We start from the raw sequence: 144,179 nt of genomic DNA on the forward strand, positions 1-144,179 counted from the left end.
GGACTATTGCCCTCTGGAGTTCAAAGCTGGGATGAGCGTTTTCTTTATATAAAATATCTGCCCTGCTCAGGCAAACTTGGTGCATTTTATCTCTTTTCAATCCACTCAGTGATCCTTCACACAAGTAGGAACATTTGTTTCTGCCTTGACATCAGCCTGGCATCTCTGCTTTGCTGGTATAGAGAAGACTGAAATATTTTTTACTTGAAAATGAACTTTATGCTTTAGGGCCATGCCAGTGGTTGAGTTGGCAATCTTGACCCATTGCTAGTGCTTATCTTGACTTCAGAACCTTTTCAAATAAGTTTGGAAGTCTTTAGCATGTTTGAGGATCTGCATTTTCTTGTTCCCTCACATTACCATTAATTATGGGAATTAACAGGTCTAACAGCCAGCCTCAGGTATCCAATGAAAAAAATATCAGACAAAATCTCACTAAACTAGTGAGAGGAGGACCTGGGGGTCTTGACAGATGAAAAGCTTAACATGGACCAGCAGTGCACTCTTGCAGCTTGGAAAGCAAATGTATCCTGGGCTCCATCACAAGAGGGGTGGCCAGCAGGGACAGGGAGGTGATTGTCCCCCTCTACTCTGCTCTTGGGAAGCCTCATCTGCAGTACTGTGTCCAGGTCTGGAGCCCCAGTACAAGAAAGACAGGGAGCTGTTGGAGACGGTCCAGGGGAGAGCCACAAAGATGATCGAGGGACGGGAGGCCCTGGGCAGCCTGGTCTAGGATTAAATCGGGAGGTTGGTGGCCCTGCCTGTGGGAGCTGGTTGGATGTTCATGATCCTTGAGATCTTCCAAGCCTGGCCATTCTGTGATTCTGTCATTTTGTGATTTGGGAGAATAACACAGGTAGCAGCTTACAAGGAGCTTCAATGAGCCAGATGGACCACTCACACCCAGAGAGGTCCAAGGGACTTAGATATGCCAATGACATTGGAAAATCTGTCCCTTCAAGACATTGATAAGGAATATTTCACTTGACAAGAGCAACATAATATAGACCTTACCATATCCATAGTTTCTGAATAAAACTGCAGGAAGGCAGCGTTGTTAGCATGGTTCCTAATGAAGATATACAGAGCTCTATTTTTGGAGAGTCTATAACAGGCCTAGTGACAGCCCATGGAGATTTATGCTGCAGGGTGTCCTCAGATATCTAGTGATTTCCCTCCCACAAAGATGTCCCACCGTCCTGCACATTTTGTTCTGATGCATCTCAGGAGAGAAGGCTGCTTATTAGCTGGACTAGTGTAAAGTATTAACTGATGGCCTTGCATTACATTTTGTCCTGCATTAAGCTTTATACAGTCACTTAAAAAATCAAATCCATGCCCATTTATTCTGAATTCTTAACAGTTATTTTAGCAACAGTAATAGGGGTATTTCTTGGCTTACCATAAAAAAAAATAATTAGATTTTAAAGAAGCTGAAATACTAATCAATGATTCTTTAGGCTGGCTTGTTCTTCCACTATATTAAAAAAAAGTTCTGCAAATACTTGAATCCCAAAAGTCTGTGGAAAAAAATGAAATCTTCTTCTCCCAGACCACACTGTGGTGAAATAAATTAGTATAATGATTTATGTTTACCGTTTTAGTCAATTCTGATAGAGATTATAGAGACAAAATGACAAACTGCCTTAGTGGTAAACTTAAATCATGTCAGCCAATCTTTAGTTTTTCCTTACTCTAATTGCTCCTCTTGTTCATTTATCTTCCCAGGCAATCTTTAGAAGAAATACTAGTTCAATCAGTGCATGTGCAAACCACCAGAGATAAAAAGTTTAGCCTAATTTGTCTCACTAAATTGTAATGCCTCTAGTAAACAAATCTTAGTTTGAAAGGAAACCAAGAAAATCTAAATAAACATCCTCTACAAAACGTTTCTCTCCTTGCTACACCTCGTATTGCTGATGCTTTATGAACCTTGCATTTAGATGCAAACAAAACAAAAGCATAAAAATGCATAATACTGTTTTTCAGTCAGCCAGAATTGTTGCTTTCAGCTATTCATGATAGCTTTTAAGCTTAAGTAATTTGGTATTATCACAATAATGCAATTAAATGGCAGGATAAAATACTGCTTTACAGCAGTTATGCAGCAGTTATTCAAAACAAAGGAATTTTAATTTCTCTTTTTATAATATGGAAGCCAGTACAGTCCTGTAGCTTGCACAATGCAGAAATTCTTAATTTAGTGTAGCTTTACTGCAGTTAATATTAGCTTCGTTTCACTATGTGAACAATTTTCCCATTCACTATGAGAGAATTAGGTTCTAATTGTTAAGCTCTCCTTCCACAAATGCATCTCTTTTATTTCAGCAGGAGTACAAGTCATGGAGAAGGACACAAGTGTGCCAGTCTTTTCAGAGCATAGGCAAAAGACAGTGAACCATCACTGGGTTGTAGCATGCCTGCTACAAATTAATTCAGAACATTCACTTGATTTCTGGGAAAATTAAGGCTCTTGAATACGGACTCTAATTTCTGAAAAAGTCCACAGCTCTAATTCTCCAACAGCATGCAGTGGCTCATTTTTTAAAGAAAGATTTGAATGGCTCTGATTTTCTTGCTTCTCTGGAGCAAGAGTCCTATCAATGGGAGGAATCTCATTAAAGGGAATTTTGCCCATATAAGGCTTTCACAATACAGACTTTCTGGGTATCTGAGATTAAAATCTGATCTGCATAGCCAGGTTTTTGAAATGCATGTGTGTGTCATCACTCATATAAGTAATCCCCACAATTGAATCAAACCATATATGTGAATAAATGAGCATGTATTTTCAAAACCCTGTGGGACGGGGCCCTCATTCTTTAATCTTTTTCTTTCTTTCTTTTTTTTTTTTTTTCTTTTCCAAATCATCAGGATCCCATCAGATTTTATGTTTAGCAATTTTTGTTACATATCACTGCATAAAGCTTGCTCCTGTGGCTCATGCACTATAGGGAGGAGAGACATTTTCAAACACTAAATTACAACAGTATCTATAATAAGGTCATTGGCTGAGATGTCTTGTTATTAGACAACAAGCTTGCCAAATACATATGCACTGGGTGGAAAATATGCTTTCTTTCTAATTAAGAAGTTTGAGAGTAAAGATAAAAGCAGAGCATCTCCATTTTTGGCCGTCAGAGGCATAACTCATGTCAGATGCTGGTATTCTTATCACTTTCTCATTATGGACATTTATCATGGGTCATTCATCTACTTATCAGGTCTGAATGATGGTACAAACATCAAAAAAGCACAAACAGTCATAAGGCCTCTAAAGGAGCATGGCTTTGGTCCTGACCTTTGAAAATATATCAGAAATATCTCATGCTCTGTTTCATAGATGGCAAAAGATTAAAACTTTAAAGATTAAAGACAAACAAAAACTATATATATACACACCTCTATTATCAACTCATTTTAATGGTCTATGTCTCATTTTGGCTGTCTTACATTTCTCTTTGCTCTGTCTTTGGAGCCAGACTCTCAACTGTTCCCTACTAAAGCTCATCACAACAGTGCCAATTTACACAGCCTGAGGGTCCAGGCCCATGCTTGTTTCTGAGAAAGCACTGGCCACATTCACACAACTTTTTCCTTTTTCTTAGATACTGCCCCTGTGCCTCTGGGAGCAGCAGAATTACACTAGTGAGAATTCTGAAGCTGGTTCTCTTCATGTCTCTTCAACATTAGTAGAAGCATAGTAGACCCTTATTCTCTGTCTCACAAGACGTTTATGCAGGGGCTCAAAGCCTGACTATCTGGATGATCTGATAACAATAAGGTTTTTCTCTGGTAACTTTGTCGATCAAACAGCATATTCAATCATCCAGAACAATGTTCTCCAAGAAAACCCAACTCTGTTCCCAAAGCACTTTGACAGGGTGAGTTTTATAGCTCTTTGTAAGGGCAACGGACAGAAGAGCAACACATAGAGTACAATTAGCTGATTCTGGACACTCTCCAGATGGGAAATGTTATTCTGAGACCTGTGGTTTGTGCTACTGCAACCTCGTGGAAAGCAAAACAGGTGGCTGAGAGCTGGCAAACCGATGTCCTTATACCCATTTGTATCATCTGACCAGTCCTTGGATGAAACAAAACTGGGGTGAGAGCAGTCTCCTTCCTTATCCTTCATGGTGCAGAGAAGACAACATCATGCCATAGAAGTGATTTTAGCAAACAACTGCCAACCCTCCCTGATGGTGTTGCTTGCAGCAACTCATCTGCAGTGCTGTGTCCAGGCCTGGGGGCCCCAATACAGGAAGGACGTGGAGCTCTGGGAACAGGTCCAGAGGAGGGCACTAAGATGATCAGAGGGCTGGAGCACCTCTGCTATGAGGAAAGGTTGAGGGAACTGGGATTGTTTAGCTTCAAGAAGAGACGCTCTGGGGAGAACTCATTGTGGCTTTCCAGTACTTGAAGGCAGCATAAAACAGAAGGGGGTATGGCTGTTTACATGGGCTGATAGTGATTGGATAAGGGAGAACGGCTTTAAACTGAGACAGTGGAGCTTTAAGTTGGATATGAGGAGGAAGTTTTTCACTCAGGGGGTGGTGAAGCACTGGAACAGGTTGCCCAAGGAGGCTGTGGATGCCCCATCCCTGGAGGCATTCAAGGCCAGGCTGGATGTGGCTCTGGGCAGCCTGGTCTGGTGGTTGGTGACTCTGCACATAGCAGGGAGTTGAAACTAGTTGAGCATTGTGGTCCTTTTCAACCCAGGCCATTCTATCATTCTATAATTCTATGACTCATGGCATGAGCCTGACGCAGGAAGGGTGCTAGGTGTGGGACTTCAGCACGAGCACTCAAGATCTTTCTCCTGCATTGCTTTTGAGTGCATCTGAACAAGTGTGTCTGATTGAGAAATGAAAAACAGAACACTGTACAAGAGTTTCTCTTCTGCTGAATTTAAACAAGTATGAACAAGGGACTTGGCATGAAACTCAGTCTTTCTTTTCAGTACAGGCAAGGGGACACAGTGGTTATGAGACCTCAGACATGCCACTTTAGCTTTCCAGGTGTGAATTACAGAGGGCTAAACAGGGTGTTGAAAACAGTCTGGCAAACATGGCCTTTTTGTGAGCTGTTTGGTAAGAGATCACAAATTTAGAAAAAAATGGGCAGACCAAATCATATGATGAACAGTTGGCTTAAAAAACGTGCCTGCCTACCAGAATCATAGAATGTCCTGGGTTGAAAAGGACCCATGAGCACTTGCAGCTTCTATTGCAGTTGACAGGTATATGCCATACCACTCTACATGCCATGTCACACCTTCACTGAATGGCTTCAGCATATTTATTATGAGCACCTAAAAAAAAATGTGGAGCTCAGAGATACTCAGACAATGGGTGGCAAGACTGGAGCATTCCTCAAGCACTGCATAAGTGCCAGGTGCTGCAGAAATACATATCCTCTGGCTGCTTTAATGGTCAACAGTGTCCCACAGGTACCCACCTGCCTGTATGAGACAGAAAAGACACTTACAAAGTTACATGGTACCTGAATCCTAAGGAGATGATACAGGAATTGAATGATTCAAGGAACATAAGAAGAACGTCTCTTATTTTTCCACCTCACCAAGCAAAAACATGGGTTTTTTTTTTTACTTTCTAAGTAAGTTGTAACAGTACAGTACAGGAAATTCTTTTCCTCAGTAGCTGCATAGGAGCATGGTATGCCACAAAGATGGCAGAGTGGTCCTGCTGTTTGTGGGGTGTCCTAAAAATAATATGTCGAGATGGGAGCAGTGTCCATGGGAGATCCAGCTTTGATCTATGCCACTCCAGTGGGTTCTTCAGACCCAATATCACACCATGCTTATAGCCATTCTCAGTGGCTCCCTCCTAGCCCCTTAGAGTGTCACTAAATGATAAGGACATCTGGCCCATAACAGAAAGCCAGACGGGGAACAATCCACAAACATGCAGAAATGAAGATGACTGAGCAGTGGTCTTGTTAATCACCAACGAAGTGCAAAGATGTCCACTGAGATTCTCAGGATGGGATCTGTTAGCCTCTCCAATCCAGAAGTGCTGCCTTCATGACAGAGGCCATATTCAACCTCTAACACTAGTAAATTTTTTTTCCTAAGAGTGACAATGAGTATGACAGTGGCCATGTTTTTGCTATTGGCATGTTGGGTTGTTAGAGACAGGATGTAACTTCAATGCAAAGGTAAACAATCACCAAAGCCCTACCTTCTGGTAAGATCATGAGTTGCAAGAGAACATGCCCCAGAAAGCTCCGTATGAAAGAAAAGCTGTGTTTATACTCCTGAGCCCACATAGCCTATTGTTTCCAGCTTCAGTGAATCTTTGCTAGGGGTCTGAAAGGATTTACAACTTTAGCACAAGATAATCAATTCAAATAACAAAGCACAGCTCTGAAACTATCCAAACAGAAAAAAAGCTGACAGTTACAAAGAGAAAATGTGTATTCCAAAGCTGTAAGTTGAACTAGGAATAGTACTACCAGATACAGAACTAAAATGTACAGGCAGAAGAGAGTCTACTAATGCACACAGAAGAACAAGATAAAAGCTGGAAGATGGCAGGCTGTTCAGTCACAGCTTCAGTGACTGAAGGCTGGGCAGATGTAACAGACTGATATTTTTATGTTACTTCACATTTGTGTATGATAAACCTGAAGACCAAACTAGAAAAAAGAAAACACCACCAAAAATCAACACCCTTACATAGCTGGAATTATAATACAGTAGTAGATATTCCTCTTTCTTTACATTAATTGGATTTTGGTAACACTGTTAGAGCATTTCATACTCAATTTATGCCAATTTACATAAAACATTCTGAAGAGGATAACCTAAAGATCCACAACATTTTCTGAGAAGGTTTAATAAAGAAAGTATGCTTTAAAGTTTAATTCAGATAAGCTTTTTAAAGCAGGATTCCAAATGCCTTCAAAAGGGTCTTTCAGGATCCCAAATGGAAAGTATCCACTAGATGCTGGAGTAATTGGACTTCAGTGACAGAATAAAAACATTCAGGTATTAAGTACAAAATGTTTTGTGTATCTCAAATAAAATATTTTAGATTCATTTACAACTGTCTTTACACTGCTGCAAAGCATAGGCTGCATTTTTATGGTTTTCTGCTCCTGGAGGGCTTTCATTTCTTGTAGGGTATTCTAAACTGTAGTTAAGAAGTTAATCTTACCATTGATAAATTTAAAAGGAAGAGAGTGAAAACTGTCTTTTAACATAAAAAATGCAAAATACATCATTGGAAATAAATGAATAACCCCCGCTGCTCTGTACAGCAATTAAATCAAGCGCAGAAGAAAATGCAGATACTGAGAGAAGATTCACAATTGTGTTAGGAAGACCGTTGGCAATGTTTAATCAATCAGAACAAGATTTGTTTGAGTATGAAATTTTAAACACACAAAATTAACACCTAGAGATGGCTACGGGCTTATATAAAACACAGAATTTAAAAATAAATGCTATCTTGGTCAATGACTTAGTTGTTACGGGCTGCAAAATGGCATAAGCAGTATAGACAAAGCATGATGGGGCAATAGATCACAGTAATAACATTTGCAATAAACAATAACAGAACAAAGCAGACATCCATAAAAATCCCATGAGGAATTTGCCTTATCCATAATTTTCCTTTACATTTGAGAAACCATGTCAGGAAAGGCCATTACAGCCAATGGCACCAATTAATTTCTGCAACTTTTAATGACATCTTTCCGGGTAGAAACCTCAGATAATACCCCAAGCACATGATTGAAAGAAGCCTGTGTTTGATTTGTACCAGACTGTTGATTTTTTTAGTATTTTTAAAGAGTCCCAGTGCAGCCAATCAAGCTATCAACATGAAATACTCAGATATTCCTTGTAAAGTAGAGGAAAACAAAAAGACAATGGGACTTTCTTAGTGGAGTTGACAGACTGCTGGTGATTTTATTTCAGTAGCTCTCTGAGTGATGGATTATATGAATTTTTATTCCAAAAGAAAATGCTATCTTGAAAGAAATCTTTGATTTTCATTTCATCCTGGATGTTATTTTATCTATAAAAGGACTGTTGAAATGCAGAGGAAATAAAAATAATTGATTCTGAGGGGTGAAACATGTAACCATATACTGACTTGTGTTTGCTTTTCTGGTTGCCAGTTAACCAACAGAATTCAAGCATATGATAAAAATTCTGTCTGGAATTTCCTCATAGATAAATCTTAGGAAAATTTAGAAGACACACACATGATTCCACATTTCTTTGCAAGAGTTCTCTTATTATCTTGGATCAATTGAAGAATTAAACAACACCTCAAAGAAGATACACTAGATCTTCTTTGATTAGGGAGTTTCCTGCACCCAGAAGAATAAATTTAGGCATTACCATCTCTGTAGTAATTATGACATATGGAACCACAGTGACAGTAAAATCACGTGCGTCCCTCCCTGAAGCTGGGCCAAATCTTGTGTCAGGGGTTAATCCCACAGTGTGACCATCCACATGGGAGCTGTGTGCATGCATGTTTCTGCCTCTGTGTCTGTAGGGGTTGTGATAGTTGATAGATGATAAGGTAGTAGGTTAGGCTGGACTTGATGATCTTGAAGGTCTTTTCCAAACTTAGCAATTCGATGATTCTGCATACCCTTCTAATAGCTGCTGAAATAATGTGTGCCCTCATGGAAAATACAGCACAGCTTAGCATTTTGTATGACCTAACAAGAACGTTTGTTATTATGAACTTGGATTCCAATTTCTGGGATCTGTGGCTTCCACACTTGATAACTGTTAGCAGTATGCTAGTAGGAAATAGGATGATGAATCTCATAGACAAATTACCTTGATAGTTTCCAGTAACACAAATACATCTGATTTCTTTGGAGTATTTTCTGAATACCGAAGTGCCTTGTAGTATAAGAACAAGTATACCATCACAATTTGATCTTTTAATGAGCAACAAATAACAGTTCATGGTAATGATCCTCTATGCACTTTATGCACATCCAAATTAGTACTGCTGCCTGTGAGGTAATAGCAGATTTTAGCCCCCTCTGGGTGCCAATGAAGAACCTGGCCTGCTGTTGCAAATGGCAATAAGCTGTTTAGCTAGATGTTCTGACCTGGACTGCCAGCAAGGACTGTACCAGCTGATGGGAATAGGCCAATCCCAGCCAGTAGAGTGAATAGTTCAGAACTGTAAAATCCATGAGGCCAATATATTTCATTCCCTCTATGTTTTGTATGTGCAGTATTAGTATTATTCCTTTTTCAGAGACCTTTCTGCTGCATGACATTGGATTTAATCGCTACTGCAAAGCTCTTGTGAATGAGAACACCTCTCCTCAAAACCTGATTTGCATTTACATCCTGTGCATTAAAACAAACAAACAAGACCCAAAACAAAACTTCTTCATAAGTCTCCCCTTGTCCTAAAAGAAGAGTCATTCCTCTGCAAACAAACAAATATTTCCATATTTCCATTTGAAAAAGAATTTTCCATGAGAGGTTTGTAGTTTATTCTTCCTTACAGAAAATCATTGTCATATCCGCCACTCCAGGGGTCACATCTGCTAACATTGTCTCCTATATAATGACCATATACCTGTGACTACTCCAGGGGTTAAAATTTTACTCTCATTCTATCTATCCTGGAAGGATATTTTCACCTCAAGCATTGCCCCTTTCATTCCTATACTACCATCTCTTCAAAGATGAATTATCTATCATAGAAAAAGAAGTATCTGCAGTGTGTATCAGATAAGACAAACGCAAGGACTAAGAGTATTAAAAATAATTATGTTTACTTTCATTGGCAGAGCTGCTCAAAGGAATATGTCAGTAGCTGCAGCACAGATATTAATTATTGTGTAATGATCAGGAAACAGACTGTAAAAATGCTGGCAGGTTTTTGTTACAAGCACCCTTTTTCTCTCTCCTGCTACCTTTGTTAACTACTGCAAATACTCAAACTAAAAGGTGAATTGTGTCATGGATGACCAAGAAGGCATGTGCTTGTTTTGCAAAAAAACGGGTGTTTCATCCCAGAGCCTAATTCACTAGATTTATCTGCTACAATTACAGCACTTTGATCACTCCAGAATAGGTGGTGTAATGCGTGGTGTAGCTGTCCTTTTGCAATTCACTCTCCTTATCAGGATACATGTCTGTTGATTTGTGGGAAGCTGGCTGTTTTTCGTTCCTGACAAACTCCAGTGATTAAAATGTAGTGGCTTGCTCTTGTTCCCCTGATAAAGGTGACAGCTGCAGAGTTTCCAGTGTTAGTGGATATGGTCCATGCAGATTGCTTTTTAATGAAAGCAATATATTATCTTACCTAGAGACCCCGCAGCCTTACCTTGTTAATGTATTCTGGCTTGGCACCACATTCATCTATAAATTAGTTGTATTAAACATGCTTCTTACTATTTATCCAGCCTCTAAAGAAGTGGCTTTTTTTAAAGTTTATTTGTTTTTTAACTTTGCTTCACACCTCCTCCAGCAGCAACATGATGTGCAAAGTGAACAGTGGTGTGGATTTCTCATAAAAATATCTAGCATAATATAACATAGTCACAGATACCTCCACACTCAATTACTTGATAATCCTTTACATTTAGCCATTAAAATACACGCTGAGAGATGTGGAATCAACAGCACTTGATTATACAAGTCATATCTGCAAAGGTTTTCCCTTCCACCACACTTCTGCTATCGAAATGATGTAAGTTAATACAATAAAACCAAACCAGGATTGAGTTAAATCATCCAAGATGTACTTCATTTTTTCAAAGCCATGTCGTTTAAATTGTCTGTAACAAAGCAGATTGGAAATTCCAGTTGCACTTTTATCCTTTAACAAAAGTGCGCAGGTCTCTGTAACGCTCAAATGTCAAATTCATTATCACTATGAATGGTCTGTTCTTCAGATATAAGCAGCACACTCACTGTCAATAATTTATATTATTTCTACCAGCCTTCAGGAAAGGACTGGAATATCATTTAGAAGCCAACTTGTGCTCTTCCACCAGAGGTATTTTTCAAGCATAAGCTAACATTTTAACTCAGTATCTCTCATAAAAGAGAGATGAAAAAAATATGAAAGTTTAATTACATTCCCATTACTTGCTTCTAAGCAACAATGCCCAGTACATTAGTATAATTCAAAGGTGATCATTAAGTGATCTTTACACACCTCCCATGTGTAGCGTAGTGAAAAAAAGAGAAACGTTTCAATAATGCAGAAAGGTGCTACTCATCACTGTGAGGATGCTTTATGAAACTCAGAAATCAAATATGTGGTGGTGGTGCGAGGACTTTTTCAGTGTGGGGTTATTCTGCATTTTGGACTTGCAATATTGGAATTTAACTCCCTTAGAGCGCCTGCACGTCTCTGCGCCAGTTCTATCTTTGTTAACAACACATGTACAGTAGGAGAGATAAGTAAGGGATTAGCAGTGGGTTAAAGGAAAGCCTTTGGTTTATATACACTGCACACATCGCCCCTGTGGTTAATTTTTTGCATTTTTACATTTTGTCAGAAAGATAACAAAATACCACGTTTGCTTATTTCCTCCATCTGAACTAATACCCTGCACATCTTTTAATTGCCTTGGAAAAGGCTGTGTCTAGACATATAACTAGAGAAAAGTTGAGAATACTTCTAAATTTCTGCGAGCAGCATCTTCAAAGCCAAGGAATTATGTTACTTCATTTCCCATCTTGCTTTTATTTGCTTTGTGCCTTTTAAGCCAACTGGACCTGTGAAGTTTTCTTGTCTCAAGGAAATAGATTGTCTTCTTTTGGTCAAACACCAACTATCCTGTGGGTCTGTAAGTGCAGAGATAAAGGCAGAGAAAAAACCGTAAAGCTGCAGTCCTGTTCAGGGACTGCACATGGATCTCTTCACCCGGAAATACCAATTCACAGCTTAGGTGGGAACTGCACTTTCTCATACTCCCTTTTCTCTGGCAAAGTTTGTTTCTAAAAATAGGTTTGCTTTTTTTCCCTGACAAAAATGTGAGACAAGTTAAAGGAATGAACGATATTGTACTGAATAGGCTGCCATTCAAAGCTGTTTGAAACGAGCCGGTTGGATTTGATGATCTTTAAGGTCTTTTCCAACCTGAGCAATTCTATGATTCCATGATTCTATAAACAGGCTCCAGCTTCCTGAGTTATTTTAGTGGCATATGTTTGCCTCCTCAAGGAGACCTCATTGTATTTTTGCTTTGGCTTTCTTTTCTTTACAGTCACGTGAAGTCCTAATTCCATCATGCTGATATCTGCATCATATTCATGGTAAATACTGGAGGTCTAAACTAGAGATTTAAGGCTACAGATGCCAGTTTGATTTTTGCTGTTGCCAGAAACAGGCCTGTGAATTTGGGAGGTACAGAATTGAGCTGCACAATGTGTGTATGATTCCGTAGTGGTGTAAGAAGGCTGCTGCATGTACTGTGCACTGTACCACACAAAAGCTGGGGACTGTGCTTGCTTGCCTGGATGGGCACTTATCTCAGTAGAATTGGTTCCAACAAAATGGAAATCATTCAATTTGAAGTTGTCTTTAAACACTTGGTATCCTTTTGAGATTGTTCTCTTTACTTTGTGCAATACTGCTGGCACTCTTGTCATGGCATTTTGTGGGGAGCTCTGGGTAAACGATGCGTTTTTTGTTTCATTTCAGTAAGAGCCAACTTTTGATGGTTTTCCAAAAAAAAAAAAAAAAAAAAAAAAAGAAAATCACTGAAAGAAAAAACATAGGTAGAAGAGCTTGTAAAGTAGAGTATCACAGCATTATAAATCAGATAGACCTCTAAGAAGAGATCAAATGGAACACTGGCTTTCTCGTCTCACTAGGAGGTATTAAGGACCTCGATAAACTTGTTTTTTCTACATCCTGCTTTTGTATGCCGATGCCCTGAACACTCGACATATGTGCCATCCTCTTCTTGTCCACCTTAGAGGCCCAAAGCTGCCAAGTCCCAGGCAAAGCTTCTCATTACTCCAGCATGTAGCTGTAGTCTGCAGACGGGGAAAGGCAACAATCAAACCAGATTCATCCTTGTGCTTTGTCCCAATAAGGCCAGGAAGGTGAGCAAAGCAGCAAAGACAGAGGATAGGACTCCACCATCAGGACAGAGAAAGGAAAGGTACAAAAGCTCAGAAGGAAAAAGAATTTTCATTTTGTGTTCATTAATCATTTAGACAACTGTACAGATCCACAAAATTTATGCAAACAAATCCACAGAGTGCTGATTGCAGCATTTGTTCTTTACACATTGCCAACCTTTGCTATCCAAATTGGTTCCTCTGATACATTTCTCCATCAATAATCTGTTTAAAGCACACATTAGATACACTCTATGAGTTGTTCTCCACTTTTTAAAATTTTTGTATATCACTGTTGCACAAATTGTGATTGACAAAAATAGCATGCTGATATAAAACAAACAGAAATTCCACCTCATAAATCACAACAGAAAGAAAAGAGATTATCAAACAACTAAATAATGCAATCTACAGCAAAACATACCGGTAAATCATACAAACCAGGGTAAATTAGATAACACTGTCCATATACAATTACACTGGTTGGCTCCCATGACAGTCTTTAAATGTGACGTGTTATTTGACATGTATGCAATTAGGGCTTAAAATCAATTTTTTTCTATTCCATTTAAAATAAAAAATGTACTGTTTCCAAACCAAACACTACCTTTTTAGTCAAGATGGACAGGAAGTCGTATCAGGTTAGCAGCTTCTCAGCACTACAGTACAAGCCTGTAAGGGATGGTTTTCTGAGTTAATGTGAAAGATCGGATCTCAGCAAACAGACATTACTGCACACTGTTCATGCTCAATTATTGCTCCTATATTATTATTTTCATATGTGTATATATATATACACATATGTGTGTATATACACATACAATATATACACATATTTCATATGTGTATATACTGTAAAACCAGACCCCAGTGAGAAGCAAGAAATCTGATGCACAAAGCTACAGATGACACAGTAAACACCAGGGCAGACATCTCTTTCCAGCACAGCACCTCTTGCCTGTGGTGTCCTGGGTGTGTGGGGAGACAGAGCCTCACACTGTGCTGGGAGGAGAGATGCTCCTGTACCACGCTTTGGGTGAGGAGTCACCACTCTGCTGCTGTTCTCGCAGCAAGAAACCAGCATGACAGTGCTCCCTCATCTTGCTCAGAGAAGAGTTAGGAGATAGAACTCTATCAGCAGAGGGGTGGCCAGCAGGGACAGGGAGGTGATTGTCCCCCTCTACTCTGCTCTTGGGAGGTCCCATCTGCAGTACTGTGTCCAGGTCTGGAGCCCCAGTACAAGAAAGACAGGGAGCTGTTGAAGACGGTCCAGGGGAGAGCCACAAAGATGATCGAGGGACGGGAGGCCCTGGGCAGCCTGGTCTAGGATTAAATGGGGAGGTTGGTGGCCCTGCCTGTGGGAGGGGATTGGATGTTCATGATCCTTGAGATCTTCCAAGCCTGGCCATTCTGTGATTCTGTCATTTTGTGATTTGGGAGAATAACACGGGTAGCAGCTTACAAGGAGCTTCAATGAGCCAGATGGACCACTCACACCCAGACTGACATACAGCCTGTGTTCCTTATTGTGGGGACCTGAATAGCCTGTAGCCATGCTGTGTGAGGCAGCAGACTGGTGCTCCAGCTGGGACAAAGCAAGGCCTGAAGTTGCCCTGTGATGATTTCTCAGAGACAGACCTACTGCACTATTGTGGTAAGGATGGGCTGCTTTACCTCAAATTCTCAATTTGTCCCACAGTTCTACTCACTTTTCTTCTTGACTATTTAAAAAGGCTGAAAAAAAGAATGATCTTCTCCTTTAAGCATAAAAACTCTGAACAAGTATTAAGATTGGAATATGTAATCTGGTGCTTTTATCCCCTTTTTCCTCTTGCTGTCTATCCTGTTTTCCAGACACTTTTAAAAAAGCATTACCATTTCTTCAAAAATTAATCCCCAGACCACCATGAAAATTTTTCTCCATTTGAGGAACCAAAGATCATTTCAATTTCTTCCATAAGATCTTCATGGACAAGCTGTTGAAGTGTGGACTGGGGGAGCAGCGATAGTGGCTGAATGGCTGGTCCCAGGATGTGGTGATCAGCAGCACAGAGTCTGCCTGGAACCAATAAATAATGAGGTCAGTACTGGTTACAGTCCTGTTTAACATCTTCATTAATGACTTGGAAGATGGGTCAGGATGTATCCTCATCAACTTTGCTGATAACATGGAACTGGGAGGAGTGGCTGATACACCAGAGGGCAGTGCTGCCATCCAAAAGGACCTCATAAGGCTGAAGAAATGGGCTGAGGGGAACCTGGTGAAGATCAACAAGGAGGAGTGCAAAGCCCTGTGCCTGGAAAGTAACTCCAAGAACCAGGAAATACTGGAAGATAGATGTGAATTATACATGACAACACTTCACTCCTTTTCTTGTAGAGAATATGAAACTTCAGGAAATAGTAATTAATAAAGCAAATGTCTCCGTAGTGATAGCTTCTATCCTAGTTATACTTTTTGAAGACAGGGTCTCACAAGCAGATTCCATGATGTGTGGTATTTCATTGTCATCAGTGCTGTGTTGCAGTCACTGGTGTGAAGATAAGATGAATTCTGATGAGTGTTACATCAGTTCTTGACAACCTGTACTGTAATCTACATGTGATTAAAAAAATGCAGCCTTCTAAATGAAAACTTTTTTTGTACATTTTATCAGTTTCATGCAAGTCACTTGATAAGGAAAATACATTGGAAGATTCTCAAGTGCAGGACCAACCTGTATTTCCTTGAAGGAAATGTAAAAATGGGGCACAATAGGATAAGCGTTTTCTTAGTATCATAGAATCATAGACTGGCTTGGTTTGGAAGGGACCTCAAGGATCATATAGAATCCTAGAATGGCCTGGGTTGAAAAGGACTACAATGATCATCTAGTTCCAAACTCTGCTATGTGCAGGGTTACCAACCATCAGACCAGGCTGCCCAGAGCCACATCCAGCCTGGCCTTGAATGCCTCCAGGGATGGGGCATCCACAGCCTCCTTGGGCAACCTGTTCCAGTGCGTCACCATCAGGCTGCTTCCAATCTTAATGTCTTTCACGATGATTGCACTGGTGAGCTCCAGTTCCAGCAACACTTTAACTTTGGTCGACCTGTCCAATATACGAAAGTTATCATCATGGATTCAAGCAGCCTCCTGGATCCCTCGCGGTTCGCCGTCTTGTTTTCCCAGCAGGCATCCTGATGATTGAAATCCCCCATGAGGATGAGAGCCTGTGAATGTGACACTTTTTGCAGCTTCCTGAAGCCTCCGCGTCAAGCCGTGGCCGTGAGCAGCCCCGCAAAGCCCCTTCTGGTCGCGCTGCGCGGGGCACGAGCGCCCTCTGCTGCTTCCTTCGGGAACTGAGAGGCCGCGGGACAGCGCGGCTGCTCACGGGGCCGGGGCTGCTGCGGCTTTGGGGAGATTAGCGAAGCCCAGCCCCGCCCCGGCGGGAAGGACGCCGAAGGAAAGCTCGGTCTGCCCTCCTTTCGGAGAGACTTATGTGAGCAGGGACACCGGTCACCTCTGTGGTTACTGTGGTGGGTCCCTGAAAAGAGCTGACAGCAGAAAAGCGAATGTATCTATCCCCAGCAGGGGCCAGTGGATATTCCAAAATAAATCCAGCTCTCAGAATGTGTGCTGAATGCTGCTTCAGAAGCTGCTGTGGGCTCATGTCTGGAAGCAGCATTGCCCACACAAGGTGTGGGTGTCTGCAAGTGGTGCCATCCAACAGCAAGCACACTTTCACAGTCTGCAGGTTTTTTCTCTGCAGGTTTGCTTGTTTTCCTGCAGTTTTGCTTTGCACTTTCTCTTCTAACACTGAGTTTTGTATTTATCAGTGCATAAATAGAACTGAGATCGTAAAAATATTCTGCTTGGCGGCCAGGCTTGGCAGTTCCATTCAATTTAGGACCATTAGTCATGATGGGATGGAGAAGACAGCCCAGGCCTGAGGCATATAAATGTTCTCAGGGACCAAAAATTCCCTTGGCAGCCTCAGGCAATTCAGTCTGCTTAAATTACTCTGTTTTCCAGTGTTCCTGTGCTGATATGGTGTGGTTTGCCTCATAAGGGTGAGTGAGACCTCAAGAACACTTTCTGTGACACTGACAAGGCATCTAGGTATCTCAGGACACAAGGATCAGAAAGGCAGGAGTTTTTCACAGTGTTCTGCTGACATCTTCTACCTCTTGAGTAAGTTACAAACACAATAGCCTTTTCACTGTTTACCTGCATGCCTTCTACAGCTTCAGCCACCAGGAAGGAGAGTTGCCAGCAGTTGTCTGTCCACCCACCACTGGGCAGCATGCATTGTAGCCCTGTGCTGTGTTAGTCCAGCTCACTTGTCAGGTAGTGTGCAGGGAAAGACCTGTGCTGAAAATAGCTGTGCTGCCTGGCAGCTGTCAGTGCCTTCTTTTCGCTTGGAAGCAGATGCAATGCGTGGAACACAGGTTATGTTTCTCCCAGGTAAGCCACCTGACTAGAGAGCAGCTCTACCACCCAACCTTCCGAAACAGCTCTGGGCACAGCAGAATGCACTGGTGATTGAGGCAAGGGCTGAACAACTCAAAGTTGTCAGGCAGCTCAGTGCAGGGTGTAGCACTGAGTATCACTAGGGCCAGTGAAAAAATGGAAGTATCCATTGTCTCAGCTCTGCGTGCATCACAGCTGACACCGACTGCACTGGGCATGCAGGTCTGCCATGCTACGTGTGCATCCTGGGAGCTCGTCCTTGCTCACAGATCTCAAAAACCCATGTTGAGAGAGCTATCTCCTGGGAATGGCACGGCAGACTAGTGGTAGCCTGGCTGCTTCACTGAACGGATGACTCAATACCCATCTTGGAGTTGGGTAGGGTTGGGTCTTGGTCTTGGGCTGGGCAGGTTGGCACAGTCACGACCTGATCCTTGCTTTATTTCTCAGTCTGGTCACGGCAGGAAGGTATTTTCCTTTTCCCTGTACAATCCTAGAATTTCCATGTTGTAAGAAGACTAAGACCAAAATTTTAGTCATGGGATCCAGACAAATGACTCTGGCCACCTATTGAATTAATCTGAATGGGATCCACCCATTGCTAACTGCAGGCTCCTGTATAACTGTCTTCTGAAGAGATTTGCAACAGATTTATTTGCTGGAGCCAGATATTTTTCCTAGTTCTGCTTCATGCCAAAAACATGCTTTAAATAAATATTTCTCTGTCTGGCACCGTGAGATCTGTTTGACTTACTCTTTCTTCTTTTCTCATGGCAAGGATTCTATTTTGTGCTCCCGTACTATGAACATTCGCGTTCTATTTTAGCTCCTGCTTAAGCTTTGCTAAACCCTGGATTGCTTACTTGCCCAACAAATATATGGGTCTCATTTACCTTTTCCAGTAACCAAAACTGAAATTATTGATTACCTGTTTCCTCCAGGACAAATTGTTAAACTGCTTCAGTTCCAAACCAGAGAAACTGCAGAGCAGAAAATTCCACTGAAAATGTAAAAAGGTCAATGGTGCATTTGATGACATGAGTGCTTATGAAGCCACATAATTCACCATTTGTTACTACAGAACTTGTTCCTAGGGGGATTAGCATTGCCAATAAATATACCATATGCTGGATTCTGCATGGAGATTTTTTAAGCTACCTTACTAAGTCATTAGGATCTCCCATGACAACTATGACTAGAATGGGCCAAACCCACCAGGGTTCCCTAGACCAGTGAAGCATGCAGGTTAAAGGATGAAGTCATGTCTCACTCATGTACCAATTCTTCAGTGAGACATATACAACGGAATAGTTTGCCTGTGACTTGTCTTTTGGGAAGAGCTATTGCTCCTCTGTGAGGACATGAGCTTAACCCTTCCTTCCCTCAGAAAGGGAGAAGAGGGGAAAGCACAGAGGAAGGCACGGCAGAGTTTGAGCAGCAATTTGTGACCGCAGCAGCTCAGGCTCCAGTAGGAGCCATGGAGGGAGATTATTAACTGTTTCTCATTGCTAACAAAATGGAACTTAGTTTTTAGATCAAAAGGCTAAATAAATCGAAGAGAACTGATTCTTGGAAGCTGGCCTCTCACAGGAAGAACTCTTGTGAGCATTTTCGTGCTGCCAGTGTCTTTTCCTCAGCAAAGTTGCTTGAAACTCCAGAGAGAGAAAAGCCTTACCAGAGCAGGAAGCTGTGTGACAGACACGCACGCTCACAGGGCAGACTACACCGACCTGCTGCGAGAATGGTATTGCAGATGATGAGAAAGCATTAAGCTGCTTTAGATCTCAGTTATTTTCCAGACTTCCAACCCCAAGCAGCCATGTGCCTCCGTCAGCTCCAGCCAGCTGCCAGCAAATGAAACTCTGCCAAGCATAGCGCCTGTGTGTGTGAGCATGGACCCCAGCTCCTGCAAAAGCAGCGTTTGCCTTGACATAAAAACGTGGTATATACACACATTTGACGCTGCAGGGGCTGAGCAAAAGCCTGGAGCACACAACTGGAAACAAACTCTTGGAGGGACTGGGAACACCGAGGGAAGGTCTGCACTGTGTGTGAAGTGTAAGATGTTACTTAATTGTAGAACGCGGGGGAAAATTCCCAATATAGATGAAAACAAAAGACAAAATTCCTGTAGACGTCATTGGAAAGAATATTTGGCTCATAGGACGTGGGACAGATGGCTAAATTTTATCAGGATGGATGCAGTGTAAATTACTGAATAAAGGAGTAAAACAGCAAAGGAGACAATAAAGTGAAAACAATTGTAATGTATGTTTCCTAAAGCAATCCTAGAATGGTTGCTCAAAAGAGATATACATTGGGCTTTTGTCCTCAGAAGCAACCTAATTTGCTGTTTGCACTAACACAGATATTTCCTAAAGCAAATTAAGCTAAGGCTTGCACACAAACACCCAGCTCACATTACACCAGGGTGAAAACAGGTACTTGCTGCAAACACTTTACCCACTATGTAAAAACTAGCAGAAACCTAGCAAATCTGAGGGGGAATGGAGGAACAGAAGGCCAGTATGTGCCTTCTTGTCTGTATGAGCTTATTCTTAAATGTGAAATACTTCTGAGAAAGCCAAATCCAAGCAATTAACAACAAGGTAATCCTGTTGGCCAGAACGATCCACAAATGGCAGTCACTTCAATGCTGAAAAATAAATGGTTCATAAAACTGCCATATGGAGTGCTTTTTCCAAACTGAAATTAAAACAGTTGCAATAGCCAAAATGAATCAAGACCAGAGCCATACACGTAAGCTCTTTTCTGAACAGAACAGAATTCCTCATTTAGTGTTTGACTTTAGTTACCTTAGAGAACAATTCCATGTTTTGAAAGCTTTCATGTCTTCCCTCTCCATATTTTAAAAATCTTTTTATATTGTGGTGTTTGAATAGCTGAAAATGGTACTGTATCTGCTGAAGTGAGTGCTAAGCAATCTATTCCTCCCATAATGTGGCTTGTACTTACAAGAAATGACAGATTTCGTGCGTGTGTTTTGTATTACAGGTTTCTTTGTTGCCCACATTCTGCTGGCCATTAAAGGCTGGTTCTGCTCTGAGATGAATCAGGGTACTTGCACGAAGGGAGAGTGCAGTGAAAAACAGTGTCTGACAGCCCAGCTATCTGCAAATCAATACGTTGCCAATTTCTTCTTTCCATTCAATAAGGTAAGATGGAAACCAGAACAGAGATGTTTAACCATGTAGGCAGCTAGCAAATCCTGATTCTTGAAAGCAGAGGGTATTAATTAGCCTTGGTCAGCCAGATAATCACGATGCTTTTGAGATCTGCAGGCCAATTGCCAGGGCCAATACCGTGATTCTTATTTGGCAGATTTTTTTTTTTTTTTCCCCCAGCAGTCATTGCCACTCTAGATTGCTAAATCATTGTTTTGGTTAATGAAGCAGGGAAGTTGAAGGGCATTGAAGTTCCTCATCCACAACCTGACCTCACCTCCTATCAGGTGTTGGGCCCTGGAACCTGAGCAGAGGTGATCTTCCTGTTTGACAAGAACATTATCTTCCCAATGACAAGAATCATGGTTACTAAAAAGGATGTGTTTTCCCCTGGTTCTCTGTCCATCAAAATCGACATACTTATTAGTTTAAAAACATGGAAACAATTAAATATTAATGTAGATGCACAGTTGTACTAACTGCAGCTTCCTGTCATTTAAGGAAAAGTCTCTGGCATCCTCTGAGTTAGATATGAGTAAGGCTGCACTCCAAGTGTGTACTTGCAAACTAAGAGATTTAGTCAAAGTGTGTTGTTTATGAAAGTCTTGTATTAACACATTATTGAAAAATAAAAAAAAGATGACTCCTGATTCCTACTTGGGAGCACTTCCCCTCAGCTGACTTGCAACCACTTTCACTTCTCCCTCCATTGCCCAGAAGCAAACAGAGATCAGCAGCCATCTCCCATCATCTCCCAGCACTCATCTCTCAGCACCCATCTCCCAGCCCCAGTCTCCCATCTCCCAGTCCTGGCGATGCTTTAGTACCCATGGCCAGCACCTTTGGCTGTGACATTCTGGATGCCATCTCCAAGCAAGTGGAAGAAAAAGAAGTTATCAGGAGTAGTCAGCATGGATTCACCAAGGGAAAATCACGCTCAAGCAACCCGATAGCCTTCTATGATGTCATGACTGGCTGGGTAGATGGAGGGAGAGCAGTGGGTGTTGCGTACCATGACTTCAGCAAGGCTTCTAACACTTGCTCCCATGGCTTACTTATGGGAGTAAGCGTAGAATGGAGGAATGAACAGTGAGGTGGATTGAGAACTGGCTGATTGGCAGAGCTCAGAGGGTTGTGATCAGTAGCACATAGTCTAGCTGGAGGCCTGTAGTTAATGGGGTCCCTTCCAACCTCTACATTTCTTCTCAGGAGCAGATGTAAAGAGGGTCTACCTTCTTGCCCGTGACTTTTTGGCATCTCCATCCCTGCAGCAGTGGTTTGTCAATCATTTACTGAAATAGGCTCCTATCATTCCTTCCTGCCAGAAGCTGGACCACACTGCAGAGCTATATTTCAAAAGCTGGAGTTGGCTGCTGACCTGAGGCTAATACTGTAAGGATAGCTGCAAATGTGTCATACCATTGACACGACTTCGCAGTCACAGGGTTCCAAATAAAGCTTAAATCCACACAGTTTAAATCTAACTTTTAAAAAGAGTTTTGCTTTCCAAATTCGTATTGATTCAAATTTTAATTATATCATTAGGAAAATTTTGGCTCCTAAGAAAACTGTTTCCTGAGTTATCACTTGTGCAGCTCACTAGTGTCTTGCCCTGCATACTTTCACACTCTGAAGCTACAATTTTTCTGAACGTGAAGTGTATGATTGTCTACACAATTTGCTACAGAAATACATTTGTATGTATTTCTGAGCACAAAATATCAGACAACACCTGCTAGTCTAGTAGGTTGTATCTTTTACCTGTGCAGCATCTTAAATTCTATTTATATAGAAGAGTGCCTGCCTACATGGTAGAGGTGTAAAAATCAGCCTGTTAGAAGTGGAGTTCCCTTGTTTCTGGATACCTGTGCTCTCTCCACTCTCAAAATAAATTTATTCAGTTCCCATGTCTGACTTCCTTCATCACCCAGGAGATGGTGACCTTTGACAGCCTTAAAACATGCTGTTACATGAGGAACAAGTCCCTTGAATATCATGCACTGGAAAACTCCAAACGATTTACCTATTTTTGTTTTAATCAACACCAAACTCTGTTCTCCTCAGCTGCCACTGGATATGGCCTAGTCCTATTTAAACACTGTTCTGAGCACATAACACATCTGTTAGACATACACAACTTCTGCCCTAGAAGTCTTACGTAGAAAAATCACACCCCTATTGAAAAAGGCAGGAAAGGGGGTGAACAACACGTTGTTAAAGATGACAACATTTTTTTCTCTAAGATGGAGCAAATTTTTGTACCCCCAAAATTAAAAAAAAAAAAAAAAAGGAAATCAATACCATTACTAATTTTCTAGTAATGAACTTTTATAAATAAATCTCCAAATTACATTGGCACACATAAGCATTAATCCCCATATGGATGTTTTGTCTATTAAACACTACCAGAAACATGTGCAGTTTTTACAATTGTTTTAAAAGTATAATAAAATGCAAACAAGGACAGTGTTTGTATTTTATTGCTACAGCATGAAAACAATTTTCTTCCTGTTTCTTTTACTCTGGCCTCTGATGCTTATCTTTGTTCATGGAAATACAGTGTTATTTTCCAGAAAAAAGTCCAGTGTTGATACCTAGGCTGGAATTTGTGAACTTTCTTTGTATGTGGTGTCTTTTAACACTTTAATGTATGTTTTAAGTATCTGCATTCACTACTGTTACGTTTGTAAGATTATAATAGAGTTCCACAGAAAAATGCTGACAACAATTTCCAGTGCTGCCACTGGACACTGGATGTCACTGGAAGGCAATTTTCTGTCTCAGAATTGGAATTAGAGTTGCCCTTAAATACACTGGTCTGTCTCCTATCCATCTCATAGCAGAGAAGGAAAATGGCTTCAGAGAAGAAGCGGCAGAGAGGACGCCAAGGAACAAGCATTCAAGAGAGCAAGACTTCCAAGTGTTTTTAGTTGAGAACAGTCCTCACTGAAAATTATAGGCAAAGTATTGAGAGGAGATTTTTTCCTACTATTAAGATTTTATGTATTTCAAGTACAATTATGAGCAGTAGTGTCATATAAAACAGTGGTCTAAAGGCATTCTCATTATCAAGCACCTGAAGATGTATTGCATTGAGCCACAGCTGCTGTAGGCTCTGTGCTGGGGTGCAGCTCTTTCTGAGATGTAGGTTATTGCTTCTCATAGGGAATGGCCAGCTTCACCCTCCAGAAGACAAAGTAATGTGTCTCGTCTGCTTGGTGCTGCCCAGGTACATACAGGTCCTAGAGGCAGACAACAACCTTTTGCACAATGCCACATGTGGCCTTCCTGAGCAATATCAGCAAGCCAGGCCCCAACTCCAATAGCAAATAGAGAAGTGCAGCACACACCACCAAACTTAGCAGACTTACCTAATTGCTTTCTACAAACTCTTCCCTCAAAAAATCAGGAGCACAAACAGCTTCTTTGACACACACGCTTCCACAGTGCAGCTCTTGCTTTGTGAACAGGCTGTGTTTCCACCCCCAGCAAAGCAGGCAGCTGGCAAGAAACCAGCCTAACAAGGGCAGCACTACGATGCTGTTTGTTGCTGCCTTGTGGGTGTCCAGGCAGTGTTGCTTAGGCAGAGGTAAGAATGCCTTGGGAAGCAGCTGTTGTTGAGGATGCAGCTCAGTGGTCCTCTTCTCCCAGAAGCTGGCAGCAAGTCTAGCTTGCAAGAGTCCTTTGCCAATGCACCCTCTCCATGCCAAGAACTCAACCTTTCCCCATGCTTCTGAGTGTAGTACTATTTACTTATGTGATATCTCTGTCTTGATTTTTTGTGGAAACCTCCAGCAAAGGGAAGATAGAATCCTCATTTCAGCAATAAGGATGAGAAATGGGGGAAATGGGCTAGATACAGGACCAGGATCACCACCAGGTCTGGCACTCTGCCATCCCACATTTGCTCCTGTTGCCAGTGGCAGCTCTTCTTCATCAAAATGGGCAACTTCAGTTGCTGCTGGAGGCCCATCCTTATCGCTCAGTCTGTACCAGTTTTAGTGAGTGATCTCTTCATTTCTCCTGCTCTACTACTATGTGTACAGTGAAAACAGAGGATCCTGGACAAAAACCTTTTCTTATGTCTCAAAAGGGTGGCATGTGGTGAAAACTGGCCTCACCCTTGGGAGAAGAAACCTACCCGGTTTTTTTTTTTGTTTTTTTTTTTTTTTTTTTATGGTCCAGAAACAAGTTTCATAATTCAGGCAGACATTTTCAAGGAAGGCTAAATTTATGACACCTATTAGATTCCTTAGCAAATCCATATGTGGGTATTATTTGATCAGTGTTCTCAGATAATAAATGCCATATCACAAACCTCTGGCAGAATGCTGGTTCTCCTGACAGTGCTATAAAAGTCATGAATTGCAAAGACCTCAATGGTTTTCTCCTCTCTTAAGCTGATTCTGCCACTGTTGAATCACAGACCCATTAGAAGAGAGCAGCTTGAGAGAGATCTCAGGAGGTCAGCTGAGTTCACCTGCCTGCCCCATGACATTTCTCATGGCTGTCTCTGGCATGTCACTTATGACAGTTGTTTCTCCCACCTGTTCTTCAAGTCCTCCAATTACGACTCTCCCACATCTTCCCCCTCAGGCTATTGATTCTGGTGCTATCATTACTCGCAGAAAGTTTTGCTAACACATAACCTCCGTCCCCTTTGTTCTATATTCACTGCTGCTTGTTTTACACATGGTAGACAATGCATAGAGCAACATAGAGAGGCAGTTTGCTCCCAGCCTACTATTTAGTTGTGCACTGAAAGGAAGTTATCTATGTTAGTTTATTTCCTCCAGTATATAACTCATTATCATTATTTCCTTATGTTTTAACATGTGCAGTTTTGTGTTAAATATATCGCTCGAAGTTTGCTGTCTGTACCCACAGCTTAGAAGTAAAATACGACTATAATTTTATTCTACTCATAGTACTTTGAAACAGCTGTCTAATCTCTTTGTATGCATGCACAGACACATAAGCACGGTACAGTCAGTTTTCTGCATTGCCAGACACATGATGTGGCTCCTACTCTGCAGGTTTTTGAGTTTTAACAGCAATTTGTATGCATCTACATGTAAGGTTGTATTCATACCTGTATGTTCAGGCCTCTTTTCTTCCCTTTCAGACCCATGTGATTTTATTTTATCTTTTCTTGGAGCAGTATTACTGACTGACCAGAGTTATTTAAAAGCTAGCTCAGTGTTCTAATGGCCTCTGGATTTCTTATCTGCTTCCCAAATATACCCAGAATAAATCTTTTCCTTCCTGCTGCATGCTGCTTGGTGGTAAGCATATTACCAAAACACCTAGTAGTTAGAGTGGGAAAGGAAGTTGCTGCACAGATGTCAAAGACAAAGAGCAACATTCTGCTCAGGAAACAGATGTCTTGAGCTGGTATTTATAGCAGTCCATATATGTTACACAAGCTACAAAAGCTGTGGTATCTGGGAAGCTGGAAATGCATTATCAAATGTATGCAAGGGAGATAGATGGTGGATGCTGCATATGTATCATACATTATTTTTAATTGGAAGAGGTTATGTGGCACATTAAGAACCTGTGATATTTGTCCTGACTGCAATCTCTGATACCTGGGTCAAAGATGCACTTACTGATCAATATAATGAAGAAATAATGGGTAAAGGAAGGCAAATATGTTCGGTGTATGCAAGAAAGTGATATGACAGTGATACTGTACAGAGGCAGAGGATGAACTGTAGGTCAGCCAATGCTGGGTCTTTTTTTACTTTTGCAATTTATACTCAATAAATTTTTATGTTTGACAGACATTTTGGTCAGAGGGCATGTGCTATTTGTGTTATTTCTCATGCACAGCTACCTACTCACTTAAGACTTAGTCTTTGTACCCCAAAACACACATGAAATGAAAAGCAGGATTATACAAAAGCTATGTATGTAAGAGGGTATACTTGGGCTGACATACAGTTAGAAAGATATTTCTGATGTTTCAATAGGAAATGTCCCATAATTTGAGAAAATATCATTGAGGAACCACTTCATGACAAACAATTAAGCCTGACACTTTGATGCTACAAATGCAGAGACTACATTTTTCATAGTCCTTTCTGCCCAATTTTCACCAAGTAGACTTTTAAAAGGTAAAAAAGAATTTCTGAGGTACCATGAACTGAATCCTACTCTACCAGCAAACAAAAGTTGTCCCACCACAATCTGTAATTCCTGCCTGGCACAGGATATATTCTGGCATTGCTGTACTAGCAGGTGATAAAACATACAATGAATTACCTCTCTAACAGTAGAATTTGAGACAGTTACCATTTTGTTATAAGTAAGATGATTTGGGAGGTGGTTTTTTTGTTTGTTTGTTCCCTCTATCATTTACATTTTGTTATGCCATTAATCTTGTGTCAGCCTGATGTTACTTGATTTCTGAATGATTGTTTAATTCATTCACTAAATCTAATCTTTCCTACCTTGTCTCTACCTTGTCCATATACCAGCTATGTTATGTGTAGTTATTTTATTTATCTGCAATCTAGTACACTGGTGCATTTGCCCCTGGAGACTAAAGGGCAAATGAGATATTATTAAAATGCTACTTCAGTAATGCAGAACAAAACACAGTCCAGTGCTCCACTGATGAAATAAAGTGCCATGCTTGCAGTTGTCATACCACGTATATCCAGATGCTGTCCATCCCAAACACATGCAACAAACAAACCAATATTGGCCTATCACTAAAACAAGGCTCTTAGCAGATTACTCTCATTCATTTTGGATAATGACTTCATTCTCCAGAATCATTGAGCTGTGCAGTGTGAAACTGAAATTCACTACTGCTCTCATATACTGCTCTCACTTGCTCAGGGATGTGATTTAGCGGAGGGTTGTTAGGGTAGCATGGTTAGGTTGTGGTTGGACTCAATGATCTTCAAGGTCTTTTCCAACCCGAGTGATTCTATGATTCTATGATTCTATAATATGCCCTATTCATCATCTTTGATACAAACCTACAGGACTTACACACGGAGGTCTTATCCTGCAATCGCTGTGGGTGAGTGAATATGAAAACCAGCCCCTGCTGCCCACAGATACAGCATTACTGCGATGCACAGTGGTCACTTGCAAATGACTTCACTGTCTCCTTTTGACCAGAAATTTCCCAGGGGGCAGGGGAGAGCCCTTTTGACAAGGAATGTAATCAAATAGGCTTTGTGCTGCTGTTGAAAGCTATGGTGAACCGATATTTTCCGAAGCTGTTTGCTGAAAAACCCCTGATCAACTCTAGAAATGCTTATGCTCTGTTGCCAGAAGCTTGACTTCGACTCATGCTAAGGGGATCTGCCTGGAGGTCTATAGACCAAACAGGAGCTATGGCACCGGGATTCTATAGCTGCTAAGGATACAAATACAAAAGGCACACACTTCAGCCTGCTGAAGATCACAGAATCAGCATTTCTCTGATAGGGGACATCACAGTGTACCATGTGTAGGCTTTGAGGCCTTAGGTAGGAAACAATCTACAAATTAGGAACAGTAAAAAGAGCAGTTTATACATGAGTTCGTCTTCTCCTGGGATAATACATTAAAGGCACTGTTTTTCATGCCTGCATCAAGTCAGCAAAAGCTTTGCAGCCCAGTGTGCTCAGAGCAGTGGGGAGGAAGGAAAGCAGTGAGTGTAGCTCTCACTCCAAACTCCCAGGCCCTTCCAGCTGTACTGAGCTATCTGGGACTCAGCAGTGGTTATTAACAGATATTGCTAACCAGGAACCCTCAGTGTCTTTTGGCACCTTGATCCTATCTCATTTAGTAATCTCCTGTTGTCCTACAATGCTGGTGTAACTTAATTCACTGCCTGCTGTGTATGAGTACCCTCCATAGAAAGAAGCCCAGCAGTGTAGGTGAATCTTAAATTCCCACTGGTCACATCCAGCCAATTCTTTCTTCCAGGATTTGACACCGCTGATGGTATTTACACTTTATTTGAAATCCTTTCACAGTTCAGATTTATCCCCTGCTATAACTAGACATTAAATAGCTACAGTGGCCTTTACTGATCTCCAGTGGCTCAAGATCACTAAACATGCTTTTACATTTTATTCAGCACAGTTCTTTAGGACTGAAAACTGTCCTTGAAGCCTTTGCCCACTGCTGTCACACAAGACAAAAAGATTCAGGTGATTCATTTTAAAGGTAATTGATAAAGCTTATAAAACCTTTCACACATGTGGTATGTTTGCTTTTTCAAGTTGCATATTTCTCCTTCAGAAATTGTCATTTAACCCACACTTCCTCTATTGCATCACCACAGTCAATGCTCATCACATTCTCAAAAGCACAGATTACCAACCTCTCCTGAGCTCATCCACCAGATATAGAATTTCTTTCCCTCTCTTTCAGCACAAAGGCAGTTGCAGCACATGTCTCTTCTCACTGCATATAGATTTCTTATACACACAGAGATGATGGGAGGCCTGGTTATAGGCACTGCTGTTCCCGGCTGACAGATATTTTTGGAGGTTTGGTTATTTTTTTAAACAACGCAGTTCAGGTCAGCTAGAGTGCTAGGTTTATTACTTTAGCTCAAAAACCAAAGCGCTGCCAAGTCACAGATAAGAACTGTGGAAAGAAACTCAGAATTTCATTTTTGTAAGGGGATGCTCTTGTTATTTCAAGCTGTATTTTTTTTCCTGATCTCTCAGTTGGCTCCATTCTGTCCAGTAGTAGTCTGTGCTTGTCCAAAAGCTGTAAGTAATGTGTTTGGGGCAATTGGTCATCTTAGTGTATGGTAACTGTATTGCCAAACATGACATCACTCCGAAGAGTGACCAAAGAGAGACCTGCCTATCATTTAACTACAGGTATCCAACCACTAAGTAACTCTTCCAATAGCTCTGCTAACTCCAATTCCCCTGCAGTAAGAAGGACAGGACAGGCAAACCTATAAATGAGGTATCTAAAATAGGTGGGATGAATCACACTCGGGAAGCCCCTATGTATTCTCATCAACTAGAAAGGAAACCTAAAGTTAAAAGCACAGTGAAAAACAGGCATAAGAAACTGCAAAGAAGTAACTCCGTTGTACTTCATCAAAATCCTCCTGGCTGTCTATATTATTTACCTAATAGCTATGTAATTGCAGGAATTTAATTGGCATTATTTCAGCTCTGTGGTACATCTGGTACACTTTTTTTTTGTGAGAAAACTTTATTTGGCAGACTTCCTTTGACTTCCCAGCCACGAAAATAAATTCTCATGTATGTAGATCTTCCTCATCAAACCACACCAGTCTTCAAATGGCTCAATATAATCATAATAAAGCAAATGGTATATATTAATGCTTCAGCTGAAGGCTGCTTCCTAGCCTGTTTTTGATGTTGTGCTGCATTTGACACACCCACAGGATGGACTGATAATTTACAAGAAACAAAATGAATTCAATAAGATGTTGAATATTTACTTTCTCCAAAAGGTTCCAAGTGAATTCAATAAAAGGATCATGACAGCTTTGGAGGAGCGTGGTCATGGTCATTTGGTGAGCCAAGCATACTGCCAGTGTTTGGCAAGTAACAGTAAACGGTAATTTAAAATTGCATTTATGCATTTTTAAAAGCAATTAAAATTGCTTTTTCTACATATTTTAAGTCTGAAAGGGGACTTCTAAATAAACATTCAGATGAATGTCTGTACTAAAATTCTGATGCTGGATATTGCCTCACTATCAAATCTATCTGGAAAAAACAACACCTGAAGCTTAAAAGAGTGAAGTATGAGAAATACTTAAACTCAGCGTTTCTATTTAACAGTGTCTTTATTTCCTTTTTACAAAAAGTAGAAATAAAAACAAACAAAACTTACTTGAATCAATGCTTTTGCCTCTGTCTCATTGAAGAGCTGAGCAGGCAGAGTCCTGACTGAAACTTTGACAGCATATTTCATTGACAAAGGGAACAAAAGATATATGACAGCATATCCATGCAAGAGACAAAGTACAAAATGTGTTTTGTGGCCCAACATTTTGGAGGTTGCCTGTGTCACAGCAATTCTCAAATTGTTGCTTTTGCTCACCCATGCCTTTACATAGTACAGTTTACAAACAAGTTACATATACACATATATCATAAAAAAAGTTTTGAATATGGTCTAACTGCTACGAATTAAGGCATCCTAACAGTTGCTGTTTTGCTGGTGAGGGATATGTCTCATATCAGTGTTTCAAAGGGATTCATTTCAGGCATTTCAGACAAAGTGAGACATCACAAGATATGGTTTAGAGGAAGAGTTCCTGCAGCTCCGTCTCTTCTGAACTCTTTTGACTGTAAGACTTCTGGCTTTTCCTACTGATGTTATCATGCCTGGAGAGAAAAAAGAAGAAAATTACTCATAGTGACACTAACAATATAGAAGGATTTGTCTTGTGCTTGTTTTCCCTATTTTATTTCATTTGCAAATATTGAACTCTCAGCTACTTTTTTTTTTTTTTTTACCTTATTTATCTAGACAGGTACTACACACATTAGTTCTTAATACTGCAGATTATTACTGACTTTCATGTAGCTTCTATTCTGCAGTCAAAGATGGAAAGCAATAGAAAGATGAGGAGCTTTTTAAGTCAGAACACTAATTAGTATGCTGCCAAATGTTCTGGAAATAATGGACAGAAAGCCTGAAACCTCTCATCTTTTTCAGGAAATAGCAACACAGAGACAAAAGGATCCACTACAACAAACAGAACCTGTGTTGTGTTTGTTCCTTACACTACATGGAAGGAACTCATCTACAGAACGTAGCTTGCTGGACTTTCTTTATGTGTCTGCTTCAAGAAGTAGGGAAAACATGCCTCTTTTTAATGCTGGGACTACATCACATTTAACAATATAATTACATATTAGTTGAAACAATTATGAATTTTATTACATACACAGAAAACAATTATTTATCTACAGTATATTTTTATTTCCACCATACGTAAACTTTAATTAAAACAATTAATTTTATAATCTATCAACTGTGTACATGACAACTGTGTATATTATTCTAGTTAAGGTAGGAGAACTAAACATGTTTCTTCAGTTCCTTTCACATGCCTTCTGCAGAGACCCCAGCCTACTCTCCTTCTCTTCAATTAACCTTTCAGATGAAGGATTTTGGACCGACTGTCCAGCCCACGGCAACTTTCAATGAAGTTATGTCTTCTTTTCAGAAACTACTGCAGTAAGGCTCCTACAATGCAACCATGACAAGCTGGATAGTGGTTGCAAAGGATAAATCCTGATGGTAAAAAACCTGGACCAAATGGCAAGGTTGTGTACAAAATATTTGTCTTAAACTTAGAAACTTGCGACTCAGAAAAGAACATCCGTAAATTCTCTGGGTCAAGACTTAAATCATTTTTACATTGATTTTATACTGCACTAGTTTGAATCATAAATAGTTTATTAAATGTAGAGATAAGCATCTTTTTCCTAGAACTCACATTTGGGATGAAGATGGAATTTTCCCAGCACTAGATGTGGCAGTGAGAAATTTTGAAGGTTAGATCCACTTGCTACTTTAGAGGCATGCCCAGCATACTGTCTGATAGAAACCTAACAGTAGATTCAGCTAATTGATCCTGATGTATGAAGCAATTTTAGCTACTGATAGCTGCGGCTAATAAGAGGCTTTGTATTGATATGGTGAGTTACTGATATGATGCAGATCTTCCATTAGTTAAAGAGTGGGAAAAGAAGCCAGTTTATTGGCATACATGAGAGACGGAAAAAACTACAAGCATTTGCTTGGCATCGTAATATATAAGCAACCAACCATTCCTTCTGAAAGGAGAAAATATGTCATAAGATGTTTCACACATCTCAAATTTACTCTAGAACCTTAAGAAAAATAGGGTGTCTCAATTTTCAAAAGGACTCTAGAAACTTTGATATTATTCTCTACTATTTATTGTAACCAACTTGAATAAAATAAACTACGTGGCCTGGATGTACCTGAGTACATCCTGAAACAATAAAACAAACACAATAACAGAAGCTGAAGAAAAAGAACCTGATAATAGATGGACAAGAACATCATTTGATTCTAGGTAGATTTTGCAGAACAATTTCAGATTTCAGAATATGCTAATAAAATCCCAAGTACAAGAGATCTAGAGTTAAAACAATTTCAGGACTGTGTCCAGTAATAAAGCCTCTGAATATAACTATCTGCACAGGTTTTAAACACCAAAAACTGCACTATTTTCCAGAATGGCTGTTTTTTAAAAACTTTTCTAAATGGTAATTATACAGACTTCCCAACACACGCAGGACTGGCACTGCACCTAAGGGTGATGATTTTCCAGTACTTAAGTTTCACTGGGTAGAGGGCAGCATGCAGCAGCCTAATGAAGAATACCACAAAGGCTGGCTTGGAAATTCTGAGAGGCTGCATGCCTGCATTCTGATTTATGAGAAGAGCAAAACGTTTTTACATGAACTTTAGAAATCTTATGCCACTTAATCTGGCACACAATCTGCCCACTTCTGTCCTAATCTCTGGGTACAATAACTGCACCTTGAAGCTGAGTTCTAATTGCACACTCCTTGTTTTCTACTCTGATTTTCCATACGCTCCATTGCCATGGGAGCATGGAGAAGTAGAGCAGCTCCATGGCACGGTGGATCACAGTGCCTCATGGATGGCAACATGTAGGGGCCCAGCTGCAGCCAATTTGCACTCTCTCTTATTGCCTTGGGTGAACTGCCACCCTGCTCACATAAGAGTTTACATAAAGCAACAGCAAATTACAGCAACTGACGAAATCTATGGGATGGCTCCAACAAAAGAACAAGATTATGGCTATGTATGGGCCTGGACACACTGTGGGTATTGGAGGCTGTTCACTGATGCTCCCTCAAACTGCTGCTCTGCAGGCAGCTTTCTATGCTGGAATTTCCCTTGTTTTCACAGCACAATTAAAGTTCTAGGAAACTTTACAGTTCTGCTTCTGGATTCACATAAATCTTGCTGCTGACTTCAGAACTTCCCTTCCTTTGCTTTATGGAAATTAAGTTTTTAAACATGGGAAGCTCCTGACAGTAGGAAAAAAAAAGTGAACAAAAAAATTCATTAGATTTTTAGAAAAAAAGTAACTTGTGAGGAATTTAAGCTTCTGAACTGCAGCATAATTAGCTTATAATTTTCTCAGAAGTTTCTTCAAATGGATAATTTTGAAGAGAAATACAGTCATTTCCAGATCTAATGAAAGGATTTACGTCTCAGCTTAACAAAAAACCATGATCATCCCACTAATTTAGAACAGTTGATAAATGATGAGAGCTAATTTTTAAAAGTAATTTGCTTGTAAAACAAACGTATATTTTGTCAAATGTTTTCTCCAACATGTCTTTATGTACTTTGAGGGACTGGTCTCCATCTGCCTGATTAGCCCTCATGGAATACATTTAAGAGTTTAAATGCAGTCAAAGTCATCAAACTTTTCAAAAGCAGATTTAACTTCAAAGTCTGAGGGAGAGTAAGAAAAATCTATAAAAGCAGGAGAGCACTGGACTTAACGTACAGCATCCTGCCTCATGTTCTCTATATTCTCAATTTAGAGAAGAACTGTGGTGTTTCTGTTCACCTTATGAGAGGAAATTTAGTTTCCAATGTCATCTGGTACTTCACTTCATTCAACAGAGGCTGAATACTCAGCCAAAGTAAGCTATACTCTCTAGTGGATTTATGAGCGTGACTATTTTTTATGCCTGCTTGGAATTGAAATCTCCAGCTCAATGGTGACATCAGCAAAAAATCCTTCATAAATTTCTGCTTTTCTAGGAATTGAGATGTTCTACTCATCTATTTATTTCCCTTCTTGCGCATCAATCAATTCTGTTATTTCAGTTATGAGGTTAGAAAACACATGCAATTTGAGAAGACAAAGCAACAGAGATGATAAATATCTCCATGCACATACCAAGCATAGTTACACAGATGTTCTTCATTCAGTGTGCTAGAGGAAAGACTGGTGTGGCTGAAGCAAGGCCCCTAAGGAAGTACAATATCAGATCAGTCAGAAACATGCATTGAGCTTCCCACATGCATAACTAGGAAATCTATCAAAACATGCAGTCAAATGGCCATGGCAGCATTTTAACAGATTTCTTTTTAAGTTAGTAAATCAGGCTGAATCTTTTTCTTCTTAGAGGTATATGCTGTGGTCTTTTAGGTAGGTATGAAAATATATTCCTCTTACAATTCTGATGTTCATAACAACAACAAAAACAAGCAGAGTTTTCACAAGTGATATGCATTTCGCAGTGCAAGTGACAATGTTGTTAGAATTATCTTACTCAACTCTTTAAACTTGTTTGGGATCTATGAAAAACACTCATGAGACTGCACTCCATCAGAATGCCTTTGAAGGGAGATTCTTTATCACCACAAAATTGGAACCATCCTTTTGAAAAATAAATTGCCACTAGGTTAAGAAAAGACTTCTATGGCAATTCAGTTGAGTGATATGCAAATTAGCAGTTCATACCACGACTCCAACTGAACTTTAATAAATACACTTCCACTTCAATTTAGCCTATTAGACCTCCTCTGAAATTTTCTATTCATTTCACATTCTGATACCATGTGCTTTTAGTAGCACCCATTAATATGGATTTGTTACTATTTCCCAGTTCTCTGTTTCAGATGTATCTTTTCCACATTCATGTTGTCTGCTCTGTGCCTAAGATTTTCCTGTGTTTTTCTCCCATTACCTCATCATACTTTTTGCAGTATATAATTCACTATTCCTCTTCCTACATCTAGTCTGCCTTACATTCTTCATTTTTGTTTCATCTTGAACTTATTCTTTTGCCTCATGTCTTTCCATCCACCCCCCTTCCACACAGCCTTTCAGAGAGGATTAAATTATCTACCATTGCCTTTCACTCATTTCCTTATTAGATTTCCAGATACCTGAACTTCTCTCTGCTCCACAAACACACTGTGCTCACAGTCTTTCCCACCTCCAACTCTCGGAAGATACATTTATTCAAGTTATTTTCTCCCTGATTTTGAGCAGAAGAGCTAGACTTATAACTGGAGACATCCCTCATTCTGCTGTGATCCCCAAAAGCACACTGCCCACTGCAGAGAGGGGAATCAGTCCATTTTGCTATAGACCATCCATATGCTCTGCTAAGGGAAGATCGTGTGCTCTGGGGAGGAGGCTGCAAAGGAGGTTGGGTATTGACAGCTTAGATACTTAGGGGATGGCTGTAGCTTGCATAGAAGCAGGGAGAACCTCTTCCGCTGTTTTTACATTCTGCCACTAATTTTCATCCTGTTGGCTTCATTATGTGCATAGAGCATGGTTGGTCTAGTCCTTCAGGTATTTACTCTGCAGAAAATCCCATGCATTCGAACATGACATTCTGTTTTTATGACCTCTCACTCAGAGCAACATCTAATATCATTTCCAGATGAATCATGTCTGCGTGGAGAGCTTTCAGTACAGAATATGTGCACCATGTGCACTGAAAGTATGGACTATGTACTTTGGTAGTGTACCAAAGCCTGCTACTCCTCAAAAAAGCCTTCTAAAATTAAAACAGTGGATTGGTTTTCTACTTCTCAAATACAGTAAATTACTTGTGTATATCCTTTTGCTGTAGGAAGGTAGGAAGAAGAAGCTGTCAAACATTCATTACTTAAAAAGAAGGAAAAAAAGGCTCCTTTCAGTGCACTCACTGGCTTGTTTCTTCCTTTTGTCAGAGCTGCTGGGTTTCCCTTGCTGTCTGCTGTCTTTCTTCCTAACGACGAAAAAGGCAGCGTCGATGAGGTTTTGATCAGGTTTGCCGTTTGACAGTTGTTGTTATTATTTTGGTTACCACTCAGTGTCTCCATTATGGATCTAAAGGTTCCAAAAGGCCTTTTTAGCTGGTCCCCCGATGGTTCCCCAGTGGTGGGTGGAGCCCGTGAAAGTGCTTTGCCCCGTTCTTTATCCTTTTCCTCATTTAGCTCTGCCTCAGCTAGCTCCACCTGCACCACAGGCTCCTCGAAAGTCACTCTGAGTTTCAAATTTTGGGAGGTTCTGCGTTTTGAAGATGGAGACTTAAGTGCACTCTTAGGGCTTGTGGCAACCTTTTGAGCAGCAGCACCATCTGTGCTGGAAGGAGAGCTGTCTCCACAAAACTGGCCCTGAGGTACAGTACCAGATTGATACTGAGCCTCGTTATCTGGATCGCTGCTCTCTGAAGTAGGGGAAGGGCTGTGGCCATCCACTGACTTAGAAGCTCTGGTACTAAAAGGGAAGCGGCGCCCTGCTGCTGAAGTATGCTTCTTAATCATCAGGTGCAAACTCTCTGTACTCTCAACACTTTCCACTATGGGCTGAGGCCTTAGTTTGTCAGTTCTTTTCACAGGAGTGTTCTTATGATCCTCAGAATTAGCTGAGTCTGTGTCAGACTCACTGAGAGACCTCTGCATAAGCTGCCTCAGTCTGGCTAACTTCAGCTCCCTTTTCTCTGGCAAAATCTTCTTCACGTTCTTGGAGGATGCATGAGCATCCTGAAATTCCAAGGTCAGTTTTTCCTGCATACAGACATTTTCAGAGATTTCCTTTCCTAACAACTGGCGCAAGATTTTATCTGAGTCCTCATCTTTCATCTTGGCTTGAGTGCGACTAGAAGTTCCCAAGCTGCCAAGAATCTGAATCCCATCTTGGGCGTTCAATTTACTTTTCGGTGGAGACAATTCATCTGCTTCAGATGGTTTCCACTGGGGTTTGCCAGAGGCAGGGGATGATGGTGAGCTTAAAGAAAAAAAGAGAAGGAAATACCACGGCCAAATTAATGCACATATAAAATGCAAAACTGTCATTTCCCGTTTACAAGTCTGTCTCAGCTTATTGTTACTTGTCCTCTTTCTCACTACTCACGTGGAATTCATTACTATGATGCTAGAATGAAGATTACAGAGAAAAGGATGTAACCCTGCTTCCATTTCTAATTAGAACTTAAGTCTCTCCACTTTCTTTTACAAAGGAAAAACCTTAAAAGAAAAAGAATAATGTCAATGCCAAAGACTTGTTTATCAGAGAAACATTTGCAAAACTACTGTCGCCTTTCTGTGGGAACTGACATAGATTAGAAGGTGAAAAAAAAGCCAAAAGGGCAAATGCCTACTATTCAAGTCACCCCACATTACAGAAGATAAAGATTAAAAGATAAGATAAAGATTTTAAATACCGCTAAGTATCAGCTCTATGTAGAGCAATGATTTCATAAATATAAGCTTCATCTGACAGCAGCCAAATAAGACTTCATAAAAATTTATGTATGTTTACGCTCAAACCTTTTCAGACATGAAATACTGAAAAGCAGGTGAATAGTGACATTAATTTATTTCAGTATTATTAGATCAATAAATTAATTTTAGCACTGCAAATGATATATAGTAAGGAAGTAGAAATGGAAATAGAAATAGAAATTACACAGGCCATTTCTTTTCCCATGATATATACCAGATTTTGATGCTCCACATTCTTATTTTAAGCCAATTTTTCTTTAAACAAGGGTAAAGTGGAAAAATTAAGGTTGATGTGAAGCAGTGAATCAATAAATCTCTTTTTCCTTTTTTTTTTTGTCTCTTCTATGTTTTTCTTCCCTGCCAAGTCCATAAACTGTGTACAAAATTCACATGAATATAGTATCCACCTTCAGTCCATTTTGAGTTATCCTTGTGGGAAAATGGGCAAACCAAAATAGAATTTACATGTATATAAAATAGATAATGCCAACAGGTTTGTTAGATTCTCATAGATTAACATCTGCCTATGATGTCTATAAGATGACAATATCCCAAAGTCAGTTCTAATTAGAAGAAGAAGTAGCAACCAGCCATGAAAACATATTCAAAATAATAGGTTGCCATTTTCAAACTCAGTTACTTAACTAGAGCCATGTTGAAACCTACTCTCTTACAGAAAAAATGAATGATGAGAGATCTGCTCTCACCTATTCTAATCTGATACTGAAACTGTCCTGGTGCTCACAAGTACTCAGATGAAAGACCACATGGAAAGTCCAGCCAGCAAAAATCACAGAAACCAAATGAGCTGGAAGACAGCATTTGGTCCGTTTGTCCCTGCTGAGCTGACAGACATGAAGTACAAAGACCATGAGAACTAAAAAAAAGGACAAAAAGACTCTTTCCAGTGTGGTTTTCTGCTTCAGCAGGAATTTGGATTTTTAATCCCTTCTGTAGCCAAAGTTCCTTTAAAGAAGTGCACCGCCTATCCCAATGTCTTTATTACCTATTTTGTAACTACTTGCACTTGTCTGAAATACTGATGGATGAACTTCGGGGATATGATGTACTTGTTCAAAGCAATGCATAAAGTTCTGCAAGATCGAACAGAAAACAGTCACCACTACTGCAGGTTCATACATGACATCCCAGAGTTCAGGCCACCAATGTCAGTGGAAGAAGTTTTAATTAAGCTGGATTTCTATTTTTAACATATATTTAACTCCCTTGAGACTCCATGAAACAAGGGAAAACACTGTGTGCACCTTCTGCAGTGGAAACTGAATTAGAAGGTAATGGTAAACTGAGCCCTATTTGCACCTGAATTATTTTATTCCTTTCAGTGTCATCTTGAGAGGGAGGTTGTGTGCTTACTTGATTTCCATGCACCACATTGGAAATCTGTGGCAGAAGTTAAGACACAGATCAGGAGGCCCTAAGCTGTGTGTCTGCTGGAACGGTCTTTTTCTTCCTCTTTAAGGCTGTGTAGACTTCTGAGACTTGCGTGGACAGAGAATAAATAATATGTAAAATTTCTAGAGTTTTGGCCTTTTATAAGAGCTACTGCAGGCAAAAGATTTAATGAGCTTAAGGATCTTCTTACTCTGACAGCATGTTCTGATGGTAACTGTCTTTACAAGTAACAGCTGGCAGGTATGGTGAACCAGCACAAGGTCACACTTTCGTATTACATTTGTAGGGGTTTCTAGGATTCTCTGCTATTAATCTAACACAAGATACAATCTATTCCACTGTAAATCTGATTTTAACTCTGGGGAAAAACTGAAACTATTAATTCCATAATCAATATGTCCAATATTTATATAACATTACACACTTTCAAATTCTCAGCTTCAAGCCCACAGGGTAAAAGAAGCATATTTACTTTGACAGAACTCATCTATTATTTAGACAGATCACAACTTCTCATGATAACTGTGCAAATCCATGCTACAGTGAAATTCCAGTCATGTTACCTTGTGGATGTGGGCAGAGACTTGCCCTCTGATCGCTGGGCCTCTAAAAGTTGTTGGAGTTGGTTCTGCAACGTCACACGTTCTACTGTCTGCCTGCAAGACAGTGTGAGACTCTTTATCTTGAGTTTTATAACTGTCAGTATTAGTAATCTACGGGATAAATTGTTCAACACTGCATTTCAAAGATAAGCCTTCTTTACCTACAGGTAAGATTAATGGATAAAGACATGAGTTTATAAATAACAGCATGAGCAGAGATTCTGTACTTCCAAAATCCTAAGGGCATTTTGTGATCACTGTACAATACCAACACAAAGATGCACTTGTTTGTGAGAGATTACTTATTAAACTTTGTACAAGGACAAATGTGGGATCATAAATAGCTCATGGGAACTAAGTGACTTACTTAAGTCACTTAAGTTTTATTAAAATAAAATTCCAGAAATGAACATATTTCAGAGCAACAGCAGGGCCACGTGGCTCTTGATTGTGAAAAGGAAGAACAATGGGACAGATTAAGAAATTACTTCCTGTATTCGGTGGATAGCTTTTACTCAGCTAAACAGTGGTTCAAACAACCACTCTGTCATTTTCTCCCTGCAAATGTACTGAGAGTCTTAGCCTACTGGAAAGGGCTGGTAAAACCTTCCTCAGATACACAACAGAGCTCACTATTCCAGAAGAGTAGGAAAAGACACATCTGCTTACTGCCCAACCTTACTGAAGGTCCTGCCTGTGCTCTGCATCCACATTATAAGCAGTATTACACATCCTGCAGTCCATTGCTTTCAGTGTGGCACTGATTTGCAAGTAATCTTAGAGGCCAATGTTATAGAAACTACAGTGGTAAATATAGTTTGGTAATAATATGAAAGTGACATCCATATCAGAAATTCAGTTTACCACAGAACTGTGAGAACATTACTTATTAAGAACAATAACTACATCAAATTCTTATGTAAGAATAATACTTATTTCTATAGGTCTCAATCTAGTAAGTTAATCTGCAAATCTTCAAGTAGTGCTATGAAAATGAAGGAATAGATCCATTTATCACAAAAGTTCTCATCATCCCCACCCCTTCCCAATTTTGATCCTTTATTTTAATATCAAAACATCCCTTTAGCTTGTTGACCACAAGACAACATTCAGTCTTGTTTGGTAATGTAAGTTTCAGTGCCCCCAAATACCACAGAGATAGATAGAATTATTGGGAAACTACCAGAAAACAGTAATTTTCACTTGAGCTTTTCATTTGTGCATATAAACTGTCTTTCACTTGGGATGCAATTTGTACGTTTGGTTTAATTACCTGATCAGCAAAAATAAGAACCCAGCAGGCAAATATGACCTTGTCTGTTTCACTCATGTTCTATGTTTGTTGCTGCAGAACTAATATGTTTTTAGTACTTTTGTTCACATTAGACTTACATATCCAGTATTGTTCTCCAAGACTGATTTGGATTCTTTCTCAGTTCACATACCATCAGCAGAAGATCTATGTTCCAAATGCAGTCTTAATACCTTAATATAACTGGCAATGTCAAAGCCAGAAAGAATCCAAATGGCTGTACTTACAAGGCTGACCAAACTGTTTTACTTCTAATGTATCAGTTACAAGTGTGGATCTGAGAAGTACTAGAGAAATAAAGGTGGGATCTTGACATGCTGCCTTGCCATCACTTTTTACAACATGATCATGTTTTATGTACATATTTACTTTCTTTAGTTTTCTATCTTCCTTTCTCTTGCCTACACACTTCCTTACACTGTTTTAAAATCACTCCTACCATCTGTCAACATTGGCTTACACTGCAACTCCCCAGACACTCTCATTTGAGAGCCAAGGAAATTTTCCTTGAGATTAGACTGTGATACGGTTTATCTGTTTGACTTTCTTTTTATGTGTTCTTCAACTTCTATTTCTAAATATCTAAATCTCAAACATTTAGCTTTAATGGAAATGTATGACACCTCTTCTACAGTGTTAACATCCTCTTTGCAGTTAAACATTTTATTGTGCTAACAGAATCAACATCTCCTTCATTTTCACAGTTCAACTTGTTAATGGACACTCCACAGTACACAGAAACACACACATCCTGCCAGACATTTCTCCAGAGAAATGTAACATACATACCTATGATAACACTGAAAATGAGAGATCTGAACTCCCTGGAACAACAATATTATTAAGTGTTAAAATGAGTCTGATTCAGGAGACAAGACCACTACAGAATTACAAGTAAGAAAGTCTTTAAGGTATTCAATACCAAATTCGTAGGGTTGTATTTTAGACAATGATCCCACTAGGTGCTATGTGAGGAACCTGATACCTCTCCTTAGATAATTCTGAACCTCTAAATGAAATCAGTGTTTAGTTACTGAATAGTGAATGTAGTGAAGCATTATCTAATGAAGTATCATCATTTATAGTATGTTGCCTTAATAATAGCTAGAAAATAGAATCATGGAATCAGAATATTCTGAGTTGGAAGGATCTACAAAGATCATTGAGTCTAGCTCCTGGCTCTACACAGGACCACCCAAAATCCAAATCCTATGCCTGACACTATTATCCAGACACTATTTGAGCCGTGGCAGCTTGTGGCTGTGACAACACCTCTGAGGAGCCTGTTCCATGCCTCTGCCCCTCTGCTTCCCTATTTAGGACGATGTAGGCTGTGATGAAGCCACCTCTCAATCTCCTATGGGTCAAACAAACCAAGGAACCTTATATGTTTTGTCTTCTAGACCCTTCATCATTTCTGTAGCTCTCTTTTGGATGTTTTCTAATATTTTCACGTCCTTCCATGCCCATGTCTGTACTCAATGCAGTACTCAAGTACACGCCAGGTGGAGCAGAGTGGGACCATCCCTTCCCTTGCCTGCTTGCAGTGCTGTACCTGATGCACCCCAGGGCATGCTGCTGGATCACATTCAACTTGTCATCAGTCAGAGCTTCAGACCTTCTACATGGCAAATTGTAAAATGTGAGACAGTGACTTGGTAAGGCCTACAGAGTTGTGTGAAAGCAGAACGACAACCAGTACTTTGTATAGGATCTGTGAAAAATTTTTGTGACTATACTGGGTTCTCTCAGAAAATTGTTCAGAAAATTGTATTGGTTTGACCAAAGTTCTGTAATTAGCAAGAGATGAAAACCAAAGATTTATTTTGAAGTTAGTAGCAGATGTATTTATTTGTTTATTTATTTATTTATTTCTGTGGGCCACTTTCCCTTTTTAACTACAGAAAGATTTTTTTTGTTTCTTCATTTTCTTGAAACAGTCTCAGTTAATCATCCTATGAAGATTTAATCAAAATTTTCTAGTTAGAAATAGTTTCCTTCTTTCATAAAATCTTTGCTGAAAGGGGACCTAGATTGAACTCAAAAGTTGTTGTTGTTGCAGTTTTTCATCTTTAAAATGAACTGCTTTGGATCAAAGATCCGTAAGACGTGAAGACTTTGGCAGACTGTGATTTTATTGTTTTGCTTTTGTGACTTCTCTTCAGGAATGACTCCAGAGAGTGTGATGGATTAGGGTGATTTCTGAATAGAACTGTTTTGTGTTGTCTGGAAGAGCTCATAAGAAGAGAATGAAATATATTAATCTCTTCTTTGGTTTCAGACCATTGAAGAAAGATCTTGTAAGGTGTTGATTTAAGACAGTTTCTGTACTCTGTTCTTCTTGCACAGTATCAGTCATTTCTGTCTTCTAGTGGTTGGGGGCATACAGTATTCAGAGAATTTCTTATGCCTTGTTGATAAGGAGCCCAGAAAATTAAGCAGTGTGTACAATCAACGCATGTTTACAGTAGCTGAGAAAAAGTAGGGAAGCAGATAAGGGTTAGTGTGTTGATAGTACTATCCTGAACAGTCAAGTAATCCATCATGATTTGAATATAACTAGAATAATGTCCATGAACACCAGTAGAAATAGGTGGAGTAAATACAGCAAAACTAGCTCAGCTGCCCAAGCAGGATCTTTTCCTACATAACAACAGTTTAAAATGACTTCGGCTGTAAACTGGACTTTGTTCAGATGCTGTTGGGATTTTTAGAGGTGCTGCAGCCAATAAACTCTCCTACATTATTAGAGATGAGGCTCCTTGAGAAGTTGCTCCAGGCATGCACTTCATGCTATACTTGGATTTTTATGCAGACCTGTAAGGACAGAGAACTAATACTACCCATTCTCTCCTAAAAAAATTACAAAACAGGTACCTGATTATAATAAAATGGCACTATTTGTTTATTTTTAAGTTTCATTTTATTATGGTAATAAAAACTGAATTGCTGTGGTGAGTTGGCTCTGGGTGGCAGGCAAGCACCCACGCAGCCACCTCCATGAGATAGGGGCAAAAATTAGGAAGAATTGAAGTGTGTTGAGATAACCACAGGCACGTCACTTATCAGCTACCATCAGAAGCAAAACAGATTTGATAAATTTAATTTATAGACAATTAGCATGAATTTTTATGGATTATGTATTGGGAAACAAAAATAGGAAAACATATAAAACACCTAACTTCCCCTTGTTCGGGCTTTTACCACTTTCATCTGTGCTCCAAGCACCTTTCCTGCCTCACTGTCAGGCTTCACTCTAGGCAACTCTCCTATCCCCATGTTATCACTGCAGATTACACTCACTCTTTTCAGGAATGCAGTGAATGACATAGGTCTGAAACAGTGTGTAGCAGCTTCTCTCCTTCCTTCTCACTCTTCCTGTACTCTAGTGCTTTGCACAGTTCAGTTTATTCAGGATCCAACTGAAACGGCATGGACTTATGCGAGGGCTCCACTGCCCTCAAGGGGTGTGCCTGCTCCTGCATGGGCAGCAGTTCCTTTGTAGGTGTTTTTTCCTTACCACAGAGCACCTGCAACTCCTTTGATGCTTTTGTTACCTCAATCTCTCTTTGTTCCCTCCTCCTTGACATATTCTGCCATTTTTCAAGTACGTTCCCTTAGAGACATCAGCAGCTTGGATGATAAACTCAGCTGTGTCCTTCAGCTGATCTTTTGTTGGAAATGGCTGAAACCCCCTGACCTCTTGTCAAAGAGGCCACCTGTTTTCAACCACATGCAAATAAAACCATGGAGTTTACACTCAATACAATCGTTCACACTGTTTGCATAACATAATATGGTTTCATTATATATATTGTTTTCAAAAGGCATTTTCACTGCCTGTGGTAGATGAAAAGCTCTGCTATTTCTGTTTCCTCCTAATATTGAAAACCCATATTACAACTGTGAAGAGCCACCAACTGTATATAAAAGGAAACATGCCATATGAACAAAAATTGTGATCAGCAATGATGTCATCTCAAGGCACTCAATGGGGAAAAGGACTGCATTGCTTATGTATACATTTATATCGTATATATTCCCCTTTTCACTCCCATTCCCTTCATTTCAGTTCACAAAAAGATGCAAGAAACAAAACAGCTGACAAACTAAAGGTGAAGGAGTGAGAAAGCATGGCAAATAAGGGAGGAATATGACTCATATGAGAAGCAGAAAGTGGACACTGCTAACAAACTAAAAACAAAAAACGGTATTAAGAATGAACCCCTAAGAACCCTAAGAACTAAACACTTACTCCTTTAGTTGCTTTGTTAGCTTGACAACCTGAGAGGCCAATGACATACAGGTCTCCACCACCACTAGGTAGCGGGAACACATCGTGTGCCCATGTCGCTCAGCACTTTGTGAGGGTTTCTCTCCCATGTGGTTTTGCATGGTGACATTTGCTCCATATTCAACTAATGTCTGTAAAGTCAAGAAAGGAAACAATGACATCAATAAGCATGAATCTTTACACATGACTAAAATCCACAGGAGCAAGGGTAACACAGCAGAGTGTTCTGTGGTTAAAAGGCACTGTAAAAAGTTTGCATTTTTCCTTCTGCTTTTGAAATTCTATTAGTTTTCTGCTCATTTGTTTCTGTGAGATAACATAGCTTCTAGCATTCATACTGTGAATGAAAAATGTGAAAACCAGCAAATGAAAACAGAATACTTACATTTAAGCAACTAATAATTCACTTCTGAGACATGGCAATAAACTTTTTCAGATGTCTGTGCTTTGCTGACCATTGTGCTAATTTTGAACATGGTAGACTTAGAAAAGGAGACAAGGGCAGCTGCAACTGAGAGGCATCCATGCTAGAACATTTGTGTCTGAGGTTATAGAGGGCAGCGATGAGCTGTAATAGGTGGGTTTGAAACACTCAGTGGAACAGTCTCAAATATCTTTAGAGAAGCTATTAGAGAATTAATGCTTGGATAGAAAAGGTGGAGTAGAGCCTTCCCAAAAACCTCTTTGGTTCTGATGGGCTCAACATTATTAAGTTTCAGAACTATTTAGAATTATGAAGAAAGAAATCTGTTCAAAGAGTTTTCCAAACTGTTTTCACGTTGGAAAACATCTCATTGCTTTCCAACTGGGTTACCCTCTACTATCTCCTTAGAGAATACTGAAGTAATTGTCAGCTTCTAGTCTTTAGGCCACAGCTCATATTCTGATGCTTATCCCTGTGTTAAACACAGAAGTAAAACTCCAGCTTGTTGCTAGGAAACTGTCCAGATAGTGAACACAATCTCTGAATTCTGGAATTTGAATCCAAAACATTGTAAACACAAAGTTCGGTCAAGCTGACTTCAAGACTTGCAATAACTAAAAACAAACCCTCACGCTTTCTTCTAGTTTATGATAATCAGTGTTCCAATTTTTGCATGTATAGAATGAGAGCTAGGTGTATGCAGCAGTTTTTAGTCAGGCTTTTCTTACAGCACTCTAGAAAAAAATGCTGAACCAAACCGTAATATATCCCAAAACAGCATCATTAGCTGTAGGGGGTGTGGGTGGTTGAGCTCCACCTAGGCTGACTGAATTATTCAGGAGCAGATGAGACCAGCTAGGGTTTAGAGTGACCTTGTTGACTCAGAGCAGCAGGCACAGAGACCTTTTCATCTGCTGACCAAGGAGAGGAATAGAAACTTATGAGCACTCTTGAACTGTACTGAACGTAAAAAAACCTTGAGATTAACTTGCCAATAAAGATAAACAAGCAGGAGGAGTTACAAATCTGCAAATAGCACTATGTAGATTGTGACATGATGATCTGCTCTTCAAGCCACTCTTCAGTAGCTGATTTGTTTCTCAAATATCATTTTTTTAGTTGCCTGAATTAATTTTATTACTATTTCTTCTCCAAACAGCTTTCATTCAAAGTGATCCCACCAAGAAATACTAGAATGTACTCCTGTGACTAATGGTTCTGTCGACTCTGATGGACAAAGGGTACATCTGTGTCCTTGATTCAAGACAAAGTGAAGTTGGTTTTTTTTTTCCAAGCGCCATTCAGTTCAACCATACAGCGTTTTTAGCTTGTCTACATTGAACACTGGTACTGTAGAGAGATATCCAAACTGATTTATTCAGATCTGGCTCTCAGAAGCACTGTAGCCATACAAATCTTCTCTCAACAGGTCAAATTCCCTTTAAAGCAGCTCTGTATAACAAAGCTGTATTGCTCTTTGTGGAAATACAATTTGTTTAAGAAATCACTATCACACTATTATGTTTCGTATCGTTACACTAAAAGATTACAACTCTGGAAAGAATGGTTTGCTCAAGGTGGAAATCCTACCACACAGAACAAATTGCAACTTTTAGACTTTGCTAAGAAGAGCTGCAACTTTTCATTGGAAAAAGAAACAGAAGGAAAACATCAAAATCAGTAAGAAGATCACATCCATATTGGCTGCCCTTTTTTTACAGAGCAACACATGTATTAACTGCTCTTGCCTAAACTAAATAATCATGCTATCTTCTGGCAGCATGTTTACTTTAGGTTCAAAATAGCATAATAGAATTTTAAAAAAGAACTTTATGGTGTTTTAGTCTGAGTTCTATTTGTTTATTCCAGTATATCTTAAGGTATCAATAACTAGTTCTACGTGTAAAGTTTCCTGTAAACATTTTAATAGTTCAGTAGCTCATAATTCAAAATTCATTTGACTTAAACTACATTTCTGATATAGATAATACTCTACCTGTATACATCCTAGATAGCCATGTTGAGCAGCTATGTGAACAGCAGTATTTCCATCCTGATCAACTTCATCCAGTGAAATCCCTTGTTCTTGCATAAACTGAAGAAGCCATAGAAGGATTTTCTCCTAAGAGAAGGGGTGAAAGAGATGCCACAAAAGATAAGGAATAATAAGAATGGACAGGTACTAGAGGAATGCCGGTATTGTCATCTGGTATAGCACTGACCAATAACTGCTTTTGCAAGACCTTGATTTCAGTCTCTCTCACTTTTGCAGGACTTGGTCTATCAGAAGCCTGCCTCTAGGTGCTTTTTATTTATTTATTTATTTATTTATTTATTTATTTATTTTTTCCAAAGCAATACACCACAATACTGTATTTGTTTTATAAGAAGAATCTGCATTAAGTAACACATTTTCACAGATTGTACACGGAAAAGCATGCACGCCTACCCCCTGGAAAGGACAACTGACATAGCACATCTTGCTTTCCAACCTGAAAAACTTCTTTTGACACTTGGTGGAACTTCATAAGCATCTTTGGAAAACTAAAACAGGAGTATGCACAGATCACTGAGCTGAACAGACTTGTCATAGTGCCCCAGCTCTTGACTACTGTGCAAGAAGAGAAGCAATAGAACTAAAATCAGGAAGTATGCCATCCTGAACTCTCTGTCAGTGCACTGAGTTGTTAGAGGAAAGACGGAACCTCTGACTTTTTAAGTGTCCTTGAAGCAACTCCATCTGTTCAAGCACCTGAATCTCTCTGCTTTCTGCTTCAGAGGGCTATAGTGTCTAGAACTTAACTTCTCTGTATTTCATTTTAACAGCAATTTCTTCTTATTACAGGGTAAAAGAATAGGTATTTATATTTCTGAATGCCAGCTGATATAGCTGGCATATATAATTGGTAGTCAACACAGAGAGACAACTTGAGATCACATATCCCTTTAAAAATACTTCTGAGCAATTTCTGGAGCTGCCTCTGGTGTTGGCAAGCAGCAGAGAAGAATTATGCTACTCATGTGAATTGTGCTTATATATTAATAATGAAAAGAATAATATTTTAGAAAAATTCCTCTGCCTAGAAATTATGTATTTTTTCAGAACACATTTATTCCATAACCAAAATATTGAGCATAGTCTGTAATTTTACAATCCCAATCAGCACGGAGCAAATTATGCTTTTTAGTAATTTATTTTATCAACATAGAAACCAAGTACTAGGATGGGTAACTAAGTGACATCATCTCTACTTAGAGAACTTAGAACTGATCACAAGAACAACATTAGAGGCCTGCTAAAATAGTTTGTGTTTCCCCCACATGACAGTATTGTAACAGATCTTTGACATCACGCACAAACACAGGGAAAACAACTTTTTTCTTCACTTACTGAAGAATGAAAAATCATATATTATTTATCACTTTAGTAATGCTTATATATTTGGAAGACGAGGGCACTTAGAAATAGAGAGAAATAGGCTTAACATCATTGATACGATTTATTCAGACAAAATGAAGAATAATAACATTTACCTGTAAGATTTTGATAAGGTAAAGTAATCACATACTTGTTGTGTAACAGGACCTGATAAACAGTGTCAAATTATTCAGCATATCTGATCATTTTAAGACTCAACAGTCTTATTTTGTAGCAATGATTAATATCACGCTGGCATATTTCAGACCTAACAATAATTCAAACTTCCCTATAAAAGTAAAATCTAGAAAAATATCATAAAACATATTTTCTGTTTTGGGACAAGCTGCAGACTTTGGCTCCATCAGCTGGCTTTTGAAATAGGAAGAACAGTAAAGAAAAACTGTCCAAATTGTTAAATGGACTACAAATGGAAGGCTTAGCATGGTGAAGTGTACTAACTCTACAGCTAATCTTTGCCCATTACTTGATTTTGATTAATTAATAAATTCCCAGTAAATACTAGGTTTTTGAATTGAAAACTGTGAGATGTGTGAAAAGACATATGACCATATGGTGGTCACCAAGCTGAAGGGAAACATCCTGAAGTGCATAAATGTGCATTTGTGTGTCTGTGCTACACATTCTCCCCAGCACATTGTGATTTCCAGCAGTACGCCGCTGCCAAGACGCACACAAAAACCTTTCAGTCACACTGTAGCTCTGGTTTCCTGAAGCCCTTCCTGATTCTCTTGCACCTGAATGTGACAAACACTTGGCATTCCCCCACACTATGTCTCTTCCCTATGTAGTCCATGTTGGAAAGAAACTATAGCTCTTCAAAGCCAGGACTAAATACACATGCCTGTGGCAGAATCAAATGTTATGTAATGTGTCATGCACCAACAACCTGTTATGGCAAGCTGTGTCAACCATGGTTGCTTCTTGCAAGACCTCATACTTAAAGAAACCCTTGGCAGGAGGTTTGCAGACCAGGCTCCAGGTTGGTTACAAGCTCTTCTTCCATTAGTTGAACATATGTAGTTCCTCTCACACTGGACAAAATACAGCACTGCTGAAATGCTTTTGGATTCTGGCCATGGCTGTGGTTTGATGATTTTTAACATAGGAGCTTTGCTATGAACTCAGTTTTGCTGCCCATTCTAAATGATAGTTGTTCAAGAAAAATATGGTGTGCATTCCTAATGCCTGGGGAAACAATGGATGGGCTGACTCATAGAGAAAGATTCTATAACAGGTCTTCCTTGTAAAAATATTACTCCTGCAATTCTGCCAAGACCAGTGTTTACATGGATTATCTCTCACGTAACTAATGGTAAAATAAATTAAAACTTCGAGGATAGTGCCAACTACACATTTGAATATCTAAACTTCTTTCTTCTTAACACAGTTGGGCAAGATAATCTGGCTTCTCTTCAGCCTCAACATTCCTTCATGTTTGCAAGACATTTATAGATTATTAAAAGAAAAAATTAAAAAAAAAGAGCTGACGTTACATGTGAACTTTCTTTGGCATTCAACTAACTAAAAAAATTTGGCAGCACTTTTTATATCACCTTTCTACATTTCGTGCATGGTTAACTATAGCTGGCATTTCTTAACTGGTGGAGCTTCCATTCTGCTCTAAAAGAATATCTGGATTAAGCCTGCCAAATCTATTCCTAACAGTAGACAGCATAGCTCACTGAAAAAAACACAACAACAGAGTTCACTGGATTTAGTTTGTATAAACACATTTAGAGATGAGGAAAAATTACATCAGTGAAATGAAGACACAAGCCTAAATTCATATGAAGCTTTCTCTTCCAAACTTTCTTTCTAGTAACAAACAACCTTTACTCAGATCCAGTTCTGATGGGGCTCCCAGCTTCCTTATCTTCAGTGAAAGTTTTATAAGCTAAACTTGTTACAGAAAGCAGGACAATTAATCAGTACGTCCAGCAGATTGCTAATTTGCACTAGTGACATCTGCGTAACAGGTGAGCAGAGACATACAGAGGAATTAGCACAGCATGAGAACAAAGGTGTCTGTGGTGGCTCAGGATGCAGCAAGATGAAGAGTGGACTTCCAGATTCACAGCCTTCCAGATATGCTCCTCTTTTTCTACCCCTGTCTACAAATCTATGCTTGAAAAAATCAGTTAACAGCAGGAACATGCCACAGTATTTTTATGGCATAGCAGGAAACAACCATGCTTGTACTGGAAAGAGAATGCTAAGTTTCTTTGGATCAACAAAAGCATTAGCACAACAATAGCGTATTTTCTGCATTTCCCATTAATGTCTTTTGAAGAAAATGGATGATATGAGTGGCTCATCTTCCAAAAACATCAGAGAAGAATAACCAATTACTATTCCTTGTATAGCATATTCTAGAGAAGATCTTTTGAACAGCGGTTATTGTAAGGCCTGTTTAGGAAAAACGGACTGTAAGAGGAGAATGTGGTGCAGTCGAGCTGTATATGTTTCCCCAGACATTAGCCAAGTACCAAAATGCTGTACTTGTGTGGTTTCTCATGATCAGATTTATATGTAAGCTAGGTGTGGAACAGGATTGGTTTGCAACATATTTTTATACATAATTCTCAATAAAACCAAAGTTGTACAGATGATGTTCAAGTTTTGCCATGCTTCGCTTTACTGCCAGTATAATGAATTCCTAGATTGTCTCAATATGCCAATTTTCTTTCTTCCTTTTTTTTTTTTTTTTTTTTTTTTTTTTGAGATTAATCTCTCCTGTAAAAGGAATCAGAACTATCCAAAAAGTTTGACAATTTTCTGACATGTCCTAGGAAAGCAAGGGATCATGATGCTATATTTGCCTGATTGTCATGGGACTGATAGACTGGCATAATAATCCATGTAACCTCCCCAAACCATTACTTAAAAAAAAAAAAAAGGACTTAATAAGGAGAATAATGAAAAAAAAAAAATTCAAAGTGGGAAATGTTCTTTCAACATTAGAACTAATTACAAACATCTGTTTTTAAGAACCACAAAATAATAAAGATTCTTTAAACTGAAATTCCTATGTGAATAATTCAGTAATCTTTTTGAAAAAGTGAAAATCATACCTGACCATAGCAGCCAGCATAATGAATAAGGCTTGGGTGATCTTTTGAGCAACTTAGTTCTGCAATAGCTTCTGTTTCGCTCACCATCCACCGAACGCACTCCAGCTGACCATTCTAAACAAAGAAAAAAAATTAAAAATCTTATCTGTTTCAATCCAAACATGTCTACTTAACATGAAGAAGCTTATTAGAATTATTAGCATGTTATGAAATTCCAGTTTCTTTGACAGTTCATCTTTTATCTGTTCTCAAGTATTACGTTTGTTTATCTTATCTAAGTATTACATTATTTACAATATGCCATCAGCTTATACTTGCCCTGGGATTTCCATCTTCTCATTCCTAAAAGTATAGCTGAGTCAAACTACAGTACAGAATATTTGCTGAATGACACCACAGCATACATCAGTTCAAGAGGCAGTGAAATATTACGCACATGATCTGATGCCTGTTACATACTCTTAGATTATAAAGAACAAAATCATAGCTATGCTTCTACAACCCACACAACAAAACTTAATGTCTGGAGTGAAGGTTCATTTGCCAAAGTACGTTGAACAGTGTATTTCCCTATAAGGTCTAGTTTTCATTTATCAATAACAAAGTGCATGCAAGATTAAGCTATTATTATTTTTAAGTAATTTTGAAAGTAATGTCTCCTATTTATTTCAATGGAAGCTACAACGGTTACAAAAAGCACAGTAACACTGTTTAATAGAGCAAATTCTCAGCTACAAAACACTATTTTTTAACACAGTCACCACCATTAGCTCTTCATTTTCATCAGTGTTGAACAAGAGCCTGCATGCAAAGCTCACAAAAATCTGTGCCAGTGGAGGTAACCACTGTTGCTGTCACCACTGTTTGAAATGCACTGCCCATCATGTCACTGTGCTCACATTCACGGTTTGGTCTCCATAAATGTTCAGTAAGCACTGATGAATGTCAATCAGGGCCATCCTTTTTCCGATAGAGGAATTCAGTTACAGAGCTTGTCTTCTTATGCACTTCCATGTCAGACACCATTTTGCTAGATTGCCCCTCTGTTGCCATCTGTCTCATGGCAAGAAAATGTAATAGAATATTGGTTGGAAGGTTCAACCTCTACTGCCATATCACCAACATCTGCCTAGGACATCATCAGTCAACATAATAAAAAAAAGGAGGCATTACTTTTGGAATAGTAATACTTTTTGGAGCATATACTTTTTGGAGCATATGTTTTTCTGAACACTTAATCCTTTTGTGTTAGGACCTGTAATCATAGAATCACAGAATCATACAATGATAGAATCACCCAGGTTGGAAGGGACCTCACGGATCAACAAGTTCCATTTCCTCATGCCACAGGTAAGGCTAACAGATGCTAGAACAAGGCTGTATCAGGCTGCCCAGGGCCCCACCCAACCTGACCTTAAAGACCTGTAGGGATGGAGCATCCACAACCTCTCTCGGCCACCTGTTCCAGCACCTCACCACCCTCACAGACAAAAACTTCTCACTGACATCTAATCTAAATCTCCTTTCCTCTAGTTTGAAAGTACTCCCTCTTGTTCTGTCACTATATACTTGTGTAAAGAGTTGCAAGGACATAATGAGGTCTCCAACCTTCTTATCATCTTCATGGTTCTCATCTATGTCAGAGATATTAAAGAGTACTGGTTCGAAGATGGACTGCTGAGGACATCACTTGGTGTCCTCAGCTGGACATAGAGCCATTGACCACAACCCTTTGGCTGTGACCTTCCAACCAATTCCTTATTCTCTAAATAGTCCACCCTTCAAATACACGTATCTCTAATTTAGAGATAAGGATGTGGTAGGGGACCATGTCAAAGGCCTTGTGGAAGTGCAGGTAGATGACATCTGTTGCCTTCCCTTTGTCCACCAATGCCATCATTCCATCACAGAAGGCCACCAGATCGTTCTAGCACGATATTCCCTTGGTGAAGTTGTGTTAGCTGTCTCAGATCTCCTGCTCATCCCTGTAGTTCCACAGATCCTCCTTCCTACCTTTCTTATAAATGAGAATGATGTTTCCATTTTTCCAGTCCCTGGGGACAGTCATGACTTTTCAAATATGATGGAGATTGGCTCAGTAACCATCTCAGCCAGCTCCCTTGGAAGCCTGGGATGCATGTTGTCTGGCTCCATAGACTTGCACACATTCAGTCTCATGAGCCAACCTCAGATGTGCTCTGCCCTTACAGTGGGGGGCATTTTTCTCCCCCAGTTTCCCACCAAGAGGTTAAGTAACACTTAAGATGTGAGAATCCGTCTGCCAGCGAAGACTGAGGTAGAGAACTAATTAAGTACCTCAGCCTTCTCTATATCTTTTATAACCTTTCTCATTCATCAGAGGAGGGATGCTCTCTTTGGCCTGTCTCTTCAGACTAATGTACCTATGGAATACCTTCCTATCGTTATTAACATCCCTCACGAAATTCAGCTCCATCTGTGTCCTGGCTTTTCTGATCCACCTCTGCAAGGCCAGACAGCATCCTTGTATTCTTCCCAGGTGACATGACCTTGCTTCCACTGCCTGTACTTGCCTTTCTTTTCCCTTAGTTTGATCAACAGGTCCTTGTGGAGCCATGGTGGTTTCCTGTCTCCCCTACTGGTTTTCCTATACTGGGAACAGAGAGCTCTTGCACTCTCAGAAGGGCATCCTTAAGGAGCAGTCAGCTTTGTTCCAGTCCTTAGTCTCTGAGGACAGCTTCCCAAGAAATCATAGAATCTTAGAATGGTTTTAGTTGGAAGGAACCTTTAAGATCCAACCCCCTGCTATAGGCAGGGACACCTCTCATTACATCAGGCTACTCACAGCCCCATGCAACATGGAGTTGAATGTTTCCAGGGAAGAGGCATCTACAACCTCTCTGGGCAACCTGTGCCAGAGTCTCCCCACTTTCACAGAAAAGAATTTCTTCCTAATATCTAGTCTGAATATACCCTCTTCCAGTTTAAAGCCATTTCCCCTCTTCCTGTCACTACCTGTCCTTACAAACTGTCCCAGCTTTCCTGTAGACCCCCTTCAGGTACTATCAGGCCACTATACGGTTCCCCTGGAGCCTTCTCTTCTCCAGGCTGGAGAACTCCAGCTCCCTCGGCATGTCCCCATAGGGGAGGTGCTTCAGCCCTCTGATTATCTTCATGGCCCTCCTCTGTATTCACTCCAACAGCTCCATGTTGTTCTTGTGCTGGTGGCCCAAGAACTGGATTCAGTACTCCAGGTGGGGTATCACAAGAGCAGAAAAGAGGGGCAGAATCAATTCCATTGACCTGCTGGTCACACTACTCTTGATGACACTATGACACTGTTGGCTGCCTGGGTTGCAAGCAGACACTGCCGGCTCGTGCTGAATCTTTCCTCAGTCAACACCCCCAAATCCTTCTCCTCAGGGCTGCTCTCAAACCATTCTCCGCCCAACCCGTATCTGTGCTTGATATTGCCCCAATCCAGGAGCAGGACTGTGCACCTGGCCTTGTTGAACTTCATGAGGTTGGCATAGGCCCACCTCACAAGCCTGTCCAGGTCCTTCTGTATAGCAACCCTTCCCTTTAGTGTGTCAACTGCACCACTCAGCTTGGTGTCATCTCCAAACTTGCTGAGGGTGTGCTTGATCCCGCTGTCCATGCCACCTACAAAGATGCTAAAAAGCACCAGTCCCAACACTGATCCACAAGGAATGCCGCTTCTCACTAGTCTTCAAAAATTCCTTAAACAGTCTGAAGATCGGTCTCCTGAAGTTTAAGTTTCTGACTTCACTCTTTGTCAAGCCTATTTCTCTTGAGCTCATGAAGGCATAGTCTCTGCAGCTCAGGCTGCCTCCAATCTTAATGTCTTTAAAGATCTCTTCAACATTGGTGGGCATCAGGTTCACCTCTGGTGCATCTGTCCAATATTTTAATCTGCAAGTTGTCATCAGTGGACTCCGGGAGTCTCCCGAACACTTGCACCTCACCAAATTGTTTTCCCAACAGAAATATGGGTGGTTGAAATTTCCCATCAGGATAAGGTGAGTGTGACATTTATTTCAGCTGAAGCAGGAAGGCATCACCATTAGGCTCCCCTCGTCACGTGGCTAGTTGTAGACCCCAACCACCAGCTGCTCTTTAGTGGTCCCATCTCTAATCTTAACCCACAGGCTCTCAACGTGTTCATGACTGTTACACAGCGGGAGCTCCTCACAGCCTACCCACTTTTTAATATAGAGGGCAACTCAGACTCTTTTACTCCTTCTGCCTGTATCCCAGTCTCCAACTGAGGACTCAGGAGAACACTACCCATGCTCCCAGTCCCCTCAACACCTCTCCAAGGGATGCAAAGCCTTTTTTGGTATTTTTCAATTTCCTGATTACAGCCTTGTGTGAGCTAGCTTGAAACACCAGGAAGGGATAGTAGTCATCTGGCATTATCATACTTGGTATCCTCTTCTAGAGGCAGCAAACCCCTCTAGAGAAGTTATGTGGGGGGCAGATGGATGCCTCAATGCCTCTCAGCAAAGTTTCCAATTACTAAGACCCTCTGCTTTTTTTAGTGGCACCAGTTGTGATCAAACACAAACAAGGAGGTTGTTCTTGTTTTGAACACCTTTTACATCCCAATCTCAAGAGTCCTTAAGTGCTATCTACACTCTTACAGCAAGTTTCTACAAAGTACGATGTAGGTGCTGCAAAAATAGATGGATACATTTTCTTCAGAGTTTACTTGTGGGCTGGTGTAAAGGCAGGAGGTTTTAGCAGCTTCTTTTGCTGCAGTTTCCCCTTTCAACAATTATATCTCAGCAGATGCAGTTTATCACAACGCACACTCTGATATTTTCATGAAGGTTATTATATGTTATAGCTAATAGAATATATAGGTTATTATATAGCTAAAAATTTATATTTCAAGCACTCAGTCAAAATCAAGCCAGCAGACACAGAACACAAAGCTTTCTGAATGCATAAAAAGGAAAAAGTTATTGTGCAAAGAAAAGAAATATCAATTTCAAGTTCCAGATTTGTTTTTACAAAAACAAGGATAAGGACGTAAAAAATATTAACTCATTTCAAATAACTTGGAAGAAGGAAAAAAACAGAATCAATTTTATATTTATTTTATTTCTTCCATATATAAGCATGTGTATACACATTTAAGTGCACATTGTTTTACTTCACTTACTTTCTTCTATTTCTCTGAATATCAGTAAGCTCTTATCAATGAAATTACTTGTATTCTTTTCATTGTGTTAGAAAAATCTTCATCAGCAAATTTGTATTCAAATATTAGTAAGCATGCCTAAATGATAAATGTGTTTTATGTATCATAATCACGTAATTTAAATTTAAAATTAATATAATGAATTAATGAAGTACCTGGTATGTAACATATTTTTCTTCTAATTCATGGAGAGTTTCTACACAGTCATGAAAAATAAACATGGCCACGATATACCATTACATTTTCACTGTAGCTTTTAGCTCTATGTCAGAAAGAAGTCCTGAATCAAAATCACTTGCTATAGTAATTCATTATTTACTGGCAAATGCTATTTGTCACCACTAAATTATCTGCTGAAACTACCTTTCATGGAAGTGTATGTTCCTGCATACAAGCTTTATTTCATTCTGATAATCGTTATTCTTGTGGAACAGAGATGTGTGTCCCACATGGTATATCATTATCTGAGTTACAGTACAAGCAAGAAGAATAAAGTCCACTCTATTTGGTATCAGAGTATTTTGGGAGTAAGGATTAAGAGCTGTATAGTTTAGTTATGCCACATCACTTTAAGGCTCTTGCACATGACCAGCCCAGCCATCATGCAGGTCTTCATTAGAAACTCTCGGGCCTGAGCACTCTCCTTTACACGAATAATTCCATTATGTTTACACATTTTTCTAGAAATGCCAAAGCATGGCTCAGGTGTGACAGAACTTTTACAAAAACTGATTATTAAACAGCAATCGTTCTGGAGAAAAAAGGTCAAACATAACTATATCATAAATGTCTTATCTACCTATCTTGAAATAACAAGAAAGAAAACTACTTCCAAGTAAAACTGTAAGACTTCAAATTGGCAGAATATAATTATTCAAGTTGGACATGGGCCAGGGTACTGAAGCTAAATATATGACTTTTATAAGAGCAATTCATTAGTGTAGCTAACTATCTGTTTAACTTTATTCTCATTAAATGGAATAAAATCCCTGAGACCAGTATGAGGTCACCAGGTCATTGGAATGACCTCTCCAAGATACAAACCTGCAGGCTAGAATCTACCAGTTGTCTGTCAGTTACTCAAGTTTCCCAAGAAGCAAACAGTAAAAAAAAATGAAAAATCAGGAACAGTCGTCACCACTTCCATTTTTTGTTCTTAAAGTATTCAGTGACTAAGAGGAATGGTCTTTGACCATCCAACCTTAATTATGAAAGACTCAGGGTAAGTTTGGCCCTACACCAGCCTTCAGTACACAGCATGGTTTACTTTAGCCAAGAATCACCATTCAGTTCCATACTTTGCTATGTAGTAGGTTTTCCAGTATGCTTTCACACTAATTTTTGCAGTTTCTTATGGATTGCTCTGTAAAAATGTAGATATTAACTTTGATGCAACTGTTCCAGACAGCCAGAAAGTTTCAAGTCCAGATGTGGATCAGTTTTTTCATGCTTTGTAAGCACGGTTTCGCATCTCTCTTTCAAGATCCCACATATATTTGTAAGAATTTTTATGTTCCCTACAGATACAACTGAGCACAAATTATATGAATGTTCCTATGAACACTGCAATTTTTTAGTCAGTTAATTGATTAAAATATGATATTCAGTGACAGCAACATACAAAACATCAATGTTATTTGTATAGCTGACATAGTATCCCACATCATAACAGACTTATTGGCTTAAATGGTACTGTTCTTTTTCCATTTAACAAGAGGCTTGAAAAATAACATCCTGCTGGATCTATTACCTACTCAAATCACAGAAAGAAGCTAAATTGCCCTTATGTCACACTACAGTAGAGACAGAGATTGAGTTACCTTTATTGCTAAACCAGCTGGAGTTAGCTGCTCCATGTTTCTTTCATTCAAGCAGTCTTCACCCATCAAAGAAGTGAGATGCTGCAGGCATTCTGCATGTCCTTTTGATGCTGCTACATGCAACAGATTGTTGTCACATTCATCATGAATCTTATCCAGATTATCTGCTGCTAAATGTGGCTGTTAAAGAAGGTGTTATGTTAGTTACAACTAAGGATGAAAAATACTGTGAAGTTTAAGCCTTAGAACCCAAGATATAAGACAAAGACATTTTCCCATAGCTATGTTCTTTCATATCTCAAAATCAGAAGCTTTTCATTTGTACAGCACCTGGCTACCATTAGCAAAAGGACAGAAGCAGGTTGCTCATTGACTAGATTCACTGCTTAGTTTCTTTCCTGGTGCAAATGGCATATAACAGTGCAAGACCTTCAGTAGCTTTAGCTTATAGTCCAACAAAGAACTGGTAAAAACATCTGCATTTTCCTAAATTCTGCCTATTTACAGTTGTTTTCTCTATCTCTTATTTTTGGCATTATAATAATGAGTCATTGAACAGGAAACATCCATGACTGACTCCTAAAATGTAGCTGTTTAGTTTTGCTCATCACAAAAGTGTCAGCTTGTATTTAGCGTCATCTAAAACACAGCTAAAACACAAGAAGTCTTTTATTTGGTAGCTTGTTTCCATTACAGAAATAATTTGTTGGAATATTTACCCAAAGTCACAACCATGACTTAATACACGACTCCTGCCCAAGTCTAATTTTCAGACAAAACAATTGGATTGATAAACTCCAGTAACAGTGGTAAATTCCTAGAGCTGTGCAGACTTGCCAGACCACTTGCTGATGAATACACTTGACTCAGAGGTTTTGACTTGTTTGGAAAAAAAGTATGTGTTTTCTCCCACCTACCTACTATGCCCTTATTTTTCGGTTGTCTGCTTTGTTTTTACCAGTTACCAACATTTCACAATTTGGGGCAAATTTACTCTTATTTCTTGCAGAGCATTCTAATGTACTCTCCTGTCCCTGCCTAGTCTTTGAATGTCTGCCTTTGTTTTTGCTGCTATGCTAGTAGCATGCCTTTGTGCTTGAGTTAGACCGATAAACAGAGAAGCTAAACAAAAATCTAACAAAAACAGTTTTATGGATGCTGGACCTCCTCCAGCCATTCTGAGTGGGGATCACGTGTTCTGCATCACTGTGCTCACTTGAATCTCGTTACTCCAGGAAACATCATCGACAGTGTCTGATCACATAGCTGGAATTACTGAAAACTTCATACAGGTCAGAGGCCAATGGAGTGTTAGAGAAAACTCCTGTCTGAGAATGCTGCTGTAACAAGTCAGCATAAACGCTCCTGAATAATAATCAGAATACAACAGAAGGTCCTCTGTTCCCACTGTCAGCCCCTAAATAACAACTGAGATAAACCACCAATAATTGAACAAAGCAACCCACAAATGTTTTGAAAAACAAAACCCAGCAAAAATTAAATTCGATATACAAATGAACTCCACAGTTAAGATGCCTATCCTGTACAAGATTTCAGAATACTACATAAGCTAGCAATCTTGTATCTCATCTTTGCTACACATTTGAGTTAGAAATGAAAACCTTCCCTTTGGAAGATCACTCACCCAAATTTCTAAGGAGCATACAAGATAAAACAAGTGGTGATTCAAAATGCACACTTTATAAGCTTTGCCAGCGAAACAAACCACAGCACAGAACTCCCCTATTCTATGTGGTTTATGAAAAAAGATGATACTTACCAGTAATGATATTTGCCCCTCCTTTACAATGTTTAAGATGCTCTTAAATTTTTTCACCTCTTCACTCCTCTCTTCTGGCCCCCCTGCCCTGCTCCAGCTCATATTCAGTTCCTCAAGCTGCTTGCTCTCTGCCACTGCTGTCTGCAGGTGAAAAGTCCTCAGGTGGCAGTTTGGCATAGTCTTCCCAGTTTTGTGAGTCTGAGGACCAACAAATGTCCTACAGAGGAACCCTTTGCCCTGGGCTTCAGATTCATGGACTGAGCTACACTTCGCTAAAGGCTGGGAAAGCTCTAATTCTTCTGTTAAATGCTTGTGCTGATCAACAACAATGGGCTGCGTTTTTCTTAGCTGAGAGCCTTTCACAGGAGAGAGAACACAGAACTGTGTCACCCCAGCAGGCTCTGTGCTCTCTGTAGAGCAGGTCTTGCCACTAACACCATTCACTGTTGAGCATACACCAGAAATTTTTTTCTCAGGGGCTACCTTTGTGAAAGGAACAAGTTGCTGATTTGATTTAATGTAAGGCACATCCAAAATTTCATCCATATCCAGGTCATAGTGCTCCAGCTCCCCAAGCAGAACAGTAGGCTCAATGTGTTTGCTTTTAAGGTTTTCTCCTTCTCCCGGGCTCTGGTCATCATTTGGAGGTGCAGGCTGAGAGTCACTGCCTTTCTGGTATTCACCCTTCTGGTTCTTTTGGTCATCACTTTCATTGTTCTCAGAGCTCTCCGGCTGATGCTTTAATGGGGAAACCCTCTTCACTGGTCTGAATTTATTGCACGCATCTGCAATTCCTGTTGGTTTCTGTGCATTTCCGATAAGAGCAGAGCCACCACAGTTCCAGCTGCTGCTGGAAACTAGAAAAATAGACGAATATGACTTAGAACTGCTTATCGTTACCAGATGAGTGACATGATATAATATGCTTCAAAGGTAGACCTGGCTAAGCACCAGAAACCTGAATAACACAACACTGTATTTCATTCATACCTTAGCAGATTTAATCGCAACTCTGTGCTAAGAGCTGAAGAATTTGACACTCTAGAAGTCTTCAAACAGGGCATACACTGTAAGCTTTTGTAATCTAAAGCAGGTTGAGATGAGAGCCACAAAGATGATCTAAGGGCTGAGCACCTTTCCTATAGAGAAAGCCTAAGGGAGCTGGGCTTGTTCAGCCTGGAGAAGGGAAGGATCCAGGGAGACTTCACTGTGGCTTTAAAATAAAGGAGTGGAGATTCAGGCTATATGTTAGATGGAAAATTGTCACTCAGAGGGTGGTGAAGCACAGGCACTATTGCCCAGAGACACTGTGGGTGCCCCATCCCTGGAGGCATTCAGGGCCACGTTGGGTGTGTCCTGGGCAGCCCAATTTGGTAGGTGGCATCCCTGCCCATGGCATGGGGGCTGGAGCTCAATGACCTTTAGGGTCCTTCAAACCTAGGCCATAGTGTGATTTCATGATTCTATGATCATTTATAAATAAAGCAGTTTGAGTCAAGTAATAGACAATATTAAAAAAACCAGTGGCATTCACAGTGGCTTTGCCCAGCTATTCTTGCTTGCACTGCTTTTTGCAAATATCAAATTGCACAAAGATGCTCCAGAGCAATAAGATGCCTTTCCTTAGAGGCCAATGAAAGGCTTCAAAAAAATTCTGTTTCAGCAACAGCAACAACAATATGTATTTTAAGGGCTAATATTTCTGGAAGACTCATATCGTTTTCATATGAGAATGAGAAATCCTGTTTTCATCAAAACAGAAAGTCAAGAGAGGTGAACCTTTCTCTCCGCTCAGCCTCAGCAAGACCACACGTTAGGTGCTGGGTGCATTTCTGGGCTACCCAGTACAAGAATGATACGGACTTCTTAGAATAAATCAGGCCCAATGACACTAACATGGTTCTGGGACTGGAATCTCTTTCATCTCAAGAGAGGCTGAAGGAACTGGGACTATTCAATCCAGAGAAGGCTCAGGAGAATCTTTTCCATGTCTATAAATAAATGATGGGAAGTGCTGAAGAACAAAGAGCCAAGGCTCTTCACAGCTCTGCACGCTGACCAGACAAGAGATACGTGTTTAGCTTTGCTGCCATCTGAACATGCAAGAAGGAAAGCAACAGCTGTGTGCCCTCACTTAGAAGAAAACACTTTTTTTTTGCTGCAATGTTGGTCCTGCAACCAGTGGCCCAGAGTCTCAGTCTGTGGAGCTACTTAAAATTTCACTAGACATGGCACTGGGCAACTTACACTAGCTGACCTTGAGTAAGCAGGGAGGTTGGGCTTTGTGACTTCAGGAGGTCTGTGCCAACATAAACTATTCTATGATTGCGTGATTTGAAAATTAAGACCTACGTATTCCGGTTTAATGTCTCTTTTTCCATTTCTCCTCTGTACGTTGGGCTTCTTGGTCCAATTTTCCATCCCTTAATGCGCATGCATGCATGCACAAACACACACACTCCTATAGCTCTGGACCTTCCAGAGCTTTATTTCAGCACATTGGAGTTTCATCAGTGAATCTGACTTGCAGAGAAGGAAGAGAGCTCAAGGCACCTGAACTCTTAACCCTATCAGACCTGCACTTCTTTACAGTTCCAGTTGGTGATATTTATGTTCTCTTTAATTAGTTGAACTCTGATAAAGAGTTTTCTTTATTTTGTTATTTTCAGTAGAGCACCAAATTCACTAAAAACTGTAGGCATTTTCTCCTTTCTATGCTCCACTTACTGTACACTAAGAGTTAATGCACTCTCAAAGTCAAGAATGCAGCTTAAACATAGCAGATTTATTACACGTGCTAACTGCATATCAGTGGGATCTAATCTGTGGTCAAATTTGCCATGAACACCTTCCTAAGGAAACAGATATATACACTTTCAGTGCAGCATTAATGTTTGAAGTGAAAGATTAGCACAGCTTAGTAGTTACGGATGTCTGAAAATTACCTTAATACTTTTGGAAGTGCTTAAGAATACATTTCCGAAAAAGAAATAAAAATAATGATAATCAGAAGGCGTGTAACTTTGTGGGCCAATACAAAGAATGCACTGTACTGACTTATTTATGTATTGTATAAGATTCTAGGTTCAAAGGCCTACACTTTTATGTTGGTTTTATTTACATGTGAAATTTTTTCCAAGTGATACAGGCAAATGGATACCACATGTTTCCCAGCTGTTTTGTTCTGACAGGAACTATTAAGCACTCAGTATGGAAATGAATTCTGTCTGAGTTTTAAGAAAACACTGTTTTTAACACAGGGGTCTAGACAGAGGGAAAGGCATCAACATTTTGTTTGTCGTCACTTTCTATAAGCTTACATTTATTTTGCTGCTTCACTTTTTCCACTTTCTAACCTTAATAACAAGCATTTACAGAAACCACCGTTGATAAAACTGTAAAATCAGACACCACAAAGAACCTATGACCTTTGTAACAAATCTGTCCTGGACCATTGCACAGTCACATATATTTTTTTTATTCCATCACAAATGGAGAGGAATAAAGCCATTGCATTTCTTCACTGTTTTTCTTCCCAGCGTACTGGAGGAGCAGCTCTTTACAAATGCTATCTCCAGAAAAACAAACTGGGACACCGACAACAATTATCAGTATTTCCACTGGCTTATGAATGTGTTCTGTGCTTAATTGGGATGATGAAATACACTGCACTTAATAAAGGATTAGAAAATGGCACCCAACCGCATAAGCAGTAGTGAGGAAAGCACTTGGATGCTGTATGTTCAAAATTACTGTTTAGGTGCTTACAGCATGGTTTCCCACTACAAAATACTGAGAACATTGGCCAGAGCAGAGCAGGGCATTGCTAGACATTCCTCCATCCTGTTTTCAGTTGCTTGCTCTTGGAGAAAGCAAAAGCAATGTCTGTGTCTTCCAAAACACGGGTATGGCAAGAGTTACATGCATCGTCTTCAACAGCTGCTCCTGAGGAAAAGCCTCTCATTCATTTCTCCACACTTACTTATGAACTCGGACAAGGGCCATTGAATGTCTGGGTCAAATAAATACTGTTTGATTCTTTTATAAACAGCAATAAAAGATGTCTTGAGCTAAAAGCAGTGGACCAGAAAGTGGAACAGCTAATGTGATTCCAGAATGTGACAAATAGTTCTGATATATTCTTGGATAAGCCCTATCTCTTCCATGCACCAATATTTCAAATGTAAAATGGTGACAACAAAATGTATTTTTTTCAACAGTGTTGTCAAATTTTTTTCCTTAACTTTTAATCACTAACATGAGAGACTTGGATGATCTTACTGTTATGCTAGTGTAGTAGACAAGGAGAGGAACAAAAAAACTGGAAGACTTTTCACTGTCATTAGTATAGAAGTATAGGTCTGATAGACCTGAAGTACTGAATATTTTCCTCAGCATGAAAGGGGATAGTATCTGAGGAAAATCTGGAAGGGTAACATTTGTGAAAGTAGTTCTTCACCACGTATTATGCTCTGTGCTTACCTTGAGGAAGAGAAAACACAAGATTTGAATAAAGAGGCTTGAAGGCCTATTTACAATTTCATTCACTTAGAGGCATCCTAGAACTGTGGAGGGCAAATAATTAGAAAAGGGGTGATGTAAAAGGAACTTCTCTGGCAATTCAATCACTTTGTCATATTTGATTTTAGGAATTAGCTCAGAGAGATAATGATAGTTTCCAGTTGGAAGCATCTGCTGACTTGAAAGTATTTTTCAATGTTATTTAAGTATTGAAGGTGTGAAGAGCTATGATGGAGAGTTTTACCTGATATATGAGCATCTGAGGGAAAACAAGAGTTTTCCTCAAAGAGTTTTATTTATGCCAGTGCACAGATAAATTTTTATGGGCAATTAAGAGGGCAGAGCAATTAAGAGGGACACATGCAACCTGAAGCCTGACATTCGAATACCTTTACATTGTCTTGACTCTAGTGAAAATAACAAAGAACAAATCTTTTACTTCAGGTCTCTATGGAAACTACAGAAGAAATTCACTTCTGAAATTCACAGAATTTCAGCCTGTCTCCCTGGCATAAGGGTTCAGTAACATTCTTTAACTGCTGATGGGTTCCTGAGGTTTACAGCACTTGTAACACAAGGTGGTGACAAAAGGTTGTACGCCAAACAGTATATGTCCAAATGAAACTGACCGTAATGGAGTGTTGTTTGTAGATGATCCACACAAGATCTTCATGAATCCACCTAACAGAGAACCCAGAACAGTTCACCTTTGCAGGACATTGACTGACTGTGGATCTGATGAAATGGTCAAACCTCTAAAAGTGTTTTTCTGCCACCATCACTATGGCCTCATTTAGATTAATGCTTTGACTAACTGTCTGCAGTCACAACTGCTACTAGTGAACAGCTGGGATATAGAATGGGCAATGATACAGGCAGGCAGGAAATGGCTGTAAAGATAAGGGTCAATTTTTACATCAGTTGGCACTGAATCCACATTGTTCTACTAGATCGTTAGACAGATAGATATTTGTTTAATACAACTGAAAAGGTGTATTAAATCCTCTTCTTCTATGGGTGATCCTCATTATGATTTTATATCACCATGGAGCCCTTTTAGCTGGCTATCTTTTCTCAACACAGATAGCAGGATCTTATGGTCAGCTGTGTTGAACCACTGTCCAGCAGAAGAACTGCATGACTTCCCTTTATCCAAATAGTTATCAGTAATCAATGACACTAATGCTATGTTTGCCTGGTGACCTGAGCCAGACTGTAATAACGCTAAATTTTCGGTACTTCAGCCTTTGCTTTCTGTAAAATCCGTATCTACACAGTCAGAAAACAGAAGGAAAATTGTGCGTAATGGAGAACAGTATTTTGCTTGAGCTCTGAATTTGATAGCCCTACAATATGGTAAGGCTATCTCCTGATTTAATCATACCTAGTTGGCCTTTCAAAAGTCTATGAAATTCTGAAGTTGAATATGTTTATTACTGTGACTGCTTCCCTAATAACACTTTCTCAAAGTATCATGGTTGCAAAGTTCTTTATAGTAAGAGCCATCTGGAAAATAGGTCCTTGAGAAAGCTCTTGTGACTGGACCTACTCTGAGCAGGAAGTTGGACAAAATATCCTTCAGATTTGCCTTCTGACTTAGTTATTCTGTAAAGGAAGATGTAACGACTCTGAAAAAAGAATTCCTTTTTGCAGGTAGTAGCAAGACTGGAAATAATGTCTAAAACTGACAGAAGACAAAAGAAGAGACAGCTTTTGCCATAAGCACTTTTCAGTAAGTATTTGAAAACACAGGAGATACTCCCTGCCCTTGCTGAGAACACAGTGAAGAGCTTCTTTAACGTTTAGGCTATGACTGTTTATAAGAGCAAACTTTGCTAGGTTGGCTCTGTTGCCACCAAAGGATGAATGCATTCAAATCACCTTATTTGAAATACTTCCTACTTTACAAGGACAACTGGGAGTTTACTCTACTTTAGTCATCACCATTAAGGAAGTCTCAGATTACCACTGAGGACTGCCCATATCTATTTTTTAATAACACTGCATCACTCTATAATTATTTTGGGTCACTATATATAAAAAAGGTTTACATTGGGAATTTTACTGTCCTCTGAAATAAATACCTGACCATCTTCCTTACAATATGACTTCAATAGAGCATTTTGAGTCAATTAAGTCTTGTACTTATTCCAGATCCATTTAGAGCACCAAGATACTGATCTCATACACAGACAGCAAGGTGTTGCCTACATGAGGGTAATTTTTAGAAATTTTCTCACACTTTTTAGCATTCATTCATCTCCAACACTAGCAGCAATATAGAAGTTCCAAGAGGTGAAGAAAGGGATGCCCCTTGCATATCAATAAATAATAAAAGCTACTTCTGAATAACTACCTATTATGATTTCATTAATATAACTGAAATAATATTTAACAATTTTAACAGAAGGTGGCACTGTTCTCCAGTTTTAATATATTAATAATCTTCAGGAGTGCATTTTAGACTTCTTTAATGTAAACCCTAAGGCAGGAGAGTCTGAATTAAAGAACAATCATGTGTTGATAAAATGAATGTGGAATTGTTCCCATTTAAGTGGGATAAAAGGAAAGAAAGGCTCTAGAAATGACAGAAACAAGGATAAATACTAATCTATCCTTTTAAATAACAGTACATATTTTCCAGGTCATCAAAACATTAATAAGAGTGTCAGTGAATAAACACTTTGCCTCAAAATTAAATTTTCATTTTAATTTTTTGTTATAGTTAACAACCAACAGCTTGAGATAAAAATTGTCTGTCATATTATGTTCCTTAGCATTTTATACTAATTTCATTTTGTTAAATGGAAAACCTATCTTTCGAACTCTTTTGTGAGTCTGTAATGACGGCTTTGGCCTCTGCAGTAAGATAACTGTTGGACACTAAAGACGAATTTGCTTTTAACTACAGGAAAAAAAGATCCTGAGTGAAATATTGTTCTTATTTGAGATATATACTTAAGGACAATCGAAAGTCACTGTAGCTGACAGAATATTCTTCAGCACAATGATATGGTTCGTGGAAGTCTGTTGAAAAACAGATGTTAGACTTGATGATCCTCCCTGAGGATTGCTTCAAACTCACGATATTCTATGATTCCATGAGATGTCTTGAACCATTTGCTCAAGCGGCCATAGAAAATCTGCCCAGAGAGAAAGCAAGCAATTTCATGCTTAATAACAGAAGCATAAAGAACTGATTTCTGTTGCCAGAAATCAATGGGCAGGCCAGCTAACACTTCATTTCAGAAACAAACAAGCAAACAAACAAATAAATAAAAAGCTGAGTTGATATTTATATTATACTCTTCAATTCTCTGTTTCTGAAGATGAACAATGTCCTTCTTAGAGGTTATTATTCTAGCTATGGTGATCATTCTCTTTAAGCATAATAGAAGAAAAGCTGATTATCCTCAATTTCACTTTCTTGTGGATAAAACAGGATTTGGCCTACGAATCCTGCACCTACACCTCTGGCCTGCAGCTTCTTTCCCATCCTGAAAACCTTTTACCTTGCAATCTGGGGGCACTGGCAGACACACTTCAGTTCCAGGAGTCCCCTGGAATTTTCCTGAGTCAGAAATCCCTCACTCTGAGGAAGGACACAAAGAAGTCATGCTGAGATTCTATTGCACAGCTTCCATACGCATCTTGCACAGAGCACCCTCCCGTGTTCACAGCCAGTCAGTACAGAAAAGGAGGGGAGAAGGCAGAGGGAGTGTGGGGAGAAAGGACTACATGGAGGAAAGTAATCTCTCTGACTTTTTAACTTGTCCTCATCCAAAATAACAAGAAATTCGACCAAAGGTGAGAGACAGAAAGAAACAGTTAAAAAAAAAACTGATTAAAAATTTACAGGAGATGGATGAGCAAGGATACTGACTCATAGACACCAGCATGTTTTCCTAGGATTAGAAGAGTTTAGAGCAATTTGGAAAACGTAATCAAACACTTTATGTATTGCTAATGTTATTCAATGTTTAGTTCAAATGTGGAAGAAAAAAAAAGGTACTTATTGGGCTATTTACTAAACTTACCTGAGAACAAGGAATAGTTATACCTCCATAAAATTAGCCATATGATTAAAAAAAATGTAATTCCAGAAAAAGGAACTATCCTTTAAATTTGTTAAATCAATCTTGTGATGAAAATTATTGTCTTCATAGTTATGTATACATTAAAGTTGAAACTTATTTTACTTACACTTCTTGCTTAATTGCTTTAGTGCACCAAATATTTTCTTCTGAGCTAAGGCTGAAATAGTCTGCTGTTTTTTATGGTTTTAGTGTCCTGGCATGTCTAGTCTGACAACTAACACGTCATACTTAAATTCCTTTAACAAATAATCCTTGTAGAGTTCTACTCCCACAACTGTCTCTGTTTTAGAGAAAAAAGTTTAAGCTCTAACAATACAGGTGTCCATATAAGGCAAGAAGATGGACAAGTTCTTTGAAAAATCTGTTTTTCTCCATGTGATTACTTAAATTGCTACTGAATACAAACATGAAATAGCAGGAATATTATGCACACTAATATGATACAGTTTATCCTCATCATAAATTGTGAACAGTAGCAACTATTTGTGGAACTTTCTTAATGGCCCATTAATGCAGGAGGCTGCATCAGAAGTAATATGAAAAATCAACAGATTGAGCCTAACGCAATGCTTACTGATGCAGTTCCACTGATATTTCAATGAAATCTGTGCAGAGATGTAAAGCGGTATCTTCCTGTACAACATTAAGTGTGCGTATTCAGTGATTAAGAAAAAAATAAATAGACTTTAGTACCATTTCCAATCCATAAACTCACAAGTGATAAGTGGAGTGAAAAAAACAGATTTCACTTCTGCTTCCAGATTGCCAATATTGTTATCAGTGCTAAAGACCTATTTTTTGACTCCAGAATTTTATCCAAAGCTCTGAATTAATTTCCACTGGCAGACTCCCCAGCACTGCTACTGTCTTCCAGCAATGCCTGCATTTACTTCTGCCAGCTCCTTTTCAAGGCAATGGATGAGTGGAGATGTAATTAAAATCATCACTGAAAAATGTCTGACTGCAGAGACAATCATTAAACAACAGAACTAGAAAATAACTGTCAGTATCCTGTGGTTTCAAGGAAGAGCTCACTACCAATGCTTCATCCTGCTATCTGTCAGCATTTTACTCTAAAAAGAAGATACTTTTCTTCCTGAAGGCAGATAGAGATGCTGCCATTCTGGCTGAGCAGTTCTCATGAACAGAACAAGGAGCAAAATGTTTCTTAGGGGCTATTCTTGCTTTCTTTATCTTGTTCATCTTGCTCCTGAAGTGGCTGTATGCATGAATGACTTTAACTCTTTGTGAAAAGACGATATAATGCCGTGCCACCAAATGGTCAGCTGTTAATACTGATAATGCTAACACACTGTGGGAGAAAATGAAAGGGGAAATCATGTGCACTGAGAATGGAATAAAGGAAGCAAGAAGGAGAGTGCTGACCACTAGGGAGAAGAGTGGTGGGGATAATTGTGAGGAGAATGGGAGAAAGTGGGGTCTAGACATAATGTAGAAAGAATACTGGGAAAGGTTTGGTGGGATGAATGAGGGATTTATGCAAGGAGGAATGGGACGAAATGTGAGTCACAAGAGGAAAAAATGGGAAAGAGGTTGGGGAAAGTGAGAGAAAAGAGAAAGAAAGAGATGGGAGTGTAGGATGAGAAAAGGAGAGAGAATATGGGAGAGAACTGCAGGGAAACTGGAGAACAGGAAGGGACAACAGCAAAGACAACTTCTGGGGAGAAGGATGCAGGGCAGAGGATGTGTAGAGTGTGAGAACAGGAGGGAGGATAGTGGCAAGGACATGGGAGAGGGACAGCAAAGATGTGGGATGCAAGTGGGGAAGGCAGGGGAAGACAGAGAAAAGATGGGGCATGGATGGGACAGAGAGAAAAGTGCTGGTGAGAAGACTGGGGGTCTCCCTTATTCCTCGCATCTCTGGTTACAAGAGGTAACTTTGGGAGCACAATCACTGCTGTCCTCAGGTGTGGGCAAAGACTCTGCAAGAATGTTTGGGGAAGAAAACTGCCCTTTGCTACCTGGAGCAGTGGCACAAGGCTACGCAGACCAGGCTTTTATGACTGGCAGAGGAACTAGCTCATGTTTCAGCTTAGTAATGCCCCTTGGAAATCTACAGTACTCTGAAAGGAAATCAAGAAATGAAATTTGCCAAAGTATAGCACAGCTCCCGAAGTCTTTCATCGTCCCACAACTTCCAAGTCTGCCCTTTATGTTATAAAAATCTTTTGATTCCACAACATCAATGAATATTCAATTAAAACATCAAATGAAAGCACAATAAACTTCTCATAGCTCAACAAAAATGCTCTCTCACCAACTCATTTCTCCTCCATCAGGAAGAGAAAAACAAAAGGGGATTAATCTGATTAACAGAGTGAAAAATAGCACTGAATGCACTTTTTATCAGGGGGAGGGCAGGAGGATGGAAGATCCCCAGCTGGTTCTCATATACATGCCATGATTCTTCATTTAGTTTACACTACTAAACTCAAAAACTCTGCTTTAATCTTAACTATTACAGTATGCCTTAGAGTAGATTCTATCATGTAGCATCCTTGATACAGTTTCAGACTCTGGCAAAACATCATCCCTCAAACTGGTCATGGCCATATGGGTAGTAAATATATCCAACATTTTTTCATTGGCGCCTACATTATTACATCTTGTCACCAATGGTTTCTCAGGTTTTCAAGTAAATTGTTGCATATACTGTGGTTTGGAGCTGCTGAGATGAAGCCCTACACTTATCTGTATGCAGCCAAATCTTTTTTTGGAACTTTTTTCCTTCTAATGAACTAACATCTGTTGAAATAAAAAAAAAAAAATCATGTTTCCAGAAAGCTGCACAAAAATGAGAGAAAACAAAACAATAGAGTACTGCCAAGAAGAAACTGTTGCCAAGTTGTAAGTGATAAAAAGCAGCCTAGAAAGTGATGGGTGGACAGAAGTGGGGATCATACCTGATCTGTCTTCATTTTGTGAATCACACCTTCTACATAATTCTGGGATAGTCTTGAGAGAAGTTATAGAGTACTGTAAAAAAGGAAAAACAAAACAAAACTAAACATCACATAAATAATTTAAGAAGATGAAAGGGAAGGCTTTCCAACAGGTTGCGATACCATTGGTAATGGCTAGATCTACCAGGTTGAGGGTACATCAGGCAGTCTGATGGTGCCCTGAGATAGCACGAGAAAGCGGATGGTGTCAGCTTTTGTGTCCCACGAACAGATTTCCAAAGACACAGGAAAGTATCTCTCCACCACAGCAATGCTTTTTGCTGTACATCAGTTGTTCACGTCACAAATATATTTCATACATTCTTTCCATGGGATGTATAGGTACATCAAGTATGAGAATAAATTCAGACCTCACAGTGAATCTAGACTTCACTCTGCCCACCAGACTTGTACTGTGGCATTTATATTGCAAGACATTTTGTGATTAACAATTAGAATTCAAATTTTCAAAAGGCACTATGTAAAATTAACGAAGAATATTTACACCTTACAGGTCTGTTTTCAGAGAGAAGTACATATGCATTCCTATATCAGACCATAACGCTCATGTCTGGAATTCAGACTTTATTAAGGTAACCTGCATTGTTACTTCGACACGGTAAGATACACCTGACTATGATCAGTATGTTCTCTCACTGCAGCATTAAAAGGGAGAGAACCAAGGATAATGTATGCATCTTACCAAAAATAAATCTTCCTCTTTGTTTTATAAACTTGAAGAATGCCCTCAGTGGTATAAGTAACCCAGAGTTATACAACTATAGATTCTGACATACAGGAATTAAGTTACTAAAGTGAAATTACGTATCTGAAGTCAACCTTGTGCAGAACCAATTGCGGAAGTTATTTACTTCTCTGGTGAAAGTTCAAGTCAGTCTGTTGCTCAGTTGATTGCAGTTACGTTATAGAGCTTCACAAACCTCCCAAGCCTGTTTTTCCCATGATGTTCTGATCAGCAATGAATTGATAAGCTTCACCTACAACAAGTACTCCCAGGAAGAACACAACTTACTAATTAAAACATTTAGGACAGAGCTGCCATGTGACTCCCATCCACATTACAGTGGGTAACTATAGGGCTGTGACTGCACCCAATCTGACAACTTGAAGCAAAAACAGCAGAGGAACTGACACAGGGAGAAAGAAAGATGCTGTTACAATACAAATTATTATAAGTTAAACACACACAAGCACAAACACCATATGCTTTACTTCACTGTAGTTATTGTTTAATAAAGATCAAGTTGTTAAGCTATACATCTTGCTATTTCAGCACAAAGACTCTGAAGGCAACGCTGAACTGGCCTAGTAAGATTCTTAAGAGAATCCAAGAACATGTCTCCAAGGAATATGGTAGCTTCATAAGACCAGCTGGTGCAGTTTAAACTATTACACAGTTTGTAATTCAATTCGAACAAGGCCTTTTGTATTCCACTGCTATGTGCTTTGTCAGGCATCCTCAAAAACAGGAAGACTTTTCTCTTTCTGTCCTTTTTTCTGTTCTTCCTGGAAGAACAAATTTTCTTTCAACACTAAACCAAAATGTATTCAACCCCTACAACCCTCTCTAATAACAAAAAAAGTTTAGTGTTATGAATTCATTTATACATTTTAACATTTTAGTCATATTGGTTTGATATCCTTAACAGGTTTCCTCCCACTCATCTCTGCCCTCAAAAAGACTTTTGCATACTTACATTTCTGCCATATGTCTTTTCTGGTCAAGAAGTGGAGAACTCACTGAAACTAATCTTTTAAAAGGGACCTTTCCCAACCCTAAGTACAATGCATTGTCAGCTCTTCCCTCTACAACTCTAACCCTCTACAACTACTTTCTTTTTTCTTATACTCATCTCTCATTCATCAGTTAGCTTTGTTAGCTTTTCTTCAAGAGGCTTCAAGGCTACTAGAGGTAATAGCAAAAGAGGCTAACACTGCAGCTTTTCCCTAGAACGTCATTCAGATTTACTGCTATTCAATTTTGAGTTCATTATTTCCTACTTTTCTTTCTACGTTCTTGTTTCACACAGAAAATGTAACCCACGTCTCCCAGTCTCCCAGTAGAGCAATCAACTAAAGCAAGAGCCAAGGGCCATGACCATGGGCATGAGTATCAGTGAATGGTAAAGAGATCAGCGTGTTTTGTTAGTCAGTGTATGTGCTTTTTGCTAATTAACAAATGTGTGTTGTTGTTGACAGAGAAATTCAGTAATTGGCATCTTCCTAGGACAAGGTATGCAATGGCCTTTTTGATTGCTGATTGACGGTGCCTTTTTTTCCCTGCTTTTATGGCATGCCAATGGCCAACCTGTCTTAGTTTATTTCAGCACATCCTTAAGGACTTTGTAAAATGGAAGAACAGTATTAAAAGCAAACAAAAGACAAGAGGCAGGCACAACTACTCCATGTGAATACAAGATATTGCCAATTTTCCAATTCATGGAAAAACAGAATCTCCCTTAACAGCTTATCTCACAAACACTTGTAAGTCAAGTGCAACTGGGCTACAGAATTTGAATGAATGCAAAAGTCAATGTTTTGAATTTCAGCTGGCTTGCAAATTTTAACTGAAGGGATTTTAAACACAATATAAGAGAAATAAAATTTCAGTCTCTGTTGAGACTGTAACTTCTCTGCCTCTTGCAGACTCACATCTGAGAAATATCAGAGAGAAGAAATACTGTATTACGAGGTGTAGCAATGTATGAAAGGCCAAAAAACAAAAAAGTGAAAATGAGCAAGTTTGCATTGTAGAGAATACTTTTAAAGTCTCCTGAAATTGAGTAAAATGGCAAAGTTGGACACATAGTGTGACTCTCAGACCATGTCATCAGAATGTGATATCCTCAAAACACTCCAGACTGTGTCCTGCTCCTGCTGAAACTGACTCCAAACTCATCAAGTTCATGGACACCGGATCAAGACCTCAGTGATTGTGTCCTGATCTGAAATTTGCAACTCACTGTTTTTATTTAGACAGAGAAAGCACACACCTCCCTTCATTATAATAAATTTGTTTAGAATTGTTATGCTGTAAGCCAACCAACAGTCTCATTTGATTTTATTTGCTATATTGGAAGATACACCACTTAATCGCTATTCAAATCCCCTTAAATTAAAACTTCTGCGATAACATTTTATGTAAATTTTGTGTAACATTTACAGAAAGAGTTGTTAAGCACTGGAACAGGCTACCAGAGAGGTGGTTGAGTCACCATCACTGGATGTGTTTATAAACCATTTGGATGTGGTGCTCAGGGACATGATTCAGTAGAGGGTTGTTAGGGTAATATGGTTAGGTTGTGGTTGGACTCGATGATCTTTAAGGTCTTTTCCAACCTGAGTGATTCTATGACTCTACAATTGGCAATATCACCCTTTTTCCCAGACACTTGAGAAAAAGTAAATAACAATGCTTGGCCTAAGAAAGATTTTTCTCAATAATTTCTAGAAGAAAAATGGGGAAAAAAAAGGAAAATGAAGATTAGCCTAGAACTATGTCTGTGGGAAATAACTTTCCTTGGAAAATCTCTTAATGGATATGACCAACATCTTCAGAGCACCAATTACGTTATTTGTGCTACGTATTGTTTACCTGTATGTCCCTCCAAAAGTAATTCCTCCTATTTATTTTCATGGAAACTACAACACATACAAAGAATACCATAACTCCATTTAATAGATCAAATTCTCAGCTACAAAACACTATTTTTCAACACAGTTACCCCCACTAGCCAGGCATTTTCACCAGCGATGAACACGAGCCTGCACGCTGTGTTCGTAAAAATCTCCACTATCTGTGCATGGCAGCCTGGAACTTGACTTGTTTTTCACAGAATCACAGAACGGCCTGGGTTGAAAAGGACCACAATGATCATCTAGTTCCAACCCCCTGCCATGTGCAGGATCACCAACCACCAGCCCAGGCTGCCCAGAGCCACATCCAGCCTGACCTTGAATGCCTGCAGGGATGGGGCATCCACAGCCTCCTTGGGCAACCTGTTCCAGTGCCTCACCACCCTCTGAGTGAAAAACTTCCTCCTAATATCCAACCTAAACCTCCCCTGTCTCAGTTTAAAGCCATTCCCTGTTGGCCTATCACATCTCTGTTGTCTGCAGCTGGAACTGAATTCACACTGAATTCACACTACCAACTGTGAATTCAGTTCCACACCTTTGCTTCATCAGCACTTCTGTGTCAGGCGCCATTTAGTCAGACTGCTCTCTGTCACACAGCGATAGAATGTTAACAGAGTCTTGGTGGGAAGGTTCAACCCCACCTGCCATTCCACGGCTGTTCACTTCTGATGCCATGGGCCAACATCATAAAATAGGAGAATTACTTTTATACAATTTTACACGTGTATTTCATGTTACTCTTCTAATTTTAAAGCAAACAACATTGATACTATTGCTATGCAAAGCCTGAATCTAATAATTTATATATATATGTTTCTGCTTCTATCTTGGGCTCTGCCAAGCAAAGATGGACAGAAAGAAGCTTTTTGATGTGTGTCAACATACCTGGCAAGTTGACAGCTTCTTAGTCACCTCCTCATTTATAGTAAAATAAAGAGAAAAATAGGGAAAAGAGAAAGTTTAAAACATAATTCTACTTACAGAGTTTATCTGTTGTTTTAATGAAATGTAAAGGTGTTAACGTCTGTTATTTCATCATTTTTGTGTGAATTGTTATTCAAGAATAACAAAAAATATTCAGATTGTTTGCTTCGTGTTACTAAGGAAATAATGCTACTTTTTCTTAATATAAGCAAGAGTCCCATGAGTCTATTCTGCTGTTTAAACTGCACTGAGATATGCTGTATCATACATATCTGATACTGTGCCATCCTAGTTTTCAGAATAAATATCATATTTCAGAGATATGTGCAATTCCATTATGTAAAAAAAACAGTGTTCAACAAAAAAGGAATTGAGACAACTTACATATCCACACATTTTTAAAAGAAATCCTAGACTATCTTCAATATCTATTATAATCATTTTTGGAGAAAGGGTCTCTATGAGGAACTGTGATAGCACAGTGCTTTCCAGTTCAGGTACTTTTACAAGCACATCTCTCTAACAGTGTTCTTGCTGCCATTATTTTTGACCAGCACTTTTCTGCTCTGGATTAAAACCAGAGTGCAAAAGGGAACAATTTAAATTGTTACCACCAGTGCTGTGCAGCTGCTCCTTCCACAGCAGGCTGGTGGTAAAGTGTGCAGGCTGATTATCTCAGAATGGTATGTGGTAAGATGTGACAAGAGCACCAGAATAACCAGGAATTCTCTTATAAATCTGGTTTCTGGCAACAAATCCTTCATTCCCTTACTTGTGAAAGTAGAACTAAAAGCACAACCTCCACAATTGGTGCTGGTTTTTAATTCAAGGCTCAGCATCCAATAAGAGAGCAGCACATTACAGCAGGCAGCCTGAGCCAGTCAGTGGAAAAACAAGTAACCTAACCCACCAGTATGCAGCAACAGCCACAACGGGAGAGACACAGAGAGGTTATATCCCTTATGTTTTACAGTCCTGCAAAACTGAGCACAGAAACAGACACCAGGACATGATCTACTATAGAATAGTAATAAAAGGAAAGTTGCCCCAAATAAGGTATTCTTCCAAGACTGGCTTATTGTCCTGTTATATTTTGGGCATGTGCCACATTCCTCTTTAATAAAAAATCAGTGTTACAATAGGTAAAAGCAAAACCCTGTTCAATTGAACCTGTCTGTGAGTACAGCACTTGGAATGCTTTAAAATGGATCAAGAATCCCAGAAGCTAAAGGAAAAGACAGGCCCTTTGTTAAACAAGCAAACAAAGAAACAAACTACAAAGCAAGACGAAGCAAAACAAGAAACCCAAACCAAAATAAAGAAAAACCAATACCTTCAAAATACAAACAAACAAACAAACAAAATAAATTAAAAGCACTGCCACCAACCCCACTACAGTTAGGAAGAATGTTGAAGGAAACAGGACTTGAAAATTGAATTAATAAGTACTTATGGTGTATTCAAGTCCCTCATTTACTAGGTACATAGTACCTAGTACTATATTAGCAACATATATTAGCAACTCTATTCTCACAAAACTCTATTCCACAAAAAGCAGAAACATTAGCAGGAGGAACACTGCTATGAATAACGGGACAGACTGTGTCGGTGTTTCAAACAATACAATTTATGCAGTTTATAAGAACAGCCTTTTTGCTCTCATTTACAGTCAGAGCTATTTTAGGTGTGACATGAAGGAGAAGCACTCTGAGTCCCTGGAGTCTGAGTCTGGCCTCTTGCTGCACTCTACTGCATCACAATTAGCTGTCTCACAACTACACATAACATCTTGCTAGCTTCTGTCAGAAGGGGCAGAGCTTACATGGTGAAAGAGCAGTCCAGACAGGAGAGAGGCAAGAGGGTTTTTTACAGTGGAAGTACATTTGATTAAAAAAATAAAAAAAATGAGAAATGTGAGCTGTCACTTTTGTGTCTAAGGCCAGCCCAAGAGAACGTGTAACTCATTCAAGACAATCGTAACGCATAAGCAACCCAGAAATAAAACCAATATATTAATTTGACTCACAAACCCTTTTTAATGAAGGTAGAGGGCTTAAGCTGATTAGTCTTTCTTTACAAAGTACCAAATTTAATTCTAGATTCAACATTTTAAACATTTCTGTGGGTAAGGTAAAAAGAAGTGTTCAAAAAAAAGAACCTTTTGTTGTTGTTGTTTTGTTTGTTATATCAGCACTAAGATATCTAAAATTGTCTTAATTCATATAAACAAAATAAGACAAATACTTACCGATATATCATCACTAAAGTCTATCTCATCCAAATCAAGGTATTCAGGGGCTTCCATTATTCTTCTATGGACATTTTTGGTGACTCAGCATAGTCGTAAAGACCTAAATAAGAAAAGAAAAATAGGCAATCTAATGAAGTCAAAACCACATAGAAATAGTTTAATATAGTTATTTGATCATTGAAAGCATGTGAAATACACAAGCAGGTCTTCGGGAGATCAATCCTCAAAGCAAAAAAACAGTTTTTCTCCTATACTCTGCATATCATGGAATATCTTCTGTTAAGGATGCTACTCCTTTGCTGCCCAGAACACAGCTCATCACGTCTGTTTTCCTCTGCTCAGGATGGCATACAAGAAATGAGAAGCATGTGATGCACAGAAACCAAAATTCTCTCACACCTCATCTCCACTCCTCTGTACAAGCAACAACACAACACAGATGGTCCTTTACAGGTGGTGATTTGTCTGTCCTCAGTCTCTATCTGCACTTCTTCCCAAGCAATAACCGGGGCAAAAACAGAAGTGTATCTGCTATGTCCACCGATTCTCAGAGATCTTCAATACATCCTCATAGAAAGGGGAAAAAAGAAGCTAAAAGTCTCTTTGCAAAGCAAGAAAATGGCTATGAAATTCAGTATGTACTTCTGAATAAAGTGGAGCTTAAACAATCAGATCAAAGACAGCAAAACACAACTTTCCAAATCCTAACTAGAGTGAATGCATGTGTTATCACTGAAGATACGTACAATAGAAGTGAAAAAGAATGCTATTTAAAAAGCTGGTAAAAAAATGATAATTGTTTTTACAAGAAGTGAGTCGCTATGTGAGTATTAGGTATTATGATGGAAGCAAAACCAAACATTGGTAGTACTTGTACATAACACCTGGAAATGCCTGAAGGAAAGTCCAGTTTACCCATATGACAACTGCCAAGAAATACATTTATGAAGAATGATTTGTCATCTGTACAGTCCAAATAAAACAATTGCACGAGTGATTTACATGTGGTTAAGACTGTTGTAGGATAAAAGGTTTGAAGAAAATTTATTCCTGCAGGTGTGACACTCATTGGCAGACAAATCTGCAATCACGGATCTCCTCAGCAACAGCCCATACAAGCTCATAGTTGATTCTAAGACAGCTGTTGTTGGAAAGTTATTGAAAGAAGAACTGAGAAACACATTTGCTGTTTCAAGCTAGAAAAGTAGGAAAATAAAATTTTTATATCTTACCAAGTTGCTGAAAGTATTTTTCATTACAATTTCTTCTTGAAATGTAAATAAACAAAAATACCCCCACAAAAATCCATAAATACCTTCTTTACTATATATTTCTTCACCTTTCAGTATGAGGGAAGTCCTGGAGAGGAAAAAGCAGGGAGGAAGGCAGCATGGAAGAACAACTTCAGCTATTTATTTTTGACTCCCACTGTTGCTGCTGAGTAAAGTGATAGAAAGGAGATAGCCACAAAAAGGTAAGAACAGAGATGACACATTCAAGTCTATGAATTCTTCTCCTTGTAACTGATTTTGCTTTCTTGGCATAGATTTTCAGTAATTTTTTTAAGGTTTGTGCCTTAGCACAACCTTCTTAGTTTGTTTATGAACAACATTACAGTTTGTTTCTGGCATCATCATGACAACCAAGTTCCTTTTGCAAGCATAAGACTGCAGGAAAAAAACAATTTCTGCACTGTTTACACATATGAACAGATAGCAATCACTGTTGCATAGGCACAACTTACACTTGGCCAAATGATACAAAATCCCCACTGTCAACCATTTCAGAGTGAACAACTTAAGAGCTGAAGCAGTTTCCATGGAGCTCCTCTATTCTGCTCTAGCAGAGCAGAATAAGACAAAGAAATGGCACAAAACAATTAGTATGGATTCCTGTTATAGTGATATGCCCAATGGCATGTATGAAGCACAGAAAAGAGTTTGAAGTTTCCCCTGGAATTAGATTTAAAGAAAATCCAGCATGTTTAACCTAAACAATTAATAATAATTATAATAATTTATATTAATAACAGTAATTTTTTTTTTTTTTTTTTTTTTTTTTTTGCAGCTAGAACTGATTTATTTAGGAAAACTACCACCTTCCTATGCTCAAAAACATAAAAACAAACGTAACTTTGATAAAAGATTTATATTCTTGACTGCCGTACACATCAAATCATCCCAAATGAAAGGATCTCGATTTTTGACCTTTTTAACCATAATTTCAAGAAGGTATAGGAGCAAAATATCCAAACAACTGCTTCCGTCCGTGCTAATGTGAAGATTGCATTTCACCTAGAGACATACAAGATTCACCATTCCTATCTGCACTCCTGAAATGTTATTTCCACAAAATGTTATCTTCCATCTTCCTCAAAACACAAAGGCCATGAAGCACAGAAAGGCTGAAGAGAAAGTCAGTAACCAAAGCAAAGGTACTTTCTCAACAGAAAGCTTCTCTTTCCAGTGATGGTGCTCAGTTATGTGTAAAGAAAGGGTAAGAGACTCACACATTGAGGATTTTCTCCATGTAGTGAAACGGGACATCAGCTTAGAGAACGCACATCAAATAAGATTTCCCATCACTATACTTGGTGTCTTATTCAAAAGGTGCACTTTCTGAAACAGAGTAGAGCTACAGTACGTATAATGCAAACCATATGGTAAGGATAGCACTCAGGTTGCGATTATTTTAAGACCTTTGCAATAGCTGAATTCAGCGTTCAGCAGAGGTATAAACAAACCAAATGCTATTCACAAGGAGATAACAGGCAATCTGCAAGGTAAAAGTAATTGCAACGAAAGTTGCATCTGCCAGCAACGGATGGTAAGAGACAAAGCATCATCCACAAATAGTAAAGAAAGGTGTTTTTCTGGTTTCATGAAACACTGCCATCAGGAGAAGTCACACAGCTAAAAACCACAGAGAAATGTGTCAATAGTAATGCTGGTATAATAACATCTTGCATAAACTGCATTGCAACAGATACTAATTAGTGATTATGCTGCAAAATAAAGCAAAACAGAAAAACCACCATCCTTCTCCTTTTCAAACAACAACAGCAATTGTCACTGATTTTCCAAATTAGATGATTTCCCCTTCTATTGTTCTAAGCTAAGCCTGTTTGTCTGAACCCTCTTCCTGTTTCTGAAAAACATTCCATATGATTAGGTAAATGGAGAGAAAATGACAAAGAAAGCAAACAGTAAAATTTAAACAAACAAAAAAAGCAATTAAATACTAGATCATGAGAACAAATCTGATAATTTCTGCAAGAAATAAAACTCACTCTAGGCTGATGGCATGCGTTGCCTGCAGATGAAAAGTTTACATTGTTTAAAAGTTTATTTTTTGAACTTCATCAAGCTTTGGATTTGCCTCAGAAAAGTCACACCAAAAGCAGTATCAAGGGACATGCCATGTAAAGATGAAGAATATTCAATGTGGGAATGGCTGGAATGCTTTAAAGGCATTTCTGCTACTGACTTTGCATTGCAATGCCAATGGCTGCCATATTATCTATGATCTTGCACAACAACAAGGGGCTGCAGAGATGAGCATTTGACTGTCATTTACTTAGTGAATGCGAAGACTGATAAGGGAAAAGGAAAGTAAATTGCTGGATGGATAGGACAAGTCCAACTGCATGATATCCAAAAGGCTAAATGCCAAGAGCTGCACTTTGGGTCATAACAACTCCATGCAGTGGTGGAGGCATGGGGAATAGTGCCTGGAGAGCTGCCCAAGCAAACATAAGCTAACAAGTGTGCTCAGCTGGCCAAGAAGGTCAATGGCATCCTGGCCTGCATCAGAAATAGTGTGATCTGCAGGACCAGGGAAATTACTGTGCCCTTGTACACAGCTCTGATGAGATCGTACCCTGAAAACTCTTCAGTGTAACAGTTCAGTTTTGGAGCCCCTTGATACAAAGATGATCTCAAGTTGCCAAAGTATGTGCACAGAAGATGTCAAAGCTGGTGAAGGGATGAGATTGGAGGAGTTCTTAGGAGTGGTGAAGGGAAATGTGGCTATCTAGTCTGGAGAGGAGGAGGATGAGGGGAGACTTCATCACTCTCCATAAGTACCTGCAAGAAGGTTGCAGTGAGGAGGCTGTCAGTCCTTTTATTGGGTGACAAGTGATAGGACATGAAGAGACAGTCATAAGTTACACCTTTGAGGTTTAGGCTGGCTATTAGGAAGAATTTCTCCATGAAGAGGGTTATCAAGCCTTGGTGCGGGTTGCTTAGGGAAATGGTGGAGTCTCCATCCCTGGAGGTATTTAAGAGACATGTGGATGTGGCACTGAGGGGCTCTGTTCAGTGATGGGACTTGGTATGTCAGGGTGATGGTTGGACTTGGTAATCTTTTCCAAGGTAGATGATTCTATGACTGTAACTAATTCTGAATTGTCATCCATCATTCTCATCTTCTATGAATTCAGCATCGTTTTAAAGCAGCAGACATGCAAAATGTGTATGTTTGTGTAACTGCCTGTTCAGTCCAGTGTTTGTACTGTCATTCACGTAGGTTTTACTCTGATACTGTAATTCTTCAAAAACAAAAAAAACAAACAAAAAAACAAAAACACCAAACAAACAAAAAACCTCATGTTGACATAAAGGATATTCATACTGTGCATTAATTTGAATCACTGATTAGAAGAGTCTGACACAATGCAGGCAGTGTATTCTTTCATTGCCCAGCATTTACAAGAGTTGCAACTGACTTCTGAGTAGCAAGAGTATACATGGAAGACATATTGCTTAGACAATAAGGCACCTAAGACCACATTTGTTAATAGTAACTACATGCTGAATTGACACTGTGATGCAGAACTCTCTTTCAGACTACACAGCTACGATAAAGATCAACAAATCAGTCTATGAACACCTGAACCCCATAAGGTTCTCAAATTCTGCAATACTCCATAATGAAAACGATGGGGATAGAAACATATTCATCTGTGTAGAAGGATATATGAACCAGAAAATCCTTTTTTTCCCCCTGTTTATTAGATACAGTGTCCCTTTACCTTGTAACAGGTGAACGGAAGAAACTGGAGCAGTTGTGAGGTGAATAATCTCTTTAAAATGTTGCAGCTGGCACTAATTTCTTCTGAACTGCTGCCTTTTCTTGGAGCTGGAACAGATCCTACCTGCAGAATGGCTGCTCATTTCAGTGTATGTGTACATGGGAAAATAAGGTAGCAAGATATATACTTCCTTGTTGGAATACTGAAATATCAGTCTCACAACACTGCCTAGCCAGTTGCATTTATTTCCAGTAAAGTGACTACACTTGTAGCTTGGTTGCATGCCAAGGCTCACAATGTGCTTTATAGACGCAGAAAATTATGTTAATAAAATAGAAATTATAGTGTTACTATCCACAAGCACAGACTTTTCTATGACAGTATTGTTTACTTAAAAGTAAACATTATAACATTAATGCTAAATTGCTTGCTCAGATTTTAAAGCAAACTTAACCAATTAGTGTTTCTGCTTACTTGTCAGTTGCAGATAACAAAATATTTGCTTGTGAAGCCAAGCTGCAGGTCTGCCAAATGCTCTCATTTAGTGTTTTTTTCCCCTCAGTAAACAGATGCATTTCTTAGTTTCTCAATTTATTCTCTGACACCCTCCTAGTTCCAGAAGCAGAAACGTCGCCTGTTATAATTTTTAGTGAAAACAGCAATAAAATTGTGCTATTTGGTCTCAAATACTTTCAATAATTAACATACTTCTGTGATTCTGTGTTTCTGTGATTTTACTAGATATAGCAGCCCCTCTTGGTAGGTCCATTAGCTACAGAAGGGCTCAAGAGTGAAGTGCAGATTATCCAAGTGGAGGTGGAGGAATTGGGGAAACTGAAATGAAGAAGACTAAGAGATCACCATTTCTTTGCATGATGAGCACACAGTTTATTTTTCTTAAATTGCAGTGTCTTTTAGAGGTCCTCCCGAGTGATATGATTGCATAATTTCACTTCTGAAGGCTGGTAACTAGGAGTCAGAATTAGAAACTAGCAAAGAGCAGGTCAGTTTTCCTTTTGGCTTCCCTTATTGCTGCACTGAACAGAAATATAGCTGGTGTGGAGCAAAAACGAAGCTGCCAGTGAGTAAAACACTTACTGCAAATCAATCAATACTGATTCTTGTTAATTTGAAACTTTGACACCATTGTCCCAATTTTTCACCCACTTGAGGCTGATTTTTGAGACATGCAGCTTCTTTGTAAGCTTGAACAAAAGGCACTTGACTGTTACAGAGGCAAACATTTCCTTATCTAGCTGATTTTTCTCACCCTTGTCCATGTATGCTTTTGATTCTTCCAGACAACAAGGCTGTTTTTGGCTCCATCACTTCTTTCCCATGTGTCCTTAATTAACAGTGACACCCACTAAAGGAGTCAGAGTCCTTTAGGCAGAGCATTTAAAATCCCAGGCTTTAAGAGAGTCACATGTAATGAAGCAGGGGAATCTAAATAGCTGCCTGGAGAGTAGAATCCTGGATTGAAAGTAACAGAAGCACAAATGAAAAGGAGTTTTTCTATTTGTTTAAGTAATTTATAGTGTGGAGTCGAACCCAAGAGATAGATTTTAAATTTAGCAGTAGGATGTCTGTGGTCTAGTTTCCAACTGTAGTAGCAAGTCATTGTGGCCAAATGACATCCAAAAAGTTAAAAATACTGTTGCAGTATTTTGCTTGTGGTAAAGGAAAGCACACTGGTTTAAAAACTAGTCACCATCTGTGGCATGGAGGACACTGGTTATAAATTTCTGTACGATCATTAAAGCTCTGACTTTTTTTCCTGCATTTTCTGCAGTTGTTCCCACTAACACAGAGTAAAACACTGGTAAATCAGAACAAAGGCACTCTGTATCCATGCACAAATGTAGTAAATTTTACCAAACAGAAGTGCTCTGCTTCTCTCCCAGTTCACTGGCTGTATTATTTTTTAGACACAAGATGCGGCCCTGGGCAGCCCAATCTAGAATGGCATGGGGGTTCAACGACTCAACGACCTTTAAGCCCCCTCCAACCTAAGCCATTCTGTGATTCTATGAATTCATGATTCTACGACTTAATGTACACAAGTTTTAATCGGTCAGTGCTGCTCCTTTGTCTGGAAGATGATGAGGGATGCCAGTTTATCTATCTTTTTGTACAAACCTAATAAAAGAGCAGTTAGAGAAGAGCTGATGTTTGCTCTCAGACACAACACACTTGGCCCTGGTAGAGTTCTGTTACCATTTTAATTTTAGTAAAAATAGGCACTTGCAGTGGACAATACTGATCACAGACCTCTGCAGGAAGACTAATTGCTGGGTGTGCACTTTGATATATGAAAGGACTGCATTTAGAAATTTTTTAAAGATGTTTTCTGTATATCATTTTTCTCCAGTTGCAATCAGAATGTTTCTGTGTCTCTGTGATCTGATTTGCTTTCTTTAACGGAATAGTCTTGCTTGATGGGAGAGAATGAAGACTAGGAAAAGAAGCTGCAAAGAAAGAACAGCTGAGAGAATCACACTGTACATTTTAGATTATAAAGAGTGATCTGCATTGCTCAAATAGTGATTCAGTTTTCAATCATTTTCATTAACATTAGTGTTCCCAGTCCATAATGTTTCATGTTCCCAGTCCAGAAATGTATGAATTTTTTATGTTTCTAATGGCCCAATTTTATATGCCTTGGATTGAACCGAGTGACAATTAGCTTTGGAGCTGTGGTGACCTGTTTGTGTTCTTTTTGATCTATCAATCAATAGTAATAGAAAAAGTAACAATTTCAAAACCTCTTACAACCGAATAAAAAATAACAACTATATTGACTTCTTTAATAATTGTCCTGGAAGAATGACAGTAATTTAATGACATCAACAGAATGAAACATGTTTACCAATCCGTGCTGGGAATAATGCAGTAGCAGCATAGGGTCTGGATGTGAACTCTCAGCCTCTTTCACAGGCTTATGAAAGTGTAGAATAGCACAGAAAATAAAAATTGCATAATACCTGTAGAAAAACACAATTTCAGAGGAAATGCGAGGATTTCTGCGCAAATCTAGCAAGTTCCTTAAAAGGACATGAAATATAATCTGTTGTACATATGTTCTAGATTTTAGACGAGACTTTGTGAGAAGTATTTTCAGAGCCTGCTGGGGTATAGTCAACATTGTGGCAATTTCCCATAAGAACATGTGTTTACCAGCTCCAGCTTCCTTCTGAAACTTCTGAAACACTGTAAAGAATTGCTTTCATGAATATTTTTTTTTTCTTCTTTTCTTTTTGTTTTTTGAACAGGCAGAACAAACAGAATGTTTTGGTCATGAGCAGCACAATGCAATGAGAAGTACATGTAGCTTATTTATGTAATGGTTATGCTCACAATTATTTATATGGATATTCCTGTTTCTGTACACTCTAAAAAGTATTTAATCACTATTCTCTCTTTTTCTGTTCTTCTGTTGAATACTTCCATCCATAAGAGGGAGAGTAAAATGGCAAGTACTGAAAACATGACAATCTGTAAAAAAAATGTATATGGAGTGCTAAATCAGTGTTTATCTCTGGTTTGGTTTTAGTTGTCAGTGATGGATACCTGACACTAACAGCATTGTGACAGCCAGTAAGCATCTGAAATACAAGGGCTGCTCTGAAAGTAATGCGTCCTATATTATTATGTTGGATATTGGTCCACAGTGTCAGAGGCAGATGTTGCCTTTATGACAGTAGAGGTTGAACCTTCCCACCAGTGTCCCATTACATATGGTGGCTGTGAGCACAGCAAGGCAGTGAATAGTGCACTTCAGCAGTGGTGACAGTGACACTGGTCTCCTCTGCTGCTGCAGATTTGTACAAGCGCAGCATGCAGGCTCTCGTGCACTGCTGGCAAAAAGGCATAGCTACTGGTAGTGACTATGTTGAAAAAGTGTTTTGTAGCAGAGAATTTGCTCTATCAAATAGTTGTCCTGGTTTCTGATCTGTTGTATTTTTCAAGTAAATAAAAACGAGGCATTGCTTTTGGAGCAACCTACTTCCTTTTATTTCATTTCACACAAATTAACAAACAGAAAATAAAGAAATAATGAAGAAATAAATATTAGCAACATCCAGCTGTACTAGTCTGTGCATCTCTTTAGAGATCTACTTTGAAGAATCCCATGGATTATGACCTTGAAGAGAAGTGAAGTCTAAGACTGCTGGTCAATATACAAGGATCACCTCAAAGCTCAAGTAAAGCTCAAGTACTTCAACAAGCAAGAGTCCAGGCAAAAGTGGCAGGAGACTTAAACCATGCATGAAGCTCCAGAGTGAACTCTGTTACAAGGTGGAAGAAGGGACAAGTGACCCAGAAGAGCTGCAGTCTGATACTGCAGGGTTAGGAAAGCCATGATCAACCTGGAGTTAAATCCCATAGGGATGTGAAAGACAACAAGAAAGGCTTTCAAAATACATTAATAGCAAAAAGAAATATAAGGGAAATGTGAGGCAGCTGCTGAATGTAGTGGAGAAGTGGTGACAAATGACATGAAAAATGCCAATGCATAGAGTGATTTATTTGCCTCAGTCTTCTCCACTGCAGGAATCCCAGACTACTGAAGCCAGAGTAAAATTCTGGAGCAAGGGAGACTTGCCCCTTTTGGAGCAGAACTAGGTTAGGAAGCAATTAAACACACTGGAAGCACATAAGCCTATGGTGTCTGCCGTTTTGTGTGTATTAGTGTTTCATCTCAGTGAATGATCTCAGAATGAGGCTACTCCCTATTATCTCTAAAAGTTTATTGCAACTGTGAGAGGTTCCTGAAGACCAGAGGAGAGCAAATGTCACCTCTGTCTTCAAGAAGGGCAAGAAGGAAAATCTCACAAACCACACGGGTCAGGTGCCTCAATCTCTAGAAATTGGTTGAAGACAATCATCCTGTTAAGCACTTGCAAAGAAATGAAGGCCAAGCAAGGGATCTGGAGTAATGAACATGGACTTATGAAGGGGAAACCACGCCTATCCAACCTGATACTGTTGTGAGCTACAATATAGAGACTAGCTTGGTGGATATGGGAGAGCAGTGGATGTTGTTTAGTGAGGGTTGATGCTACCTCACATAACAGAATCATGGAATCATAGTCATAGAATGGCTTGGGTTGGAAGGGACCTCAAAGATCAACAAGTTCCAACCCCGCTGCAACAGGCAGAGCTGCCAGCCAGACCAAGTACTCAATCTGCCCAGGGCCCCATCCAACCTGGCCTTAAATGCTTGGAGGGATGGGGCATCCACAGCCTCTCTAGACAACGTTCTTGAGCACCTCACCACCCTCACAGAGAAAAACTTCCCTCTGACATCTAATCTAAATCTCCCCCCCTTTAGTTTAAAACCATTCTCCCTTGTCCTGTCACAATCTACCTATGTAAAAAGTTGACTTCCCTCATGTTTATAAACACCCTTTATATACTGGAAGGCCACAGCAAGGTCTCCCTGCAGCCTTCTCTTCTCCTCCAGAACCCAGATCTCCAGATCTCCAGAGCCCAGTTCCTCCAGCCTATCTCTATAGGAGAGGTACTCCAGCAATCTGATCCTCCTCCTGGCCCTCCTATGGACCCTCTCCAAAAGCTCCACATCTTTCCTGTGTTGCAGGCCCCAGACTTGGATGCAGTATTCCAGATGGAGCCTCACATCCTCATAGAAAGCTGATTAAAGGTGAGGACATGAAGGTGGATTCAAAGCTGGCTGAACATCTTGGTCCAGAGTGTTATGGTCGATAGTGCAATCAATGTATAGTTGAGGGCAAGTCAGTACTTGTGTATCCCCAGGGCCAGTTAAGCAGATCTGAACAATGGAAGAGAGTGCACTCTAAATTTGCTGATGATAAAATAATGGAAGGAATGGAGGGCACACCAAATGAATGTGCTGTCACTCAAAGGTGCGTGGGCAAACCTGAAGACTGGGCAGGTAAGGAGCGCCCTGAAGTTCACCAAAAGGAAATACAAAGTCCTGAATCTGGGGAGCTATAACCCCATGCACAAGTGTGCACTGGAAGCTTACCAGCAAACAAACTCTTCAGGGAAGGATCTGAGTCCTTCTGGCTGTGAGCTCTCCCTTATAGTAAAGAATGCCAGAATTTTAAATTTACAAGATATTTTAAATCAAATTAATATTTCTCCTATATTAGTACTCTCTACATTGAGCAGAAGTGCTTCAGCATTATAGATCCCCCCTCCGCAATTTAAATGTGGAGGGTAGATCCAATGCAAATCATAATTAATGATAACATGAAGTTAAATATATATTCATAGAACACTTTAAAGGGGGAAGTAGGAGCTCATTGCCATTTAAAGACCCTTTTTGAACAAGTGGAGGAAATAGCTACTATGCCCAAATATGGTCAGTAACTGGCATTCTGCAGCTTAGGTAAATGGAATTAAATTATCAGTGTAAAAAAGTTAAGTAGAAATACATGATAATTGAAGAGTTTAATGCCCTTTGATTTGAAAAAAAAAAAAACAAAAAAAAAAAAAACAAAAAAAAACTCCAAGATGAATGACCAGTACATTATCTTCTCTCAGGAGTAAAAGCTCTTTTTCTTATATAGAAAATTACTAAATAGGGAACATATAGAACTTATTAGTTAAATGCAATTTATGGTTTTTGTGTGTGAAGCTTATAACAACATTTAACAGGGAAAGACAAAAGTATTATCAAAACCACAGCCCTGTGTTTAGCACCTCTGTGAGAGCACTTACTAGCATGAGCTGGTTGGTGGAGAAGTGGCAGAACCAGACCTAGTTCAACTTCTAATGCAAAAGTCTGTGGGAAGCGAAGTAAAAGGCACCACCTACATGTCCTACCATTTGGCTTTGGATTGTATCAAAAGCAGCACCTGCATGTTTAGCTGTAAGGGTGCAATCTTCAGTACAGCTGCTATCCTACTACGTATGTTTTTTCTACATCACTGCAAACAGTGGCATTATGGAAGTAAGTTACAGTAATGGATGTAGTACAGCATAGCATGCAATACTGCTGTGTGTTTTTGTTTGCTGACTAGTCTTCCCTTCCATTTCTACATGGTGTGCAGCTGTCATTTACAGAGGTGAGTTGTTTGATCTGGTTTTGTTCTGCATGTTTGTGAATCTTAAAAACCACAGAAAAAGTTAGCTGGTGGGAAATATCTGAAACTATTGCCATATGGGCTTCTTACGATAAAATAAGAATGCTAATGTTGCACAGCTGTAGGGTATATCATATTAAGAGCTAATAGGTGTGTGGTAGTTCAAAGGGAAAAACTAGGCAAATATAGCCAAACATCTCATTTTTGACAGATCAGTCGACCTCTTATTTATTTTGATCTTTTCATTAGCAATAAGCAGACAGCACATTAGCTTTTCTTCTAGTTTGAATCACATATCATACAGAATCACAGAATCGCCAGGGTTGGAAGGGACCTCAAGGATCATGAATCTCCAACCCCCACAAGCTGTTTCAGTTTTAAAATAACATATATTGATTTCCAACTCCAAAGGTTTCCCCTTCAAGGTTGATTGAAACAAACATACTTATTTTTCTAGGCCTCATTCCAGAAAGCTCCATTGCATGCATTCCGGTCTAATGCTCAGAGTACAGTTTTCTTTCTGCTTCAATCTTGAAAGAAATATAAAACTACGGAGAGGAAAAGACTGTTTTATTATGAGAAATCTGGAGTGATTCTCACTGAACAAATGCCTTTCAAGTTGTACTTATTACTAACAACTCCTCAGTCAGATCACTTAATAACCAGAATATTGATCACATTGTTGCTAAATTGCTGCTTTCTTTTGGGAATGAGGAAGTGGACTTGCTGTCTTCTAGTATTAAATGTGATGGTTGTTTATTAAAGCACTAAATGCAGAAGTATTTAGAAAAGTAAGAGGGAAGTAATTACTAACAATCAAGTAGATACTCCTCCTTGCCCCAAGTTGGGTAAAGTCCAACTCACACAGCTATTAATGAAAAAGTGGAGCTCAGATGTCATCCATAAAGCAAGACTTTGCTTTTGGAATAAGTTACGTGAAATACTATTTATTCAGTGCTTTAAAAACAAAGAAATGAACAAAAGCCATGAGGAATGTCAGTAAGAGTTCTTTACCATCACTGTGCATCCTGATGCAGTATGTGACTGGTACAGTGCCAGTCACTGTAGCTGTTAAAAATAAGTGATGTTGAAGTGCCTTAAGTTGAGAAGGATTTTCTGTGCATTTCATGAGAGTAGGAGACTAAGCAAGTGAACCACACAATATTACTGACCTTAGCATGATGTCTTTAAAATGAACTCCCTAAGACTGCACTGGATGCAAGGTTGGATGACTGTGTGATCTTGAGATCTAAGTAAAAGAGTCTCTTTAAATTGGTCCAGAAAACAATACATTTGTTCTCATCTAAAAATCTGCACAGAATACGCACTGCCTTTATTAGGAATAGAACCATTCTCAGAATTTGTACTTCTGTAGGGCTGTAGGTAGATTGTTCCTGCATGTCTGGAATGCAAGGATTTCTAAATCCTATTCTCAAAGTTTGTATATGTTAGGGTTTTTTTTTTTTGGAAATCATTGTGCTTTGCTGCATTCCTTTTCCCGTCCTATCGGTGTAGCTTGAGCAATGATGATAATTGTGCTGATTAAAAGCAGTGCTTTTAGTTTGACTTGCTTTAGAAGTGCCATACTGTTTATAAATTGCTGCTGTGAACTTTTAAACTCAGGAAAACTTCTGAATAAATGTGATAAGGGATAAAGCAGTCCCAGTCTCAGAATTTATTCTTTCATTGAAATAAATCACTCCATTTTTCAGCCTTACTGTTAACTTCTCATTTTTTTCTTGCAACAAGTTGTTATTTTAAATGCAGCTTTACTCTTTAAAATCTCTTGCTCCTGTTGAGCTGTCCCCTTTATATTTTTATATTTTAAAGTTGACTGGACAGATAATTTCCTTTGCATGATATATTTTTCTTGGCTTACACTGAAGGAAGGAAAGTATATAGAACAAACTCATACAAGAGAGGTTCAGTCAGTGAGAGACAAACCAGACACTGAGCAGGACAAGTAATAGAAAAAAATGTTATTACACATAATTAGAAAAAAACTTTGGGAGCCCTAAAAGGTAAGAAAAATTGGTTAATGCTTCAGACTGCATTGTAGTACCACAAATCCTTCTATGACTTAGTAGTGTTAACACAATCTAACCATGTCAGCATGTCATTTTATTTGAATGCATAAAACTGAAGTGATTTTCTTCAGAAGCCATTGACTCTTCATTTGTGATGCAGTATCACCCTTTACAATGCTGTCTGTTTGAATATTTATGATCATATTCTGGTAGCTTTCCCCTTAGAGTTAATGAAGGGAATGTAAATATAAATGAGAAGCTGGCATGTAAGTTTGCAGATGACACCAAGTTGTGAGGGAGTGTTGATCTGCCAGAGCAGAGAAGGGCACTAAGAGGGACCTGGATAGACAGGATCGATGGGCCAAGATAAAATGTATGAGTTTCAGTATCAGTGTGTGAGTATTCAGTTGCAGTGTCAAGTCCTGCATTTTGGTCACAACAACCCCAGGCAACTCTACAGGCTTGGGGAGGAGTGGCTGGAAAGCTGCCTGATGGAAAGGGACCTTGGTGTGCTGAGGGACAGTCGGCTGAATACGAGCCAGCAGTGTGCCCAGGTGGCCAAGAAGGCCAATGGCGTCCTGTCTTGTATCAGGAATGGAGTGGTGAGCAAGACGAGGGAAGTCATCGTGCCCCTGTACTCGGCATTGGCGAGCCCTCACTTGAGTACTGTGTTCAGTTTTGGACACCTCAGTACAGAAGGGACATGGAGGTGCTGGAGCAGGTGCAGAGAAGGGCAACAAGGCTTGTGAAGGGCTTGGAGAATGTGCCCTATGAGGAGAGACTGTAGGAACTGAGGCTGTTTAGTCTGGGGAAAAAGAGGCTGAGGGGAGACCTTATTGCTCTCTTCTAATACCTGAAAGGTGCTTACAGCAGAGCGGGGTTGGTCTCTTCTCACTGGTGACAGGACGAGGGGACATGACCTCAAGTTGCACCAGGGTAAGTTAAGGTTGGATATCAGGAAACATTTCTTTACAGAAAGAGTTGTTAAGCACTGGAATAGGCTCCCCAGGGAGGTGGTTGAGTCACCATCCCTGGATGTGTTTATAAACCATTTGGATGTGGTGCTCAGGGACATGATTTAGCAGAGGGTTGTTAGAGTTAGGGTAATATGGTTAGGTTGTAGTTGGACTCAATGATCTTTAAGGTCTTTTCCAACCTGAGTGATTCTATGATTCTACGATTCTATAACTGGATTATGCTTATATTGAGCAGCTCTGCCAATTGACAAGGACAGAAACAGACACAAAGAGACAGATGCTATACTCTTCCAAAAGAACAGTCTTCAATAAGAGACCATGCAGCTAGGTAGCAGGGAACATACACAGCAGTAAGACAGGTGTGATGGCTGCACAGGCAATGGTCTTAGCCAAGACGAGATGTGCTAGGACCCTGCTCTGTGCTTGGGCCAGAAAGCCCCAATTTTTTTGATTTCATTCCATAATGCAGTTAATGTTTTCCCTGATTATGGCAGTGTTCCTGAATGTGTTACAGAGCTTTCCTTAGGTTATGTAAAAAAGCAAACATAGTACAAAGATAAATTAATTTATGGTAGAAGTTCACCATTACAGTGAAATATGAAGAATGGCAAAACTAATTTCAGCATTCAGGGTATTTCCTACTGCTGACAAATAATGTGCCTTCCTGAACTGCAGGTTTGAACTCAGTGATAGGCTGTTTACTGCTATGTATTTATCATAATGCAAAATTACACTGTTCTTTTTGTTGGACAAGAAAAAAAGGAAAAAAAAAAAAAGAAAACTTGCTTTGATTCTCTTCATATTTCTTAATGTCAGGGAAAAAAATCAGATACTTACCAGATTTCAAGCATTTATTGAAACATATTATGTGCTTATTTTAAATATATAAAGTCTCTCCTTTCCACCAATGAAGCTTGTTCATCTTGAGTTACTGTACCATCTGATGCTTAGGGAAGGTTAACGTGTTTACTTCTTTATCTCAAACCTGCAACTATAAAATGTACTATTATCACCTAATCAAAAAGCAACCATGATGACATTCTGAGAATTAAAGTTTAAGCCTTTAATATTAACTGTGGTTAAGGAAACAGTTTTTGCCAATCACTATAGAAGTATTCACATCTGATTTAATTTACATTTGTTTGGAAGTTCAAGTAAATCCTCAGATATTTTGGTTTAATAATTACGGAATGTAGAAAATAAAATCCCATGTGGCTTTTAGCATGATTTCTGATTTACAGCTGAAGTAGCCATTTAATTGACAGTGAAACATGGAGTCATAAGATTGTAAATGCTCTTCAAGATCACCAAGACCAGCCATCAACCTGAAGTGGTGCAGAGTCCCTGCCTATCAGATGGGTTTTACGGTCCCTTACAACCCCAGCCTTTCTGTGATTCTCAAGCAGACTGACAGTCCTGTCTAACTTGGTATCATCTGAGAACTTACTGAGGGCACACACAATGACCTCACCCAGGTCACTGATCACACTGTTAAGTGTAACTGACCCCAAGACTGAGCCCTGAGGAACAGCACTGGTGACCAGCTACCCACTGGACAGGACTCCATTCGTGGTTACTCTTTGAGCCCAGCCATCCAGACAATTCTTCATCCAGTGAAGTACAAACCTACCCAAGCTATGAGCATCTAGTTTCTCCAGAATAACTGTAGGAAACACTATCAAATCTTTGCTGAACCCAAATGAAAAGCATTCACAGTCTATCCCTCAAATGCTAGTGGGCTCTCTTTCATAGAAGGAGATCAGGTCAGTCAGGCAGGACTGAGTTCTGCAACATTAACTTTCACTGCAGATTTGCAAAGACACATGCAGTGCCATGGGAATTGCTGAATTTTCAGATAAAGAAAATACTAAGCTTATGACTTATGGTATAGTTTCAGTAAGAGATCAGTCCTGTAGAGCTGTAACTATTAAGTCAATTATCCTGTAGTGGATAGATTCAAATGGTGGCAGCGCCCATCACCAAAAATACTCATTAAGCCTCTTTTTTTTTTTTTTTTCTTGCAAATGACTTAATTTCCTACTTACCCACAAGTTAGTTAAAGCTTGTACAAATTCTCTAAAAATGTAGCAGGACCTTTTAAGCAGTTACTTCCACTTTGAGGAAACTGCATCTTAAGAAGATCTACACAGTCCTTCAGAATCAGATGGCATGCCCCATTCTGAGTATAAGCAAGAGGAGGCGCTGGCTGTGCTCATGGTTTTACCAGTGATGCACATGACAGTTCTGGCACTGGCTGCACTGGCTGCACATCACCATCTCCTTACAGAACGCGAGCCTTACAGATTCCAAAGGGTGTGAGTGTGGGACGCGACGAAGAAGATTATTACTTCCTTAATGTACACTAAATGTAGTTTTCACAGCAAGAAAGAGAATAACCTCTATGCAGAAATACAGTGATCTATATACAATACTGGCAGTTTCTTCACTTTCTCAGTGTTGTGGAAGCAGTCTCCTTCAAAACCAATGTGTTATGCTGCCGTCCAAGAGAAAAAAAAAAAAGTGATCTACAAATATTTTTAAAAGATTTTGTAAGTATACTAATTTTTCAAGCATACTGCTTGGTTTTGCCATTTAGGGGAAAGGAATTTTTGTGGCTGTTGGTCCTGGTGAAACTTGCATTTTTCATGCTGCAGTTGGAAATCTAAAATACACATAGGGAACATTGCATTACACCATACTTGTGGTTCAAACATCACTTCACTTTCTGCCCCATCAAAGCAATCATTCCTAACATGTTTTTAAAATCTAAAAAGACAAAAAATAGTTGTTATTTATTCATTTTCTCTTGGATCACAAATGTTTCAAGAGCCAAAACTATAGCAATAGGTTGATAGTGCAGGTTTCCTTCTGCAGGTTCTCATAAGGTTGAATTTATGATTAATGACACTACACAGCCCTTGTAAGCAAAAACAAAAACAAAAAAAACCCTCTGAAACTGTAGGATTTCACTAATAAGTTTTGCTAATGATTTTTTTTTCCTTTGCTTATTGAAATAGTGAAAAAACAACAATGTATTAAGCTAATGGACTAAAACTAAAAAATACAGCCAAACCAAGGGAAAAATTAATGACATTTCATACCAAGATATGAATAAGAATAAATTATACCAGAAGCACTGGCTTAATTGGTAATAAAACAGAATGTGTGTAATGATGGAAAATGTGCCACTGATGGATTTTGGAGCTCTGGGTGTATAACGACTCACATTGTACTTGGACAAGTGGTAACACGGTCATTGTGTTCTGTGCTTGAAAACAAGGAATCTTCAAAGAAGTCTTCAGATATGTTTGCTTTGAATGTTAGTAATTTAATACTAACAATGGGGGGGGTTAAACTAATGCATACAGATCAGAAGACTGTATACGGTGAAACTCTCCCTGGAAAATTATCACTGAGCAGAAATGTTGGGAGTTAGCATTCTTCAGTCACTTCAGAAACATGAAATTTGTCAGAAAAAAAAAATCTTAACAAAGCAAGCTTAAAAGATAATCTATCTTTTTTTCCTGTGCTTCCTGAAAAAAAATAGGAAAGAAAAAAAGACACTTTCTCCTCCTAACCGTGACTCCTCTGAGAAAAAGACCACATATTTGTGATTACAAGAATACCCCGCTGAAAATGGAATTTGTGACCTTCCAAGTGGAAATACAGTTGCCGAACTAAGAGAATCATGTTGAGTGATGATCTGGTGTTATTTTTTTTGTTGTTGTTTTGTTAGTTAGTCAGTTACTTTTCCATAACTGCCTCTTAAATCAGTAAATTCTGCGGCACAAAGAAATTTTATTTCGTGTTACCTATCTTTTCTACTTTAAATATCAGTGGTTCATAAAAGTTCATAAATGTGAATACTCAAGAGGTTTACACGCATCACTGAGAACAGTAAAATGAATGGTTACACATCTGCAGTCTGAACTTTGAGATGAATACAAGCAAATCGTGAATGCGCATTTTTCAAGTGATTGCGCTCATTATTTTCCATTGACTCATGACTGTTGGCAGAAATGAATAATACATTTTAATATAGCATAGAGGTTCAACAATCAAATCCAGAGATTATGCATGGGTATATATCCATCTTCTGTGCATACATAATGTTAAAGCTATAGGTTGTCATCTGTTTTTAATACTAAAACACCAAATAATGTATAATGCAGAACTGTAAAATATATATAGAACACTGCATCAATCATGTACAAGTACTTGTGCTGTTCAACATTTCTGTAAATCCTCCATTAAACTTAAATTTGAGACTGAACCAAAGACTTATATGCATCAAGTCATGGTTGCTTGGAACACTGAAAGAGACATAAAATGCTGCTCTATTTCTATTACTTGCAGTTCACATAGTTATTTCAAAGAAAACCAGTGACTGAAATACAGCACACTCCACATTAAAGACAGTGCTTCATCTCCTTAATGCAGGATGCAAACTACTTAACGGCAACTGGGATATCAAGTGACTGGACTTTTAATTATCTGATGCCATCAGTACTCTCCTAACAAGCAAAGAAACAGCAAAGCTTTACCTAGCTATTTAGTAACATTGTCACACAAGAAGGAATAAATATCTGAATACTAACAGTCTTGCTTTGCATTTATGCACTCTGAATCAAGTCCCACAATGGACCGTAAACCATTAAACAAGACAGTCACCTCTTCTATATGCAAAACACAGAAAAATTAAACTTCAACTATTATATTTCAGTGGCTGCTGGGGATGAATAGCTCACGTATCACCTAAAATGATTCCATAATAATATAATATTTTACCAGCATAAAGAAGAACCACATTGGAACTTGTGTAGTGTGCCTGTATTTACTTGAGCAAAGCTTTCAAAGATGCTGATTTTCGGGAAAATTAAATGTAACACTGAGAAAAGTACTGGTGATGTATTCATTCCCAATCAACTTGAGAAGAAGGGGATCTAAGCAAATATGCATAACATATTGCTTTAACAACAATTTACTCCAGGTACCATTCTCAAAGTACTCTGCCATAAAAATTTTCACAACTTCTAAAGTATTTTGGCAGAAGTAATAACTATTCAACATCTGTAGAGCTGTTGCAAGTTCTTGAGCTACACAAATAATAAAAAGATGCCTTCTTTTTGGTAGCCTAGTTCTCGTGTAAAAATCCTAGTAATAGCATCCACAGGGAACCAGAAACTTGGCCCTAAAGTAAGATGGAGCAGCAAAAGGCTTATTTCAAGCACCACTGCTAACATAGGCTCCAACTCTCGTGTCAGGATGAAATCAAGCATAGCAAAGCTCACTCTTTCCAAACCATGTGTTGGCTTGGGGGGAGGTGGGGAATTCTGTGTCAACAGTTTTAATAGAGCAGATGTGACTCACTGCGCACTCATTTAAAAATCAGAAACTCAGGTCTCTCTTTTTTCCACTGAATCAGTGGCAGCAGCACTGGGGGCTGTAGTACGGGAGCAGCAATCCTTCAGAAGATGTTTCTGCTGTTAGTAAAATCAGCTAGATTAAATCACACAATCTGACACTGCAGTTTTACAACGTGAAACTCAAACCTCGGCTTTTGTTTGTCCCTCTCGTGCCGTGCAACACCCTTACTTGACTTGTTCTCCACAGCTCATATCTTCTTTGATTCATGGATCACAGAAAAAAATCTGAAATTAATTTAATCAGTACACCATCCCTATAAATCTTCCTAATTTCTTTTTCTTTTTGTCACTGAAGAACACACTTCATTTATAAGTGCTGTCTCAACAAACCAAATAATCTGAGATATCTTTGCTCAACATATTTTGAACACTGACAGCATCTCCATTAGACCATGTTTGGTTTTTTTGCTTGTTATGTATTGTAAAGATCAGGAAAAGGTATTTTTCATTTTCTTTTATCTTTCATTTTCTCATTTAAATTCCTCAGCCCAATTCAATAATCATCCATTAGAATTTCAACACCATGTAGTCCCACTGTGGCCCATTCAGTTAATTTCAAAAATATCTTGGGAAAATACTAATGCCAAATGGTACCCTCTTAAGTTTACAACATTCAAATGCTGTATTGAACATCATAACTTAGAACTTGCCTCATTTACACTTGCCTGCCAAAATATATATCCTGCATTTAGTCTCATGGTGATTTTTTTTTCCTTCGTGATAGCTTTAACTATAAATTCAAGGGAAAGCTCCTATGCGAGTAACATTCCATTCCAGGTGACAATGTACGGAGTGTATCCTGGGATGCTGGAGTGTATGCGGGGACCTGATGAGCAAACAGCACTACTCACTCTCCCATCTGGCAAATTGGTCAGCCTTGGGCAGGGCACATGGTGCAAAGCAAAATGTGTCAGGAGACTGTAGTGAGAGGCAGCCCCAAGCTGAGCGATGCAGTAAATACACTGGAAGGAAGGGAAGCATCCAGAGGGATCTGAACAGGCTGGAGAAGTAGGCAAATGAGAACCTAATGAGGTTCAACAAGGCCAAGTGCAGGGTGCTGCACTTGAGTTAGGGAAATCCCACGTGTTTATACAAACCGGGGGAAGATCTCCTTGAGAGCAGCCTTGCAGAGAAGGACTTGGGGGTCCTGGTGGGCGAGAAGCTGCACATGAGCCAGCAGTGTGTGCTTGCAGCCTGGAAGGCCAACTGTGTTCTGGACTGCATTAAAAAAGGGGTGGCCAGCAGGGAGAGGGAGGTGATTGTCCCCCACCACTCAGCTCCGAGGAAAGGCTGAGGGAACTGGGCTTATCTTGGAGAAGAGAAGGCTCTGGGGAGACCTCATTGTGGCCTTCTAGTAGTTGAAGGGAGCATATAAACAGGAGGGGGAATGGCTGTTTATGTGAATGGATAGGGATAGGACAGGGGGGAATGGTTTTAAACTGAAACACAGGAGGTTTAGGCTGGATGTTAGGAGGAAGTTTTTCACCCAGATGGTAGTGACACACTGGAACAGGTTGCCCAAGGAGGCTGTGGATGCCCCATCCCTGGAGGCATTCAAGGCCAGGCTGGATGTGGCTCTGGGCAGCCTGGTCTGCCGATTGGTGACCTGCACATAGCAGGGGTTGGAACTAGATGAGCACTGTGGTCTTTTTCAACGCAGGCTATTCTGTGATTCTACGATGAAAGGAGCAGACTCTGAAGGAAAAAGCTTTTTCCCAAAATTCACTCTCCTCGTTTCTTAGAACAACCCTTTTTCATTTGAGATTACTCAGTTAACTACATGAATTCAGTTGCTTGCATGTAATGCTATGGGTAAGTGCTTTTAAAGTAAACAAATACTATTAGATTTTGCTGCAGATAGAGATATTAATTTATGTCACAACTAGCACCAGCACTACTGACATATTTGCATGTATCTTTATTTTGATTTAAAAACTGACAAAGGACAAAATCATGGTGATTCTGACATTTTACTCCCTAGACAGAGCTTATAATTGCTTGCTAAAATTATGAGTTAAATGGTGTGAGCTACTGCAAACTTAAATGTCGTCAAATACAAATTATGATTTCCATTAGTTTCAGGGAAATTTCAAAATTCAGAGAAGAACAATCAAATTATTCTTGAGAGATATCTATGACCCTGAGATCAGAAAGTTCTAAAACTGTCATTCATTTTCAATTAAGTGATCAAAAATAGATTGCAACAGCACTTGTTTGCTATCCTGTATAAACCACTGCTACCTGCTGTTGCTGCTTTTTAAACAGTACAGGCAGCAGATATAACTCAAAATCAGTGAAACACAACTGAGCTGTAACAAAAGTAACTCCTAACTACAGAAGCACTGCTGTTATTTTAAGCTCTAATTTTGTAGTATTGCCTCCAACAGATTCTAAAAACTCTCTGAAAATTAAATTTCAGTTTTGAAATAAAGAAATATGTGTCACTGCATCAAAAACTAACATCTTATAAAATGTGTGCATTTGGGGCATTCCTTTACATGTATTGTCTGACACAAAATCTAATAGAATGGTTCCGTTTCAGTATTTTGCAAAAAGATGTTTTCTTCATAAAGGGTATAATCAAGGCTACTCAGAAAATCAGGCAGTTATTGTCATTACTTCTCTCTCCCACTCCTCCTCCAGCATTTTACCAGCCTAAATCTTATTGCCTCAGCCTGTCCAAGCCCTATACATTCACATCTTCACAGTGCTTTCAAGGATGCTCAGCAGTATTGTTGTACTGTCTTACAGTCATTTAGAATCTCTATAAAAATTGAGAAAGCATTATTAATCACATCTAGAAACTGGAAAAGAGACAAAGGGATGCATGGTAAGGCACAGAATAGCATAGCAGAAGGGCTAGGATCAGAAATAGCATGTGGGAGTATCTCTGTGTATGTTCCTATCTCCAGACCATATTGATTGCTGCCAGAAACGGGGGAGCAGCTCTCACTGCAGTACATTTCTTCTATACAGCAAAAGCAAAGAGATTTAATTTGGGAACCAAGTGCTCAAACATGCAGCTTTTGTGGCCAGTTGCCTCATAATGAATTCAGTTTCTTGCTTAGCAACATAAAAGACCCATCAGAGGCAGGGACATGAGCTGGTCAATGTTGCCTTGCCTGCATTAATTACAATGACATCTCTCTTTCTTCTGTGCTCCTTACCCCTTTATCTATGTGCTTTCCAGAACCATTAGCAAATTAGTCGAGATATCTGTTAAGCATCCCTGGCCACCACATACCTGCCAAAAAGGGGAAGAGCAAGGAAAGCACAAAGTGGCTCTACCACTCCCTTTTCTAATTTGTTTGAGCTATTTAGGTAATGTCCAACAACAGCTGTTTTTTCCTTAGGAGCACAGAGCCAGCTTTGTGTGCAGAGCCCATTACTGCGGGAGGACTTCTGCAGCATCTTGCAGGATAACTAAGGTGAGTGAAGAAGACAAAGTACACCAAGAGTGATGCACTTAAACTCTAGCACCTTCAAACTATGCGTGGGTGCTGTTCAGGAAAGGGCTATATCTTCTTTACAAAGCTAGATCATATTAGAAAAAGGTACTGCTATTAACAATTCTGCTAGTTCAGTTTCTTAATATATTTTCTCCTCATTTTATTGTCTGGTAAGTGAAAAAATCTTAGAAAACTCATTTAAGATACCCTCGTGCTAGAACTAGGCTTGGCAGGTCAATACTCATGTTATTCTGCCCAATCCCAGCATTGCAATGCTATACTTCTCCCTCAGGAGAGCATCAGGGACAGCCATAAGACATACTTCCTTTCTTTTTTTGCTTAAGAAAAGATGAGGAATATTGTATTTTATTTCAGTTCAATCATTTAAGTCCTAGCTTCAATTTCCAAGTCATATTTTTCTCCTTGTCTTTGTTAAATAACACAAAAATTGTACAGTAAAAGAAATTAATACTTGGCACAGCTTCTCAGACTGTATCCTCAGATGAAGATTAGTTTTACTGTTTTCTGACTTTTGCTGGTTGGTTGGTCAGAAGAGAAAGTACATTTTGTGAATAAAAACATTAAAATCTAATGTGGAAGTATACTTGTTGCTGGTAAGCTTTGCTCATATAGCACAGCACCTTAACTGGAAGCACACTTCATTGCGAAGTCCATGGGGTTACTTAATATCAAATCTGACAAAGCCTAAAAATAACCCTCATTACATGCATTAAATAAAGAAATAATAATAATAAAAATATCAGAAACAACTTATCTTAAAAATGCAATGAAGTCAGACAGTTTTCTACACGTAATAACAGATGTGTAGTAGTCATGTTAGTGTCATCACTGATATTTTTCCAAGATTTTTCTTTCTGACTTGGAAGAAACTCTAACAGGAATTTTGCAGTGGAAAATTGCCAGAACTCTCTCCCAACTTCTGATGCCCTCTCTATAATTCCATACAGGAGGAAATTAAATTCCAAAATAAACAACTAAACATAGTGGAGGAGAAAACTAGACAGTATCAGTGCAAAGGGACACATACCCAGATGCAGTTGCAGTCACAGACAACATAGTAGAGAAGCAGTGGGCATGAAGTCATGAAGGGATTTCAGCATGTGTAGGAGTATTCTTGGCAGTGTTAATACAGACAGCACAATTAAAAATAGCAGCTAAGACAGATGAAAGCAGCCTTCAGCATGGCATGACAACTTATCCAGAACGTTTGAATAGTGCACCCTTCAGTCCAGGTTGACAAGTTTTCACATCGCTTACAGATTAAAGGTAGAATCACTGACTAACATACACTGGAAAAGTCCTTCAAGATCATTAACTCCAGCTATCACCTTTGGCCTCCTGAATGCCATCACCAAGCCATGTCCCTTAGTGACATGTCCATACATCTCTGAAATACCTCCAGATATGGGAACTCTAACATTGCCCTGGGCAGCCTGTTCTAAGGCTTGATAACACTCCAAATGTCCAAACTAAATCTCCCCTGGTGCAACTTGATCATTTTATCCCCTTTTTTTATTTTTTATTTTTTTATTTTTTTTAATTCTCTTGTGGTCAGTGTCAGCTTTGCTATCATAGAATCACAGAATGGCCAGGGTTGGAAGGGACCTCAAGGATCATGAATCTCCAACTCCCCTGCCACAGGTAGGACCACCAACCTCCCCATTTAATACTAGACCAGGCTGCCCAGGGCCCCATCCAACCTGGCCTTGAACACCTCCAGGGACGGGGCATCCACAACCTCTCTGGGCAGCTGTTCCAGCACCTCACCACTCTCTCTGTAAAGAACTTCCCCCTGACATCCAATCTATATCTTCCCTCCCTCAACTTAAAACCATTTCCCCTGGTCCTGCTGTTATCTACCCGAAAGTCATCTGCTCCTAATTAGTACAGATGTGTCCATATGAGCTACATTCATGCTACTCAACTTCAGTGTAGACAAATCCAGAAAAAAAAATGCTACTATAGACACATTCATCTAAAAACTGTATGTGCAAAAAGAAAAGTCTGGGATCACAGCGTAAAGTATATGGGACCTGATGAGGAACACATGCTTGAGGGAGTGTCCATTTTACTAAGCTGGATCAGGAGAGCTTACTTCTCTCCCCACACAAGCTGCTTTTCTTGAACTCCTGGAGGACACAACATGAAGTTGCAGGTTGGCCTTTCCTGTGGGGTTTGGCAGATTTAGTCCAGACTAATTGGAAAGTTCAGGTACAGCTACTCACCCAGTTTCACCATGAAGCAATAGTGTTGCACTCTACAGGCAGCTGGAGGCAACAGTGTTATGTATAAATGGCACTCATTCATCTTCATAAAGCACTAATGCCAGAAGGCTAAAACCTAATCTAAGCAGGCACTTTAGTTATCCACTGTTTCAAGGCCAGTTATTTCAGAAGAATATCAAGACATCAATAACATCTTCATCCACAACTGTTGTTAACAGGGGCAGAACAGACTGTAGCGCAGCAACCCGTTAGTTGGTCAAGTCCTTTACTGTCAGCTCCTCATCCCCTCTAATGGTGGTTTGCTAAACAGGGAGCAAAGATTGCTGTACAAGCACAAAGTGGCAGAGGCCTCTCAAGGATGGCTTACAACAGCTTGTCCAGCAAGTGACCAGAAGAATTTACACATGTACCTAACCTGTATTCTGAACAATACGCTCCAGGGAGATGCTGCATGCATTTTGCTAAATCACAGCCAGCACACACGTTCAGAAGCAAGGCTGCTCTTCAGCATGTTTAACTGCTTTATGAGGAGAGAATAAAGGCAAACAAGCTAATTCTGCCTCAAACAATTGCAGTTCTGGCTGGAATCAAATCAGTGCAGCAGGGATTGCATCAGGGATTGCTAAATTACCAAGGGAAGAAGAGAGTGAGTGAAGGACAGACAGTTCTGAGCAGAAGGGTAAGAATCCTGTGCTGCTGTCTCTCCCTGGAAACCCTACAGACATCCTCTGCCATGCTCCACATGGCAGCTCAGACCTAGGCTCATGAGCACAACTGAAACCGCAGGCACTCAGGCAGCACTTCTCACGACGTTTCATCTAAGAAATATTTCCTGAGGTGCTTCAACAGAAAGCATACAGTACATTAGAAAGCACACAGTACGTACAGTACAGACAGTACATTATCTTGTCTGCAGTGGGAGCATCTCAGAAAAGAGCAGGACTGCAGTATTCACTGCATTGTTCGCGAACATGTTTCACCTGCAACCCTCAAGAGCAACTGTCAGGAGGTGGCAGAGAGTTCCATTTCCATGGAATTCTGATATCTGAAGTTAGACAAGACATGTGAAAGATGGCATGGAGAAATCTACCCAACAGATATACCTTACCAAAGCTTTTCAAACTATTGGGCAGCTGAGTCCCTGCTGCATGTACCAGCACAAAGCTCACAGTGATGAGCAATAACTCCTCTTGTGACTAATTGCTTTGCCAGCATCCTTTCCAAGATCTGTCCTGTTTGATCCAAATAGCAGCCACTGTTTTATCATAATTAGACTGTAGGAGGTGATTCTCTTTCTCCTAAGGGTATCCTAAGATGCCACACACAAATAACTAGTACAAGCAATAAATATACGGAGCAATAAAAAACAAAATCAATCTTCTAAAAACTGTGCTATCAAATTGCTGTAATGAAATAGGAGATGAAGATTTTGCAGTATCATATTCAAAAGGACAGTGAGCAAGTGAATATTCCTGTATCTGCTGTATCCTGTATCTGACACACTGCTATTCCATTAGCAGGCTGCCTCTCTATGCATCTGCCAAAAAAATGCCCTTCAGGATTCTACAGATAGGAAGTAAAAACATTTGACGCTGTTGAAGATTGTGGTATTTGAATGATAATATCCCAGTATTTAATATAATTAGTGCATTTACCTTAAGGCTGTCTGAAAGTGTAAGAAGAGAGAAACTCAAATGAGTACATTTAGACTAAGAGGAATAGAGACCTGGGTCAAAGAGGATGGCATGATCCTTCTGCTGTGCTGGCACCCTTCTTCTACTTAGTATGCTATAATTCCTAATTTTGTTTTGCCATTTTAAAGTTATTGTTATTTTCTAAATGTTGGACACAGCAATTACAAATACTCAGATAAATCTCTCACCATACTGACAACCGTAACATTACAAACCTGAAGCCAAATCCAAAGCTCTTCTTAAGCTTTTTAAAATGTATGACTGTGACTACAGGCAGATCTGAGAGTGTAGCTTGCAAAAGGCAGAGTATTTACAGTTGTACATTACTAAACGAGAGATATGAATATGCACATGTTAATATGACAGTGGTTATATGTTGTTACTGGATTTCCCATTTCCTAAGAAAAATGGCAGTCCTTATGGCCAGATCCTGCAGAAGCACTCATGGATGAACAAGCAAAACAGTATGACTTCAGATTACAGTTGTGAGCAGAGAGCTGTCATGCACATGCAAGGAAGCTATGCAGCATAGGCTGACTTTTGCGCACAGATGTAAGCACAGATTGCTAAAATGGGGGAGCCGAAGGGAAGTGTTAAGTTCCTGATTATAGCTGCATTTTCAAGGACAAGTTCCAGATTGATATAATAATAATAAATGGGGAGGAGAGGAAGGAGAGGTCATGTAATGCTTTGTATTGAGTTTAAAGGTAAATGAGACAATGTCTTTTTCTCCAGTACAAACAGGGGAAAACAATACCAGCATTTCAACTGCGAACTGAAAAGGAAATGCTTAGAGCAAACATTACAGAACTAATACGATGCTTCAGCAAAATGTATTTCCACGTTTGACTTGATAATTATTTATTAAGTGCAAGTCAAACACATCCATATTCAGAACAAATTTTTGTAAATGTGTCTTGACTCACATGAAAACAAACCCAATGAAGGATTTTCCCAGCCATCAGACGGTGACAGCTGAATGGCACTTTCCTTCTCTTAAATAGCTGCAGGATCTCCATACCTCTGAAACTTGATTATAGAAGTGGAAATTACAATTCCATCTCAGGCAGGTAAGCAGCAAGCGATATTTCTGCTGCAATAATTAATTAATTTCTTTTTCCCCATCAGTTAAAAAGTCTCTTGGGATCTTAAATCAATAAGGCATCCTGATGCATACATTCTATTCTCTTGTTTTCAATGGTTCCATTGTGCACATAATTCCATTGCACAACCACATCTGCATTTAAAGATGAATTCCCTGGTGTTTGCTGTGCACCTGCTCCAACTCCTACATCCTCCGCCTCCTCTGAGGAGCAGATACATCTTCCAGGAAAAAAGCAAGCCCAGACACAACCTTCCCTCAGATCCTCCTGCAAACTCTCTGATGATTGCTCCCTTCAGTTTGGCCATGGCCCTGTTCTGACCATTTTTGAGAATAAAATCTTTGTGCCCTTCCAAAATCTATTACTTCCCAACATGTTTTTAACAATTTTTTGCTGCCACAGTGGGATATATATACATTGACAGTAAAAAAAAAATCACTGTATTTTCTAGGTAATTTACAGGAAAGTATTGGTAAACTGGCTCCTTGCAAATACTTGAATCTGAAAAATGGGAAGTTTTCTTTCCTTTACTTGATAATACTCAAGATGGTTTTATAAGGGAAGATGAGATGTTCCTTCTGCCATTCCACTTTTAAGTGTAGCCCGAAACAGACACAGCTTTACTCTCAACATATGCATAATGATTTATTTATTTTAAACAAATTTTAAATCAAACCGTAAATAAAGCTGGAATCAAAAGGAGGTGGGAGGTGTTCCCCTTCTGCCCCCTCCTCCCTCCTGCAATTAGCCACAGATAGCTGCTGGAACTCCTGGCAGCAATAGAGGCAGACAGCGTGGAAACACAGCTCTGCTGCACGCCGCCCCATCCTCAGCCAGAGCAGTCAGAGACAGAGGGAGGGGAGGCAGCATGCTGCATTCATTGCTCAGCAGCTGCTGGGGCTGCTGGTCCTTGCGCATGTGCCCATACAGCGTCACTCTGCACCCCATGATGCCACAACCATGACTGCCAGAATCCCTGCTCCACTGCCAGCACATCACATCTGTTCTTCTCTGTGACAGCTGCATGTCCCACGCAGGGCTGCTTTCATGTTGGCACCCCAGCACAATATCAGGACAGTGTGACTTGCACGTCTCCATTTCAGAGAGCAGGCAGTAAGGCAGCTGCAGCAGGGCTGCCATGCTTCCCCCTTACTGGTTCTTCCTGCTATCCACGCAGGAAGGAGCTGCTGTGAACACAGACAGTGCAGGGATGCACTGTGTGAGGTGATCTGTGCCACTGTGAGAGGCATGCTACCGCAAGGACGCACAAGAAGAGGAGGTAACCCCCAGATCTACAGAGTATGCTACAGAGCTCCACATGGGGACAAGTGGTAAGGCCAGAAAAGAGAGACAGAAAGGCAACCGGACAGACTGAGTTGTTCTGACAACTCAGATATCTCAAATATCTCAAGAGTGATATTTACAGAACCACAGAATCCTGAGGGGGATGGGGAGGACCTCCCGAGTCCCACCCCCAGCCCCATACAGCAGCACCCAGACCCACGCTGTGTGTCTGAGTGGTATGCCAGTGCTCCCTGAGCTGCAGCAGCTCAGGGCTGAGCCCACTGCTGGATCACAGAATCACAGAATGGCCCAGGTGGGAAAGGACCTCAAGGATCATGAAGCTCCAACCCCCCCACCACAGGCAAGGTCACCAACTTCCACATTTAATACTAGAACAGGTTGCCCAGGGCACCATCCAACCTGGCTTTGAACACCTCCAGGGGTGAAACTTCCATTGGTTCCTCAATAATGAGAAAAATACACAAAAACTTGCCAATCACTCATCCACAGCACTGGGGTAACTGTTCTGTGCCTGCAGCAGTGTCACTTGGCCACCCAGTGCAGCTAGTCTGCCTTCCACATGTGGTTCTTTGTCAACGCAGAACTGAGTCCCAAAGAAATCAGGTCAAACTTGCTTGCTTACCACATCATTTTCTGTCCTTAAAAAAAAATAAAGCTGCTGAGGAGAGGAGTTTTTTCTGTCTCATATAATCCACTGTTCTCCAAGACCTCCTCACCTGAAAGTCTGTTTATCTCAACAAGCTACTCTGGCCGGCCAGTCCCTCAGAGCCTCCCCAGACATGGAGGTGGATCTTCACTGCCCCCTCTTCTGAAAGAAATGTCCCCATTTCATCCATCTTCCTACAAGCCACAAGTCACATTTCTTTTTGCACTGCATGGAGCCAACAACACAGATCAAAAACCACAAAGGTCTGGAGAAGGAGAGGTCTGCTGGTTTATGATACTGTTAGTGAAATGGTGCGCAGCTTCTGACAGAACATGCAGACAAAGCACACTACACCTTGTGAAGGATGCCAAAAATGATTCTTTTTCACATTAGGTGTGGGTGCTATGTGCAGAAATCACTGCATAACTTGTGAATTCTCACTGGAATGGTGATACAAGTGAAACAGGTCAGGCTAAATTCCAATTGTGCTCACATTCAGCCTTTCTCATCAGTTCCCACTGAGAGTCCTTTCAAGCCTGCTCTCAACAGCAGGGCTCTTGTTCAGATATAAAAGCCTCAGGTGTGGCTACAGCATGCCATACCCACAGCCTAGCAGCACAAGAAGCCCAGTGGCTTCCTATGCTCACCGAGCAGCATATGAGCTGTCTGCAGCAAGTCGTGGCCTGAAGATGTCCACACTGACCAGCAAGGCAATGGGCTTGAATACTTATAGCTCGATAGGGGCACGTGCAGTACAAGATGTAGCAAGACGACTTGCCTCTATGGTTTCTACAGAATCACAGCGACTAGCACGCTTGGGTTAAGTTTTTTTTTCTTTGCTTTGTTTCATTTTTTTGTCGAGAAGTGGTGCTAACTAATCAATGTGTCTTTAAGTACTGTGGCTTCGAGCCAGCAACTGAAATGCTACGAGGTAGCAACACCAACAGCGAAGCACACTGTCTGGGAGCTGATTTGTGCGCCGTCCTTCCCGTTTGCTCATAAAACAGCTCGAACAGACTGCTACAAGAAAGAGGTCTGATCCCGGCTTCGCGCCCTCGGACCGCGGTTGACCCAAGGTGCTGTTTTTCTACCGGAGAACTCGCTACGCGCTTCCTCGCAGCTACAAACGCGTAACTTTTGCTCGGTTTCCCCCCCGATTCCGACGCAGGGGCTGCTGCCGGAGGAAACGCCGGGGCTCAAAGCGCCCGGGCTGCGGAGGCTGAGCCGGGAGGCGCCCGCAGCCGAACCCCGTCCCGGGCTGCACGGTGCGGGGCTCGCCGCCGCCTTCTCCGCGGTCCCCGTTCCGCACCCCTCCCGCCCGCGGGCCCACAAAGCCGCTCACCTCGCCTCACCCCGCGCCGCGCTCCGCTCCGCCGTTCAGCGGCCGCCGCCGGGTGATGGAGCTGGGGAAGGACCCAGGTGCCGCCTCCCCGCGCCGGTACGGGATCGGGCCCCGCCCTCGGCCGCTTGCCTTCCTCCGGGGTGGCCCCGCCGCGGCCCGGCGCTCTCCGCGCTCGCAGTGCCGTTGCGGACGGTCCCGCTGCTGCGTCACGATGCGGTCGCGCCGCGGTCCGCGGGCTCAGGGGCGGCCCCGATGCGAGCGCCGGCTTCGTGCGGGGCTGCGGTGGTGCGGAATAGCGCCCGGGGGTCTCTCCTTCGCCCTGCCCCCCCACCCTTCCCTTTATTTTCCGCCCCTTCCCCCGTTTTCCCTCCTTTCTCCGCCCTCTTCCCCTCCCATTTCCCTCTTGCTCCCCCTTTTCCTCCCCTTTTCCCCCTTTCCCCTTCCATTTTTGTCCATTTATTTCCTTTTTACATTATTTTCATTTTTTTTCTCTTTCTCTTCCCTTTTTTTCTCTTTTTCTTCCCTTCCCCCATTCTTTTTCCCTTTTCCCGTTTTCGTTTTTTTTTTTTCCATTCCATTTTCCCTTTCTTCCATTTCCCCCCCCTTTCTCCCCATTCTTTTCTATTTTTTCTCATTTTCTCATTTTCTTCCTTTTTCATCCCTTTCCTCCCTTTTTTTTTTTCCTTTCATTTTCCCCACTTTTCCCTTTCTTCCATCTATTACTCCCACAGCCCCTCCATTCCCAGCCCCTTTTTCTTCCCTCCCCTGCCTCCCCCCTACCCCTTATCCCCACTGCCGCTCCTCCCGATGCCGCAGGTGCCTTTGCCCGCGGCGCTGAGGGGATCTCCGCGGCCGCTCGCTGCCGCGTTCCCTCTAGCCCCACTCCATGCACATCCTCCCTCCTCTCGCACTGCGTTTTCGCAGCGTGTAGGAAAGAAGCCTGAATGAAGTCTGCTATGAATTAACCCTCGTCCTCCAGGCAGGGGCCGTGGGGCAATCTCAGCCCCCCAAACACACCCGTGCTGACTGACGGCGAGGGGGAAAGGTTTGTTTTGGAGATGTCCCTCTCTGCTGCATCATTTGCTTTTGTGGATGGCACACATGGACGTGGCACGTTCCACACTTGCACATACACGGAGGTGAAGTAACCATTTGGTGCAGTTGTAATGCATTTGACGAGCTGGTTTGGTACAGGAATGCTGGTCAGCTCTGTGCGATTAAATGGTTTGGAAGGAATGCAGGTCAACTGCAGAATATCACATCCTGCAGCAGTGTGGCCTGCGAGGCAGGGATGGATGGAAAACCAGAAGGGCCTTACTTTAATTTGGAGGCCATAAATGCCATCCATATGCAAATGCAGCTTTTAGCTAAAGCCTTGCCAAGTATCTGTGTGTGTGTTACATGTAAGAGCATCTCAGTTAGAGATGATACTCCTGTTTATCACGGAACCACAGAATTGTGGGGATTGGAAGGGACCTCTAGGCATCGTTATGTCCAGCCCCCAGCTAAAGCAGGTTCCCTGCAGCAGGTTGCACAGGTAAGCATCCAGGCAGTTCTTGATTAGAGAAGGCTCTACAACCTCACTGGGCAGCTTGTTCCTGTGCTCTGTCACAGCAGTAAAGAAGGTCTTTATGTAACTACTTCTGAGCTCATTGCTGAAAATACTGTTTAAATAAGAAGTACTCATTAGGCTGCATAGCTGTATAAGGTAAATTATAAGATACAACTTCAGCTCCTGTGAAAAATCAAGATGGATTTTTACTGGCATTATTGTGGTACCATCCTTCCCTTTTTTGAAATGTTTAAAATAAAATGTTCTCTTTATTCTTACTGTCTGTGCGAACAGATAGAATCGATGAATTATTTGGGTTGGAAAAGATCTCTAAGATAGTCCAACTGTCGACCCACCACCAGTACTCACCACTAAACCATACATCTGAGTGCCACATTCATCCTTTTCTTGAACAACTCGAGGGACAGTGACTCCACTACCTCTCTGAGCAGCTTGTTCCAGTGCCTGACTGCTCTTTCGGAGAATAAATTTTTCCTAATATCCAACGTAAACCTCCCGCAATACAACTTGAGAACATCACCTCTCATCCTATTGCTGTTACCGTGGAGCAGAGGACAACTCCCACCTCACTACAGCCTGCTTTCAGGGAGTTGTAGAGAGTGATAAGGCCTATCCTGGCCAGGATGCTATTGGCCTTCTTGGCACACTGCTGGCTCGTGTATAGCCATGCATCAACCAACATCCCTAGTTCCATTTCTTTCACCCAGCCTTCCAGGCATTCTGTTGCAAGCTACAAAATTTTGCTGAAAAAGGAAATTCTTTGCATTGGTTATTATATCCCCTAAGGAGTAAGATGGATTGGAAATGTGTTGCACATTGTTTTTTTCCAGCAAGTTTCTACAGGACCATCTCATTGTTGGCTGAACGTTTGTATTCCCACATGGTGAAATGAGGCTGGTGTTTGAGCTTATCACATGGGCAGACAGTGATAGAAAAACGGTGAATGGTTTTGAGGTGAAAGAGAGTAGGTTTAGATTACAGATAAGGAAGAAACTCTCCAATCAGAAGGCAGGGCAACAGCTGCCCAGAGCTGTGGGTGCCCCATCCCTAGAGATGCTCCAGGCCATGGAAGGACCCTGCGCAGCCTGAGCTGAAGGGGAGCAAGCAGGCCATGGCAGGGGTGGGGCTGGTATGCTGTGAGATCCCTTCCAATCCAACCATGCTGTGATTCAGTAATGATCCTGTGATTCCTTAAATATGAGAGAAAAACATCACTTTTGAAACTCCTACAAGGGCTGACATTGAGACACATGTAGAAGTGTGCTGTTAATAGTGCTGCGCATGAAGACGATTATTCATCCAAGGCTTGCAGGTTATAGAGATGTATCCTGCAAGAGCTTGGCTGTTCCAGCACAGCGCTGGGAGACCTGTATGTGTTCCAGAAAAGGTGCAGCAGTGCTGAGACAGGAGTAGACAGGAGGCAGCAGAAGCCTGAGAGGTGAGTCCAGGAAGATGCTGCGCATTGCTGCGACCCAATTGGTACAGATAACTTAAGCTGTTGGTAATGTGCAAGGGTGTTTAGAGTAGTTCATAGTAAAGGCAGCCTACAGACTTCCAGATGGTGACCCCACCAAGGAACATCAGCAGTAGTGTCATATTAAGCGAAAACTAGCAATTACAGAGTAAGCGTATCTCCTGAAATAGCAAATAGCGTTATGTTGGTCAAATGATGACCCACGATGAGTCACAGCCATTCAAAGTAGTTGCTGTGGAACTTAAATATTCCTTTAAAAATGAAAAATTCAAATTCAGCATGGAGATTTAGCAAGAATGAGTACCACTTTTAGAGAAATTTATCTACACATGTCAAAAAAAGCAAGCCCAAACCAGATGCTGTTCCTGCCTTCAGATTCTGAGTGGAGATATACGGAACTCCAACCACGTCAACCCTGCCTCTGGCATTCTAAAATCGCTCTCAGGTTTCCCACCTTCATTTTGTCTTGCTCCATTTGAGAAAATATTTTCATTCTGAAAATCATGTAAACACAGAGCAAACAAAAGTGTGGGCATAATTCTCTTTGAGAGAGTCATGAATGTGTTTCATAAGCCATTAGAAGCAGTGAACTACTGTTTAGCCTGCACTACAATAAACAGAACTTCCTATACTACCTCTGACTTGTGAAATCTCTACATCTGAAGAAATCACAACTGCCATTTTCTCTCTCTCTCTCTTTTTTTCTTTTTGCTCTATTCCTGTACTGTTTTCAGTGTTTGTGATGTCTGAACCTGATCTGTTAGCCCACAGCAGAGCTCACTGCTGTCAATAAATTTCAGAGAGCAAGAGATTGCCTTGAAAAGAATACAGATAGGGTCCTCATCCATAAAATGGGAAAAGATTAAGAAAACTTGAATACTGTATTGAAAAATGGTTTCAGATTTGTTGCTGGGACTGTGTGTACCTGTGTTCCTGCATTCTCAAGATGCCACTTAGCATCTAGCATGAGAGGAGGGGTTTATCAAATGCTTACTGATTAGATCCATTCTGTTGGGTGAATCAGATAGATCATTTCACAGCAGGACATCCCACAGATTCAGAAGAATTGTGCAGAAGAACTCCACATGACACACATGGCTGGAAAGCTAATATATGGCATTATGGCTCAAAAGGTCAGAGAAAATTATCATAATCTGCTGCTCTAGCTTCTTGCATAAAAGCCCATTAATGCTTGGATGAATTGGAGAACATTTCTCAGACAGAGATCAAGCCTCCATCACGATGTTCCTTACAACATTATCATAATAGATAATTAGTTTCCGTGTTAAATTATGTATACTTTGTCTGCTTTGTCTGGCTTCTCATTTGTCTATTTGAGTTTTCACATTCTGACACTGACTTTAGTTTTATCTTTGCCTCCTTTAAAAAAATTAAAAAAAAAGAAAAAGAAAAATGTTCTCCAGACTCACAGATTGATTTATTTATTTATTTATTTTAACTTACATATATCTCCAGTACATTTTTTAACCATTGGTTTCTGCATTAGCTCATGATGCCAGAGCTTACTTGTGGGACTGCTTGGCTGCAGAGTCATATCAGCAGTATTTGTATAGCTGGCTGTCCAGGGTTAAACTATGCTTTATGCCTGCCATGTGTGTGACCTGCAGTCTCTGACTCATTTAAGATCTCATTTAAGAGGAAAAATAAGGAAGAAAGAAAAGTAGGAGGAGATATTTCCCTGTATTAGTAGGACATGTAGATGTGGTGTGTTGCCAGTTTAGAGGCAAGATAAAAAGTCAGAAGTTTTGGAGGTTAATGCTGATTTACACATATCCTCTTAAATTCAGTGGGGGTATTATGAGTCACTGGAGGAAATCCTGACCGAACAACACATTAAATTGGGTTAAGACCAAATGCTTTGTTTCAAGTGAGCCATAAACAAAATCTGTATTACCATACATGTTTTGCAAGAGCTATCAGTGAATTCTACTCACAGCAGTCCTACAGACTAAGACTTTTTGCAGCCATAAACAAGATGCTACTAGTGATTAACTGTTCTGGTAATGTCCTCATTATTAACACGATTCTGAGATATTTTAAATTCATAGATATTGTCAGTCTTGGCAGAAGGCTCCATCTCCTGAGTTAGGTCAAAGTAAGACATTTGAACAATCAAATAATGTGAAAAACAGTTTTAGAGAAATCCTGGGAAATCAGATATTGGCCTGAAAAAAATGGCAAAGTAAGTTTCCCACTCTATTTTATAATGTTCAATATGAAAAAGGGGGACCGTTTCTTACTAAATTCTTGGTGCAAAAGCCTCTGATTCAGTTGTTGTCTAAATGCCTACACTGGAGGCTGGTACATCCCTCTTGGAGTAAAGAGTTCTGCAATAAAAATCCATGTGAAAGTAGCTTCAGGGTCACAGAGACAAGGAGGTTCTTAACAGTTGAAGAGCTGACTCTTTTTTCTTGTCCAAATGAACCTCAGACACACAGATGCACACAACCCTGTATATCTGTCTACATATATGAAAGGAGCTTGTCACAATGGTAGATAAAAACAGCTATGAAAATGTTAGGTTACCTCAAGGAGGAGTGTACAGTGGTCTGCTTTTCTTCTTGTAGAAGCGAGGCTGCTTCTACAGTGACTACTACACCCAGTGACCTATACCAAATGTTGTGATACCTTCTTAGAGTTTCAAAATACACCTGAAACTATCAAAGATGCTATGTTGTGTAAAAATAATATCCAATATCCAATATTGAGAGGGATGATAGCAAAGGATCTTGGAAGTTGTACTAAAATAAGGGCATTTATGAGCTATTTCATTGGCAAAAAGTTATGCCCACTTTTATTAGATCTGCTACTTTGCCCTAGAAAGCAGCCACTTCCTTTGTAGCACCAGAGAAAAGGCAGCCTCATTTTCATAATCAGCCACTGAAGTTTTCAACCTCTTGAATGGCTGACACACAGAAGCATAGAATTACTGTGTTGGAAGGGACCCTTAGAGGTCATCTAGTCAAACTCCACTGCAATGAACAGGGACACCTACAGCTCAGCCAGGTGTTCAGAGCACCATTCAGCCTGACCTTGAACGTCTGCAGGGACAGGGCATCCACCAACTCCCTGGGCAACCTATGCCAGTGCCTCACCACCCTTGGCAAAAAAAAACCAAACCAAACCAACCAAACAGAAAAACCACCCTTCTTCCCTATGGCCAATCTAAATCTACCTTCCTTTTGTTTAAGACTGTTTTCCCCTTCTCATGTCACAGCAGATCCTGCTAAAAAGTCTGTTGCCTTCGTTTGTATAGCTCCCTCCCCCCCTCCCTTTAGATGCTAGAAGGCCACCACCAGGTATCCTGCAGCTTTCTCTTCTCCAGGCAGAATAGCCCCAGCTCTCTCAGCCTGCCCTCCCAGGGGAAGTGTCCCATCTCTTGGATCACTTTTCTGACCCTTCTCTGGGTGTGCTCTTCTGTACTGAGGACTCCACATCTGGGTGCAATACTCCAGGGGAGGTCTCACCATTGCAAAGCATAGAGACATAGTGACAGGATCATCTCTCAACTTTCTGGCTGCATTGATTTGGTGCAGCCCAGGATATGGCTGGCCTTCTGGGCTGTGAGGAAACATGGCTGGCTCATGTCCAGCTGCCATCCATCAGTACCCCCAAGTCCTTTTTGGCAGGGCTGTGCTCTATTTTTACATCACTGAGCTTGTAGCAGGAGTTACCAAGACCCAGGTGCAAGACCTTGCACTTAGCTTTGCTGAACCTCATGATGTTCTCCTGGGCCCACTGCTTGGCTGTTTAGGTCCCTCAAGCATATTGACCACACCACACAGCTTGGTGTCATCTCCAAACTTGCTGAGAGTACACTTCATCCCACTGCCAGTGTCACTGATGATGAGATTGCAGAGCATCTGTTCCAGATTCCACCAGATTAGGCTGCCCAGGGCCCCATCCAACCTGGCCCTAAACACTTCCAAGAATGGGGCACACGTGTTTTTCTGGGCAGCCTGTGCCATGGCCTCACCACTTTGTGTGTAAAGAATTTCTTCCTTATCTCTAATCTAAAGCTGCCATCTTTCAGTTTTAAGCCCTCCTCTCTTGTCCTCTCACTACACGCTGTATAACGAGCTCCTCCCCATCTTTGTTATAGGTCCCCTTTAAGTACTGAAAGGCTGCTGTAAGGTTTCCCCAGCACCTTCACTTTTCTAGGCTAAACAAGCCCCAGAAATTCCAATTCAAATGATTTATTTAGCAAAGCTACATTTTCTAGAATGTGCTAAAACCAACTTTCTGCTTGAGCTTCAATGTGACCTAAGATCTGAAATAATGGTGTGAAAAGCATGTGAGGATTGTGCTTTCACTTACCATTATTAGCATTTTAAATAAAAGATTTTTAAGCAGTGTTATAAATTCCTGGCAGATGAAGTGAATTATTTTGTGAATCTTAGCCTGGCTACCTGATGACTTTCTTACTGTTGTGCAGAGTAAGAAAGAAGCTCATTTCAGACAGAATTTTCCTTTGGCCGTGGTATGTTTTATTTCACTGTTGTTTTCAATCTGTGCTTTAATCATTTATCTATTATTTACCATCTCTGAAGGCTACCACATAACTACTTAAAAGACTGTGAAATAAAGAAAAAATTATCTGTATTCATTGTCTACCACTCTGCCAGTGTGACAAAGAAATACTTACTTGTATTTGTTTGCAACAATTAATTTTTAAAAGAATCACAATTGTAAAGATGCCTTGGACTCTTTGTAAGTATCCTTGACAAGCAGATAAGTGTTGGTGGCAAAACAAACCAAAAAGCAAATTACAAGACAATACATTGTGTTCTGTGAGGAAGAAAACATATTTTCAAAGCAGAAGTTGAATTGAAATCTAAAGCAACTCTCTCTGAATGCAGAGTAAGGATTCTCCTGACATGGTCAGTCAGACAGCATTTACTTTCTCTCCTTTCCAATATTCAAACATGCAATTATGAATCAGCAATAACAAAATTTGCTAATTATCATTTGAAGTCATCATTTAGTTGTTCATATACCAAATAGGGTTGTTTTTTTTTTGCCAAAGAAAACTTTGTTAGTTATTCAAATTAGCATTGCATTAGGCATTCAAAAGGCTAAGAAAACTCAAAACAGCAGGCTTGTCCCATGAGACCCACAGCCAACATTGTCAATCCATCCTCTATCCTCTGATCATAAAAATAAAACCAGAAATTAAAGAAAAAGGAGAACCAAACCCAGTACAGTCCAAATAAGAGCTGTTCAATATTGGCATTGCTTTTTGTAGTCAGGGAAGAATGTTGTTGATTTCCACCCATGGAGATTTCAGCTCTGATCTTTCATTTTCTTCCTCCCAATATGTCATAGGGTTCATAATAGTAGCCAATAATAATACTTCTTGCACAGTGTTCAGATTTTATTTCTATTTGTCCTTTCATTATTGTATGCTACAATATATTTTTCTCTCCTCTGCAGATGAGTCTCCTTTTCTCCTCCACTTTCCTTTGTGTCTTTTCCCTTGAGCTATTATTGTTATTTGAACTGGCAAAGAAATGGGTTCCAAATTTTTCTCCAAGAGAGAACAGATTTGTTTTAATCTTTCTTCACAGTGTGTTCCACACCCATGGGCCACCATGGAGATACCAGCCTCTATGCTTTGTGTCAACTCCATTGTTCGGGATATTTGTTGTTATTTTGGTGCGTCTTGAATAATGAGGACAACTCCAGAATATTTAGCGTGTTGAGAGCCTGAAAAAGCAAGATGTGGAATTATACCTCTTCTCTTCCTACTCTCTTTGCTATACTAGAACAGTACAAACAGGCTTGAAACTTGTCAGTTGGCAGGAGACAATTTCCTAATTGTCTTCCAAGGGAGACTTATATTAACATCTAGCTGTTGTCATGCATGCAATTTAACCTCCCAGTACAGGAACTGGAAGCTGCATAATCAAGCCATGACTGTACTGGGGTGCTCTAACCTGGCAGACGGCTCTTCCAGAGCTGCTAGCAGCTGGTGTAGTTTAGAAATGCTTTTTGATTGCTTTAAATTGTTTGGCAGCTGGCAGGAGACCAACATGAGGATCAAACTATTCAGCTCTCCTCCCCACACACCCCTTTGTGTGATTGCCAAGTTGAAACTGAATGCCTCAGAATCTGCAGGAGGAATTTGGAGTTTAAACGAGAAAACTATTGGATCAGATGTACTGTATCTATACTATCAGAATTTGTACAGGGACAGGCTGTCACATCGCTCACTGTGTAGGAAACTATTCTGGGCTAGATATGGTAGATTGCAGTAATGAAGCACAAAGGCTCTCAAGTTAATTGATGGAGCCAAATCTCCATCTGCCAAAACAGGCTGTCTCCTGGCCAGCCATGATAATCAAGGCACTTCAGCTAGCTGTTGCTTTTTGGTTATCTAGTAATGGTGAAGTATGAAAAGGCCAAGTTCACAAGTGAATGCAAGAGTATGAGGGCATTTCTTCAAGGGTGATATCAGCAAAAGCAAATTTAAGCAATTGTTCAAACACTGGAGAGATCATGGAGGCAATTGTGAACTAGCTAGGAAAGTATTTGTGCATTTTAAGGATAAGATAGACAAATGATGTTGATTACTGGCAGGACCCTGAATCTCCATTTGAATCTGCCTCAATTAAGGAGGGTAGGAAATTTTGGTGTCTCAGAAGCACTCAACATTAAACATCCCGACAGCCTAAAATCTTCTGCCCCACATGCATGACTTCCAACATTTTGAAATTATCTGTTTCTGTGCTCTTAAGAGAAGCCTCTTAAAAAGTGATCAGCACCCATGGACTCCAATGCCGTCAAAAGAAATTTCCTAGGGGACCTTGTCAACTACTTCCCTGGGCAGCATGAACTCTGCTCCTCCCATATCCAAGGCTGAAGCTTTGGTGGCAGACTTCCTCCTGTTACCATAGATTTTAAATGTAGTCACAGTGGCAAGATGACCAGCAATGGCCACTTCACCCACAAGAGCCTCTCTGTTTACAAGCATCAAATTTAGGAGTGCATTTTCCATGTCTGATTCCTAGTAACTGTAACAAGAAGTTAGAATCAGGGTGTCCTGGACGTGTTTTTATCAGCTGTGTGGTGTTTCCAGTTAATATTTGGCAAGTTGAAGTTACCCTTAAGAACATGGAGGTATCTCTTCATTCCTTAAAGAGCAGTTCATTGGTGTCGTCAACCTGACTTGGTGGCCTACAACAGGCTCTCAGAATGACATCCACTTTATTTCTTTGTCCTTTCATCTTTACCCAAGACTCCCAACTGTATCAGTCTCAACTGCAAGCTCTGTACAGCCCAGCCCCTACCTCACACACAGCAACATCCCTCCCTTCTCTCTTGTCCTGCCTGTTCCTACTGAAAGCCACAGAACTATCGATCATAATAGCAGACACAGGGCTCTTCCCAACAAGTTTTACTTCTGCCAGTGATGTTGTAGCTCTGGGCCTGGGCCAAGACTTCTAACTTCTCTTGCTCAGTCCTCATGCTTGTTCACTGTTGTAGAAACATTTCAGAATCACAGAATCACTGAATCACCAAGGCTGGAAAAGACCTGCAAGATCATCCAGTCCAACCATCCACCTATCACTCACTAAACCATGTCCCTCAACACAAAATCCAACTATTCCTTGAACACCTCCAGGGTTAGTGATTCCACCACCTCCCTGGGCAGCCCATTCCAGTACCTGACCACTCTTTCAGAAAAGTAGTATTTCTTAATGGCTGGCCTCAAATGTGCTTCAGTGTACCCAGCACCTCGTGAAGCAGACTGTAGGAACTTGCTAGCATGCCCTCCATCATATTTTGATGTATGAACCCATAGTTTATCTCTGGTTTTATCCCTTCTCTCTTTTAATTTAATTTAAAGATGTACTGATCATCTCTTCTAACTCTTTCACAAAAATCTTTCCCCCACTCTGAGAAAAGTGCATCCCATCATGTCTGATGTTTGGTGGACCATCCTATGATCAAGAAACTCAAAATTCTGCCAGCAGCAGCAAGCTATGAACCACACATTGATCAGCTGGGTCAAGTCTGTTCCTTTCAATTTTTCCCTTCTCTGGGATATGAGTTAAAATCCTGCATATAATTGCACATGTGATTATTGCCCAAGTGAATATTGCCAAGAAATGAAAACTTACTCATCCCATCCAATTTCTCCTGAATAACCATTATCTGTTCATCACTTCTCTTCTTCCTTTTTCTACTGTATTTCTTTGCATTTTGATACCTGCATTTACATACTTTCGAGATCTGTGTTTCTATGTTTTCACCCTATCTGTTCTTCATTTTCTGTAACGGTCAGCATCACAGTGACATGGAAAATGATTAACAGAATTAATCTTCATCCACATTGCAAACTGGCTTTAAAGCTAACTGTACAAGAGATATATCAAACATTGGGTGAACAAACTGCAGTGGATGAATATAATTTCTAAACATGCTATTTTAACTATTTAATCAGTAGCAATTAAAATTCTTTTATGATAAATATATGTTTCTTGGAGAACACTATTCTTTTTCATCATTTCTCTCTAAGTTAGAGCCAAATTAAGTTTCCAAAATAAGTAGTCAGGAATACTGAAACTATTATACACATTTTGAACCTCATGATACAGAGAAAAACTATCCCATATGATGAAGCGAATGGAGATTTAAGGTCATGGTTACAATTAGCTACAGAAAACCTAGTAGTTTTAAGATTTTAAGGAAAGAAGAATGTGCAAAAATAACATTGCTCCGTTCTGTTCTCTTCGTTTGCAGTTAGAGAATTTTATTTCACTGTTCTTGAACATTTTTGCAATTGAAGATGATGGAAGACTTTGACAGCAATGAAAAGCTTTTGTTCTTGTCTATTTGTTGTGAATTAAGCATACTATGCAGCTCCACTCTCAGTAATGCAAGGATTAATTGAACCTCTCAAGAGAAACCATTAACATTGAGATAACTTTTGTTTGCTTTGTTATTTTAGCACAGCTGTTCAGAGCAGAGCATGTGCTGTCTGCTGTCACTACATCCATTGGTATACTGATGGAGAGAAGAGGATCAGTTACACCACATCAAACCTTTTCAATGCACCGCGTCTCTTTGTAAAAGGACGTACAGGGTTCAACATACATTGTGAAAATGTTGCAGACTCCTGTGTAGACTGCCATTTTGTCTCTACCAAAAAGAAAAAGAAGAAACTTTCACTGGCTTCACTGTAGTAGACATTTACTTGCAAGATGCCATGGTTCTTTATAGTAAAAGGGAATTGATTCTCTATTTCAGCTGTATTCAACATATCCAGTGAGGCAGACCTTTAAAGTTCAGGACTTTTACAATGACTTATTGTAACAACTACTAATACAAGAAGTACTGCATTTTAAGTAATTCTATATTGCTGTAATAAAACTCATAGTTCAAAATGAAAAAAAAAATAACCATGTTTGGAGGGACAGGTTTGTTGAATTGCAGATGCAGATTAATTCTGAAGAATCAAATCTCTCACTTCTGCTAAACAAAGTTTCATATGCAATGCTTTATTTTAGGAAAGCACTTAGGCCTCATTTCTTTTTTAGATTTGGATAGGTTATTATGTGATAATACAGAGAAACACAGACGATGGAAATAGGTCTTTATTCCATGAAACCAGTACTCTTAAAAGCAAGGAATAACTTTATCATCACTACTGTTTTCATTCACATCTTTTTATGTTATTAGCCATTTTCGATGTATGTATCGCAGCTTATGAACTCACACAACTAAGGCATATATATATATATGGTCCTTGTTTAGCCAAAGCAAATTGTTTAAATACTTTTATAAAGTCTAGAACAGATAAAGGAAGAGGTGGGTGCTGCTGAGGAGATTAGTGCTAGGGAAATAAAGACAGACTTAGCTATGCAAGTGTTACAGAGCACTGCTATGGTAAGAGTATAAGCTGTGCTAGCAGAGTCTATAATAGGATCAAGCTGGATAAAACTTTCTCCTTATGCATGAAGGAACACTTTCATAAGTCAATGTTTTTCTGTTATAATCCTTTGAATTCATGAAAAGTTCGTCATATGAGATTTTCATTCAAAGAGACTAGCACAGGACCGGACTTACCAGCTCAAGTTTCAGCATGCATTTATTTTTAAAACAAAATGTTGATGTAAATAAAGGAAAAAAAATCTATTTTTTCTGCAATAAATTATGTTTGAACATAATTTGAACATACAGAGAGCAAACTCAAATACTTGTACTACATGGTAAGCTGAAATATTTGAAGACTCTAATGGTTGTTTTTGTGCATTGCACAGATTATTGCTGGGAGTTGCGAGATAGAAAAAGGAACACAACTGCCTTTTCTCAGCAGTACCCCTCCCAAAACTTTGATACTCCTTAGTGCAGTGAGGTGCTGAAAGCACAGCAGAATTCTCATACAGCCTGGACCACTGTAACAACCGTGACAAAATTATATGCCTTTGATAAACAAAATGCAGTGATGGAAAGTTTGTCTATCCTTTGTGATCATCTTTTCTGAGGATATGGAACAGTATACAATTAAAATATCTAGTAAGACTATCTAAAAAAAGTCACTAATTCTATCTCTTACTATATTCTCAGTGAAATTTGTTTCAAAATGAGATCCCTAAAGTATGAAGCCACATCTAAGTTACTAAAGAGAAGAGATGAATGTCTCTGTTTTCACCAAATGTTGCAGAAGACTGAAAAGAAAATCAGCCAAAGCCAGCAGGACACAGGCTGAGCAGACAGTAAAATGAAAGAAGAGGGATTGAATCAAAAAGTGCATTGTAGAAGAACTCAGACCAAGGTTCCACAGTAAAGAGATAAAAAGCATTCACTTTCTATCTTTGTACTTACGTTTGGGATGTGAAATAAGACTAGATGGAGGAATGGGATTTTAACAGGTACATACATTCCCTGTTCGTCCTATCCATCCTATTTATATGCCTGGAACTGGAGTGAGTAAGGTTCTTCCAGAGCTCAGAGCCTAAAGATCTTTGCTTCCAGAAGTATATGACAACATGTTTTCTTTGTAACTTAATTCTCCCCCTTTCCCAATTAAAACTGCAAATTTTATCCAATATATTTTTCTTCAAAGACTGTAGTGTAACCTCTTTCCTATCCAAGGTGATGAATATTGCCTTTCTTCTACTCCTGCTGAACAGTCTTCAATATTTACTTGTAACAAACTCCTCTCTTTTCCTGGTGAGAATTTCCCATTAAAAACCTTACTTGAATATGTTCATTGTTCAAGCAGTGCCTAACATCAGATGACTTGTAAGAAGATATTACAGGCAAAAGCTTACCTGTGAGCTGTGCTCTAAAGACTCCTGTACACATACAACACAGTCTGACACTGAGATATGTGATCAGTTTAGTTTTGCCACACTGTCTTTGTTTTCAGGTGTTCTGTGACTCTTTCTTTTGTATTAATTCAATCAGAGGGTTAGAGCATCTAAGCAGCAATAGAGAAGCACCAGAAAAGCACTGTACAGTGTGCTGTCTGATTATGTGGTTACTAGAATCGAAATCATCTATTACACTTCACATTTGGGAGAGACAGAAAACTAAGAAGCACTGAAAAGAAGATTAAGTATAGATAAGTATGCAATTAGAAGAAAGAATTAACTTTCATGTGGGTGCTATTTTCTGAAGACTGTTACTGTTGTTTTTGAGAGAGCCACTCATCAACCTATTTGTGCCTAGATTAGACTTTTTGGTGCCATTCCTCTGACCAGAGGTTGGGGTAAAATTTCTTCCTGTTGCTGTATTGTGTAGCCCATTGCTGCTTCATTGAAACTTTCATCCCCTTCTACTTATTTTTTAAATGCAGATATCTATATCTAACAATCTTAAAATACAGATATCTATTTCTTAATAGTCAGCAAGCCTAAAAACTGTTCATGTTGAACACCAGAAGCCACCTCCAAATGTAATTACCTGTAAGTCCCTTCCGATATTCAAATGTCTTCCATTGTCTCCTGTTCCTGTGGAAGTCTGCGATAGAATTGTTGCAATTTCTTAAAGTTAAAAATTCCAAATGAAGGACAAAATGAGGATTGTAATGTCTGAGTTTGACAGCATCTCTGTCTGAAAGTTTGTAAGAAGGCAGTACTTGCACCAGTAACTCTGGATAGCTGAAGATATATAGTGCTTTAGCCTGCGATAATGTTTGCTTTTCATTCAAACTCTCATTAGTCCCTTAGCAGTAGTGCTCAACTTCCACCTCCAAAATCATGTCTAAAGTGGAGCAGAGCCATAACCATTGCCCATCTAGCTTGGGGCACAGAGCAAGGCTTCCACCTGCATAAGAAGATAGACCTTTCTAGCTTCTCTTCTGGTAAGAATTTTGAGCATTTTCCACTTCCAGCTACTACTCTTAGTACACCTCATCATGACATCTTAGCCCTGTAGAAGACAAAAATTAAAACACTCTTCTAAATGTTGCAGATCAAGCAGTTTTATTACTGTTTTTCTTGTCAAAATATTTAGCAAAGAAAAAGCATTCTGAAGGACTCAGAGTTTGGATTAATGTCACTTGGTGAATAATGAGAACCACTGAGCATAAGGTACTGAAAATTTTAATAGGGGTTTATTCAGCTAGTACCTACCTCTTCCTAAAACAGCCATCCTGAAATCATCTCTTTCATCATTTAGGACTAGCAATAGGAATTCTGATATAACTCTTGAAACTGAAACTCTTAAATGATGATTTATTCACATGGCATTGCCTCATCGGCTAAATTTTCTGCCATTGCCATAAAGTTTAATCTCCGGGGTTCAGATTCAAAATATGTCATTGCTGAAGTAAGTGGGTAAATGCGTGCAATGGAAAACAGCATTTTCTAAATATATTCAAGAAAGAACAGTTGGGCATAATCTCTCATTCCTGTTCTTTATAATGCTCAGTTAAATACAGAAATTGATTTTGTATAGCACTGACCAGAGCAAGTGGACATTTTGGAATAAATTTTCTTAGGTTCTACATGACTCTTGATTTAAAAGAACCCCAAGAAGGCTTCACTTCTTAGTGCTTGCTGTTCTACTGAAAACTTCAATTACTTAAAAAAAAATACTTGATCTGACTTGGAAATATTCTAATTTTATATCAATAGCAACAAAACACCAAAGACAGAATTTCTAGTTTTGGTCTCTAAACACTGTATTTAGGGCTGGTACTCTGGTCATAGGTGATGGCTAGATTTCAGACTCACACAAGTCAGTACATCTAGCAGGCTGTGAAGGGAAAGGATGCTGTTCACAACCAGATAGTTTCTGAAAAAGCCTTTTTGCTTGCCAAAAAAAAAACAAACCAAAGGGGAGGCAGGGGAAACTATGACCCACTGCTTCTCCTGCCTCTGTACAACCTAAATTCAGTCTATAAGAAGGAATGAAATAGTCAGCATTTCAGGAGCTTACCAAATAGATTACTAGTGCCATGTCTATTTGTAATTATAGGTCAGTTCTTAATGCCGCTGTAAACCACACATTCCAGGGCTTTGCAAGCACTTAGCAGCATATTTGACTCTCTTTGGGTAAAAGAAGCTGCAACTGGCAACAATGAAAGAAACACGAGCTAGGACCCTTCTTTCTTGCTATGAAATGGCACTTTTCACTACCATCCCAGCACACAAGCTGTGCGTACTTACATACCAACCAAACCTAAGTTATTTCTTGTGATAGTTTCAGTTACGTTATGGAAAAGTTCAGTGACAGACTATATACTACAGCAGCACAGTGACAGCTACCTCATGCTATCATGTCTGGAGAGTCTGATAATACTATCACAGGCAATGCCTCATAATAAAATGCAACCACTGTAACAGCTCCACAGACCCAGAGAAGCTGCAGGCAGGATAAAGGACTTTGCTTCCAGGGGACGTAACTAATTGTTGAGTATTTTGGGATGGTAACTCTGAAACAGGAATTGGTTTTCTTTCTCTCTTTTGTTTGTTTCTTTGTTTGCTTCTTTGTTTGTAACTGTAAGTCTAGGTCTTTGGGCATACACACCTTATAAAATCACACTGTAGCCAAGATACTTTTAATATGAGTCATTATGTTTGTTGCATGTGGAATTTCTACTGTGCCTGCTTACACCAAGATAAGTTAAAATAGCTTTTACTTCCTTTCTGCGGCAGACACTACATAACTGTATTGCTATTATTTCCTGTATTTCAGTGCCTCTGACCTACCATGGAGCAGAAATCCCTCTGTGCTGCTGCCACAGGCACTGATGCACAAGTCAAAAGGGAAGGGCAAGAAGGGTAGCAGGGGAAGTGGACAGGGTGGACATGGCAGCAGCAGTGACTGCCTTCAGGGGCTCTGAGGCTGACTGAGCTGAGCCTCCTAGTCCCATAAAATTAGACTGGGAGAACTTGGCCTGGCCTTCCCTGGATCCATCTTTGGTCATATGTTTATTAAAGGAAAACCCCTAGTTTTTCTGCTGCATTTGCAGACAAGCAAAATCAGAAGGAAAAACAAAAACCAGAGTACTGCTCCATACTTTGTTCCCTCTCTTTCCAAGGCTCATTGTGCCTTCCCAGCATACTCTGTAGATTACTGCTGATAGGAAAAATTCTGGAGATATGGTCAGTGGTTGCAAAGTCACAATTTAAACAGGGTGGCACTTTCTGAGTGAACAGCACCATGCTTGTCCCTCAGACATGGAATAAGCCATACTGAGGTAGGTGACAAGTTCAGCTTGACGCTATTCAGGCAGAGAAGGAATTTGCAGTTGTGTCTTCCATCTCAGAAAAGATTAACTAAAAAATGCTTAAAAGAGACCGTTGACATTGTATGAATGCTTACTGCACAAAAAAGGCTGCAGAAGCTGTTTGCATTGGTGGACGCCTTGACAGTCTCTTAAGATAAAGCACCTGTATCTTCCAACAACTCTTCAGTTCTTTATACCAAATGGAAAACTTTAAAATAGGACAGCTAGCAAGTTACATTAGCAAGCCCTGTTCCAGCCCTCCCAGGTACTGCTTGGCATGGTGGGATGCATCAAAGGCAGATGACTGTTTCCACCCCATCAGGCAGAGTAAGGGACTAAGACTGGTGATGCCCTGCCTTGGAGAGCTTCCTGATAACATAGTTGTCAAGAAAAAAGGATGCTGCTCACTAGCCTGATGTATATTTCCTATTTTATTATTTCTCTGATTGTGATCTAAAAAGGAAATTTACTGTTTCCACCAAGTATGTATTTGTTTGTTTGTTTGACTGATTGATTTCATTCATGAAACAGACACAGGAAGGGGTTTTACTTGTTTTTTGTTTTTTGTTTTAATTTTTCAAGAAAGTTCAAAATATATTCATTTTTTATTTATTTCATCTATTTATTTTTGTCCCCACGCATTCCTCCCTCCCCCGGCCATGTTGATATGTAGTCTTGGATGATCATTTTGAACTGCTAGAGCTCAGACTTCTAAGTTAGCTACATGAGCTTTAGAGCTATGCTGCACCTGGACATCAACAGAAAGGAGCTGCAGGATGGATCTTACTGTCTTTTTATATTGTTTTATGCAGTAAGGCTGATTCTGCTTACACAAAAATGCTGTTGTAATGCTAGTGAAAAACACTAGCTGGAGTGAAGATATGAGCATGTATCTTGCAGCTTAAGTGAGTCAGATGGTAGCAATGTAAATTTTAATCTAAGTAAGCCTGGAAACAGTTTCAAAGCATAAAAAACAAAACAAAAAGCAAACAAACAAACAAACAAAACACAAACTCCAAGCTATTTAATAATTATTTTCCAAATACTAATTGCAGAAAAATTGCAAACAGCAGAAATTAGTCACAGTTATAAAACTCTATATTCCTTTATTATGAAGAGAACGCTTCAGTTTTGACAAACTACTGTAGGTGTACAACTGCATATAAAGGAAAGGGTTGGCATGACATCTGTTGTGCTAATGTAAGTTCAAGGGTTAGTGTTTGAACATAGAGAGCAAGTTGCAGAAGGGAGGTATTAATGGGCTTAAGTCTAAATCAGAGAGGAACAGCTAAAAGGAAGGAATCAGGGTGGCTGAACAGAGATATCAGGCACTTTCCTTAGCATGTTTGTATTATTATTTTTGTGGTTGCTGTTTCTACTTAAAATTATGCTGTTTGGTTTGCCCGCTTCACTGAAGAGGAGTACCAATGTCATTATCCTTTGGAAACAAGTATGCTTTGGATAAACACTCTGGGACTGCATAAACACTATGAGCATAAAAGGAAAAGAATTCTTATTATTTCCAAGCTCCTTTATGCGCTTGTAATTAGGAATACAAGAAAGCCTAATATAAAGATGAAATCAGAACTGTGTTCTGCAGCTGCCATGAGTCACACAGGGCATCAGCATACTGACAAAGCTCTGAGGCAATTTTTATCAGCACTTTTATTTTTTTGCTTTTGAATAACATTTCTCTTGAAGCTTCAAATTGTACCACAAAGCTTTAACAGAGACCAGTATTTTACATATATTTCACACAGCAGTCACTCATCTGTTTGTATTTTATTACGAATAACTTAGGGATTGTAGGTGGGCAGCATCACCGGGGCTTTTTCATTTCTCAGCTATGAAGAAGAGAAAACTAATGTACCTGAGCTATGTTGAGCAATAAAGAAAGGAAAACGGACAAAAGGCACTGAAAAATCTGCATAACATGTCAGAGAAAAGGCATGACATTCTGATTTGATTTGGAAAGAAGAGGTGAACTGATGCTATTAGGTTTCAGATTTGCAGCTTAAAGGAAGAAATTAACCTAAACAAAAACTTTCCCATCAAAACAGTCCTTTAAACTAAATAAATCTGTCTTTTAGAGGCAAAGATAATAAAAGCAATTTCCAAAATACTAGTTGTAATGATACAGACCCAATGAAAAATGGAGAATTTGAGCCTTCAGAAATACCCAGATTGTGAGTGTTGTTTTGCATATCTAAGGAGTTGCTTCACTTAAGTATTTACTGCTAATTCTTCATAACTTTTTTGTGATGAGACAAGACTATGTTGCAACTCCATTGCCAAAGAAGAAAATTATGGTTTTACTAGAAAACAGGGAGTTTTTAGAGAACTTACTAGAATTTTCTAGAAATAGAGAGTATTTGAATGCTCACAGAACAATCAACTAATATGAAACAAACAACTCAGCTAGAGAACAACACCCCTGGAAATGCCCCACTGGCTTTTGGCTCTGAGTAATCAATCACAATATCTTTATTTGCTTCGTCCAGGATTTTGGCTTTGGTTATTTAATACAAAAATTGACTTACACAAAAGCCCAATCGACTGAAAGTTAAAATTCAAGGCCTGAAGAATAGAAAGGGTCATTTGAAAGGCCAGGTTGGATGGGACCTGGGCAGCCTGGTCTAGTATTAGATATGGAGATTGGTGGCCCTGCATGCGGCAGGGGAGTTGGAATTGATGATCCTTCAGGTCCCTTCCAACCCAAGCCATTCCATGATTCTATGAAAGGCTCCAGAAAGTGGATGGGTTTGTTTTTTTATGCTTTGTGACTAACAACAGCGCTGTGCATGGAACATCTGCAATTCCCTGGTTAATGGTGAGGCAGCATTGCTGGGAGGGCTCAGTAGCACCTCATGTGGAAGCTGGGGACCGTGTATCTGTGGTGTTATGTGACACATTGGTGACAGAGTGGAGGTCCAGGAGTGCCCCACACGACCAAAACGCACTCTCAGAAAACAAACATTTGTTTGTGATAGAGCTTTTGTCCTTGCTTTAAAACTACGGTACTCCTTTCCAATGACAGCATGTATTTCGTGTTCTAACAGAACAAACATGAAGTGCAGTTCATATTATAAAAATTAATCCACTGGGAATGATAATCTTTTGGCTACCCACATCTTGCAACTTGCCAGGTTCACCCAGTCCCTGTTTTTTGATAAAACCCATTCTTGTGGTGTTTCCTGACACAGTATATCAGCTTTCACAGAGTGACACATTTGTGTTGCACCCATAATTGTGAGCAAATTTCATACTTCATGAAGAGGAAGTAAATTGAGTATATAATAATTAGCCTTACAGATGCTGGAACAAAATCCTGCCACATGTATTTCACCTCCTTAGCTGATTTCTGAAGCAATCTTCTGTTCTTTCCCTTTGTGTAACAGAGACAGGTATACAAACACACAGAAGAACACATCCAAAGTTGTGCTGTGTATACTGCTTACTTTAAGGGGTGTATTCAGACTGCAAACTGGGTGTTTTTTTCTCTCGATATTGACTGGCTTTCAGTAATAACTGACTAATAAAAATATAAAGTTCAGGGCAAAAAATCTATGACTGTAAAAGTCATCGGACATGACCATAAATAATACTTCTGTGTATCTGAAGGTATTTAATTTGAGGATTTCTCTGTATCCTGCAGACCTAAAATGGGTGAGTGCTTCATATTACCTGCACTTTGCTAAGAACAGTTATTCCTAGAACATTTTACAGATGCATAGTCTGGAGAGCTTGTAGTATGGACAAAGATAAGAGGCAAGTATTAGGCAGAAGCTACTGATAATTCAGTATTCTAAATTCTCAGTTTCCTTATCAGTTGATACTTTGCAAACTATTTAACTGGTGAATAGTTGCAAAGCTCCAGCACTGCTCGTCATATTTGCAGATGTATACTATGTTCAGGACCTCCATGAACTGAGTTAATCAGTGGTGGTCATTGCAACTTCAGAAGTTTTGTTCTCAACAGGAATTTTCCAGTGCTTACGTGACATATAGTCAACAGTCTGGTGAAGGAAGAGGATACATTTTATTTTAAAATATTTATAAATTCTTTTGGAATCACTTTTAAATTTTACAGCCCTTCCTTTTATCTCCAGGTCAGAAACTTGACCTGAAAGCACTGTTTCAGTGTGGGTCATGACAAGAACACAGATTGAGAGTCTGGCTGCTGGTAGAGTCCAACTAATGCCTGTGGTGAGAGAAAACCCAACTGAAGATGACATACTGGCTTTAGCATCTGGAAAAGCTGACACAGCAGATCAATGAGTAAGAACAGCATCATCTCCCTGGAGAGTGCTCTTTGTTGTAGTCAGCTGCCAGCCATTCCCCCTACTTAATACAGGTGGCAGCTCTCAAAATGCAGTTGGTTACCGCACTCCTTCTACCAGCAGTTTCAGCTGCTCCTCCTGGCACCTTCTGATACTGGTGAGGAGTGGAAGATACAATAGCCACTGCTCCACTACCTAGCAGGCTCTTTTCCAAAGCTAGGTTCATGCTCTGATCAGCTTTGCTAGAATTTTGCACCTATATTCTGCAAGCACCATCTGTGGGACACCGAAAGCTCTTCCCCATCTCTGTGCACACCATGGGCACCACATCCTCTGTTCTTCTCTTCCATAACGCAATGAATAAGAGACTGGGAAAGCTGCCTCTTGGCTTTAAATGTATTTCACCACCCTGTAATGCTTATCTGAGGGTTCACTACAGGTTTTGAGAGGTAAATTATGTAGCCAGGATAAACATGAACCACCACTGAGCTTTGGTAAGGATGCAAACATTTCCTTTTGTTTGGCATTACTGTGCAAGATGTGCTGTGTTTCCAATAGAAATTGAGAACATGTAGAAGCAAATATCAGGTGCACACAGGAAATGGTGGAAATATGGCCAACTTTGATTCTGTCCAGTTGCCTCATTTCTCTAAAAGAACCATGTGTGATTTTGTACTGGCTTACATCAAACTGCAGTGTGTCACATCTGATATTAACAGTAGTTTATGTACTGAAAAAGGATGAGGTGAATTCAGGGTCAGGAGGATATTGTAAAAGTTATTCCTTCTGTTCCTTGTAATCCTGCATGTATGTGCGGGGAATAGTCCAATTTCTTCTTACACTTGTGGATTCTCACACTGAGCCTCATCTAAATTGATGCTGAGCACCTGCAGACATTTACAGGTGCCAAACAGCTTCCCCCAGCCTATTTCTGCTCTATGTTAATTAGATGAGCTGAAACCTTAGAACAAATTCTTCCTTTCCAGCCCTAGCTTTTGCAGTATTCCAGTCTGGACTTAAACTGTGGCTCATTTGAATTTGACCATTATTTCCTTCTTTGTTACAAACAGCTCATAGAGACTGTGACTTCTGCAGATCTAGTAAGTCAGATATCTGGGGAGAAGGAACATGCAATACAACATTGCACCACCTGCACAGGAAAGGCAGCCTGATGGTTATATAATTGACCATTATCCCGAAGGTGGCTGTGGTCTTCTGCCTATGAAAGAATACATGATTGCAGCCAAAGTCTGGTCTCAGTTACACCACTGAAAGAAAAAGTAATTTCAGTGTATTCTCTGATATGAGAACAAGATTCAGGCGTCAGTCTTTCTCTCTCTTTTTCTTTCGTTTTGCAAATATGATCTTCCACCAGATTTCTGGTCCGTAAAATTCCAAGTCTGTGGTACAGCATGTACTATGCTTACACATCAACTTTCCCCATAAAGATTTGGCAGTGTTTAAAATATGTCAGCTGACACTTGAAGCAAGCTAACACAGTCATGGTTAGATAGATAGATAAAAGGAAATAGAAGGGAGGAAAGACTCACCTCTCTGCCTGCACTACTGGTATTTCTGTTTTTGTGGTTTTGTGTTGGTTTTTTTTTTTTTTTCCCAGTAGACATGTTTTTTAAACAAATGTAACTTTGCAGGGCACCAAGAAATTTCAGCCTTATGACATACTCTGATGAGCATAACTTAGATTTCCTCTCCTAGGGAAAAATAACCAGGAAATTCTTTCTTTCTGTGGTGTATTTCAGTCTTGGGAAGCCCAGACTCCAACCAATCTCTTCTGATGGCTCTTCTGATGGCACTAGGCAATCTGCTGTGGGCTGTGGGAGGGGACAGCTGCTTCCACGGGTAGCTGTGGAGCCTGGCACATGATGGAGACTGTGCTGAGTTCGCTGCAGAATCAGGTAGCCTGGCTGTGGTGTGGTGGGGGCTGTTCTGGGTAGGGGAAGCTGCCACAAAGCAAGTGAACCCCTTGATGCAGGCTGTGGGTGGTATGCAGCAGGGGATGATGATATGGAGGAGCACTGGAAGCTGCTAACAGTTCCCATACTCCAGCAGGCACCTCCCAAACACACTCTTGCTCGCGCACCTCCCACTCCTCCTTGCCTGGGTTGAAGCAAGCTAACAGCAAAGCTGCACTGTCACTCAGGCAAGGCCCGCCTGGCAGCTGGGGGCCCATGCAATGGCAGAGAGCTGGGCTAAAGGAGTTGTCCGTGCCCACGCTTGCTGGGTGGCCGTGAGCCTGGGTTCTTTTCATCAAATCCAGATGGTGGTGGTGGGCCAGAGTCCTGGTGCTTTCCTCCCATGTGGGCTGCATCTGAAGGGTGGGCCCTGGGGCCAGGGAGCCGCAGCTCATGAAAAGCACTGTGACAAAGTGTTGGCCTGCTGGACTGCAGTCCAATCCCATGAGCGGCCGTCTGGCAGGATGACACAGAAAGATGCTCTTTCCTGCCAGTGAGAGAGCCTCTGCTCTTGCCACAGCCATGAGCAACCTGCCAACCTGCTAACCTGAACCTATCAAGATAAAACAAGAGCCCTCTCCTAGCCTCTTGCAACAGCTTGGACAGAAGGCAGATAGTGATCTCCTCTGGATCAGGCCTATGTCTGGGACTGAGACAGGCTTGTCTTGTTCTGTTCTGTTTTTGAGAAGAGCAAAACAGGAAAGAAATTGGAAACAAATAAACCAAATGAATTTAAAACAACTAGAGGGCAAGTACTGTACCAGACGGCTAAGGATCAAATGCTGAGAAAACTGCAGTGCAGCATGTGAGATTTTTGTTTTGTGTCCTCTGAATGGTTCTCACATCATGTAAGGATATCTCCTGGCTTCTGCTGTGCGTGGTGGGTTTGGAAATTGTTGGAGGATTTCTTCGTGAGAGAGAAGGGCACCTGGTACTCAGCAATGATGCCTAGAGTGAGCCAATCTCTCATTTGTACATGGCCTACCTGCAGCTGACTTATTCTGAAAATGGTCTTGCAACATGTAATATGAATTTTAAGCAGTTCCTCAGCCCTTAAATGGCAGTAAGGGATTGTCCTGGCACAGGCTGCAAACCCCAACTAATATCTGTTTTTAAAGTACTTGGAGATGGGAAGGTGAGAAGGGAGTGCAAAGTCTTACAGTTATTAGTGTCTGTCAGATCTCTTAGAGTACATGCAGAGTTCCCAGATGCTCTCCAGCACTTTTCTTTCTTAATTTCCCCCTGGGAAACTCTCCAGTTACTTTAGTACCCAGAAGCCTGGAAGAAAACTCAATTTCCACTAGGCTCACTTTCTCTAAGCATTTACAGATACACAGGCCTGTTAACAAAAGTAGCTTATAGCTAGAAATATCTTCCTTAAATATATTCTTTGCAAAGTACACTCTTTTTTTCTTTTTTTCTTTCTTTCTTTCTTTCTTTTTTTTTTCCCCCCCCATGAGCTCTTCATTTGAGTGGGTTTAGAAGTAAAACATTCTGCTCAGTATAAATTTATGTACGAAAGTAATTGGCGTTCAGGAGACTTGAGCTAAAAGTTATACTGAGCTTTTGAAGAAGGCTGATTAATCAAAGATAGAGCAAAACTTTTGAAACTCTAACCAGATAAAAATATTTATTTCATGTGACTCATAAGTTAAACCTGCTTAGAACAGCAGTTCAGCAGAAATCTCTGATCAGAGTTTGCTGTCAACTTTCAAAAAGCCACTCAAAAAGAAAAAGAATATCTGAGTTGTGTTTCTAGATGTAATCCACTCTCAGCAGCTGCAAGATCCTCTGTTCAACCTGAGATGAATGTAATAATGCTTTGTAAATCCCAAAGACACAAGAAGGACCCGAAGGTGGAAAGAATGTCAGACTCTACACATGGAATTTGCATTATTTAGATTAAAATCACCTTCAGTGTTGAGTCTTATTTTCCATGCAACCTAAAGCTATAAATGACTAAATGCTATTGGATGACAAGAGGTTAATGATTTCAAATTACGAGAAGTGCTTATATTGCCACCTGCTGGGCTACATTGACTCACAAGCAAACAGGTCAGATCAGACGATTTCTTTCCCAAATGTGCACGGTAGTTTTTCAAATGTCTCCTGCAGATACAGAGTGGTCAGTCATTTCAAGCTGAATGAACAGACAGTGACACGGGAAAAAAAAAACCATATAAACGTATGTTAATGCCTCCAGCAGATAACTTCTCCCTTTTTATACTTAGGCCAATACTCAACCACTATGTGCTATTGTGAGATGACTCCAGTTCCAAAATATAACCCTCTTGATACTGTAATATCATTTAGTGAGGTTTTATGCAAAACAGCTCATCTAGAAGGGGATGCACTTACTGTAATACAGGCAGTTGCCAACATTAGTTATAAGTTCGTAACAAAACAAAATGCTTTCCAAACACGTTTCTGTGTTGTGTGTCTGACACTCCATAAGCCTTGAGGTTTAGAAAAATCATGGAAGTGGAGTCTGGTAGGAAACTGCTGCATATGCAGCTCTGTCATTAAAATATATATGCTGTAGTTGCAACATTATTTCTTCCACAGGCGTAGCATTTGCAAAACAAGTGAAATTAAATTGGAGGAGGCAATTTCTTTGGGTGATGTTTGAACCTCAAATTTCTTTGGATGAAGAAAAATGTAAGGTGGGAGAAGATATACACATGAAGCCAAAATTGTAGAAATGGTTCAGTCCTCTATTTTTATCCTGTACCGTTCTTGCTGCTTTTACAATTACGCTACTGAATATGGACATATAGACAACTTTCCAGATGTGGTAAAATGTTGTTTTCACTTTCTTGCTTTGTTTCTCCCAGCCCAAGGAGGATTTACAATTACTTATCCAAGTTATTACTTATATTTGTAAATCAGAGGATTTACAAATACTTATCCAAGTTTTCTGGAAAAACACGTAATTGAAAAAAAATGTTTCACATTTAAGATGTATTTCTCAGTTTTCAAAAAGTTCTTACTATTGATCCCAAACATAACGTAGAGCACAATGAGAAATGCTACAAGAATTGGGATACCTAAGATATTTTTTGGAGCTTAGAATCTGATCTCAGCACCACTGAGGTTGTTTGAAGGCAAAATGGGCCTGCAAACAGAGCATGTTTGCCTATTCGCACTATGATGTTTCAACAGACTTCCTTCAGTGTCACGTCATGATAAATTAAAAGTAGTTGAACATTTAAATGCAGTGCTTCAGTATGGAGCACAGCCACACTGTAGATCAGCTTCAGTTACAGCCTTTACTTTCAGAAAGTCACAAACCTTCTGGCTGGACCAAGCTGAACTAATCAGAAACATCTGTATGACCAGAGAGTAGAAAACAGTGGATATATCCTGGAACTCTGCTCTCGATGACTGCCATCCTTGTCCTGCTCTACTCTGTATTTCTGATAAACATAGAGACCACTGCTCTCAGTGTCAGTTGAGATATCTTCTCGTAATTGTTTTCACCAGTGAGAAGAGTAAGGCTTCAGTATTCTATCATAGGATTTTGTTAATGAAAACTGTCTCTAAATGTCTCTCCTCGAGCTGGTCCATTTCAGGATGGTACTACAGCTTTTAGAAGCTAAATGAATAGTGATTTCTTGCTGTAGTTGTAAAATCAATATCAAAGTATCATCAGTATAATTATATTGCCCATAATTTTCTATGCCATTTTCTTTAAATGAATGAAACTACTCTATAAGAAGTAAATTTGCAAAGACACTGTGAAAATCTATCCCAGAAGTGAGCCTGCCAAGTAAAACTACCATCTTCGGTGTTGCAATCAAGTTTCAAGCATGAAAACAACTGCCGGACTCAAATGTTGGATGATACAGACAGATGGAGGCTATAAACTGGACTAAGGAATCTCTCTCTCTCAAAAAAAAAAAGGAAAAACAAAACTAGACTGAATAAGGGCTGTGTTGTCTTAAAGTTTAGTTTCAGGAAACTCTGAGTTGTTCTTTCCCTGTACCTGGGGCTGGATTGTGAGAACTGTTATGAAGGTGCACCAGCTAATGAGAAGAGCCTTTTCTCCTTCAGCTTTTTGGGCTTCTGTGAATCTCCCAGCCTTGTGTGAAATCTGCACCCTGAAGATGGATGTTAGCACTAGATCTGGTCCAGAGTTGCTGGCCTGAGACCTTGGGACATAACATTACCAACTCCCCGTCTCTGAGTGCATTTTTAATTTAAAGTAGCAAATTCTACCAATGTTTGACAGGATCACACTCAGGAATAAATGAGACTATAGCTCTAGTAAGACTCTAGAAACCTTTTTTTAGCTCAAGTAAGAAATTTACAGACATCCATAACATGTGTGCTCTTGATGTGAACTCTACAGGATAGAAGATCCCTTCATTCTTCATTGATAGGGATCCTACACAGCAGTTCAGCTTCACAGATCATAAACATCCCCCCTTGTCTTTTATAAAATGCAAGTTTTACTAAACCAGATATTCTGGAAATGCTACCAGGTATCTCTAATAGCACATCAGTGAAGAATTTGGTAGCTAGTCCACTGTATTACCTGAATGGGATAAACTTGTAATACAGGCACACAGCATCTCAAGGTTAAATAAATGGAACTGGAATCCTGTGACTGTATGTGCTCTTGGTGCTAAGTGGTAGAGCACAGCAGGAAGGAGGAACGCAACTACAGGAGAGCTGTGGTGACTTTTTACAGTATTTTCATACTAATCTGTGCCTGGACTGCTCCAGGTACATTGTTTCTCTTTTGTTAGCAGACTGCCCAGATTGCACACTGCAAAACTACTAAAATGTGGCACTGCAGTCTATGCTCTTATTTTGCTCCTGAAATATCCTGCCTGCCTCCTATATGCTAACATGCCCAGCGCTTGTACAAAGAGTAAGAAGGCAGAAAAGATCTTGGAAACCTGATTTTATCAAAAGGTGCATCTGGAGTTGTTCCTCCTTCTTTCCAGCTTTTAAACGAATAGAGAGATGTATTGCAAAAGTAAAGCATGAAACTAATCTGAAAGAGCCACATCCCTAACTGTTTAGTTTTACATGTTCTTTTAGCTACCAAGGGCACATCTTTCCCCACACAGGAAAAGAAGAAATGTAAGGACCTCACTTGTTTTGAAACCAGTCTCCTCTCTCCGACTAGACTGGCAGGCAGTCTTCATTTCAGATTCTCTCTCTTCTGTGTTCAGGGACCTCTCACCATTTCTTTCTTTTAATCCCAATCAGACTTTGCAGTCTAATTCAAATTCCAAATCCAGATGTCAGTCCTGTCTGACGTCACCTGTTCTTGCTTTCACAAGCAGTTTTCTCCTGTTATTCAGGTGTTTGATGGGGTTGAGAACAATACGCTTCAAATATAAGGCTACCAAAGACACAAAGGCTTAAAAGTCATTCATATTTTATTTTTTACATTTTAATTGCTACCACTGAAGTATTAGCTACCTCATTCACATACATCATTGGGTGCTTTTATTGTATTTCTCAGCTTTTTACATTTTTTTTCCCCCTCAAAACTATGTCCAATATTATGTTTCATCATAATCTGTAAGAATCTTCAACTCCAATGTTACATAGACTATTTTGTAATACAAGATCAGCTTGAATTCACTTATTTATTTGTAAAAACTCCATGATTAGTTTATAAAAAACATGCCATAGATAATCCCACTGCAAATCTCAATGAACTGTTCCAGTGTTTGAAATTTCTGTCTGACTTCTTATTTCTGAGTTTGCCTAGCATCAAATTTCTGCCCTTACAGTTTGTTAAATCTTTTCTTCTTTAAAGAAGGGCTTTTAATTTGGATATGTACCAGTCATCAGTGAAGAACTTCTTAATCTTCTCTTTGAAAAGTTAAGTCGTATAAGCTCCTCTTACTTATCAAGTAGATTTTCTAGTCATAAGACTAGAAATCCATGATTCTCTTCTCAACCTTTTGCAGATTATAACATTTTTTTCTTGAACTGCAGATACCAGAAGTTTTCTTTTTCTAAGATAGTTTTAGGATGAATCCCTAACCCTTGCAATGCACTAGTGTCAGTAATATTGCATATCTCAGTGGACTGGGAACTGAATCAATGGAATATCCAGGTTCAGAATTCTGTCTTCTGAATGTCCCTGTTCCAAACATTTATAAATCTAAATAGGCAAGACAAATGCAGCATGAGTGAAAACAGTATGACAGTAGTTGCCTCCAAATATCAGACCACAACCATAATTAGAATTTTAAGAATCTTAGTTTGTCTTGAGGTAGCTAAAGACAAGCAGTACGTTTATGTTCAAGAGGAAATAGCTGGAAGAGAAGCAGAAGAAGCATGAGAAAGTTTTTGGAGAGGATGCAGTGAACCAGTAAGCATAGCAGAAAAGCACATGAAAGAGTAAACTGGGGGGGAGACCAATGATGATACTTCTGTAGTGTTCGAAGCAGATGATATACTCTCTACTGTCAGTGCTTTCTGTATCCTTGTGTATTTTGAAAATCACTACATCAGTAATGTGGATGCCATGAGGGAATCAGTTAATACGATTGGAACAAATACACTGTTTGCACTGATGAGTGAATATCCAGACTGAAAAATATCCCACCTTCTGTCGCTTCTGGCTGCAGAACTTCCTCAGGCATCTTTTGTGAGGGTTTTCCAGGCTGGTCACTCCTCCTTCCTAGTGGAGCTCACTGGAACACAGCAACTGGATCCCTCTGTTTCACAACCCTACTGTTTTGTTGAGTGTGACATGTCTCTAGTTACAGCAAACTCACTTGAGGCAAATTTGGTTGTTATAAAATAAAAATGCAGAATTCAGAAAACACTATCCCAGTGAGAAAGGAGCAAAACTATACACCTGGGCAGGCAGGATTCCTGAAGAAAACACAGATTCAGATGAGAGCCTTCTTCACCATACACCAACCAGCTAGATAAAGTCCAACTGGATAATAAAAATATACATAATTCTCACTAGTCCAATACTGTTGTTAAGCAAACAAAAATCATGAAGGATTTCATACCATCAAAGAATCCTCCAGGGAATAATTTGGTTTAGGGACATACATATTGATATCTGATCAACCCCTTGCTTTTCAGAGCTCATCCTATATTCGTGTGCCACTGTGACCGACTGTCTTCAATGAGTGCAGTATCAAATTTTATGTTTACAAAGCCTTCACTAAATTGTAAGCCTGCACACTGCCAGTGGATAAGACAGCTGAAAGTCTGATTTCTACGCAGTGCCATAATTTTTCATGTCTATTTCATCGAGAGAGATCTAACAGATCTGTGAGTATGTACATTCTATGCTACATTTCAAACAGAAACTGACATTACATTTGCAGGCTTTCTGTTCCTCAGGATGCAGTCTGATAAGTCCTGGCAGTCTTTAAAAAATGGGTATATGAAGCCCTTTTGTGGAAGCCTACTACACAGTTTTTCCTACCACTTTTCAGTATATGAGATCTTTTGAGACTCGTACAGTAACTAAAGCACTGAAATATTCTCAGTTTGCTAAACTGTACCACTTCACTTATAGTCCTTATCTGCAGCTATGGCTTCATTCACTAATATCCCATTTTTGAAGTCTACAGCTAAACTTATTTAAATTTCTAAGATCTTCAGGACTGCTCTTCTAGAATGACTTTCTTTAATGTGAATAGTAGATTCAACAGATTGAATGAAAACAATTAGAGAGTGTGTTTGCAGTCTAATTGAGGACATGCATTTGTTTAATGCTGAACTTTTATTGTCAGCTCAGGTTCTGACTTTCTCTACATTTTGCCCAGGAACATTTTCAGCTGCTGTCAGCACATTTGTAGCAAACTAGATGAAATGTCATTGTTTTTAAAGTACAGGAAAACATTTTTCAATTCCTAAAATGTAGTGTACCAGTAGGAAACATGAGTTTGAGCTCAGAATCTCTGTGAGCCAACTGGATGAGATAAGATTAAGTGACAAATTACTGAAGTATAGAAACAAAGCAGGCAAAGTAGTTCAGTTGCTCATTTCCTTTTCCTCTTCTGCAAAAAATAGTCTGAATGATAAATTCCAAGCAATAGCAAACAAAGCTTGTAAGATCACACTTCAAC

General features: G+C 39.8%; 1 protein-coding gene across 1 annotated transcript; it reads right to left on the reverse strand.

The window, feature by feature from the left end:
* Positions 1 to 30,990: 30,990 nt before the first annotated feature.
* On the reverse strand, positions 30,991 to 79,840 carry SNCAIP (synuclein alpha interacting protein; the record flags this gene model as incomplete). The annotated part of the gene is made up of 11 exons (XM_079548945.1): positions 30,991 to 31,075; positions 34,678 to 34,748; positions 36,447 to 37,509; positions 39,983 to 40,075; positions 45,589 to 45,758; positions 48,048 to 48,173; positions 52,565 to 52,678; positions 59,591 to 59,770; positions 61,371 to 62,227; positions 72,913 to 72,985; positions 79,784 to 79,840. 11 exons carry the CDS (start codon positions 79,838 to 79,840, stop codon positions 30,991 to 30,993), a joined length of 2,889 nt encoding a protein of 962 aa, XP_079405071.1.
* Between the last annotated feature and the right edge of the window lie 64,339 nt (positions 79,841 to 144,179).

This window comes from Tetrao urogallus, assembly GCF_951394365.1.
Source record: "Tetrao urogallus genome assembly, chromosome: Z".
In the NCBI taxonomy this organism is placed as follows: domain Eukaryota; kingdom Metazoa; phylum Chordata; class Aves; order Galliformes; family Phasianidae; genus Tetrao; species Tetrao urogallus.